This window comes from Conger conger, chromosome 3 (assembly GCF_963514075.1).
Source record: "Conger conger chromosome 3, fConCon1.1, whole genome shotgun sequence".
Classification (NCBI taxonomy): Eukaryota; Metazoa; Chordata; class Actinopteri; order Anguilliformes; family Congridae; genus Conger; species Conger conger.
In genome coordinates, this window is record NC_083762.1 from 36,625,208 (window position 1) to 36,769,386 (window position 144,179).

At 40.5% G+C, this 144,179-nt stretch overlaps 6 protein-coding genes across 9 annotated transcripts; 1 reads left to right on the forward strand and 5 right to left on the reverse strand.

The window, feature by feature from the left end:
* Positions 1–42,055: 42,055 nt before the first annotated feature.
* Positions 42,056–51,232, reverse strand: gmppaa (GDP-mannose pyrophosphorylase Aa). 2 transcript variants are annotated; one of them, XM_061236664.1, is made up of 14 exons: positions 51,155–51,232; positions 50,742–50,853; positions 50,319–50,416; positions 49,951–50,054; positions 49,361–49,553; positions 48,842–48,901; positions 48,587–48,717; positions 48,431–48,445; positions 45,727–45,861; positions 45,486–45,583; positions 44,269–44,315; positions 44,091–44,183; positions 43,519–43,687; positions 42,056–43,169 (listed from the first exon to the last, which is right to left on the reverse strand). In XM_061236664.1, the coding sequence occupies exons 1-14, from the start codon at positions 51,182–51,184 to the stop codon at positions 43,069–43,071; spliced, it is 1,386 nt and encodes a 461-aa protein (XP_061092648.1). In that variant the 5' UTR covers positions 51,185–51,232; the 3' UTR covers positions 42,056–43,068. The 2 variants fall into 2 exon arrangements, with proteins under 2 accessions (XP_061092648.1, XP_061092650.1); XM_061236666.1 differs by lacking the exon at positions 48,431–48,445.
* A 1,849-nt stretch (positions 51,233–53,081) lies between these two features.
* catip (ciliogenesis associated TTC17 interacting protein) lies at positions 53,082–61,985 on the reverse strand. 2 transcript variants are annotated; one of them, XM_061233395.1, is made up of 10 exons: positions 61,634–61,985; positions 61,218–61,293; positions 60,430–60,615; positions 60,233–60,288; positions 59,809–59,895; positions 55,498–55,665; positions 54,630–54,754; positions 53,888–53,964; positions 53,665–53,753; positions 53,082–53,511 (listed from the first exon to the last, which is right to left on the reverse strand). In XM_061233395.1, the coding sequence occupies exons 1-10, from the start codon at positions 61,646–61,648 to the stop codon at positions 53,332–53,334; spliced, it is 1,059 nt and encodes a 352-aa protein (XP_061089379.1). In that variant the 5' UTR covers positions 61,649–61,985; the 3' UTR covers positions 53,082–53,331. The 2 variants fall into 2 exon arrangements, with proteins under 2 accessions (XP_061089379.1, XP_061089380.1); XM_061233396.1 differs by having other exon boundaries at positions 61,218–61,346.
* Positions 61,986–62,084: 99 nt separating this feature from the next.
* pnkd (PNKD metallo-beta-lactamase domain containing) lies at positions 62,085–70,202 on the reverse strand. Its single transcript, XM_061233394.1, has 9 exons — positions 70,042–70,202; positions 69,290–69,405; positions 69,094–69,206; positions 68,397–68,455; positions 67,175–67,267; positions 66,858–67,021; positions 65,178–65,264; positions 64,803–64,918; positions 62,085–63,119 (listed from the first exon to the last, which is right to left on the reverse strand). Exons 1-9 carry the CDS (start codon positions 70,200–70,202, stop codon positions 62,946–62,948), a joined length of 1,083 nt encoding a protein of 360 aa, XP_061089378.1. The 3' UTR covers positions 62,085–62,945.
* Positions 70,203–71,420: 1,218 nt separating this feature from the next.
* Positions 71,421–86,355, forward strand: tmbim1a (transmembrane BAX inhibitor motif containing 1a). Of its 2 annotated transcripts, none has more exons than XM_061234389.1 (12): positions 71,421–71,636; positions 73,627–73,973; positions 76,549–76,619; positions 77,813–77,877; positions 81,917–81,943; positions 82,270–82,320; positions 82,414–82,453; positions 84,485–84,522; positions 84,759–84,846; positions 85,197–85,292; positions 85,513–85,566; positions 85,649–86,355. In XM_061234389.1, exons 2-12 carry the CDS (start codon positions 73,643–73,645, stop codon positions 85,796–85,798), a joined length of 1,011 nt encoding a protein of 336 aa, XP_061090373.1. In that variant the 5' UTR covers positions 71,421–71,636; positions 73,627–73,642; the 3' UTR covers positions 85,799–86,355. The 2 variants fall into 2 exon arrangements, with proteins under 2 accessions (XP_061090373.1, XP_061090372.1); XM_061234388.1 differs by having other exon boundaries at positions 71,425–71,636; positions 81,917–81,970.
* Positions 86,356–86,365: 10 nt separating this feature from the next.
* si:ch73-71c20.5 (DUF4748 domain-containing protein) lies at positions 86,366–89,217 on the reverse strand. The gene is made up of 3 exons (XM_061234390.1): positions 89,114–89,217; positions 87,902–88,136; positions 86,366–87,779 (listed from the first exon to the last, which is right to left on the reverse strand). Exons 1-3 carry the CDS (start codon positions 89,157–89,159, stop codon positions 87,617–87,619), a joined length of 444 nt encoding a protein of 147 aa, XP_061090374.1. The 5' UTR covers positions 89,160–89,217; the 3' UTR covers positions 86,366–87,616.
* Positions 89,218–91,760: 2,543 nt separating this feature from the next.
* Positions 91,761–101,766, reverse strand: mcm6 (minichromosome maintenance complex component 6). Its single transcript, XM_061235495.1, has 17 exons — positions 101,583–101,766; positions 100,984–101,130; positions 100,291–100,401; positions 99,697–99,946; positions 99,194–99,359; positions 98,509–98,654; positions 97,315–97,465; positions 97,089–97,230; positions 96,255–96,396; positions 96,061–96,168; positions 95,607–95,762; positions 94,840–94,968; positions 93,880–94,041; positions 93,514–93,646; positions 93,017–93,178; positions 92,683–92,822; positions 91,761–92,415 (listed from the first exon to the last, which is right to left on the reverse strand). Exons 1-17 carry the CDS (start codon positions 101,678–101,680, stop codon positions 92,293–92,295), a joined length of 2,466 nt encoding a protein of 821 aa, XP_061091479.1. The 5' UTR covers positions 101,681–101,766; the 3' UTR covers positions 91,761–92,292.
* Positions 101,767–144,179: the final 42,413 nt, after the last annotated feature.

Genomic DNA, 144,179 nt, shown 5'->3' on the forward strand with positions numbered 1-144,179 from the left:
TCTCAAGCTCCATCAGGTTGGATGGGGAGCGTCGGTGCACAGCCATTTTCAGATCTCTCCAGAGATGTTCAATCGGATTCAAGTCTGGGCTCTGGCTGGGCCACTCGGGGACATTCACAGAGTTGTCCTGAAGCCACTCCTTTGAGATCTTGGCTGTGTGATTAGGGTCGTTGTCCTGCTGAAAGATGAACCGTCGCCCCAGTCTGAGGTCAAGAGCGCTTTGGAGCAGGTTTTCATCCAGGATGTCTCTGTACATTGCTGCATTCATCTTTCCCTCAATCCTGACTAGTCTCCCAGTTCCTGCCGCTGAAAAACATCCCCACAGCATGATGTTGCCACCACCATGCTTCACTGTAGGGATGGTATTGGCCAGGTGATGAGTGGTGCCTGGTTTCCTCCAAACAGGACGCCTGGCATTCACGCCAAAGAGTTCAATCTTTGTCTCATCAGACCAGAGAATTTTGTTTCTCATGGTCTGAGAGTCCTTCAGGTGCCTATTGGCAAACTTTTGCCATGTGCCTTTTACTAAGGAGTGGCTTCCGTCTGGCCACTCTACCATACAGGCCTGATTGGTGGATTGCTGCAGATATAGTTGTCATTCTGGAAGGTTCTCCTCTCACCACAGAGGAACGCTGGAGCTCTGATAGAGTGACCATCGGGTTCTTGGTCACCTCACTGACTAAGGCCCTTCTCCCCCAATTGCTCAGTTTAGACGGGCGGCCAGCTCTAGGAAGAGTCCTGGTGGTTCCAAACTTCTTCCATTTACAGATGATGGAGGCCACTGTGCTCATTGGGACCTTCAAAGCAGCAGATATTTTTCTGTACCCTTCCCCAGATTTGTGCCTCGAGACAATCCTGTCTCGGAGGTCTACAGACAATTCCTTTGACTTCATGCTTGATTTGTGCTCCGACATGCACTGTCAACTGTGGGACCTTATAGACAGGTGTGTCCCTTTTCCGACATGTCCAATCAACTGAATTTACCACAGGTGGACTCCAATTAAGCTGTAGAAACATCTCAAGGTTGATCAGTGGAAACAGGATGCACCTGAGCTCTATTTTGAGCTTCATGGTAAAGGCTGTGAATACTTATGTACATGTGATTTCTTAGTTTTTTATTTTTAATAAATTTGCAAAAAGAATTTGGAGGAATAAAATTAATTTAATCAATTTGGGAATAAGGCTGTAACATAACAAAATGTGGAAAAAGTGAAGCGCTGTGAATACTTTCCGGATGCACTGTATCACTGTTTATAGGAACTTTACAGGAAGCTGAATCACACACACATAAAACCACATTATAATCCAGTTACCGGACCCAATTATTGATGAATCTTGCATTTGAGATGTAGGCCCAACAGCTTTTAAAATGGCACTTGCAAACTCAATTGCTCTTCTTTCCCTAGGGGGAACACCCCATGTTTGTTTTACATCTAAAAGCCATCCATTAATTATTAAAGGATATTATCATCTGTATTGAATCTATTTCCTGCATGACTGGCACTGGTAATAGCTCCCGCTGGGATCTTTGTGAGGATTTTCGGATGCCAGTGCACTTGGGATTTGCTGTTCACAGCGCCTTCGTTCCATAACCTCTTGCACCCAAGATAAACTCTCTAAACACACCATATGTGCTGAGAGCCACAGTTACTAGACCAACGTATGGTTCACAGAGGACAATCTTTGTAAGATATCACACTCATAATTCCAGAAAGACACCCAGACTTAAAGACTCAGACTTCAAAAATGAAATTCAGAACCTCAAGTACGCAAGCGTGCAGTCTGTTCACATCTCAAGCCCTCAAATCCAATTAGGAACAAATATGTCAGTTATACAGAAGAAAAGCATAACATCTGGTGGTTTGGGGTAAGGGGAGGTAAAGTGGATGTCCCTGCTAAATGCTATTGAAGGGCTTTTCATCATAGACAACAGGATCAACTACTTCATATAAGCTCTTCATATTAAGCATTAAATCCTTCTGAAACTGAAACATTACAAGGCTCCATATCATGAGCAAATGATCGATATGCAGCTTTTCATAACTTTTTTAAACTATCATAGCTACGAGCGCACAGTCAGATGCGTACGAAATCCAACAACAAAGATGATGTAGCGGACTAGTCGAGGTTTGCAAGAGATTGGTAGAAACTGGAATGATCTTACCATGTCGACGCGAACCAGCTCCAGCGAAGCTCCGTGGCCCAATCGCTCAGTCACGTTGTTTTATGGTTTGGTTTCTAAAACTTAAGTGGCTTGTATCAGGGCGGGGTTTGAGCGGAGGACCAAGTGCGACTAAATAAAACCCCTCCTAGATCCCAGGGGCGGAGTACAGGGATAAGTGGGACAAAAAATTAGAATAACTCCCGTAACAGGGGGGAGAAACAAAAACAAACCAAATTCTTAATAGGGAAAACAGAAAAGGAGCCCAAAATGGCTGAAGAAAAATAAAACGACCCTTTGAGAACAGGGCGAGTGTACCGACCAGTAACTGTGCCGAATAACGAGCACAGAGAGTGCCCAATCAGGGGCAATGAAATAAAAATACAACCTAGCCAAAAACAGCGTAGGCTAAACAAAAACCATGAGGCGCAGCTCAGGAATAAACACAAACCAAAATACATTTACCGGGGACAACGTCCCTCTACTGCCGGCTCGCACAAGCCCAAAATAGGGAAGGTGTCGGTAAAACCACACCAAACGCCTTCCTACATTTTAGAATAATTTGTTAGGAAGTTTTGATAAGTGAACACACACCTGCACAGCCTCTCCCTGCAACACTCTCCTCCAACCCACAAGGCGGGCAATGTCCTAGACCTTGTCTTTGTGAGGAACTGCTCATGCTCCGATTTCACGGTTACCCCTCTGCATACATCTGATCACCACTTCATCTCATTCTCCCTCCCTCTTCCTCCCCATCCTCCTCCCCCTCCTCCCACCCACACTTCCTCAGCCCGCCGTAACCTCCGCTCCCTCTCACCCTCTTCCTTCGACACTGTGGATCACTCCATCCTCCTGTCTGCCCTGTCAGCAACGGGCATCTGTGGCACAGCCCTGGACTGGATTGAGTCCTACCTCTCTGGTCGCTCCTTCCAGGTTGCCTGGGCTGGTTCGGTATCGACACCTCGGCCCCTCGCCACAGGAGTTCCCCAGGGCTCAGTCCTTGGCCCACTTCTTTTTTCTCTTTACACTCGCTCCCTTGGCCCTGTGATCACTGCACATGGGCTATCCTACCACTGCTACGCGGACGATACCCAACTCTTCGTCTCGTTCCCGCCGTCTGATACGCAGGTTTCAGCCCGTATCTCTGCTTGCCTGAGGGACATCCAGAGCTGGATGTACAACCACCATCTAAAGCTCAACCCAGGTAAAACTGAAATGATATTCATATCTGCTAATACCTCTCCCCATCTGGATCTCTCCATTTCCCTTGGGGATACCACACTCACGCCGTCACCCAGTGCAAGGAACCTCGGCGTGGTGATGGACAGCAGACTGTCCCTTTCCGAGAACATTGCGGCGGTGACCCGGTCTTGCAGGTTCTTCCTATACAACATACGGAGAATCCGCCCCTTTCTCACCCCCTACTCGACCCAGCTCCTGGTCCAAGCGATGGTTCTGTCCCGCCTGGACTACTGCAATTCCCTCTTGGCTGGCCTCCCAGCGTCCGCCATCAGACCCCTCCAACTCATCCAGAATGCAGCAGCTCGTCTGGTCTTCAACCTTCCCAAATACTCACACGTCACCCCCCTGCTTACTTCCCTCCACTGGCTGCCTGTCATGGCTCGCATCAAATTCAAAACATTGGTGCTAGCCTTCCAAGCAGTTAAAGGGTCTTCCCCAGCTTATCTGCAAAAAATCATCAGACCCTACACCCCTGCCAGACCTCTTCATTCAGCCTCCACAGGCCGCTTGGCACCTCCCCCTCTCAGAACCTCCACCTCACGCTCACGACTACTGTCTGTTCTGGCTCCACGGTGGTGGAACGAACTCCCCGTTGAGGTCAGAACTATAGAATCTCTCCCCACCTTCAAGCGCAAGCTGAAGACACACCTCTTCAAGCAGCACCTCTCCCCATCCCTCCCTACCTCCCTGTGAACCTTAATTGTTGTCTCTGTGACTTGCTTTGTGTATCGGTATTTTTAGTTGGCTAGGTAAGCAGTGTTTGGATAGTTAACTTTGGTCACTTTTGCTCTGTTTGTTTGTTTGTTTGTTAAAAAAAAAAAAAAAAAAAATGGCCCTTGTCCTTATCTTTGTTGTACAGGTAGCAGTTGAAATTGTACTTCCCTCTAGGGTCTTTCAGCGAACTTATCCCTGGTTATGGGTATGCACTTTGTTGTACGTCGCTCTGGATAAGAGCGTCTGCCAAATGCCAATAATGTAATGTAATGTACCTGACTCAAACCTCGAGTCTACCGTGTGCATTTACCGGCTTGGTGTTAGAGCGAACAGTAACACAAAAGCACTGAGGCTCATACAAACTGGCCTTAAATACTCAGCTGGGAGGTCATTCCCCTAATGCAAGTGAGGAACAGGTGATAACAATGATCCCAGGCCCTCTAGCGGTCACCACGGGAATAACCTCCCACCATGACAGCTTGACTTGTTTGTGGTTCTTGCATGTGATGAGACGAAGCCTCCAGAAAACGGGCTGTCTCTTTCAGCGACACCGCTGGCATTCGGTCTCTCTCCAGATGCCTCCGCCCCCTTTCAAACCTGGTTTCGCATGGGAAATGCGTCATCCAGGGTCATGGTCACATCCACTTCACAGTAACCACCTGAGACGGGTTTGTGGGGGTTGGACCCAAAATGCACAACTCAGACAACAGAGATGTAATAGTCCCGTCAGGGCTTTATTTAGGGAATATCCAGGGAGCGTAGTCGAAAAACAAGCAATGTTCATATACATAAAACCCAGCCAAAACCAAAGTACAGTACCGAGGGAGAAGGCAGTCTCAGAATCGGTAAACCATGCAAAAAGTCCAGTAAGCAGGGAAGCTGTCAGTGGGGCAGTAGTGCAGACGGACGGTAGGCAGGCTCGGAGTCAATGGCGGTGCAAGAGTCAAGACTGAAGTCAACAAAACAAAAGTCAATAATCTTTGGTTAATAAACAGGCTTGGATTGGATTGTATCGGGTAGACAATAGCTTGACAAACCGCTTAAAAGTGCACTGACGAAGAGGAGGCAACAATTTCGCAAAGACATGACATGAAACTGAGCTTATATGCAGGTGTAGACAGGTGCAGACGATTAGCTTGAGAGCAGCATGAGAATAGAAATCAAGTGTGGAGGATTGACAAGTTAACAAGATAATTAGTAATCATTAGTAATAAACCTATCCTGCCCTAGCGTTGGTAAATTAGTAAATGACATGCACAAGAAACGTAAGGTAAGATGAACACATGGTTAGAATGTTAGTATTACCCAATCCTGATCTAAAGTTAGTAGATTAGTTAGAAGACAAGGGAAATTGAAACAATTAGGGAAGTGTTAGTGAGAGAAAGGGAGAGAGAGAAAAAGCATGAATGCAAGAAAGACACAAAAAAGTGTATGCTAATCAATGAACAGAACATAACATAAAACAAACATAAATCATGACATAACAAGTTTGCAAAACTATGACAATAAACTATATAACATGACATGACAAGTCATAACAACTAAACAAGAAATGTAACATGACATGACAATGAAACGCAACAAGAAATAAAGCATAAAAACATGGCGAGACTAGACTAACATAATACGTGACATGACAAGTCATAACAACTAAACAAGAAATGTAACATGACATGACAATGAAACACAACAAGAAATAAAGCATAAAAACATGGCGAGACTAGACTAACATAATACGTGACATGACAATAAAATAACTAAGACAATAACTAAACATGAAACATGACATGACAAGCATAGAATGTGACACCACCATCACCATACCTCACTTCAAGCCAAGCCATAATAACCACTAATAATCATAATTTGCACTATCATGTGGGATTCTCATATCTCCATCCATCCATTATCTTAACCCGCTTATCCTGAACAGGGTCACAGGGGGGCTGGAGCCTATCCCATTTACATTTACATTTACATTTTAGTCATTTGGCAGACGCTTTTAATCCAAAGCGACTTACAAGTGCATAGGTTCTACCACAAGTCAAAGCATCACATCCAGAACTAGGAAAATACACCTGGACTGCTGTTCTAAACATATAGGCGTCATCATAAGTGCAATTTTCTTCTTTTTTTTTTTTTTTTTTTTGGGGGGGGGTTAGACAGGGATAGGGGTATCAGAAGGGGGGGGCGGGGTAAATCAGGAGGGAGGACTAAGGTAGAGTTTGAAGAGGTGTGTTTTGAGTCTGCGTCGAAATAGGGGGAGGGATTCTGCTGTCCTGACAGTGGTAGGCAAGTCATTCCACCACTGAGGAACCAGAACGGAAAACAGGCGTGAACGTGCAGCTCGACTGCCAGGTGCCCGTAGAGAGGGAGCCGTAAGGCGACCAGAGCTGGCAGACCGGAGTGGTCTAGCTGGGGAGTAGGGAGTGATCAGGGATTGTATGTAATGTGGGGCAGTCCCCTTAGCAGCCTGAAATGCCAACACTAGGGCCTTGAATCGGATGCGTGCGGCAATAGGAAGCCAGTGGAGGCCAATGAGAAGCGGGGTGACATGAGCCGACCTGGGCTGACTGGTGATCAAGCGGGCTGCAGCATTCTGGACCAGCTGGAGGGGCTTGATGGCGCACGCTGGGAGACCGGCTAGGAGGGAGTTGCAGTAATCCAGGCGGGAAATGACGAGCGCCTGGACTAGGAGCTGGGTGGCTTTCTCCGTCAGGAGATGACGGATGCGGCGTATATTATACAGAAAGAACCTGCAGGTATCCCAGCATTCATTGGGCGAAAGGCAGGAATACACCCTGGACAGGTCACCAGTCCATCGCAGGGCACACACACCATTCACTCACACACTCATCCACTCATACCTATATGCAATTTAGACAGGCAATTTAGACTCTCCAATCAGCCTAACCTGCATGTCTTTGGACTGTGGGAGGAAACCAGCGTACCCAGAGGAAACCCACGCAGACACAGGGAGAACTTGCAAACCCCGCACAGAGAGGCCCCGGCCGACGGGGATTCGAACCCAGGACCTCCTTGCTGTGAGGCAGCAGTGCTACCCACTGCACCATCTGTGCTGCCTGGATTCTCATATCTAAATAACAAAATAAATATCGGCCTAAAAGGGGCGTGAACATTAGGGAATGACCGTAACAGATGACGTTATCTATCCCCGGGACGTACCAAAACATTCACACTCATGGGGTTTTTTCCCCCTATTGTGCTTGACATCAGTTGCAAGTTGCCATCGAAAGGCCACTGATTACACAGTATCCTATTTGTAATCAAGTTAGAATCATGGCATTTTTCAAATTGCACGAGTTGGTACAATGTGTACACTGTCAGTGACATTAGGATGGTCCACTTCTGGAAATGCGGTCACTATGAAAGGGTGTTTTAGCGATCTAAAAACGCAAAACATTACTTTTTTTACAAACTGAAATCCCATCATATTCTGTATATATACATTCACTGGGCAGTTCCTTTTCAAAACCATTTCTTAAACCTAATCAACCTTAAATCAGAGCGATATTAGGTAACTGCACCATTACCAGCTTTTTTGACACTGTCTAATACGCAAAAATGCCTCCCAAAAGGACAGCACATGTTCAACAGATGACTAGCCTTGTTTTAATGTGAAAGCAAGAAACTGGAAGATTTTGAAGGCAGCCAAAACAAACAGCAACAAATGACTTTCAGGTTAATTTGAAAGTTGAAAGAGTGTACAGGTGGAAATCAGCGTTAGAACTTAAGTCATTCAATAAGGGAATGGAGACGCTAAATCATACCTTGTGGTATGGGTTGAAAAAGCAATTTGTGGAGTTTAAAAATAAAACTGTCTTTTTCCCAAGATGAAAGCCTGAATGCATCATATTTTGTGACAATTTTATTGACTCATTCTGCAAAATGAAATTGCGTATCCACAAACTGAGCATGCAAACTGAAACATGCAAATGACCACTCATAAAAATAAAGTATCCTCCCTTCACAAAAAGTACATGAACTGTACAGGAAGGAAGCAGGGCAATTCAGGGATCACGCCTAAAAGTGTGCTTCTTTCCACAGTAGGTGGCTGAGAAACACACAGGAGACCTGAGACGGCGAACAGCTGAAAAGGTACGTGAGTCAGTTTATTTTCATTTATTATTTTAGCCCGAATCCTGTGAGAGTGAAGGGTGAAGACTTTTGTAAATTTTTCCGTTATTGGGCGTGTGCTCTCCCTCTCTCCAGGTTCTGTGTACTGCCAATAAGCACCTGGTGAGTCTGTTATTTTTCATATATCCCTGTGTCCAGCTCTTCTGTCCTCCCAGGGGTGTCCCTAGTTGTGCCCACTCTCCCCAGTTCCCGGTCTCAGGGCAGGTGAGTGCGGCAGAGACTTCAGGGCAGGGTTGCTGGTGATACTGATTACAGTCAAGGCGTCTATGTAATCCTGATCCCAAATTGATCTGGAATTGCTAAATCTAAACTCCTTATTGTTTCTTTCTTTTTTGAATAATCGCAGATAAATTTTGAATGCTGATCTTTGCATTCGGTGAACCTTAAAATAGTAAAATAGCTACTGTATGTGAGTGAGCATGTATAGCATTATGGTTCATATTAATTGAAATATGGTCATTATTGGTTGGTACAGTACCATCAAGATGGTGTGTCTCACTATAAAATGATCTGTACTGACTCTCCGATACTACTTCCTGGGTAAACCCTTCGTCCTCGGATCATGCCCCCCTCCAGTGGCTCCACCAGATGAAGGATACTAATGCCAGGATTACCCAGTGGTATTAGGCCCTTCAGCCATTCCACTTCTGGGTAATCCATTGTAGGGACCACATTTCCCACAATCCCACAGGACAATTCTGCAACATCCACCCCGCATGACGTCTAGCTCGGTTCAGCCAATCCCATAATGGTGGGAGCAATAAACCTTCCCTGTATAAGAGCATGGCAAGCTCTTGGGAAATCTCCTCTCTCTTCTTTTTTGACATACCCTGTTTCGACACTCTTTTCTTCACCTCAGCAGCCTCGGGCCCCCGGCTCCTGCAACATCAACGCCGTGTCTCGACACTCAGACAGAGGCCTCTACAGCGCACCACCAGGCTTATGGACACACCTAGTTTACTTCGTGATAACTTAGTGGCCTATAGAAAGAGGAAACTGGTGTACGCGGAACGCTACATGAGTTTACCACTGCAAAGCACAGCGCCAAACTTTTCCACCCGGAAAAAGAACCAGTGGACATTTTTATAGAGTAAAACTACGCAAGTAGTCTCTCTTTCCACAGCTAACACTCTAACACTCCCACTTTTACCTTTCCTTTGTTCAAGGGACACACACACACACATTCCTAGCTTACCCTACTAACTTCCCTTTAGTCAACCCCATATATGTTCTGTGTTTGTATGTTTGTTTAATACATATATTTTATTAAACCTGGGTCTGTTTTGGCGTCACATAGACATGAGAGCCGAATTAAAGCAGTCTTTCAAAGAACTTCCAACCTTCAGGTTATTGGTATGTTAAATCATTAATATTGGTTATTTTAATTATTAGGCGGCACGGATGGTGCAGTGGGTAGCACTGCCGCCTCACAGCAAGGAGGTCCTGGGTTCGAATCCCCGTCAGCCGGGGCCTCTCTGTGTGGAGTTTGAATGTTCTCCCTGTGTTTGCGTGGGTTTCCTCTGGGTACTCCAGTTTCCACCCACAGTCCAAAGACATGCAGGCTGATTGGAGAGTCTAAATTGCCCATAGATATGAGTGTGTGAGTGAATGGTGTGTGTGCCCTGCGATGGACTGGCGACCTGTCCAGGGTGCATTCCTGTCTTTCGCCCAATGTATGCTGGGATAGGCTCCAGCCCCCCAGCGATCCTGTTCAGGATATGCGGGTTAGGATAATGAATGAATAAATTTTAATTATTATGGTTTGTATCTTAAATTTAAGTATCTTAAATTTGTGGTTAGATATTTCTGATAAAAGACTGATTACTTTTTGCAGTTATACTGCTACATAACATTAATTGGCAACCCGGTTTCGTAGAGAGTAAAATCCCTACATTATTTGGCGGCCCGTGTGAGGACCCTACATCATTGGCCGGGGTTCAGTTTGCAGGAAGGAAGCAGGGAAATCTGAGGACCATGCTTACTGGTTACATAGGCACACACCTGGATGGCATTTTAAATGAATCCAGGAATTAAAAACTGCTTCTTTTCCCAAAAGGTGGCTGAGACCGGGAACACGCAGTCGATGAGAGAGAGAGTTGAGACGCAAATCGCAAGCCAGCTGAGAAGCTAGCTGCCCAAGGCAAGTCATTTTCTTGACATTTGTTATTTTTGTTAATTATTTTAGTCCAAATCCCAAGGGTGAAGACTTTTGTTTATTTTTTCATTTGTGGGCGTATGCGCTCTCTCTCCAGCTTCTGTGTGCTTCAAACGTTGGTGAAAACCGGCATTTTTTGTGTATTCCAGTGTCTAGCACTTATGTCTTCCCAGGGGTGGGTCACGGCATGTGACACTAGTTCATTTATTGAATAGTCCATGTACAGAATGTGTCCTTTTTTGAACAAGCTACAAAATTAAAGGGGAGATTTAAAAAAGATTGTTGGATTCTGGATTCAGAGGAACTCTCTGAGGAGTCAAAGCAGATTATCACAGCCTGGAAATAGCAGTTAAAGCTACAATAGGTAATTTTGGACTTCTGATGATCAAGAGAGGAATAGCAGCAACGAACACCTTCAAAACACAACACTGTTCATCCCTCACCTTCTCTGTAAAAGCGCTGATGTTGAAATGCTTTTGGCTATGGCAATCCGAAACCTTAATTTAAGGACTATAGACAGTCAGTGAGCCTTTTTCATTGATAGTAAAGGATTTACAATGGTCTTGTAACAATGTTTTAATGCCAGAGTAGAAATGCAAATAATTTTTTAGAACCATTTATATTTGACGTATTGCCAGACACAAAGAACCTTGAATGTAAAATGAGTCTGCATGCAAGCATGTGCTTACAAACATCAAGATTTTTCAACAGCTGTCTGTGTGGTTTAGAAAATCTACCACTTGTGCAAGACATTTTGAACATGCCTCATAAAACAGTCCAGAGTTGAAAGTGAGCGCTGCAAATCTGAAGCACCATACTCAAAGCTGTGTTCTGTAAATTTTACTTGAAGCCTTTCTTTAGTGCTATATCTGCTAACAGAGCTGTCTGAAATTTTACAAGACCAAGAGATGACAATTCCAAAAGCAGAAAGCCTTGTGGAAATGTACATCAAGCAAACTGTAAGGCTACGACTTCCCAGGTCAAGCTCAAATGTCTGATGGTGTTCAAAAACTATAAACTGAAATGTTTGGGAAAAGCCAGAGAATTTAGCCTATATTTGTTCAAGCCCCCTTTGGGCTTTGGCAGAACAAATAAACCAGCACGGAACAAACCTGAGGTTATAGCGTTAAAGTGATGGCAAAGTGGCTGTAATTTTTTTCAGTACCCATAAATTATTTGTTTGGCCAAACATTTATATAATGATTAGAAATCTAATAGCCTATCCACCTTTGTTTTTTTCTGGATTCATTATTTTGTATGTTATGTCGTATATGCAAATGGTATCTCCAACGCTCGGCAGCACCACTACAATTAAGAAAGACTGGAAGAGGGATAAGGTTTGTCGAGGGATAAAAAATTTGCAAAATAACTTGGCTACAGCTATCTATTAGACCTACAAATCTAATGCGGACAGGTTCTCCATCTCAAAGTTTTGTTCACACTCAAATAGGCTGATTTGATGGCACTGTATCATTTTATTTACCTCAAATTATAGGCGGTGATATGTAGATGAAACAAAACATTTATTGGCTAATTTTGTCAAGTATTTCTTGATGTCATCAAGGACCTTGACCCAATAGCTCAGAGCCTGGGAATCCAATGAATTCCACCCATTGAATCAGCACATAGAAATGATGGAAATGTTAAAATTGAAATACATACCATAATAACACCATGCAATGTACTCTGAATCCATTCACAGATTTACCTTTACAGGCACTTTAAATAAAACTGGAAGCCAAAAATGTTTCAGGAAAACTGTTTACTTGGCTAGCATTCACATTTACTTCCACTCTGGTGAGTTTGGAACCAGGGTCAGCCTTTATTTATTTATTATTAATGTGCTTTCAGCAACAAGTGTAACCCATTTAAATTAATCACAAGGAATCTGGGCTAGACAGTGAATGGGCACAGAGCCAGCTGAGTTAAACTATGGGCTACTGTGGCACAAAGCAGCAGAAATCCGCCAATAATACGGACTTCTGCGTGAAGCCAAAACCATTGCCTTTTCAACTGGCAGGCACATAGGTGGGCACTTTCTTTAAGGCGCTTTATTTCTGTGAAGAAATGAAGAAGGTAAAATGTAATTATTTATAATTTTCAAGTGTTATCAAATGACTACTGTTATGACCATCAGTATAACGGTAATTACATTTTACATGGTAAACGAATCTCTGCATTACAGCAAGGAATACAATCATGCAGAAGACTGCAAAAAAAGCTAGCATGCAAGCTCATTAGAATAGATGCCAAAGCCATCCAATATTGTTGATTCTGCTCGCTCCTTGACATTAAAATACACATTAGCAGGTCAAATTCTTAACCTACTCTTCTTCTCACTGAATGTTAGCTGCAAATTTGATTATGGATGGGATTGATAATGCAATGGGAAATCTGGATTCCAAACCCTACAACTCTTCTATTAATCATTGAGTAGAAATAGGGCAGAAATACATTGCGACAAGAGGGCCAAGAATTACATACAGGTTTTACTCTGAGACTGGGATTTCATATTTTCAGCCTTTGGGGTAGCCTGTGAGCCAAACAACAAAAGAGAGGAATATTCAACAAACAAGACAAATACTGGTAAGAATATACATATATTTTTGGTTACTGTGGTTACTGGTGAGCCGACTGGCTGAGAACGCGTCTGTATTGCTCATAACATTCATTTGCACGTAATTGCATTCTGATCAAACAACCTAACAAGCAAGATGTTGCAAAAAAAAACAAAAAACACACAGGTGCTTTGATAAGTCAGGCTGCCCCCAAACTCTCCCTCTCTCCTCGAATACAAAACATAAGAGACCTGTGATTCATATTTTATGAATGTCTTTGTTTATCAGCTGTTGCCAGATGGAGCACATCAGAACCTTGTGTGAAAACACATAATAAGACCAGTCTTGGTCAAATAAGCCCCTCTTATTCAACATCCTGTCTTGTTGTATTCATGTGATTATGCTTAAATACACATTGCTTTCTTATAGCATTTTAATGGACTTCCAAAATTTAAATGCCAACATAGAAATCATTATTTAGCCATAAATAATAATATTCCCCGATTTATCAAAATATGCATATAACTAATTGAAAAGACATTATTGCACACACAATTAAGAATATACATCCCATTTATATCATGTATCTGTCAAATATACAAAATCACAATCAACAGGAAACACACATCTATTTTACACACATAAGGGGGTTTAGCATAAATTAATCTAACTATAGTCAGTTGGGAAAGAAAACCAGTTCATCTTAAATATCATGAGAGAAATATCGCTAGCCATAATCTTGGCTTGGAGAAAAAATAAGCAATCCAGGAATTTTTAAAAAATATTTGCCTCCCCTACTCTCCCAATTTGTAGTGCCCAATCACAAGCCACAGCCATTACTGTAACCTCTGCTATCAATTCAGTTAAATGCAAACAATCACATCATCCAAAACAGACTGCTGGTGTCTGATTGACCATCAGGGGTCACTGATGAGGCATGACACGCTGCTATGCCTTGCCAACTGAATAACTCCCTGCCTAGGTGCTCAGAGGCTCTACAGCCAATGCATCCCCCTTCCTGGCCTAAAGAAAAGTAAACAAGAAATAGCTAATTGTTTATAGACATTAACAAATATTGTAACTGGGTTATGGCATGACTGATGGGGGGCAATCTACTTTGTTGAATTGTTGGGATGCATGTCTTTATATATTTGGACCTCTTCTGTAAAGAAATGCCACAATTGATTGATTTCATCAGCAAGAAAGACACAGAGAACAAAGTATTATCTTTATTGTCACAAACAAATGAACATTTGTCTTTCAATTTCATTCCAGCATTTAAACCGTTATTCATCCCTCCTGGACTGTCATCATTCTGCCACCGAAAATGTGAACTGTCTCTTAAGGTCGAAGCATTCTCAAAACAGCAGGGGTTTTTTTCCTTCATGATAATTTGCATAAAAATGATCTTATAGACCTTTCAGAATACGCCATGTGCATGCTTGTGCTCTTTCCATACTTCCTGTGGGTTTAGAAAAAAAGACTCCTGAACATCAGGCTTGCTCTCAGTGTCAGTGAAATGCTAATGATAGGGTATGTTCAAGCAGTTATAATTAGTTTGATCTTGTGTTACAGCAATGCTATGAATCGTAACATAATCTACTTATAGAATGAGTGATATAAAAACAACAAGTCAGCCTGTGCTGGAGACCAGATGAAGAATCGAGAGGGATACAGCATCATGCCTTGACGCTTCCTGCTATTTTCCTGTTTTCCCCAGCAAGGAAACTGTGTCAACATAGCCTAAGGGACAAGTTCTCTCAAAGTACTTAGTGGTAGAGGGCAAATATGGATATTACCCTTTATACTGAATATCATATGAGCATTATGGATTGCTGCGTACTGGTAATGACTCAACACTCAGGCATATTTATACACTATCAGATAAGGACTATGGATAGCCATACAGTATGGCAGCCCAGCAATCATCCCTTATAAAGGTATACATACAATCTAATAATTCTCCCTGAGTAGCATTTATGTGCATGCTGCAGAAACTGCTAGAAACTAAAAAGTTTATATGGAAAACAGGAATTTGCAGTTTGAGTGTATTAAGAAGAGAGTCATTACATACTGCATGTTTAAAATATGCATGAGACATTTGTCCTTGAAGCTATTTCCTCACTCCAAAGTCGCCCACACCAGGCCTGGCTTCCTCCCTCTCCACATAGTTTATCCAGTCAGACTCTGATATCACCCATCACTTCTAAATTACATCCCTTTAACAGTCTTTCAAGTAGTCTCTCCTGAACAGCCTTCTTTCATACATGGCTGTTTTTCCAACTTCCTTCAAAGACATTATACATTTCTCTATTGAGAAAAATCCCAGTTTCTCTATTCTCCCCTTGAATGTGCTTTAGAAATGTACCATTACCTTTTTAGCAACCTCGAAAACCTGAACCTGGTTTTACAGTTTTACCTCTTGAAACCAAACAGTTGACTTGCTGAAACCCCACACCACCCTGCTTTCAGGGCTGCACATGGTTCCTTGCTCACTCCAGTTTTTTTCCTTTATTACAATCCCTCTTCACCTCAAAGCAAAACAAAAACACATCTACCTTGGACCAAATTACCTGGAGGGGCCCCATTTCAATGACTAAAACTCACAACAGGAGTTCTTCAGGGCAATTCCAGAGCTTAATACATGCTCTGATCCTTCTAACCAATCTGGATGCTGTGCTTACTCTCAACAACCATGGGCTCCTCTAAGCAGCTGATTGAGGACTTGAAAATAAAAATAATTTACAAACTTACAAAGCAGGAGAAGGCTATGAGAAGATAATGAAGTGCTTCCAGTTTGGAATTTCCACTGTGAAACATTAAGAATTGCAAGTGAAGGGTTACTGTTGAAGTCAACGCAAGATCTAGAAGACTGACAAAAATCTGCTCATAGGCTAAGGTATGCAAAGCAAAACCAAGAGAAACTGCAGAACGGTTTAGCTGACACTGGAGTAGAGGTGTATTGTGTATCTGCTTGGAAGAAATGTCAGAAGGAAACCTTTACTGTAATGTAATCACAAGTCAACCTAAAGTGTGCAACAATTTGTATTTTCCATTCAGTTCATATTGGTTTTGAAATAAAAAGGCAGACAAATTGTACAATATTTTCTTTTTTTAAGGCACAAACTAAGCTTTGAATATGATGTTTTAATACTGATGTTGATATTTCCATTTTGCACATTACTAGAGCTCATGTTTTATGACCTAAAGGCTCAGGTTTCAAAAAATTACTAAATATTTCCTTCAGTAGTTCACATGCTTTCTTGCTTGAGAGTGCCATGTTTGCTTTGTTGGACACAGAAAGCTTGGCAGACATAACTACAGTTGGCATGGCGGGAGGAAAATTACATACAGTGCATCCGGAAAGTATTCACAGCGCTTCACTTTTCCCACATTTTGTTATGTTACAGCCTTTTTTTTCCTCAAAATTCTGCACACAACACGACAACATGAAATAAGTTTTTTTGAAATTTTTGCAAATTTATTAAAAATACAAAACTAAGAAATCACATGTACATAAGTATTCACAACCTTTGCTCAATACTTTGTTGATGCACCTTTGGCAGCAATTACAGCCTCAAGTCTTTTTGAATATGATGCCACAAGCTTGGCACACCTATCTTTGGGCAGTTTCGCCCATTCGTCTTTGCAGCACCTCTCAAGCTCCATCAGGTTGGATGGGGAGTGTCGGTGCACAGCCATTTTCAGATGTCTCCAGAGATGTTCAATCGGATTCAAGTCTGGGCTCTGGCTGGGCCACTCAAGGACATTCACAGAGTTGTGAGTGGTTCCGAACTTCTTCCATTTACGGATGATGGAGGCCACTGTGCTCAATGGGACCTTCAAAGCAGCAGAAATTTTTCTGTACCCTTCCCCAGATTTGTGCCTCGAGACAATCCTGTCTCGGAGGTCTACAGACAATTCCTTTGACTTCATGCTTGGTTTGTGCTCCGACATGCACTGTCAACTGTGAGACCTTATATAGACAGGTGTGTGCCTTTCCAAATCATGTCCAATCAACTGAATTTACCACAGGTGGACTCCAATTAAGCTGTAGAAACATCTCAAGATTGATCAGTGGAAACAGGATGCACCTGAGCTCTATTTTGAGCTTCATACATACTTATGTACATGTGATTGTGATTTCTTAGTTTTTTATTTTTAATAAATGGGCAAAAATCTCAAAAAAAACTTTTTTCACGTTGTCATTATGGGGTATTGTGTTTAGAATTTAGGGAAAAAATGAATTTAATCAATTTTGGAATAAGGCTGTGTATCCCTACATATTTTGGTGCCCCATGTGAGGAAGACTAGCTTTGGCTCAAATTTCATGTCTTCATGACTTCATAACGAATTCCCCATCCTAATTTGGAGCTCTGCGTGAGAAAGACAAGCTTTGGCTCATGTCACGTGACTCCAGAACGAATTCTCGGCATTCTTTCTCAGCTAAATTGCCACAAGTGCAATTTTCTGAAAAGACCACTAAATGTCACCCTTGTACCATTTTTGAAAGCCTGCATGAGCCGCTTTCTCAATATACTGCCCCCTCGTGTAACATTGTGGCATTACATTCGTAATCTTACACGGTAGTTTGTTGATTGGCATTTACCTTCCGGTATAATACGTATTATCAATAATAGTATTATTAGGCGCACTGTATCATTAATTATAATTACTTTGTCAAAGTAATTTTAATAATTAATTGAATGTTACTTTTAAATTCTAATTTCATTGTAATTTCAATTTCTGGTATTTAGGATTAATGTGATGAGCATCACAGTTCCTATTTTACGGTCTGAATATCCGCCATATGTTCGGTCATTTTGCTGTTGTTGGATTGCAGTACCGCTAGTGCAACTCGAGTCCCTGTGTGATGCTATAGCTACCTTGTACTATAGTTATAGAGAATATTCCAAGAGCGTTTTAAATTCTTTATCCTTCATTACAACTTGTATGTTGGATTGTGATATTGGGAAACAATTCATTGCCAACTGTTAGGAGCTCAAGGCCCTTGTAAAATTGTTAACTTCAAGAGTACCCTCTTAAGTTACTGATTTTAGCTTTTAGCTTTATTTGGCTTGAGATATGGAACCCATATCTATTGATGAGTACCTTTCCTTTTTAGCCCAAGGTTTAGCACCTGGCTACATAGCTTTCCTGAATCAGATGAACCTCACTGATTGTAGGAAAGAAATGTTCTCCTTAATCAACGAGAAAGGTCACTCCCCCACCCAGTCAAAAGACCCAATTCTAAGTTGTCTGGTCTTGAATTTTGCCAGACAGATTAGTCTTGTTCTTCAGAGCAACAAAAACTTAGAATCAGAGATGGCATACCTCAAAGGACAACACACCAGTGTTTTACTTGAGCTTCAAACTGTTGGCAAGAAAGCAGTACTTCCAATACTTGTGTGATCTGCATTCAGCCGAATCAGATCTTTGTTCCTACACAGAGGAATTATTTCAGTTGAAGAGTGGATGCCACAAGCTACCACATCCACTCTCTTCTGTAAGCCTGCTTTCTCAGGCTTGCCCAGCTCCAGCTTCTCCTGCTTCCTCCTTACACCACAAGGCAGGGGAAGGGGGGTCACAAATTGATTCGGGTTTGTCAGATCCCGGTTCCACAGCTTGCTCTGATGGAGACTCGTCAGTCTCCTCAGATTGCAGTGCTGTTGACCACCCATGCAATGGTTTGCCCACCTCTTCCCTGGAGAGGGAAAGGGGGGACTCCATCCCAACCCTCCATCCCATCTCCGCAAGGGAGAAACAGTCAGGCAAGTACAGGACTGCACCTTCCATGCCCACCCCTCTCGTGAGGAGGTCAGGGAACCCTCCCGTGGACACGGTAGAGGAGATTCTGCGTTATTAATTGGGCACACAAAAAGCAACGCTAATCCCGCAATTCATCTTCTGCCAACCATTGTGAGAATGACTGTTTTGTAGCTCCGCCCCCTAAACCAAACCGAGGACGTCGAGCTCCGCATGAAACGCATTCACATTCAAATGTGATTTCAGTCTCTCCTTCTCCAAACAGGCAGACTAGTGCAACTTCACATGGTCTTCGCTTTGAGGAGCTAGAGGCCATGGCGAAGTATGTCCACACATTTGACCCCAAGGACTCCGAATTCAACATTCAGAGTTACTTGAGAGAAGTTGACTACTGTCTCTCGGATCTGCCCAGGGCAACCGATTGAGAAAAGGTACGACTTGTATGGAAAACCTCTACCAGAGAGATCCATACATTTATGGAACAACTTCCACCACAGGTTCGTTCCAGCTATCCCAAGGTTTGTGAAGCGTTGGTAGCTGAGTACCTGCCACGGTTTGATCAGGCCACAGCCATGATCAAATCTGTGGAGGTTAAACATAGCCGTACAGAATGACCAAAATACTTTTACCAACGACTTAAACGTGCATTTTTCCAGGGCAGAAACGGACCAGGCTTAGATGAAGATCAAGCCTTCAAATCCCTTTTTGTGCACAACCTGCACCCCTGCGTCCGAACTCATGTTTCACTGTTTTCAAGGGGCCAACACTCAGCCCTTGAATTAAGAAATGAAGCCCAAATGGTCTGGGACACTTTAAGGATTGTGCCCAGGAACGAGGTATTGGAAACAGCTAAGCACGTTGTTCCAACCAAGCCCGCCGGCACTTCCCCATTAAAGTCTAATGGCTCAAAACAACGGCATGTGAGTAAGTTCCCGGTTAAGAGCCACCGTGGTCGCTTCTCACACTCTGATTCCAGCCGGAATTGGAGAGAAGACCGACCCGGTAGGCCCAAGCCTCAGAGTCACCAGCATGACTCTGATAGGGAAGATACCTTGTCTGAAGAGAGCTTCTTCAGTTCCTCTGAGGACAACTAAAGCCTCTAACCTTTGTTCAGTAGTGTGTATGCCTTGAGTAACCACTCCAAAGAGCTATCTGGTCTTGTTCAACCTCCATCAAAAGACTGAATAAGACTGATCTATAGCCGTGGTCTCCTCACAGGCAGACTCCCAGCTGAAGCTTTGACCACTTTCTTTTGCACACCTTTCCTACCAAAGGGGGGTGGCAAAATAAACAGGTTGTTTATAGCAGCCACTTAGATTTGCATGTAGCAGCAGCAAATGCAGATCGTAAGTAAGTGCTGTAGAGTCAAATCCGACACCTGTCATAACTCGTAAACGTTCATTGCTTCTTTCTACACCTACTGAACCATCGTAAAGTATTGCATGTAGAAACTACAGTGTAATCTTTACAAGTATATTGCCACACCCCAGTGTGCCTTACTCCACCTCTTCCCCAAGCAAGACAAGCCCACTTGTGAGCTTACCACATCATTTAGAAATGAGACCACCTCTCCATTTCCTTCCTGATGACACGGCCATAAGGTTAAGATTGGATACAGAAAGCTGCCCTAATTTGAAAATGTCCCCACATATTTCAGATGACAACCCTCGTCAGCAACCTGACTGTAGGGACTAGAACAATTGGTCAGTCTGAACAAGACTTCCAAAAAGGCTACAGCCTCTCCATCCTAGACCCCTACATCATCTGAACATTTTCATGGCTGGGTCATTCCTGTTGGTGCTCCACCTTCTGGAAACCGTCCAATAACGAACAAAACACCTGAACTAACAAAACAACTAACCCTTTCATCAAGGTTTCTTATGTTTTGTGAAAATGTATTCACTGTTCGACCTTAGTGTTTCACATTGTAGGGATGTAGGGACTACAACTTCCACATTCCCACAGGAAAATTCCGCGACGTCCACCACGAATGACGTCTAACTTGGTTCAGCCAATCCCGTAATGGCGGGAGCAATAAACGGTCCCGTATAAGAGCAAGACACGTTCTTGGGATCTTTTTCTTCTGTCTCTGCTGCCTCTTCTGCTTCTTCTCTTCGACGCACCCTTTTTGGCCATTCGCTTCAGCTCATCTGCTCCGAGACTCGGACAGAGGCTGAATGCTGCACAGCGCACTACCAGGCCTACGGACACACCCAGTTACCTTGCGGTGACTTTCTGGCCTATAGCGAGTGGAAACTGGTGTACGCGGAACGCTACATCAGTTTACCCCTGCAAAGCTCACCAAAGAACAACAGCAACAAACTTTTCCACCCGGAAAAGGGACCAACGAACATCCTTCCAGCAACTGAGCGGACCAGACGACAACGCACGACTAAGACGCCCCAGCCTGCGCATCTCTCCAGGACACACATTCACTGCACCATCGCGGCTCCTACAAGGACAGCACGTCTTTTGGATCCAATGCGTATGGACTCAGTAAGAGAACAAACATTCAGGCATAGCCAGTGTTTAGTTTAGTCTTAACTGTTTTTGTGAATCTGTGTTTCCATATTTGCCGTCTTATCATTGGAATGTATTTTGTTAGCTATATATGTACGTGAATTGATTCGCCGTCTTTTGCGCATATATAGAGTAAACTACGCAAGTAGTCTTCTCACAGCTAACAATAACTAACACACCCAGAACTCTAGCTTACCCAAGCTAGCTACTCCCACTTTTACCTTTCCTTTGTTCAAGCGACACGCGCGCTTGCGCGCGCCACGCACACACACATACCCAACTAAATTTCCTTACTAACTTCCCGTTAGTTTATCTGTTCTGTGTTTTACGTTTGTTTAATAAATATATTTTATTAAACCCTGGTGTCCGTTTTGGAATCACGTAGACATGAGAGCCGAGTTAAAGCAGTCTTTCGAAGAACTTCCAACCTTCAGGTTATCGGTATGTTTAATCATTAATATTGGTTATTTTAATTATTAATTAAAATACTAAATTTGTGGTTAGATATTTCTGATAATAGTAATTTTATGAGACTGATTACTTTTTGCAGTTATACTGCTACACAACGTTTAACTGGCGCCCCGGTTTCGTAGAGAGTAAAATCCCTGCGTTATTTGGCGGCCCGTGCGAGGACCCTACACATAATTTGGAGTCCCGTGCGAGGACCCCTACAGCTGTAACATAACGAAATGTGGAAAAAGTGAAGCGCTGTGAATACTTTCCGGATGCACTGTACATACAGCACTATCCCTAGCTAGTTTATGTTCTTTCATCTCGTCTGAAAATATTTTCAATAGCCGCACTGTGTTATGTTTGAGTTTTTTGTCGTGTGTTTTTTCTTCTGCGTGCACCAGCTCTTCTAAATTTGACTGTTATATCACACTAGCATTCGCATGGTTGACATTTTACATAGTAAAGTAGTCCTCAGGGGCAGGACTGGCAGTGGGGCACTGGGGTGGGGAAAGGCTCGCGCTGGAGTCTGTGCCTCGTTGACAAGAAGACTGCTAGTACAAACATTATTATTATTATTATTATTATTATTATTATTATTAGTCAGAATAATGTAATATTGTGATGTTGTCTGCTAAAACTGTTTGGAGGACTGGCTAGTGCTTATCTCTGCGCTTTGTCTACTGCCTGTGGTTCTGAATGGCTGGTGCATGTGTACTGCAAGTGTGCGTATGGGTTATGTTATTGAAGGGGAGGGAGGCCCTGAGTATAATTTGCAGCAGGGCCTGACAGGTCTTAGTTATTCCACTAGCTATGACCAGCTTGAAATCACCAGCTACCAGCTGTTTCAAAACATAGCTTCAGCTGGTCAAACTATGTTGAGTATTGGGCTGGTCTGAGCTTTTCAACCAGCTACCAGCAGGTTCAAAACCTAGGTTGAGCTGTTTTTTTTTTTTGGGGGGGGTTATATCCTACTTACCTATTTGCTATTCATGGGGAAACTGAGGACACAACTTTCCACTTTCCCTGCATTAGATATCCAACAATTATGCCATTGATCTTACATAGGGCTCCTGGACCACTGGCAGCAAAATATCTCCAGAAGCATCAATGACCCACCTCCATATTTGACATTGGTATGAGGTGTGTCTACTTGTATGCATTCATCTTTTTCTACCAAACGTATTGATGGTGTGTGTAGCTAAAACATTAAATTGACCATCGCTTTGTCAACATTCCAATGGCATTTGGCAAATTCCAGATGCTTGGTTTTGTTTATTGTACTCAGTAAGGTCTTCGTGCCACCCTTCCAAAATTGGTATAGAGGTGCCATTTTATGGCTCTTTTTGAGACTTGGTGACCCCAAGATACAACCAATCTCTGCAATTCTTACATTTTTTGTACCTATTACCAGACTTATGATAGTCAATTGCCATCGGTTTCTTCTGAATTGACAGTTCTTTGGCTTATCCTATGCTGATGGATGACAAAAGGATTTTGCATGCTTGTTACCTCCTTTTTATACTCTAGTGTTTTGCCAATAATTTTGACACGTGTGGTTTTCAGAAAGAAATGAGATTACTTCATGTAGAAACATTGATTGATGCATTTAAATAAAAGTATATAGTTTTTCCAAACGTCTGAACATGAAATATGTTATTATCTGTGTTGTTTATTATATGTAGCCTTCTTCATTTTTTTTCATTATTGAGGGTGCCAATTATTCTGGATCCCACTGTATATTACTGGTATAACTAGATTAAAATGACTGTTTTGTCAAAAAAGGCAGTTTCTCCATTATAGCCTAAGGGAAGCAGAAGAGTCAATGCACCATCCACGCTCGTAAATAAGAGAGCCATTTTTTGTTCTTTTTATTTCCCATTTGTGTGTTAAGAAATGAAAATGGAAGATGTAAAATATGATAAAGCTAAGAATTCATGTTTTGCAAAGTCTTTTCTTCACTTCTGCTGGAAACATTTAAATAAACATTTAAATGCTTTTTTTTTTTAATGCATATAAGAAAGGTACACAGATTATGTGACCACATTTGGATAAGCAGAGACTTTTTTGGAACAAAGTTATGTGGACTGACTCGAAAAGCAGGGTAAGCATTTGAAGAAAAGAGCATTTTGTCAACCGTTAAGCACTGAGGTGGATCTATTATGATTTGGGGATGTGTGACAGGAAATATTGTGCAGGCAGCAGAATCGATTTAACTAAATATGAACAAATCATTGAAGCTAATGTCCCAGAGTCAGTGAACATAAAAGCATACCTCAAAATTAACCATGAACTGCAGTACAGTAGGTTTTGGAATGGCCTGATCTGTGTCCTGTGACCTGATCTCAAACATGCAGTGCACGCAAGAAAACCTAGCATAAGAATATTTCTGAACTAAAAGGGTTCTTGTTTTGTTAAACTACAGATAAACCATTTTATGTAAGAGTTCAGGTGGACTGTAGGTGTGAAGAAAGGTTGTCTGCGTCAGTTGAAACTAGCAACCATAGTGTTCCATAAGGACACCTCCCCTTCTTTGCCTTTGCAAATGGAAATCTTTGGCAGAACAGTGAACTTTTATCAGTGTGCTACTGAACAAATTTAACAAAACACTTGCACAGAGTGCCCTATTTTTAGGTTGGCACAAAGCCAAAACATTGCTTTTGTCTCAAAGAATGTCTCAAATAAATTTGCATTCACAGACATCTTTTGTGTGATCTGGCTTCTTCAACAACATAATTAAGACTCTTTTTTGTCATCTTATTGCCTGTGCATAACCACAGAAATGTGCAACATCTTTTGATGCAAATAAGGGACTAACTTGGTAAAAACTAACGTGGTCAAAAATCTTGGTTTCCACAATCTGAATATATGTACACCTAGTAAGTTACGCATTACCTGATCACACTAAACCCCAGAGTGAAATGCCAGATGAGGAATACTACCATATGCACATGAACTTCATTTGATTCTTATGAATACAAGAAATTCACACAAAAATGTACAGTTCACCCCAGGTTTTTTTGATTGATTTATGGATTGATTGACTTACTCATTGTTACTGGGTATTATGTATCCAAGGTTTTGTTGTTTTTCTTTGGTTTCTGAAATATATATTTAATGTATCCGAACCTGATGGCCTATTAAGTGTCTCTGGAAAAGAGCATCTGGCAAATAAATAGATAAATAATAAATATCAAAGGAGTGTACTCAGAATAAACGCAGCAGGGACCTACATTAGTCATTTTAGAAACCCTTAAAGAGACACTGGGTAAATATGTGATAAAAATCCAGGCTGCCGTTTTTCGTTTTGTTTGTTTGGTAAATCCAGAATTATGTGCCTGTGTCTGTGTGTTACACAGTGATGACCTATGCATTAGTTTAAATTAAATATTCAATCACAAATAAAGGAAATTCCAGTACCTTCATGATTACATTACCTGGTAGGGTAGGAACATCAGATCTACCAGACAGCACTGCTTCAGTTTTTTTTAAAGCCACCATCTTAGCAATCCATTATTCATTGAATAATGTACTCATATTTTTAGTTGGAAACTATAAGCAAGAGTGTAAAACCCTGAAATAAATATCTATTTGGGCTGAATTATTGTCTATAAAATCTAAATAAAGCAAAGGCAATGTACAGTATTACATCTGAGCTCCCAATTTACTTAAAAAAACAGTTACCTCACTATTTATTATTATCAGCTCCATAAATTACATTTGAGCACACAAGCCCAATCCAAGCGCACAAATTGATTGTGTATGAGAATTTAATGTGTGGGCTGGCCTGTTTGCAGGCCAATAATAATAATAATAATAATAATAATAATAATAACAATAATAATAATTATTATTCTTATTATTATTTTTCAATTGAGGGGTTTCTGAACAATGCAAATAGGAAATACAGCCAGAGGAAAGTCTGATTATGCATTCCCCACTGCACTCCCCATCAGAATTACATTTTTATCAACATTGCACCGGAGAGAGGGTTTAAATTAGAGAGCAAAACTCCATTTCCAAACCACGCTGGAATTATAAATGAGGGAGAGAGAAAGGGAAGGAAAAAAGAGAAAGAAAGATAAACCAGAAATGGCTTCATACAAAGGATTCATTAAAATACCTCTCCTTCATTCTCTTTTGAATAGACTCACCACTTTAGGAAGGGGAAAATCTTCAACCTGCAAAATTACACATTACCTTCTTACCAAAGAAGTACTGTATTATTTCCTTTTTGTATCACAGAGCTACGGAAAAAGCACTCAGAATGCAATATCCCCTAAGCCTACGTTTATTCCCTCCACATAAACACAGCATGTCCCCTGTACTGTTTATGTACTGCAATAAAATCAGCATTTATACAATTCAGTTTTAATACAAAAATATTTCATTGGCATGTCAACCTATTCCCATATGAACAATTCTTCTATATAAGCCTGATGTTTATATTCAGTGAGTTGTAAATGAGCGTGATAATTCTCAGATAGCACGTTAACACTGAATCAATGCATCTGTCAACAGTGTTCCAAAGATGATTCACCTTCTAAAGGGGTTGGATCACCATGCAGACAGAGAATTAATGCATTGTGAACACATTTGCATTTGTATTTGACCCCAAAATTGAAAAATATAAGGGTGGCAAGGGTGTTTTAGCTTTTTATTTTAATCATTGGCCTCTTGCAATCTCAGTAAGACATTTTTGACTTTAAGGATCAAATGTATTCTCTGATGTCTCCATGTATGAATACATACCTAGTTCTTGTATATCATGTTTTTACCTGACTCGCTAACATGGTAAATAAATCAGTGCTAAGAGGAAAAGAGCAAATTATGAAATCACATTTTAATATGCAAATATTTGTTTCATAATATTTACACAACTTATCATTTTTACTCCTGTGACACCAGAAATCAGTGTTGTCTTGTCTCTTTTATACTCCAGGGACTATTGCCAAACCTGACCACAGCAAGGTCTAGGGTGTGGAATTCAAGTGACATTGTAGCAGCAAAAACCATTGCCCATTTGATAGAGAATTTCCCAAAACAGCAGCGAAAGCCTCTGAAGCTTATTTCCTTTCAAGCAGCATTGAGTCAACCAAATACAACAAACACTGTCCTAATCACTAACACACCAGACAGCCTGCTGTTCCTACAAATAAACTTCCCATCTCCAGTATGGCCAATAACTAGAGTGCCCTCCAGTGGGCACAAAAGGAACAGCACAAAAAGAGAAAACATGAACTTCACTAACAATCTGAGGACACAGTGTGTGTTGCAATAACTTAGCCATAACTTCAATATTACAACAGCCAAGAGAATGTGATTTGCAGAATCTATTAGCGGCAACAACAAAACGATGGAATACAAAATAGGGTTGTGCACTTCATTTCCTTTATCGCAGTTAACAGAAATGCTTTTTATTAGTTCCAGTTTAGTGGCTTTGCTGCTTGGGTCATTTTCTTGAGATTCCAACACAGCAACAAACAGGTGTGTAATGTTTACTCTACACAGCCTGTCTGTTTATACAGAATTGGCTGAATAAGCAACAGACAGGAAGAACACTGCACGGCAATCTTGTCGATAAACCTGAAATCTTGTCCGAGAAAAGTGAATTCCTCTGATTCATTTATCACTTCAAGGTACAGAAACAAGCTTTTTAAATCAGCTGCGCATTTGTTTCAGTATATATGGTGGGAGGCTGGACATTTCAAAAACTCTTCCTATTTCAATGAAGTGAATTATGGCAGTTCGGTATTGAGGAGCTGTTTACACAATCTGGGGAGAAAAGCTGTTTGAAAAGCAAGTGCTGGATGCCTACAGTATATTTATCAAACAGGACGTAAGCTGCCGACCAATCACAATCATATGGCTGCAAGGACAGATAAATGCCTGTGTGGCTGAAGAGGGTGTGGGTGAGTGCTATAAACAAAGTTGGGGCAACGTTGATAAAAGTTCCTGCCCTGCGAAGCAAAAAGCTCTTCCCCTGGAGATGATGTGGTCAACAGCTTTAATAGTATTTCAGACATTCAAGGAAACCTACAAAATGATGATCTCATGGAAATTGCTGCAAATAATCAACCTGCCAATGAGTAACAGATTCTACTCCATTCTGGGTTACTACATTGTTTATACTGTGGCACATTGTCAGTTGTTTTGGCTCTGTACTCATACACATTGGATTTTAAATGAAGCAATGAATAATAAGGTTAAAATGCCCGTCACATTGGGTGATCTGTGTAGGAATCATATCTTTTTATACATAACCCCCCCCCCCCCCATTTTAGGGGACCAAAAGTAATTGGATGGTTGAATAATCAGGTGTATTCAACTGTTATTTTAATGCAGGAGTAAGAAAGCTTTCAGTAACAGGTAAAGTTGTGTCAGTAACAGGCAAAGAAGCCATTACGAGACTGAGAAATATATATTTTTTATAACAGTCAGAGACATAGGCCAAACCGAGGCTTTGTCTTGACATAGGCTACCAAAATAAACTATTTGGAACATCATTAAGAAGAAAGAAAGCACTGGTGTGTGTTTGGGATCAATGCCTTGCTGTGAGATGCACTGACTGATGAGTTTGGAGGCATTTGATGGAACTTTGATGGAACTGTAACATTGCTTGTTATTTTCCCCATACCTTGTGAAATTAAAATAAGTATAACCTTCAAATGCACGTCTTAATGTGTTGTACAGATTGGGTCTCAAATTGGTCGTACAACCAGATTTGGTTGAAATTTGTGCCTGCACCGAAGTCCACAATTTTTATATCTTGAAATTATCGTTAAAATGTTCGTACCTTTACACTCACAGTGGGCAGTGTAAATATAATCAGTTTGGTTGTTTAAAAGCGACAGCAATATATTCACAAAATTCCAAACAAATTGTTATTTAAATTCAAATTGTTAAGCCTGTGCTTAGTGTGGTTTGTATTAACCATGATATTGCACAATAGTTCAAAAGAAGCTCTGAAACAAAGCATTCACATTAACAACAGAGCCGAGACATTATAATATGTCAAAGCAACAGACAATATTTTTTAATGTGAATAGCTAAGTAAGGAATGTGTTTAAAACAGAGGCGTTGTAGAGATCTCTATTCTTTCTGTAGGCCACCTCATATCATATTACATTTCTATTCATATTTATTATCAGAAATAAATAATATGTAGGGGTGACCAGGGCACAAACCAACACGGGGCATGTTGAAACATGGGAATTTTGCATTGTTGCATTTGTGCAAGAATGATGGGTTTATTTTATAGCAACCCGCTTTTCGTGTGTGAGTGGCAGGACGATTAAAAAAATTAGTTATTAACAAATATTTGATTTAGCACCAATGGTTTTTCACCAAAGTTGTGTGTCCTAGATTACATGGGTAATTGGTATACATAGGGTGCAATTGTCAATCAAATTGGGAGAAAAAGAGAAAAATCTGAAATAAATTTATGTAAACAAATATTCATAAAAACTGTGTATATTCACCCAAAAGCAAACCCTGCCACTGCCACGACCACTATATTCGATGACAGTTAATTTCACCTGAAGCATTTTAATCATGTGCTTCCAAAAAAACTAAAAAGTATTTGCCAAACTTTTATCAATATATAACTTGTTCAACCAGACAAGAATTCTGCTATTGTACAGTTAAGGCACCATAGAAATCAATCCCCTTGGCTCCTTTATGTTCTGCCAACCATAACTGTGTGCTTTTTCTCCCTACATATAAAACTGACCTAAAGAGAGAAAAAATCCAGACCAAAGAGGGTAAAATCTGGTCTGAGGAATCCACTGCTTGTCTTCAGGGCTGCTTTGACTTCACCGACTGGGAGATGTTCAAAAACTCTTGCAAGGACATTGATGGATTCACTGATGTAATCTCTTCTTATGTTACTTTTTCTGTGAGTATGATTATTCCTACCAAAAAGATTAAGGTTCACCCAAATAATAAACCTTGGCTGTCTAAAGCAGTTAAGTCAAGTCTACAGAAGAAGAAGCTGTTCTTCAGTGAAGGAGGAGCTTCTGAAATCGATGTAGCCAAAAGGGAGGAGAAAGTGGAAATCCTAAGGGCTGAACAAAAGTATAAACTAAAGTAGAGAGCAAACTGGCTGAGAGGAACCATGCCTCAGCTTGTCTGGCATGAAAACAATCACAGGCATACAGCAAATCAAAACAGAACCAACATTACTATGGATGGCTTTAGGCCAAATAGCTAATTTGCCAATGGTCTTAATAAATGATCAGTTTGAATTTAGAGATGGGACTTAAATGTAAACTAAAAGATAATCAGTGCTTTGGCCTGGAGCAGAGAGAAGTTGAAGAGTCCTTCCTTTCTCAAAAGATAAATAAGAGCCCTGGTCCTGACAATATCAGTGGCCAAATGACTGACGTCCTGTGGAAGGCAATTAAGTTCTGTCTTCTATGATATTTTGAATGTCTGTGAACTTACAGAGTGTACCTAACCTGTGGAAGCAGGCTGTGATTACTCCTGCTCATATAAAGGCCGCAGCCCCAAAGCTTTTAATGACTTTCGGCTGGTCGCCCTCACTCCTCTTGTAATGAAAACCTTTGAAAAGCTTGTGAAGACAGAGTTTGCAAGGGAAACCAAGCATGCACTCGACCCAATACAATTTGCCTATAGGGTACACAGAGGAGTTGAGGATGCTACAGTGACTCTACTTAACCTTTTGTTTGAACACCGAGGGAATAAAACTCAAGCTAGATTGTTATTTATTGACTTTTTCTCAGCCTTTAATACCATCCAACCCCATATTTTAGCCATGAGGCTGACAGAGCATTTTGAGTTGAGTCACAATCTGCAGGGTTGGATATTGGATTTTTTGACAAGCAGAACACAAAGAGTGAAAGTAAACGGCATTTTATCAGATTCGTTATGTTCTTCTACTGGCTCACCCCAAGGCTGTGTTCTCTCACCTTTACTTTATATCCTGTACACAAACGTGCCAAAGTCAGCATGCGAACAGGGTTATATTGAAATTTGCAGATGATCATCATTATGAGTCTGCTACAGGACAATGAATCCAGCCATGGCCCACTGGGTGTGACGAATCCTTCTTGGAGCTAAACATGATCATATATTTCAGAACCCATGCTTCAATGTATGATACTATGATCATTAAAGACCAGGCTGTGGATTGCGTAGAAAGCTACAAGTATCTTGGAACAGTCACTGACTCTAAATTGACCTTCGAGAAGAATTCTGCAGCAATGTATAAAAAGGGACATCAGCATTTGTTTTGTCTGAGAACTCACATTTTTACATTGATAAAACCATCATGATTATTTCAATCTTGTCTTTTTCCCGTGTGTCATAGTGTGCTAACCTGTCTGCGAAACAAAAATTCTCTAACCCAAATTGTCAAGTGGCCTAGTAAGCTTATAGGTGTGTCTCAACTAAACCTATCAGTTCTTTACTCCACACAGCTGCGAATTTCAGATCCTTCAGCTTTATTCTCTATAAATATCCAATAGGGATACAATATTAACAAGTAATCACATCGTTGTGAGATTAGGCTATCCATACAGTATGTATAAAATCCAACCAGACCTCAATAAATATATTTTGGAAAAAATTCTACCTGGATAACTATAGATACAAAGTAACAATTTCTAATCACCATTTCATCCTTAAGCCATTTTGTCTTAATATAATGGGAGGAAACATTTGTCAGAGATTTGCTCAGTGAGTTTGCTCAAGGTAGTTCAAAGCTGAACACAAGCTCAAAGCTGGCTGAGTTTGACTTTATGTTCAGTCCTCTAATTTGGAACGTTTTTGCAAATGCAAATCATAAATGTCCAGTGATCATGAGCTCTCATGCTTTCTAAAAATCAATCTAAATTCAAATTCACTCATAGATGTGAAGGAAAATACACTTGATGAGGTCCCCTGAGAAATTGACAGATGATAAGCACTCATATTGACTTCTGCAGCTGAAGTATAAATTATGGCTGCAATATTTAGACCAGAGGCAAACAGAAACATCCAAAACAAAAACACCAATGACTGAGTGTGCATGCTATGGCTGATATTAGCTTTGAATATTATTACATTGTGTTACAAGAAAACCATTATTCATGCTTATCGCTAACTTCCTAATTAACTTTCATTCTCCACACCAGGCTAAAAATGACGTTTCCGGCAAGGAGATTGCTTTTCTATTGTCACCTTGTCATAGGGTTGTAAAAGTAATTAGGTTAATTTCCTCTTGTTCTGGAAGCTTATTACATTTCTATGAGTCTGTTTGTTTTTAATCATTTACAACCAAAACTAATTAATTTAATGACAAAAATGTTTGTTCAAATGCTGTGTTTTTGCAGTGAACCACAATTCCGCTGAAAAATCTGAATGAATCAATCAGAGACATAGGCAAAAAATTAGGTATGTCAAAATCAACTGTTTGGTACATTGTTAAGAAGCTAGAAAGCACTAGTGGGCTTAGTAAGGGGGAAATGACCTGCTAGGCCACAGATGACAGAATAATCATTGAAATGGTGAAGAAAAATCCCTTTGTAACTGTTCAACAGATCAAGCTCACCCTCCAGGATGTAGGTGTCGATGTGTCAAAGACAACCATCAAGAGAAGACTACGTCAGCATATCATCACAGGGTTCACCACAAGATGCAATCCCCTGGCAAGCCTCAAGAATAGAATGGCCAGGTTACAGTTTGCAAAACAGGAACAGATGAAGATCACCCTGTACCAGATTGATGGAAAGAGGAAATTGTGGTGAGAAAAAGGAACGAGAGAACCCAGTTAGCACTTGGTAGTGCTGCTAAGTGTGATCTGGTCTCCCTCCAGTGTCTTCAGAATTGGCACCAATACAACATCTCTTCTTAAGCCACTGTCCCTCTGACCAGTTGTTCTACGAACTACTGAATCACTGCTTAGAAGGGCTGATCTCAAAATATTTTATAACACATTTTTTTTATTGCAATTTTCATTCAACATGTGGCTACATCTCCCCAAGCGTAATATGAATTACGATATTCAGAAAAAAATTAATATTTTACACAGTTTGGGATGTCGGATGAACAAGCAATTCAGGCTATCTAGGCTAATTCAAGACATCTAGGCTTGTGTAGAGAATATTTAGCACTGCATCAAGCTTGGTCTTTAACACCCTAAGGGTATTAGTTTCTAATGCAGTAAAAGATTTGCCATAATTATGTAATAACATGAAAAAACCTGTCCTGGCGTGAAATGTATCAATAAAATGTGTATTTTTTTGCGGCTGATTAAATTAGTATCAGTTGAAACTCAAGCGCTCACCTGGAGCAGCCAAACTTGGAGCAGCCATAATTACCCCACCACTCCGAGTTCTGGCTCTGAACTTTGTAAATGAGATTAAGATGATTTATATTGCAAGCTGCCATGAACAGTTAGCTTTTCATTGAGGCCAGGTTTTCATTGTCATAATCCAGGGGTGTCAACAAGTGTAGAGAAAAGTCTGAATCTGCATGTTTAATAACAATTAACACAGAACCTGACATAAATTGAATCCATATTGGTTTAATATAATAATTTAGTATATTTTAACAGTGGCAATATGAAATCTCAGACTTTGTTAATCATTCTAACTTTTACTGATAATTTTATGAATGTCATTAAATGAACATATGAGGAGGGATATACAGGTTCTTACAGAAAGTAAAGGTAATGATGAACACATGGCAGGATATTATTTTTTTGTTACAGAGATCTGTGTACAACACTCACCCTTGAAAATCAATACTTTAAGGTATAAAGAGGATTTTTATGCCATCACAGTGGCTTTCATCTGTTTTAACACTGAAATGGGACATGGACATATAGGTATAGGTGTTATTTCTTAATTAAACAACTAATTATTCAACAAAAACAAAACAACAGAATACAAGAAATGAAAAAGAAAGAAAATTAAAAGTGAAGGAGAGCAAATGCAGAATAAAAAGCCATGGCAAGTTGCACAGAAATGATACAATATATAAAATAAAAACACTCTTCCACATAATGGGAAAACATTGAAACCATTTAAAATTTAGTCTTACCAAATTTATTACAGTGTCATACTGGCAATATCTTGTTATTCATTCAAAATTAGTGCATAATAAGCTGTATTTTGACATTCCTTCCTCTCCTGTATACACTGGTGATATTTTAATATACGCCGCATCCGTCATCTCCTGACGGAGAAAGCCACCCAGCTCCTAGTCCAGGCGCTCGTCATTTCCCGCCTGGATTACTGCAACTCCCTCCTAGCCGGTCTCCCAGCGTGCGCCATCAAGCCCCTCCAGCTGGTCCAGAATGCTGCAGCCCGCTTGATCACCAGTCAGCCCAGGTCGGCTCATGTCACCCCGCTTCTCATTGGCCTCCACTGGCTTCCTATTGCCGCACGCATCCGATTCAAGGCCCTAGTGTTGGCATTTCAGGCTGCTAAGGGGACTGCCCCACATTACATACAATCCCTGATCACTCCCTACTCCCCAGCTAGACCACTCCGGTCTGCCAGCTCTGGTCGCCTTACGGTTCCCTCTCTACGGGCACCTGGCGGTCGAGCTGCACGTTCACGCCTGTTTTCCGTTCTGGTTCCGCAGTGGTGGAATGACCTGCCTACCACTGTCAGGACAGCAGAATCCCTCCCCCTATTTCGACGCAGACTCAAAACACACCTCTTCAAACTCTACCTTAGTCCCCCCTCCTGATTTACCCCGCCCCCCCCTTCTGATACCCCTATCCCTGTCTAACCCCCCCCCGCCCCCCCAAAAAAAAAAAAAAAAAAAAAAAAAAATTGCACGACTATATGTTTAGAACAGCAGTCCAGGTGTATTTTTCTAGTTCTGGATGTGATGCTTTGACTTGTGGTAGAACCTATGCACTTGTAAGTCGCTTTGGATTAAAAGCGTCTGCCAAATGACTAAAATGTAAATGTAAATGTAAAATGTGATGCCAGTTGGCTACGGACAGACCAAGTGTATACTGGAGCCATCCATTTTCAATGTTAGCTGGGTGTCTCACTTTATCAGCCGAGGTTGGCTTGATGTGTCAAAGGCTTAACGGTGCTTTGGCTGCCTTCCAGTCAAGTCCCTAGATTGAATGTGGAAATGAATCCCAGAGCATGTATTTATTTGGACATATCAACTACATATCATCAAAATATCAACCACATACAGTAGCAACCAAATGACCTTCACAGCGCATACTGTATTAATGCTTGTCCTTCTCAGTGTCCAACTTATATGGAAAGCAGGGCTGTTGGAAGAATGCTGAGATTTATGCTCAAATATGCCATGCAATGGTGACAGGACTGAGATAAATTCTATGAGAGTCGGTTTTGTCCCTGAACCTTTCAGTGGGGACAGCGTGATGTCACTTCCTATCGGAGAGCTCATAAATCAGTCCCCGGGGCCTCTGCTTGGCATGACTGGCTTACTGCACACCTGTCAGCTCAGGTAGAAACACTGCAGGACCGTCCCTGCTCACTGTCTCTGTATGGCACTCTCCTGACTGCACATGCTCAGTGGGAACAGGATGGATCCAGCACTGCACTATAGTCCTTTTTCCATCAAATAATTCTATCGCTACAGAAGGTTATTGCGACAACGCTAATGGGAGGACAAGTTAATTTGACATATGATGCACTAGACTCATTTGTTCGCTAGAGGTGGATTACAGTAGATCTAATTCGATTTAGTTCAATGAAAAACGTAGCGATCAAAGGGTGGATGTCGCAATGGAAACAAGTCGCTCTTCATTGGAATTCTGCTAGTTGTGTGAGACAGGTAGCCTGACAACTTTAGATAGCTTCAGAGAGCCTAGATAAAGATGTCTCAAACTCTAAGTAATTGGGCACAAGCAGATACGCTATTTCTGTGTTCATTCGTCAGTGAAAAGGTGTATAGATATAGCCTACCCTCATGTACAGCACAGTTAATACATTGTTAGTGGTTTAGCTAGAAATCATTACTTTAACTTATCATTAGATCTAATAAGTTATACTTCTATGAATAGGACCGCTTCATAATGTTACTAAATGATTTCAGTACGATTGAAGCACATCAGCAGGGTATTATTATATTGAGTTAATGCACTACCACCATATTCTATGAATGGAAAACCATTCTGAGGAATCTTGAATCACTACAAAGTTATAGCAATACAGGCACTAAGGGGCTTGTGAGCATTCATTTAAGGTCAGTAAAATAAAACCCAGGGAAAGCTTTTGACTGCCAGTCACAACATTTGGGCCTCATGCAAGATCTTACATGAATTTTTCTTGGCTTGGAACAACATTTCGGAATGGTCCCAACCGGTTGTATGAATCATGCAAACAACTCATTCCATTCATTTCCTATGGAGAGGTTTCAGCGCTACTTGCCTGGGACACAACAAACTAGACGCTGCAGATCAAATATTATTATTATTATTATTATTTATTGCCTGAAATGTTTTTAAAAACGTATTTTAGTGAACTGTTTAAGAGAAAGTTTATCAACGGACCAGCAAATTATTACATATGTTTTGCCAAAGGTAGACGTCCCTTGTTCTTTTTAATCCCATTGGCCATCTATCAGACAGAACCCACCTACAATACCATATATAGGCTACTGTATTACAATGGACATCTTCATTTCGGACAATTGCCTAAAGTTAGGTGCCTTTGTTAAATCTGACGTGGCACACTAGTATGAGCCCTTCATAAAAATTCATGATAAGAAATTTATGATAAGAATGCAAAAATGTTCTTGTATGAGGCCCATTATGGAGCCAGATTAGACTTTCTATTTCTAAACGGGAAAAAAAATTTGAAGTTGAAAATAAATTTGTAGTTGAAAGGTTGAAAGGTTGAAATAACTTGGTAAACCAAGATTACTTGAAAACATGTTGTGTTTGACCATATTCAAAATGATTTTGTATTCACTTTTCTTTGATGAAAAATCTGATTTTTGTTTTTTGTCATGCGCTTACAATGTTTTTTACACTCAATCAAGTCAAGTTTTGTCTCTTTTCTTGCGTGAAGGGCGGTGTTACCAGTGAATGATAGTTGCAGTGATATAAAATGGTTTCCTGCAGTCTCTACTGTATTGATCTGTAGAGCCTGGTCTGCCTTGCATAACACAAAGCTATGCACACAGGTGGGCTGGGTTGTCCATCTATTCTGTTTGGTCAGATGGCCTGCTTATGGTTTCTTGGAAGGGTCAAGACCTTTGACTGGACTGCTTTCTCCTTTTGTTATGTTGGCATTTGTTTTTATCTTTATTGCAGGGCAAAGACAAAACTGCTGGGCATTTATGAGATAACAGGGAAAACACAACCGCTGACCACCTCTGTGCCCTCATACCTATACTTATTGTGAATAAATGGCCCCAATTGCCACTTCACATTACCGTATGAATTTAAGGGCCTGCTTTAATCTCATCCAAGTGCTCTTTGTCCATAACATTAAATAACAAATTCTTTGTTTATGTAGACAATTAGGAAAAATACTTTGTTAATATAAACACTATGCTTAGTAATCAAACTGGCTGTGTTTTCTTTCTCCCAGCAAGGCACTAATTGAACAGAGTGTGGTGAGACTGAGAAGATGGAAGAAGGCGAGTTCCCATATGCCATGAATTCACATTCATTTATTTCAGCTCTCTGTGAGTTGTCCTGGGTCAGCGGACTAAAGAGGATATGCTTTAGGTTTTTCCCTTCCCCATATGGTCTAAGAAGGAATGTATCGGGTGCCTGAGGGAAGAACGAAACCAGAGACGTCCTTGGAAAGGGGACACTCATGCTCTGTATGGCAGATGAGATCCACAAAATCTGACTTCTCCAAAACATCCCGAGGCACCACAGATCCCTGCCATCAGTGTCAGGCTACACATAACTCTCATGGGTGCTTGCACAATGTGTTTGCTTTTGCTGAAGACAAACTCATAGTATCTGCTTAGATAGAGGCATTGCACAGTTTATATCAAAGGACTAAAATAGCTTTGCAATCCCCATGATTGGCTACCCTTAGCTGTTAATCACCAACTTGAGCCAAACAGAGAAAGTTTTGTGAGTCACAGATGATGCTTTCACTGATTGGGCCTCATTTATCAAACGTGAGCCAAACGAAATTCACCATAAATCCAGCAGAAATGCATTTCCACAGATAATGTGGGATTTATCAAAATTTGAACCATGGCCACACAATCACTTTGTTTGAGGCTTGTGACACCTCCTTCTGGTTCTCTGCAAGGACAGGGAAAATGTAGCTATAGGTATTATATTCCACATAACGACATCTCCTATGATTTTCCAATGTGTTCCTCCAGCCCAATGTATACTCCTTTAGTGAAGCCTGGAAGGCAGCAGTTTGTCGAAATAGTAAACTAATCGCGATGGGTTTAGCAAACTAGCTAGCTCAGTAACATAAATACAGATACATTTCATAAAAATACATTAAATAAAAGTTGCTAGCGAAGTAATAATATGTACACATAATCTATGGATGGCACTTAAACTTATGCCTTGCAGGCTTCACTGGAAGGAATATAAGTATGATATGCATACTTATTTAACCAGATTCATTCAAAAGTTAAAAATGGAAGTCTTGTAAGCTCATTTGGAGGGAGGGGAGGGATACATTATTTTGTTATTGAAATATCTTGGTACGAATCTTGTGCACGCGCCTTTATCAACATACACACATGGATACGAAAAAAGCTGTGTCTACACGCGTTTCATGACTCTGACGAAATTTGTTAGTTTGTTTCCGATCACACATACAGTTGCACACGGATTTCCGAAAATATTGATAAATGAGGCCAACTGTGTCTTAAGGTTGGAACTCGGATTAAACAGGCAATATAAAAATAGTCACTGTGACCATACCACAGTCATACATACTCGGAATAATGAGTATCACCAAAAAAACATGATGTTCAGCTTTCATTCTTTGTTCAGCTATGACGTGTTTGTCCTCATTTTGGTCTACTCCAGAAGCGCCCAAGATTCTGACTTGGAATGACCAAATTTACAGCCGTTCAAAACTGCCTACTTCCGAGATACCATAAAGCCCCATTTGTATAGACTGAATCAAGCAATGGCTACCCGTTTGTTTTTGTTTTATAATTTGCATGAAAGTGCTGTGAATGTTTCTTTAAAAAATATTTAAAAATAAAATAAAATACACACAAGCAGGGAACAGCACTTTGTTGGTGTAAATGACAGCGATCAGTAATGGATCCAAATTCTCTTGTTATGCCTGAGGCAGAAAACTTGTATGTATTTTGTTAGCATCATCCTTTTAGGGCAGCTGCTTATTTCCCTTTCTCCATAATATCCGAATATTCCCTGATGGCTGTAAATCAATTACGGCTTATCTTCCAAAATGATTTATAAAGCCATTCCCTTTCTTCAGCTCTGGAAAAAGTGTAACCTTAAGAACAAGCAGGATGAGCTGGTGTGTCTGGAATTCTACTGAATAAATCTGTTTCACATGGCTGCAAAATGCATTCCCACTCTAGGGCACAATAGCTCCTTTTAAAACTACAGATTGAAATGTGTCTTTGAGAGAGGGTTGCAGTGTGTCATTACAAAAATGTGTGTATTCTGCAGTGAGCTGTCTTCTTAGCACAGCACTTTTTAAAGGCACCATTAGTGCTTCAAAGAGAACGTAAAACCCAGTGAAAGTATTTAATTGGAAAAAAACACACATTCCAAAAGTAAGGCTTTGAGTAAGGCTTTCAAGGCATGAATTCTTCTGACATGGTTTGTGTACACTAATACTTTTAGGGCAAGGTCAATGTCAACCATTAATGGTGCTGATGGCCCAATTTTTCTTAGGTAGGAACAAAATCTACAAGTGGCCCCGACCTGTCATACAAATCATTTAAGTAACACATTCAAAAGGCTTCAGTGCATGGGCGGCCTGTAGCGTAGTGGTTAAGGTACATGACTGGGGCCTGCAAGGTCTGTGGTTTGATCGCCGGTGTAGGCACAATAAGATCCGCACAGCCGTTGGGCCCTTGAGCAAGGCCCTTAACCCTGCATTGCTCCAGGGGATTATTGTCTCCTGACTTTCAAAACTAGGTGTCAATTGTCAAGATTCAGCAACTGCATTGCTTATTTCTCGCCTCAAATGTTTTCAGAAATGTATTTTAGTGGAAGGGCTTTTTAGGAGGAATCAGATTATATTAGAGAAAGTTTATCAACAGTCCACCGTATTGTAGCGTTTGCCAAAACCAATGAACTGCAGTCTACCCAATCAGGTGCTGACTATATGGTAGACTACGTCCCCTGTTCTTGATCATATTGGCCATCTATCAGACGGAACCCACTAACAGTACCATATATGCTGTATTATAATAGACATCTTTCTGACATGCCGAGCATTACGCCCAATTTATAATTAAGGATTTTTATATGAAGTGCAAACAATACCACACAGAACAGGCCTTTGTGCCCTTAAAACTTGCTGTTAGAATAGCCATGGTTTTGTGCTCAAGTCAGCCAACCAATGTCACCGAGGACTGAACCGAGAAGTCAATGTCACATACTGGTCATTTCTCCACAGTAACATCACTCTGCCAGTATTACATTATTCATTCGAGCATCTTGACAGTTGTGAGTTTAAATCTTGCTTGGCTGTGAAATATTGATACAGCAAGGCTGTTTATCATTCAGAGATGGTCACATCAGGCCACAGGCCCCATGCAAGGCTCCACCAAAGATATACTGTCATGGGATAGTTCATACTGATATGCGGCTTAAAATATACTGCAAAATATTGCTGCTGCAGCAATACAATATTTTGCAGACATACAGTTGCTCCATACACAGTGGCTTCAGAACATATTCAGACCTTTACTTTTTTGTACACTGTATTTGTTGTAGATTTAATTTTAAATGGATAATGTTGCCTTTTTTGTCGATCACGCTACACTCAAAAACCCAAAATGACAAAGCGAACACGTTTTTAGAAATGCTTGCAAATCCATGAAAAATCTATCATTTACTTACTCAGACCATTTGTTGTGACCTCCACAATAAAATAGACGGAAGCCACTCGAGTAAAAGGCATATGACAGCCCGCTTGGAGTTTGTCAAACGGCATTTAACCCTCCTATTATGTTAAAAGGGTTCATGACCGCTTTTATGTTTGGGGTCAAATCGACCCCAAAAGTTTAAATAAATGCAAAATTATTGCAAAGTAAGCGTGTCGCCTTCTTATTGTCTCCCAAATGACTAGCCTTTTATCAATAAATATGAAAAATCTGTGAGAAATATCTCATTTCAAAATCAGAGCCTGAAGTACAGGAAGTGAAAAGTTTGGCACCTGTATGTGAAAGTACCACCAGAATCATCCACAATGAAATCTGAGATAAAATGGTTGCATATTTTACAACATTTTAAACAGTTACAGAGGGTCAAAATAAGCCCATACAACACATACAACGTTGGTACAGGACTTCTGAAAACAAAGCATTATATTTATTACATGTTTACATGTTCTCTCTGTCTCAGTCTCCCTCTATGTGGCAAACAATGGCGAACATCCCAGGAGTGCAGCATCTCCCTCCCAGGGCGAGACAACGTGAGACACATACAGTACTGTGCATAAGTCTGAGGCACCCTACACTTAATTATATATATGTTTATTTTTTTTGTGTGTTAGTATAAAAGAACACATTTGAGATTTCCAAATATTCATTTTCCAAAAGATTTAATTTTAAATCTTTAATTTTTGTATTTATGTATTTAATTTTTAAAAAAGCAACATATTACTGTAAGCAATTGACTACTTTTTATCAAGGTTGTCTGAGATCAGAAGCAAGGAGCCAACCGAAGTCTGCAGAAGAACTGTGGTTCTCCAACATGCTTGGAACAACCTCCCTGCTGATTGTCTTATAGAATTGCAGTACAGTGTTGGCTAACTCAGAGAAGTGATGCAGTTTTAATGTGGAATATTGATTTGATTCAGTTTTTAACTATTCTGCCAAATTGCTGAAATGCAATGTAAAATGTATAGTATGTTTATGTATGTTTGTATAATTTTTGAAAGAATCTTATCTGTACAGAATGTTATACAGGTGTATAAGACACAATTTCACAAAAGTATGACAAGGACTTCCAGAAAACAAGAAATAATAATATGTGAATTATTGGATAGCTTGACTACTAAATTTCCCTTTTTTTGTAGTGTATCACAGTGTCATCAATAAATAACCAGTTTATGCACACAGCTTTAATTTTAAAGTTCTGTACAAATATCTATACAATTGTTCTTGACGTGCCTCATGAAGGCTAACCAAACTTCTTCTTTTTTTTATTAGAAGAATACAAATCCATCCCATTAACTGTAATGGCATGACTGAATCATTTTATTTGCTTGCATTTGCTTTATTGTACATCATTTTTGGTGATCACTGAAATTATGTGCATGTTTGCATATGTGTGTGTACATCTATCCATCCATTATCTTAACCCGCTTATCCTGAACAGGGTCACAGGGGGGCTGGAGCCTATCCCAGCATACATTGGGTGAAAGGCAGGAATACACCCTGGACAGGTGACCAGTCCATCACAGGGCACACGTGTTGAGTGCATACAAACACAAAATAAAAAAACCATGACACCTTTTCTAACTTTATACAACATATGCATTACCTCATTCGTACTGGTTCAATTACCGGATGCAGTTTTGCTGTTACTGGTCAAATTTAAGTTGTGAATATACACCCACTGTCCATTTCACAGCAAAGCAGTTTTGGCTCCTCTGAAGTGATACTACACAACAATCACCATCATTATCCCTGAAAGTAGTACCATTCTTCTAAAAATACTTCATGAAAAATATACTACGAAAATATGTCAATTACAATCTGCCTTCGGACACTTAACATCAATAACCGCACATAAACACCCAAAACAGCTACATCAAGGGAGCGTTCATGTCAGCATTTCAGTAACTCACATTGACAATGAGTGCCATTTTCCATAACCATTCACAGGTTAATTGCAAAGCAATGGCATGATAACACGAGGGAAAAGCATCATGATTTTAAATGGGATTAAATGAGTCATTTCCACTGTCAGCCAAAAAGTGCTTCTAATGCAGTGCATCTGCGTGAGATCTCTCAATTTGAGTGAGGTCAACATCATGAAGAAATATTTCACATCCAAATGTGGGCCTATCTGGAATACAAAATTTAAAAAAGAAATGTCTAAACACCCGATAAATAATTACTTTATGTTATTTTACCCATTTACAAAAGTTATACTGAAATTAAATGCCAGGCCTTTTGAAAATTTTACTGCATCCTTCATTTGGGTCACAGTTAGAAAAAGACTAGCGTTTTAGTGTGCACAAAATGAACTAGAGTATTATCTGATTTTTGAAACTTCGGTTAAGGTCCTTGTGTGGGAGGACAATGGAGTTGAGGATAATCACTTCTGAAGGTATATTCACATTACAACCTGAAAAATAAGAAAATGGTTTTGTTAATGGGTAACTTTCAGGAGTTTTTCCATATGCTTTACACCACATCTTTAAGCCTTCTTTCCTGCATAACCAGTTTATGCACACAGCTTTAATTTTACAGTTCTGTACAAATATCTATACAATTGTTCTTGATGTGCCACCATACACAATATTCTCTGTCAAATATAAAAGCTGTTTTGGTCAACAACAATCAACAACATACACTAACTGAGACACTAAAACAAACAAAAAAACTCAAAGAAATTAAGTTAAGTTATTATTAAGTCATCCCTTTATAATTATATATAATTTATGTATTTACGTATTAGAAGAAAATACACTAACCTAAAATGGTTATAGAAGGGGTCAGCTTTCCGTCACGGAACAATGTCTCGCTGTCGATTTTGGCATAGGGATCATTAGGGTTGGGGTCACTGGGGGTCCCCTCCACTCTTGCCCACTTGCCGATTGTACTGTCCCATCCCACAATGCTGTTCAACACACAACTGTGATCCTAAAATCAAGAACAGAATTTTTCCAGATATAAACACTGCATTTACCATTTCAGAATTCCCAGTCATCAAAAAAACTGATAAACATGTTGGCCAATACATTAGGCAGCAGAACTGAAATGGTTAAGTTTGAAATTAAATGCTTCCTAAAGCTACCAGCTCTACTCAGGCTATTAAAGAGAACGTCTTTCCACAGCAATCTGATGAACGATCATCTTAGAATGACTGAAATCCTTCTATTTTCCAAGTGAGACAATTTAGTTATGTTGTAAATTCTGGTGTTCCTCCAAAAAAAGGAAGAAACAAACTAATTTAATCTGGCATGTGAAATTAATAGTGGAAATCAATTTTGACACAGTAAGTCCCATGAGTGATGCTAAGAGGTTGTGACGGTACATGGCTTGCCTGTAGCGTGGCTCCATGAAGGATAATGGATTCTCTCACCCGGACACCAGCACCGATTGTCACCCCTGTGCCAATGGAGACGTTGGGACCCAACTGCAAAAACAATTAGGCAGTGAGTCTGCCTTGTAGTATTGATTCACAACTATAATGTTACATATTAATTTCTCCAACTACTTACCACGGCTGTAGGATCAATATTGGCTGTTGGATGAATGTATACATTCCCTAGGAAGAGAACATATTATTGTAACCACAACAATGTTTTCATGTACATCATTATCAAAGACAAGGGAACATATCCCTACACACTGTACTGAGACTTTTTTTTGTATACCAGCATATCCTTACAAATGGATTAATTCAGTTTTTTTTTTTTTATCCCAAGCAGAATAATGACCCCTTATATTATATGGTGTGTAAGTGTTCTGTTTAATCAGTACCAAGTCAAAAAGAGAATGTTCAAAATTATGATTATGATTCTGGCAACGTAACTGTATATTTGAGCACCGTATACGTTTTGGGCAGTTTCGGCCTGCAATAGGAAATTTCAAATTCAGTCTGAGATTGGGAAACTTGAGTAGAAATATCATGGGCAATATAGCACATACATTTAGTGAGCATTTTATTAAGGATTTACTAGACTTATTAAGTCTTCTGCTGCTGCAGCCTATCCACTTAGAGGTTTGGTGCGTTGTGTGGTCAGAGATGCTCTTCTGCATACCACCGTTGTAATTGTGTGGTTATTTGTGTTACTGTCACCATCCTACCAGCTTGGCTCAGTCTGGCCCTTCTCCACAATGTGTTTCTGCCTGCAGAACTGCTGCTCACTGGATGTTTTTTGTTTTTGGCACCATTCTCCGCAAACTCTAGAGACTGTTGAGCATGTCAAACCACCCTGCCTGGCACCAACAATCATTCCACAGTCAAAGTCACTTGGATCACATTTCTTCCCCACACTGGTCTTCCTCAGTTTGCCATAGTCGATTTCACCAGTTGTTTTTTTTTCTTGTCAATAATGAACCAAACTGTTGACTTTGGCATGCCCATGGATTTAGCAATGTTCCGGATTGATTGATTTTCATTATGACAGGCCAGCTTAATTTGCATCATCACTGCCATCTTCCTCATGTTGTCACACCCCAACAACAATCTCCAAAGGCAGTTACAAAGTCTAGAATCAAGACTAGGCATCAACAGCTCTCTTCTACGTTTGCTAACGATTCATTCGATATGGATGAAAATGCCTTCAAATTAAAGCTGACAGTCTGCACTTCAACCTCATTGTCATTGTATCTGTTCAAACTCAAAGTGATAGAGTACAGAACAATACAGAATTGTTACTGCTTGTTTTATATTGGCCATCTATACACTCATCCCTACATACTAAATAATTACCACTTATTTTTGGCCCTCCATCTTCATTTGTGGCCAGTCTTTCCGGATGAGTCTTGTGGTACTGGTTCAGGTACAAGCGACTGGCATATATTGCTGATCTGTTAAAACATCCAAGATCACAGTTACTCGATACCCGAGGTTCAAGCCTTATAGTGAGCTGAAGACAAAAGCCTGTACAGAAGCTAAAGGAGAGACTGGCTGGAGAGAGAGGAGGGGATGTGTGTGGGAGATGTACGCTCACCCGGCCGACTTGATCTGGCTCCAGAAGCGATGGGTTTTGTAGACGTAGAGCTTGCCTTGGCCAGCCAGCGCTGTGAAAATGTCCTGTTCTAGCCGGATCACCTCCGCCCGCTGCCAGCCGTTGGTCTGCTCCTCTCTGTGTGCGGAGGAGAGAGATGTCACGACTCCACTCAACCCAACAACACATCGAGCCCAAGCTTTTCAATACAAAACCGTAAACACCGTGCAGCGTGAAGATGCCCTATCGTAGAATTTAAGCAGGGATTTCCAAACACTGTCCTGGAGCCCCCTAATATTAACACATTTGGCATGTAATGAATATTAGGGGCTTTTAGTAGACTTTTTCAATTGATAACTGATAGACAGAGAGGAACATAAAAGCTTTAAATGTGGACACCTCGCACTAAAATAAACCACGTATGAAGGCTCATGTAAAGTCTCCACTGTCCCTCTTTAGATATCCGCCTCAGTCAGTCTAAAACACCAAATGTTGGATTGTTTGACTAATTTTACACTTTTGCAAATTGTTCTGTATGAGAGTCTACTGTGAATGTAATGTAATAGAGAATTAAGAAATCATTGCTATGTCTAAACTACACAAATTTCTGCATAATATACACATGTTTAAAACTGTGATGCCCTAATTGATCATGTGTTAGACCGGAAGGCCAGCATAGACAAGGAAGCCCCAATACTCAGTTTGGGAAGCTCTGCTTTATGCCCTGCTTAAGGTGAATCCATTTAGTGATGGAATGTGCATTTCCTTGTACAGCTTTCTTGCCATTTTAACAGTTTATAATAGTCAGCTGTGAAAGGGGCTTAACGTGGCATTTATATAGCACCTTTATTCAAAGTGCTGTACAATTGATGCTTCTCATTCACCCATTCATACGCACGCTTACACACCAATGACGATTGACTGCCATGCAAGGCACCAACCAGCTCGTCAGGAGCATTTGGGGGTTAGGTGTCTTGCTCAGGGACACTTGGACACGCCCAGGGCGGAATCAAACCGGCAACCCTCCGACTGCTCTTACCGCCTGAGCCAATGCTGCCCTGGTGTATGCTTCAGAAATTCATACCAAGTGGTCAACAAGATGCTCCACTCCCACTAGGCTATTTTCCACTAGGGGCCATAAGCACAGGAATTCAGAATGCCGCCATCTTTCCATTACATGAATGGCCGCAGTGCTGACATTAAACTACACCCCACTCAAAAGCAAGGTGAATATATGGAAACCCACTAAGACTAAGAAACGCAATAGCTAGTTCGCTTAGTCGATTTGGAGATAAGGATAAAACATGAATTTTTAAGTTATACTGTATATTTGCAAAGGTATGTAATGTGTTATTCCGATATACAGGTAGCTAGCCATTTCGCCAGAAAAGCATGCCGTGGTCATGTTGACTTGCTAGCTGATTACCATGCCAATGCTCATACTACCCCTCTCAGAGGCACAGTACGTTTTTAATTTGCAACAATGACATACTCACAGTTGTTTACTAAGCTGTCACCTAAACAAGTAAAATTTATGAATTATGCTTATAGCTAAAGACTTTAACTAACCAGAATGGGTATAGGATATGTACAAATAAATAATCTTCATACAAGCTTTTTCTTTTACTAAAACAAGCAATGAACGAAATTTAACAAATGTGTACCTATCTATTCATCAATACCAATCCACCCAGTCAGATAAAGATACATCATTGCTTCAGCATCCCTGAACTGAATCAGTCTGTCTTTAGCCATATGCTACTTCAGTAACAAGCTTCTTTCAGCTGTACTGGCCAGCTGTCTAAAGTTACTGGAAATTATCGTGAAAAAATGGCAACGACTGAATACCTGGATTCTGACTAAAAATGTCCACCCTTTGAATTTTACTCAGGGGCATCATCATCATCATCATCATCATCATCTGGGCTTAAAAACCCAACCATATGCCTGATTACTGTCGGATCCTGCAGACCTATCTGCGTAATGCTCCACCCACACCAAACTGATTACTGATCAGCTGATAAGATCCTGCACCAACACTGGCATATCAAGATGTTCCGCCAACTTTGAGCCATCTGCCAACAGTATTATATGCAAATTGCTCCATTTTACATTTTCCCTGTAATTCAGCATTTGTTCTCTTGTAGATGGAAAAAGAATGCTTGGAAAATGAAGAGGTAAGAAAATGTTATGTTTGGAGAGCATATACAATATTTAGGTTCAGGAGATGTTCTTTTGTCAAACTGTGCACATATGGACTGTATCTATGCGGGGCAAGTAGCAATAAGAGATTTAATTTATTTAGTATGATTAACTAGCAAATCAATAATCAAAATAAACTGAAAAGTAATCACTAAACTGCCTGATGCTGTAGCATTCTATTTTCCATTTGGAAAATGTGTGTAGACTAATCTTTAACCAGTCTGACACCCCTGCCTTAAAATATTTGGCAACAGTCTGAGAAAATGACTAGTTACTGAAACTAATCACATGAACAAACTAACAGCAGCTTTGAAAAGTCAGACTGTATTCTCTCCCAAAAGAGAAGTACATACTTTTCTTTTGTGCTGCACATTTGTGCCCACGCGCCATGCTCTAAAACAGTGCCACTATTTAAAGACACAAAAGACAAACTACAGGGCCTATTTACAGGGCAGTGTGGTTTTACATCTACCCACAGCATGGAACCTTTTGCGTGCAGACTTACCCCTCGTAGGGATATCTGGTGATGGGGAACAGGAAACAGAATGATGGCAGGAAAGCGGGAGGAAAAAAGAGAAATGAATAGAACTGAGGGGCAGCATATGGTCAAATAAACATGCATTCCCACACAGAGACTCCCTGCAGGAGTCCACCCACTCACAGAAGCATGTCTTGCTGGTTCTTTTGGAACACCATCCCAATGTGCTGGAAGATTTCTGGTGTGAACAGGTAAATCCCACAGTTGATTATATCACTGACGAATGTGCTTGGCTTTTCCACGTAATGCAGCACCTGAAAAACACAAAATAGATTTAATTTTGTGATTTCTGTAACAAGCTATTACAGAAATATTCTGTAATACATGTAGTCTATTCAAAGAGCAAGAATGTGAACACAAACAAGAAAGTTATGGTACCTCATTTGTTTGCTGGTTTTCCACGATGCAGCCGTAATTCATGGACTGCTTCCGGTTAGCCTAAATATTGATATAAAAAAATAATTTGCAGTGCTAAACAGAGGGACTCATTTCAGGTGCAAAGAATCATTTCAGGAAAACAGTCTCACAATTTAAAGTATAGCAACAGAGGTCTGCCGAAGTCCACTGCAGCAATACTAATCAGCCCCCAGATGTAACTAGCCATATCATTGGTTACCCTTTAGCTGTGCCCAGCCCTGAATGGCCACCCCCCAGCTTAGTCTGACCCTTATCAGCCACCTCCCATGATCAGTCACAACAAACTGCAGCTGACTCCTAAAGGTCATGCCAAAGCTGTGTCTAGAACCAACTGGTCACCCGCAGCTGCCCCTGGGCACAACTGACCACCCTCAGCTGCCCCTGGGCACAACTGACCACCCTCAGCTGCCCCTGGGCACAACTGACCACCCTCAGCAGGGTCACCTCTCGTATCCACTGACCCTGTGAGCATTAACTCACCGTTGTCCCGAGGATGACAAAGCTGTGTGGGTCCCCGTGTTCCTTCTGGAAGTCCAGCATGTCTGGCAGAGGAAACTCTGAACAAACATCTGCGTTCATGACGAAGAAAGCCTCTGGGCCTCCGGACAGGATCTGGTCTCGAAAATGGTAGAGGCCCCCTCCTGTGCCCAGAGCGGAGTACTCCTGAAGGTACCTACAAATCCAGTCAGGATGCAGTCCATTATATTGTATTATTGGACTGAGAGATACAATTTTACAGGGTGCTGCACAGCTATAATACATACATATAACACACATAATCTGTAAAGCAGTGATCTGGGTCTTACTTTAGTCATTCAGAATAGGTATACAGATAAAGTAACTCTTTGCAGTCTTATAATTAAATATTTTTTTAAAGATTGAAAGCTAAAGTAAAAGTAAGCTTTTCATAATTTCCCAACACCCCAAGATGTAGCATAGGTGGGATAAAAGCTTTGTCAACACAAAACCATTAAAACTCACAACCTTCCAGTTATTGTATTTGGGCAATTTGTTCCAGTGCTGCATTAGACAATTCAATACAAAATAATTCACAATAAACAGAAAGATACCTTATGGAGATTTTATATTCCTGCTGTGCACAGGATAAGAATCTTGTGAGCTCTTCATTTGGCTGGTAAAACCCAATAAGCAGAATTTCTTTCATATTCGGAACCTGAAGATAAAATAATTTTTAGAATGAAATATTGAGCTATGTGAGCGTACCCTGTGATATTTTACAAATGTGACACTTAGGTCACTTAGGTGACGAGGACATTCAGAAGTTCCATCAACTTGTAATCATGAAAATGCACTCACAAATTAAAATCATTTCATATTAATTGCGCAAGACCGTAATAGCTCCAAATGACAATACTGGTGTGACAGTGAATCTCCGTCATGCTTTTCGTTTTTCACCACATATTATAATTGAACTCGCCTTTGCACAGGCTTCAATGTGATGTTGAAGCATCGGTACTCCTGCCACTGGGAAGAGCGGCTTCGGCACCTCAAAGGACAGCGGTCGAAACCGTGTGCCTAACAAGGGAAGCATCATCAGTTCAAAGCATTAGCAAGCTAATCTCCATCAGCTACATGTAAAAAGCCGATGAATTCCAAGCATTAGAATAATCACAAAAATACACGAATGAATGAATGAATGAATGATTGAATGACTGAATGAATGAACTAACGAAATTAGCTAATAATGGTTAACTGGCAATAGCCTAAACTAGCAGCCACCATTCGCCGTCCCACAACTTGAGCAGCGCCACGTCATCATAACAGTTTCGCTGTGTACAGTATCAGGACGGGGAAACACTTTTGCTTAATTGCTTGATCTATTCGCATTTGTACGCTTTACCTTTTTGTGGGCCTCCGATGAGAATCACAGTTTTCAACATTGTTTTTACTGGTCCGTGGCAGGCTATGCACTGATGGTCTTTCGTGTTTTGCAGATTTTGCTGGGCTAATAGCTACATAATATGACGTAAGAAAAGAGCAAGACAAATAATGTGTTACATAGTTTATTTAACAGTTAGCTAGCTAAGTACGTTGCCGTTAGTGCGAACACAACGCTCCCGGGCTAACGCTTAACGTTATGTTAACTGCAATTCCAGTCTGTTTTTGACTTTCTATTTGTGCTTACTTGCTAAATCGACTTACCAAACGCACTCCTGTTTAAAGAATTTACAGAACCATCCTGTTTACATTAAATGTTTCTGTCAGTGATATAGCTACATATAATACCAACGAATGTGTAAATTACAAGATTACCTTGCTGCCGTCTTCCCGTTTCTCTTGCATCTGAAATGACAGCTTCGTGAAGCTGAGCCGCAGCTCCGTGAATCTGGGAATGCCATACACTCATGCTGGACTTCCGGTTCGCATTTATCAAAATAAAAGTTAGGTGCATCATGAATTAACAGTAATTTTGTCGATTTTCTTCTTTTAATGAATACAGTTGGATATAACTGTGAGGTAATTGCAGAGAATATAAGACTTATTTTTATAAAAACCTGTTTGCCATCGCTTGTTGCTGCATTTCATGTGTGGCCAAAACATGCATTGTTAGACACTGTCAGTTCCGCTGATTTGCACAGAACGATATATTGTTACCGGATGAAAGCGGGTATACATTTACTATATAGACCCATATCTTTAATAATATAGGCTACAGGCTTTTATGTGAAATCATGTTCCCAGTAATTGTTTCTGTATTTACAGTGTGATATGGGCATGCATTTCTGTAGACTGGGAATTGCCAACCAGCTCATTTGCATAGCACATAACTCAAAAACTATAAATTGTTACCAAATGAAAGTGGGTATACATTTCCTATATATACCCTTATATTTAGCAATGTACAGTATTTTCTGTGAAATCATGTTCCCAGCAATTGTTGCTGTGTGTCAGGTGTGGGGTGTCCATACATTGCTGTGGACTGTCAATTCTCGAGCAGCTCATTTATAGACCCATATACCCAGGAATAAACCCAAAACTAGAAATACTTGCAATTTTACAATGAAATTAAAGTAAAATCAACTTTATCTGTGTTGCGCATTTCACACGATATTTGTCAGTACATGCTTTCGAGCAGTATTTCTCAACCAGCAACTGATTTCATTAATCAAGGGCATTTGTGGTGGTATGATTGGTTCAGTTATTAAATTAGATTATTAAAGATATGGGTCTATATCGTAAATGTATACCCCCTTTCATTTGGTAACAATTTATAGTTTTGGAGTTATGAGTTATGCAAATGAGCTGGGTGGCAACTGACAGTCTATAGCAATGTATGGCCGCCCCACACCTGACACACAGCAACAATTGCTGGGAACATTATTTCACAGAACATACTGTAGAATATTAAATATACCATTTAAACAATGGTAATTCTGTGAGAAAGTGCAGAAAACGCAGTGACTATGTTCTAATTGTTTAATGTTACTCTACAGCTTTTATTTGAATGAAAAATCGCAGGAAGTTTAAACCACAAGTTCTGTACAGGAAGTCTAATTGTTGCTAGCTTCACAAGCTTGAGATGACAACCTGAGCTGCAAAGTACTATGGGAAATAAAGTTTTCCCATGACGTATATGACGTGTCACACAATGAAGGCGACGCCCACAACTAAGGAAATCCCTTGTGCTCCACAGAGTTATTATTAGCAGTTGGTGGATTTACAAGATTTTGAAAAAGCCAAAAAGTCGTTGTGTGGTGGGCTCTATAACAAGGGCAAGAACCCAGATCTGAAGTTTTATGTGCTCCCGTGCAAAAGAAACAAGCCAATGAGGAGAAAAAAAAGAGAATCTGTGGGACAATGAACATTAAACTTTAAATCAGGGTTCTTGGCTTTGTTAATTGTACAGCCTACCATACATTTTTATAATCTTCATAATCCTGACTGCTAATACTCCTGAAATGTAGAGCACAGCTGCATGTCATCTTCCCACACTAAAGGTTTTGTCTCAAACTTAGCTATCGTATCCTTGTCATCAAAAAGGCATTTGGGCAATGGAGGCCTAAGCTATCTAGTACTCTATGAGGTTATGTAACATCTTTTAGTTTTAGTTCATATGAGTGTATGAAGTTAATCAATCCAACGGAAATTCATGATTATGATTGTAATACTAGCAAGAGCATGACACAACTGCAAACCTGAATATAGAACCTTTACTTTAGTCTCCAGAACACATAGAATGGAATTTCTTCACATAGATGTTTTCATTTCTTGGTTTTTAATTTTTCACATTTTATTTCTCCTTTATTTAACCAGGTGAGTACCAATGAGATGGTTATCTCTTTTACAAGGGAGCCCTGGTCAAGGGAGGAGCAAGCAGAGACTACAACATAAAATTCAAAACAATACGAAAGCACAACACAATTTACACATTTATACAATCTCAAGTAAAACAGATCTCAGTTTTTAATGTCTGAAGTAAACTTTTAAAATCAGGACTTTAATGTGCTTTCTGGATTGCTCTGTGAGGCAAATGGAGCAAAGTATTCTGCGGCGAAGGAAAAGACATCGTCAGGCTTCCCGAGCAGCAGGAACTGGAGGAAATCGGCCATTAGAGCTTTCAGCTCTGGATGCTGTCTGACGTATGTGGTATAATCAGCTTTCAGTGCCTCCTGAATCATAAAACAAATTATGGCAGTCTCAACACACAATTTAAATTCATCACAGTCATTCAAAGAAAACATTCTGCATGTGTACAAATCATGTGTCAACAATTAAGCTTTCATCAAAACAAAACAAAACCAGCGTTTTGACACTTATTTTACCTTTCTGTCCAGAAATTTAGAGCACAGCTGCATGTCTTCTTCCCACACTAAAGGTTTCTTCTCAAACTCAGCTTTCTTATCCTTGTCATCTAAAAATGTTAGAGGCATTTGGGCAATGGAGGCCAAAGCTAGTGCTCTATGGGGTTATGTAACACCTTTTTAGTTTTAGTTCATATGAGCATATGAAGATAATCAATCCAATGGAAATTTAATGAAAACTTACCTCCCCCCATCTGAACAGGCAGCTGGATGAGTCTCATTGTCACTGGAGATCCAACTTGTACTCTGCTTGCTAGATGTCTAGAAGAAACTATACAGTTAAACATTGGTATACTCCTTAATATTCCAGACAAAAAACTAACTGTGCTTTTAGTAACAAATTGTTGGCCAACAACAATGCCAACAATGGCATTCAAATTAAAAGTGGCAGTGCCAAGGCTATTCGGCCTTTATGGTCACTGTTTTTAGTGTAAGTGAATTTAACTAGTTTTGGATCCGAATATTCTAGTAGGTTAGGATTAATTTGCAATATGTTCTTTCAATATGTGGTTTCCATTTTGAGACATTGTGAGATTTAAGCTGAACACATATTGGTACTGTACCCTATTTTCTATATATTTGATCTTATATATTTTTTCTTCTGCATTAGTGTGTCTGTACAAAAAAGCTTTTTTTTCCAAAGTAATATGTTACTGTGATTAAATAAATATTAAGTAATAGATGAAGAACTGTGGCAAGCCCTCCAATATGTTTGGTACAATCTACCAGCTGACTTTCTTATAAAACTGCAGGACAGCGTAACAGAACTGATGCAGTTTTAGCAAATATTGATTTGATTTAGTTTATTTATTGTCCACTGCTCTTTATAGAACATTTTTCAATATAAAATCTTTTTTTTTGGACATGTGCCAAAGACCTTTGCATAGGTACTTTAAGTGACCTTTCTGTTCAATTACTCTGCTTACCCATCTGAGAGGAAATAGCAGTGCCATACTGCAGGAACACCCTCGATGGAATCCACCATCCTCTTGATTCCAAAAACCTCCATGCACTCCTGTCCCACCATCTGCTGTTTCTGTCCCAGTCCCTCCTGATAATATGCACACAGGTCACTTAGCAAAATGGCACACATGTAGCATACAGGGCGGTGCCACAGTGCAGTGTATTTCAAGTTAACTGGGTGTGAATCCAGATAACAACAGGTCTGAATCTTGTGTGGGTTGCTGCTATTATACCCTTAAACAGCGACATACAGTATGTCTCCAGGACATATGAAGTTATACATACATGTAAAATCTCTAAAATTGTGAAAAAACTGTCATTTTTAATTACATTATAGAGTACATCGAGTCATTCACCAGTTTAGGTTTAAATCTTCTAGAATTCCTCACATTACCACAGTAGTTAGTCCCTCCAAACTAAGTGTCAGGTGCCCACAGCCTACCAGTCACCATTAATGACAGATATGCAAGGCCTCTCTCCTTACATCAAGTGTCCAGTAGTATTTTGTGGCCTGTAGAATATACAACCATCACTGGTAGATAAGATAATTGCACTTGAGTGCAGATACTTGAACTGAAGCACTACATCCAGACAGTGCTGTATAGTGCAGCAGTAACTCAAAATGCGCAATTTATGAACTGGGAGGCAAAAGAATGGCCCAGCACAAGTACATCTCATAGACATGTGACCTAGCAAATAATCATCAGCACTGAAAAACAACAGAGATCTGGTGTAGGAATAGTTTCATTCCCCCTTTAAAAAGTATTTGCCTGTGGTTTGTTCAAATATTACCCCAACTTGTATGACTGATATGAAGTGAGCAGCACTCACATAAGTAGAGACTGTAATCTTAGTCTCAGGGTCCAACGTGAGGAACACCATGTTTTCTGGAATCCTCTTCCGCTGAGCAAGAACTCGCAGGATGAGAAGATTGGAGGCCTCTGACACAAAGCCCTCAAGATAACTTATTGGAAATGTGAAGGTCTGTCTTTTCACAGCCTAAAATTGAGAAAAATAATAGTTTGTGAGCTGAGAATTAGAAGGTTCTAACTGAACTTTTTTTTATTATTATTAGTTGGTGTCATAAATATGTTGTTTATATGACATTAAAGGTACAATAGGTCATTTCGGACTCAGAACGGTCAAGAGAGGAATTGCAACAACAAACAACCTCAAACCACAACCCACAGTCTATGCATATAACGCGTAATATAAAGCGTTAGTATACAGTTCAGTGTTCTCGTGCACGTTTTGGAAAGCTGACAGTGACAAACGCGACACAGCCTGCCGTCCTTTCGTTGTGTTCTACTAGTTAGGAAATGTTCGCCGAAATCTTGACTTTGGTGTGCTACACAACACTATTTATAGTATTTGTCTTTTTTTAAGTTTTCACATTAGCTAACCAACTATATTGTGAGCAAGCAAGTTCTTTGGCTACGTAACTAGCTGGCTATATAACTAAGATATGATAGTCTACCACAAACGATGCACCTGTAACTTAGTTTGAGAGGTTTAGCTAAACACGGATGATTGAACTCGTAAAAAGATAAAAAAAAAAGATAAAATTGCAGTCCAGACAAGCGATCGCTGAAACGCTGCACAATACCAGTTCGCTATCAGTAACAACAAGGAAATTAGCTATTACTAGTTAGCTTCCAGAATTTACAAATATCCACCTGACACACAACGCTTGTGTCTAATTGCCTATATTTCATAAGTGGATATTTGTAAATTCATCAAGCTAACTATACCTAATTTGCTTGTTGCTACCGTTAACAAACTGGTATTGTTTTATAACTAGATATGCAGCCTTCGCTTGGATAATGAGCAAAAGATTTGCAGTGATCGCTTGTCTGGTATAATTTGGGCAACAACACGAAAAATCTGAATAAGCCCCAACGCCATTGGCTGTGGCAGTTAGAACCAATTTTCAACCAATGAGCTTGAATTGCTGTACAGCTGTACAATGTCTTGATACAGAGTCGCCGCCCGACAAATGTATTACATTACGTTACGTTATTGGCATTTGGCATATTGGCATTATCCAGAGCGACGTACAACAAAGTGCATACCCATAACCAGGGATAGGTTCGCTGAAAGACCCTAGAGGGAAGTACAATTTCAACTGCTACCTGTACAACAAAGATAAGGACGAGGGCCAATTTTTTTTTTTTTTTTTTTGAACAAAGAAACAAACAAACAGAGCAAAAGTGACCAAAGTTAACTAACACTGCTTACCTAGCCAACTAAAAATACCGATACACAAAGCAAGTCACAGAGACAACAATTAAGGTTCACAGGGAGGTAGGGAGGGATGGGGAGAGGTGCTGCTTGAAGAGGTGTGTCTTCAGCCTGCGCTTGAAGGTGGGGAGAGATTCTACAGTTCTGACCTCAACGGGGAGTTTGTTCCACCACCGTGGAGCCAGAACAGACAGTAGTCGTGAGCGTGAGGTGGAGGTTCGGAGAGGGGGAGGTGCCAAGTGGCCTGTGGAGGCTGAACAAAGAGGTCTGGCAGGGGTGTAGTGTCTGATGCTTAACTGCTTGGAAGGCTAGCACCAATGTTTCGAATTTGATGTGAGCCATGACAGGCAGCCAGTGGAGGGAAGTAAGCAGGGGGGTGACGTGTGAGTATTTGGGAAGGTTGAAGACCAGACCAGCTGCTGCATTCTGGATAAGTTGGAGGGGTCTGATGGCGGACGCTGGGAGGCCAGCCAAGAGGGAACCATCGCTTGGACCAGGAGCTGGGTCGAGTAGGGGGTGAGAAAGGGGCGGATTCTCCGTATGTTGTATAGGAAGAACCTGCAAGACCGGGTCACCGCCACAATGTTCTCGGAAAGGGACAGTCTGCTGTCCATCACCACGCCGAGGTTCCTTGAACTGGGTGATGGCGTGAGTGTGGTATCCCAGAGGGAAATGGAGAGATCCAGATGAGGAGAGGTATTAGCAGGGATGAATATCATTTCAGTCTTGCCTGGGTTGAGCTTTAGATGGTGGTTGTACATCCAGCTCTGGATGTCCCTCAGGCAAGCAGAGATACGGGCTGAAACCTGCGTATCAGACGGCGGGAACGAGACGAAGAGTTGGGTATTGTCCGCGTAGCAGTGGTAGGATAGCCCATGTGCAGTGATCACAGGGCCAAGGGAGCAAGTGTAAAGAGAAAAAAGAAGTGGGCCCAGGACTGAGCCCTGGGGAACTCCTGTGGCGAGGGGCCGAGGTGTTGATACCGAACCAGCCCAGGCAACCTGGAAGGAGCGACCAGAGAGGTAGGACTCAATCCAGTCCAGGGCTGTGCCACAGATGCCCATTGCTGACAGGGCAGACAGGAGGATGGAGTGATCCACAGTGTCGAAGGCAGCAGAGAGATCTAGAAGAATGAGGACAGAGGAGAGGGAGGCTGCTCGTGCGGCATGGAGTGACTCACTGACGGAGAGGAGCGCAGTCTCTGTCGAGTGGCCCGATCTGAAGCCAGACTGATGGGGGTCTAGCAGGTTGTTGTTAGAAAAGAAAGAAGAAAGTTGAATAGAAGCGGCTCGTTCTATAGTTTTAGAAAGGAAAGGAAGAAGAGATACCGGGCGGTAGTTCTGGATGATGGAGGGATCCAGAGTAGGCTTTTTTAGCAGCGGAGTGATGTGGGCCCTCTTGGAGGAAGCCGGAAAACAGCCGGAAGACAGGGAGGAGTTGACAAGGGAGGTGACAAATGGGAGAATGTCAGGTGTGATAGTTTGGAGAAGAGAAGAGGGGATAGGGTCAAGGGCACAGTGAGGGGGGCGGTGGTTGTAAAGGATCTGGGGATGACTGTGACCTTCTCATCGAAGAAATCAGCAAAGTCATCAGCAGCGAAGGAGGACTGAGGAGGAGGAGGCGGTGCGTTGAGGAGAGAGGAGAAAATAGAGAAAAGTATGCTTTGTATGTTTTGAAACCCGAATAAACACGGGGAATCAGTGAGCCTTTTTCAGTGATACGAAGTTTGGTATTGTAACAATGTTTTAACACAAAAAATCTTATTGTACCCTTAAATACATGTGTTAAGTTCTGTACAAAAATACTGTTTAAAAGTATGATTCTATTGTGAGCCTATCTCACTGCTGCAACATCCCCTGTCAGTTTGAAAGTCAAGAGTGCAAACAAGCAAGTGCATCCTCCGAGGTGTGTGTGGCCAGCCTCTGCTTATTTTTACTGTGAAATCCACTAGGTGAACTGTCCAGCTATTGTGCCAGAGCACTGCACTTCATGTGCAGCTGGTGTAGGCACCTGAGTGTGAAAGAAACAAGGCCACCAGTCCTTCCTCCCTCCCGAGGCTGGCCGATATGGGCAAAATCTTCTGTCCTGATATATTTTTGACCAAATACCTCAATATTGATATTGCGACAATATTTTGGGATTACTATTACTATTGGTGCTTTCACAAAATATTTACATAATGATATTTTTGATAAATAATCATAAGTAATGTGGATATAATAATTAACTTGGTAAAGGCAAATAATAGAACAGCTAGAACTGTCTGGTAAGTTCTGAACATTACATCAATTTACTGTAATGCAGCCTTTAAAACCAGGAAAAGACAACACTTATGCCATATCACGATATTACGACATACAAAATCTAAGACGATGTCTAGTTTCATATCACAATATCAAATATTGCCAAGCCCTAATGATCAGGATTTCATTCCGGGACTTGAGAGCATGTCATTGCATCAAATATTATTATTTTAACTGGATGTGCCACTTCAGAGGCAAGAAAGACAAAGACTTTCAAAAAATGTTTAAAAGGGAATAGTACAACAGTACATTCACACTACATAATCTAAAATCATTGTACAAATTAATATTTCCTTCATTGTGCAAAGCAACTTCACAAATTTAAATACGATACCGATACCTTGCACCTCTTAAATTCATGAGAGCCTTATTTGCAAATGAGTACCCACTGGCACAAAAGTAAGCTGTTTCCCTCATAAGAGTGATATTAAAATGTTTTTGCATACTCTCTTTATCGTAAAAGCTTTACTTTCATTTTGATTTAGGATCTCTGAAATTGTCCCAGTATCTCTATATCAGTATTAAAATGCTATTTGAAGTGTCTGACTTTAATATGCTGACTATTTCAAAATTGCAGTAGTGAAAAAACTCCTCTAACCTCTCTCTCAGTCACAACTTTATTCAAGAGCAGCTGATCACCACGTCTGACCATCTGAGATTTTCTGTCCAAAAGATGGTCTTGAAGCTGAAATGACAGTGATAGTCATCCAATGCACAAGCATTTGCATTGTTTGAGGATGCACAATGAAGTACATATCCATATATATGATCATCGTAAATATCCATGAATGAACTGGTTTGCAAGCTGTCATTTTTCCTATATCACAGTATGATTATATTAAAACTGAGTGTGTTAAATTAACATGCCACTAGGTGGTAGTATAGAGCTTTTAATAAATAGCTCCATTCACAGCTCATTAGAACGGTACACCATTATCAAGTTTTCTTTAGATTTGTCAGAAAAAAAGATGGGTGTGCTAATACAAGAAAGGATAGTTAGCATAGAATAGTAGGAGAAGTACCGTAACATATTCATGGTGGCTCTGCTCTAAGGTCTCGAGTTTCGTAGATATGTAAGCTGTTGATGAATGAAAAAGTTGTCAAACGAAAAGCATCTTGGTGTCATGTGAGAAAATATGACAATAGAACAAAAATGGTACTGTTTGTGAAGTTCCAGTTAAAACATTAATTCTCATTTAAACTGCTCAATTGTATCTACCAGTGAATGAGGTTCCACAGGGTATGTTATCAATGGAGCCATGGCTGTTCGCATGCACATGGTAGCATGGCTGGTTGTCATAGTTTGCATTTTGGACAGTGATAGTGAACTCTCCCAGCTCTCTCCCAGTGTCTGAGACAGTCGTTAAAGAGTCCGCAAACAGGCAATGCTCAAGTTCTTTCAAATCTGAAAAATAAAATAAAAAGAGGTGGTGAAGGCAGACGCAGAAATTTCCCAAAGAAGTGTCGCTAATTAACTGAATTCACCCTACATTAAGCTTATGCAACCTAATAATCATTTTATTTTTGAGATTTATGAAAAAAGTATGAATAATTATAAAATAAAATAATATATTTATATCATAATAATAATAATAATAATAATAATAATAATAATAATAATAATAATAATAAACTATGAATAATCGGCAATTCATAAAAAGGTAAATCTCTCAGTTCTACAGCCGTTTTAGTTAGAACATTTTCGGACCATATCAAGAAATCTATTAAAACGTAACCAAAAGAAAAAAAGATCCTTACTCACTGAATCAAACCTACAGTGTCATTTTAAAACGGTATAGTATGCCTAGTGAATGCTTTTTTAAAATAATCAACACCAGATGGTGCACTCGCCGTGTGATGAAGTGGTGTAAATATTTCCAAAATCTATTTGCCGCGTCACAAAACCAAATGCTGTTAAAATCAATAATTTGGGCATTTGTGTAGGCTACTGCAAGTTCTCTTCGACTTCCATTTGATTTCCCAATAGCTACTGTCGGAAGCACTTACCAATGCTGGCCAGAAATTCTAAAGCTTCTCTGGAAGCTTTCAGTCCTTCAACGTCCTGAGCGGAGTTTTCCATACCCTACAGTTCAGTTGATACATGACGCTGGGTAAAATTTATTAGCCAGGCTATTGCTGAGGAAAACATAATTATCAATTTGACAATAGAGCGTAGTTTCGTTTTGTGTCAGAAGTCGCATCAGGTACAATTTAAGGCTGTATTACTTTTAACTGATCTATCATTATTCACAAAAAGTGCAAAATAATTGTACGTGCTATGGATACGAATGGCCTGCCTTTACCATTATTTGCTTACCATGTTGGTACTAGCCTATTAAGCAAAGTGATCTAATCCACAGTTCATTTTTTTAAAAGAAAGATACAAATAATGATATGAAAAAAATGCTCAGAGCTAGGCTTACCGTGCAGGGGTCCATGGATTATTGTAGACAGCAAACAATACAGCCTACTTTTTATAGTAGGATCTAAGATGTTCAGCGCAGACTGAGGGGTTTCCCTGGCAACTACCCTAAACAAGTGGACGTAGGTACCGTAAACTACGTATATACACGCACTAGTGTTTCAAATACAAAGGAAGCCTTACATTTACAGGAAGGAATTTACCACCCATGAACTCCAGCCAGATGATTTAACCAATTAGTTATACCTCCTGAATCAGGGTAATTGGCAAATCCAGGCAATTTATGAACCTGGATTTTTCATTCCCGAATAAGGTTTAGACAAGAGTAGAAACAATTATTTACATTCTCTACCAAAGTAAAATGTAGTCAGCCAGCACTAGAGGATATACAGCTCTGTGAAGCTGATTCGCGATCCCACAGTTCTTCAGTTAATTTGTAGCAAATGCATGTGAACAACTATAAATCATACTTTAATATTTTTAACAAAACTGCCATCTAATTATTTCAGTACCATCACAACAGTGTTCTTCACAAGATATATAAATAAGAATATAATGGCAAATAAACTGAATGCACATAACATTTCTTGTTAGCAACATACACATATAGCATATTTGGTAAAACGTGTTAAAACATTTTTAATAAAACTTCATAGTAGTGCGTTTAGCCAGTCTTCTGAACTCTTATGATTAGCCTTTGTAATCAGTGTACATGTAATTATAGGTTACAGTAAGTTATAAAAGGATTCACACCAGTAGTTAATGTTACTGAGGTTCTCAATGATCAATCGTATAAAAAATTCCAGAAAAATCTAAGTAGCTATTCATAATTTATCTATAAACCATAATTTTGTTCATCAAGCATAATATAAACCTTGAAAAAAATTTAATCAATTAATCTGATATTGAACAGCTCCCTGTGTTTACCTTTTACCACCTTAAATTACTTAAAGTAGATTCACATCACTAAAATCCACTCACAAATGCCTTCTGCCAGTAGATCAGTACTCTGTAGTCAGAAATCCAGCTATCTGACAAGCCACATGATTCACATGAGCTTATTTGTACCCGTTTGATTTTCCCAAAAGTCAATAAGTACCAGAGGGATTTGTGCAAACTGACACTTCTCAGTGAGGACAGCTCCCCTTACATTCAGTGAGTAACCTTGTTTCAAAGTTATCCCAGCATAACCACGCCCTGGAAATAGTTTGGCTATCTACTGTACAGCAGGCCAGAAACATCCTTCGTGTCTAGTTTGTAGTGGTCGTCATCATTTGTTCCCATATTGGGCTGTGTTGGGTGTGACTGGATCACTATCTGCCCTTGTAGACATCCTTCCGTCGGCGTAGCTCGCCCAGGACCCGAGCCCGGAAGAGTGTCCAGTCTTCGCTGGGTTCCTGCTGGAGGCCCAGGGCCTGCTGCAGCTCAGGAGAGTGACTGCGCAGGAACGGGTTGTACTCCTTCTCTTCCTTAATAGTGGAGGGGCTCTGGGAACAAACAAGGAACCAAAAACGAATGAAACCTGAATGGCGGAGAGTTGCAATATGTTCTTGTAAAAATAGCCATTATCATAAAGATGAAATTAACTGAATCACTGAATAGTGGACTGCGAATTGAGATACCAATGACAGATTTGTTACCGAGCAGGAAAACTGTAAATGCTAAACCCACTAAGAGCAGCAAGTTTTTGTTCTCCCTCCTAGCCAGTCTCCCAGCTTGTGCCATCAAGCCCCTCCAGCTGGTCCAGAATGCAGCAGCCCGCCTGATCACCAGTCAGCCCAGGTCGGCTCATGTCACCCGACTCCTCATTGGCCTCCACTGGCTTCCTATTGCCGCACGCATCCGATTCAAGGCCCTAGTGTTCGCATTTCAGACTGCTAAGGGGACTGCCCCACCTTATATCCAATCCTTAATCACTCCCTACTCCCCAGCTAGACCACTCCGGTCTGCCAGCTCTGGTCGCCTTATGGTTCCCTCACTACGAGCACCTGGCGATCGAGCTGCACGTTCACGCCTGTTTTCTGTTCTGGTTCCGCAGTGGTTGATTGACTTGCCTACCACGGTCATTTCTACACAGACTAAAAACACACCTTTTCAAACTCTACCTTAGTCCTACCTCCTGATTCTCTCCCTCTCCCTCTCCCACTCTGCTGTCTTCCTGACTGAACAAAGCAAAAAGGGAAGGAGGGCACTGTGTCTCTTTTCCCTTAAAGAAAATGTCCTACTCAAAAACTATCCATGCAAATGGGAAAAAAGGCAGCCACTGTGAATCCAGTTCTCTGCATCTTGCTCAATGCCCTCTGATCCACATTTCATGGGACTCAGATCTGCTAAACTATTTTAAAAGACAAAGCTGAAAGGTACTGTGAGGAACATCTTGATTGTATTGATTGTATTGTATTTATTTGCAGGCCCCCTATAATATTCAACATTGATACACCGACTGTTGATGGGTTACTGAGACTTCCATTCAGAACAGAGTGAATGAGATGTCTGTGGAAACCGGCCCTGAGGGCAATGATAAGCTTCTCTGCAGCAAGGACGTGGGACACAGGAAGCATTCATAACTTCAGTTCAGCACTGAATGATGAGCAGGCTGACCGTGCCATGAAAGCAATAGCGCCAGTCCCCATTTTCTCCATTATTGAATTTTGTTACATGGAATTGTTTAGACAAAATGTAATAGAAGACGAAGGGAACCGGAAGAAACAGAAAACATATTTAAATGATCATTTCACTTACTTATTTAAGCAGAACGACAACGATCCAAAACACAAAAGCAAGTCCACATCTGAATGGCTGGAAACAAACTAAGGTTTTGGAGTGTGCTAGTCAAAGTCCTGACCTGAACCCAGTAGAGATGCTGTGACAGGACATGAATCAAGCAGCTCAAAAACCAACCAATTTGTCTGAATTAAAGCACTTCTTCAAAAGAGAGGGGGCTACAATTCCCCCGCATGGATGTAAGACTTCAGTTGACAGGTGTTTTATAACTTTTTGTTAGATAAATCAAATAATAGTTTAAAAAAATATGCTCTATTTACACTCAGGTTCCCCTTTGACTAAAATTATATTTTGTCTAAAGATCTTTCAGTTCAAACAACCATTCTGTGCAACAAATACAGAATATAGGAAATCAGAAAAGGGCACTGTAAATTAGCTATGCTTACTGTGCACAGTCTCTGGGCTCTCTGTTGCAGGACCCACTGAAATTTGTTCTCTCTCGCAGTGTTGATTGGCTCTACCTCAGCGGCAAACAGCAGGTTATCTTCAGCATACTCGTGACCTGGATTGGGGGGGGACAGAGTTTTTAAGTGTACAATCGATTAATTACTGCAATGTACTATGGGAACGCACAGCCACAGACATACAGAGACAGACATACGCTCGCTCGCACGCGCGCGCGCACACACGCACGCACGCACACACACACACACACACACACACACACACACACACACACACACACACACACACACACACACACACACACACACACACACACACACACACACACACACACACACACACACACACACACACACCAGGCCACAGGAGAGTGTCGTCGCTCAGGCAGCCGACCGTATCCAGTGATGACAGCATCATCGAGGCGCTGCCTTCAAACATTCTTCCTAAAGTAGAAAAGAGTGAGAGACGCATTACAATTCATAATCAACTGTGTTCGGCTTCGGTGACCTCCATTGCCATTCCATTTGCTAATTTGGCAGAAATTTAAAAGATGCTTTTCTCCAGCAAAACACTGAGTGCAAATGCTAAAACACTGAATTCATGTGAAAAAGCATGTGTACATATATTTGCACAAGGACACACACATTTCCCCTTTATTCACATTTGTCATTACTTCCATTCCTTTATTCATGTCCATGTTCATGTCCAACAGGAAGAAGCCTTGGTGACCTGTCGTCATGGAAAATATGCGAACAGTCCATGTGAACCAAGTGGAAAGTAACCCACAAATTCATTTTCCTTCTCTGGCTTGCAGATCTGGTTGCTGCACAATGTCCAATATCCATGAAGCATTAACAAAATCCTTTCTGTCTGAAAAGTGAACTGCCAGAGAGCAAACAATGAGTAGCAGCTGGCAGTTAGCCCAAGCGCTGGGCATACCATCTCTTTCAGTGAAAATCTGCACCCCGATTGATGCTCAACCTGACATGTCCGATGAACCAACAAAGAACAGCAAACAGACTGCCTTTTCATGCAGCCAACAATGAGATCCCAGTGAAAATATTCCAAAATTATTATGATGGCAGCATACAAACACATTATTCAGAATTCTGTATTCAGAATATGCCAGAATACATAAATAGGCACTTGAAAGAATAGAGGTGGAACATTCTGTTACTGTGTGATAAAATATTCTAGCCACTCAGTTATGTACAGTATGTACTGTACTATGAATTCTTAGCCTATTTGAAATACTTAAATCATGCATACATGTTGAAATCAGATTGTTAAGACAGCAGTATTTTTTTTATTTCTTATGCTTTGAAACTTCTACTCTACCCATTTCTATCAGACCCCACACACACACACACACACACACACACACACACACACACACACACACACACACACACACACACACACACACACACACACACACACACACACACACACACACACACAAGTAAACTTGTGACATACGTATGCTTGTAGCGTAGTGGTTAAGATACATGACTGGGAGCCACAAAGTCAGTGGTTCGAATCCCGGTCAAGCCACAAAAAATGATCTGCAAAGCCGTTTGGCCCTTGAGCAAGGCCCTTAACCCCAAATTGCTCCCCGGGCGCTGCACTGTGGCTGCCCACTGCTCCTAATAACTAGGGTCAAATGCAGAGGCCAAATTACCCCACGGGGTTCAATAAAAGGTATATTATTATTATTATTATTATTATTATTAAAAGTGAAGTGTGAACGCATCATTCATGTTCAATATTCCATGTCAACCCCAGGTTGTGTGTGTGAATGGGGTATAAGAGGACCCACCGGCTTTTAGGGCTTTTCACTTGCCAAAATATACATTCGAAATGTAAATCACTGTGTGAAAATCTGACTGCCATAGTACATGTAGGTTGATTGTACCGAAATGGATTACATACATGCAAATTACCTTACTAAAAGGCACAACAGCTGACATTACATTAAAACAGGTCTGGTCACCAAATCTGTGCCATCAATGCAGGGACATACTGCGATCACTCACCGCATCCAGACAAGAACACAAGGTCCCCTGAAAAGAGGCTGCAGGGCCCCCCAAGGGCCCGCATGTCCAGCAGGTAGATCATGTGCCCCACAGTGTGTCCAGGGGTGAAGAATGCCTTGAAGTGCAGCCGCCCCACATCTACGCAGTCTTTGTCCGAGAGAGGGCTGAATTCCACAAACAAAAAAAGGAAATCATATCTGGAAGCATGTGGCCTACAGTTCACCAATATGGGCTTTGTATCTGTCAGGCTTGTAAAAGCAGACGGAGGACAATGGAGTAGATGGCTAATGATGTTCACTCCTGGGAAATGGACTCACTGTGTAAGGCCTGGAATGTTGTCGACGGCACTTCCATATACTAGACAGGCACCATGGAGCCTGCGGAGAGCTTCATTTCCCCCACTGTGGTCCCTGGGGGGGGATAAAATGTGTATTATTTTCCCTTAAGTTATTTAATTTATGCTTTAATATGTGGGCAATTCCACTGCAACTCCAGGATAGTTGGAAGTGTTGTATAAACATAACACACTTAGTACAAAAGTTAATTATTTCTAGAAAAGTTGACTAAGGATGCAACTTAAACATATCTGAAGTAGAGGGTCAGATAAAATTTCCGAAATCTTCTTCCGGGCAGGTCTAAATGCGCCAGAAATGGCCACATTGAATATAGCATGGGTCATTTCTTACCTAATGTTATCAGTAAAGTGTCTATCTTTACACTATGAAAAATTCCTCTCAGATGACTCTCAGTTACAAATAAGACGACACTATAAGTATGTTTACTTTTGGAGATATGGCCACCCAAAATTGGTCCCTGGTCAAAAAAAGTACATGTTTAGGGCCAAATATCTCCAAAAGTAGATGCATGCATTTGTGAGTTGAGATATGAATTCTACATACAAAACTATCTCTAGATACAAATTTACAAATATTTACTGCTTTATAGTTATGAACCTTTAACTGGGGGCGGCACGGATGGTACAGTGGGTAGCACTGCCGTTTCACAGCAAGGAGGTCCTGGGTTCAAATCCCTGTCAACTGGGCCTCTCTGTGTGGAGTTTGCATGTTCTCCCCGTGTTTGCGTGGGTTTCCTCCGGGTACTCCGGTTTCCTCCCACAGTCCAAAGACATGCAGGTCAGGCTGATTGGAGTGTCTAAATTGCCCGTAGGTACGAGTGTGTGAGTGAATGGTGTGTGTGCCCTGCGATGGACTGGCGACCTGTCCAGGGTGTATTCCTGCCTTTCACCCAATGTATGCTGGGATAGGCTCCAGCCCCCCTGCGACCCTGTTCAGGATAAGCGGGTTAAGATAATGGATGGATGGATGGATGGATGGATGAACCTTTAACTGTCCCATTTTGTGCCCCTGTGAACAAAATGAGTTCTGAGGAATTCTATATATCTCATAATAATAACCAACATTGTCTAGAAAAAGAGGAAAAATGAAGAGGGTGTTGAGGTGCAACCTCCTGGAGTTGGCATGGAATGGCTCATTAGGAAACATAGAAAATTAGGTAAGCATTCCAAACTTCTCATCTCACCAGTGTTTGTGAGTACAGAGGATTGCTTCCAACGACACCCCTTCCTGCTTCAGGAATGCCTGCGCATAAATGTAAATCCAAATAGTTAATCAACCCTCAATGTCAGGCGATTTACAGTATTAAAACATGCTTCACAAGACAGCAAAACAGCTAGCTATACAAAGTCGCAAAATTGTTACTATGCATTACAAGGCATTCAGGAACTATAGTATAGCCCAGTAATAAAATTTCACAAATAAAATGTATATATATACTGAACAAAAGATTGAGACAAAAGCCTTTTAACATTACATTATTGATAATCCACATTCTATTATTTTTATTCAATGGAGTTATAACACCATATGGATCTCACGCTAAATTAAGTGGTTGTTCTAAAAACTGTTCATAGATATTACTAGGATTATGACAACAAAAAAACAACAAAGCGCTGCAAGCATAATAATTGCAGTAGGTTTGAAATGCAGTCAGAATTGTTAGCTAATACAAATAGAAAATACCAAGTTAACCTTTCGCTCACCACCAAGGAAATGGCTAACAAACAAATCTTCCCAAGCATAGACATATATACATATAGTCAAGGATTTGGTGCGTGCGTTCCTGACAAAGATGTATAATTCTAGAATCTAAAATTTGAACGTTAGCCAAGTTACTCACTAGCTAGCAAAATGTAAACTGTTGGGCTAATGTCTCCTACCTCCACCATTTGCGGGTCCGCAGGGTCAACAGCCACTGCCTGGCTTGATGCTGTATCAATCACGAGGTAGCTATAGTTGTCCGACAGTACTGGAATCGGTATTATCTTAATACCTGATAACAGAAGAGCAATTTAAACACGTACAATGTTTCTAAAATTTGAAACATTTTAACCAGTCATTAAAACACAAAGTTACCACTTATCTCCATGGGCTGCGCGCTTGAATGACCAGTGGGGAATCGCTGGCGAGCTTTTTTGACTTGCCTCTTGTAAAACATATAACCAAGTTTAGTCCGTGTGTACAGTGTGTACCTGAAAATAAAACGTATGTAAATAGCCTATGGTTCCGAGATCATCGATAGTATCACATGAAGAGGCATAATTTGGCTTGAAAACAACCACGATTCCACTAGCTGTCGTTAATGCTATTACGTCTTTACAGTAAACAACGATGTTTCTGTCCGAGGCTTGTACTACTAGCAAGATAGTGACCTTGCAGCAACGTTAGCTCAATGTTAACTATACCATACCATCGTAGTTGAAGTTTTTTTTTTTTTTTTTTGGCATGTTCGTTCAGCTAAGTTATAGCTAGCTATGTTTCCATAATTCTAGCGCTACAGCAAAGGCAGTAGAATAACGAAGTTGGCTGGCTAATGCTACCTTAGGTAGTCAAGCCAACCCAATAGTAAGTTAACGTTTCAAACCATTGCAGCAAGACCCTATGGCATGCATGGGTTTGTTACTATGAAATGTATTCATCAACACTAGTTCACGCTTGCAAAAAAACAAAAACATAATCATAAATAACTGAAAGTAACGTTAGCTTGCTAGCTAGACAGTTAGCTAAGCTGGCCATCCAGCCAAATGAATGACTGATATTGCGGAACAGAACACACACACAGCTAGCTAGGTGATGTTACAACGACTACCTATATCGACCTTACTTACGCGATACGAAAAAGTGGTTTCTCTGTTCGTGCCATAACCTTAATGAATAAACCCTTATTCCAGAAGCTCTTTCTGATCCCGCGACAACGAAGGTACCAGCACAAAACCCCACAAATTGAAGCCACACCAACAAAAAGCAACGACCAGTCAGGAAACGCCATGGTTGTAAGCGCCAGATAAATGACGTCCTACTTAATTATCATATCACGCCTCTTTTACAATTTGCAGCCGAGTTGACAGTAAAAAATGAAATGTGCGTCTCTCAAATCCAGCTGTTCAGTCTCCTTGGACCCGGAGATCAATTCTCGAGGCTCAAATTCTACCGCTGGCTACATCACGGCTGAGTCATTCGGGACACCACAGTGGCTGAAAGCACCCTGTTGACCGGGCAGCATATCAATATGCTGGAGCTCCGGGTGGTGCACCTTTTTTTGCCTCATCTGCAAGGTCAACATGACCCGGTGCAATCGGACAACACCACAGTGGTGGCCTTTATCAATCGCCTACATGAAAGGACCAGAGCGCTGCTATTGTGGGCCCAGGTTCATCTGCTCTCATCCCTGGAACCATGAACACAGCATCCAACATCCTCTCCAGGGGTGGGAGGGGAATGGAATGGAATGGAAACTAGATATAGTCTTTTTTGCGATATTGGCACATTTTGATCATCCAATATGCATTTATGCAAGCAAATAATAATATGACATATTAATAAGTGTTTGCTTTATTCATAGTGCCTTTTTAAAATAGCTGTTCTTGATTCTCAGTCTGCATTAAATCATTGTTATTGGTTACCAAAGCATGTCATAGCCTGACATGTACCCTTAACCCTGCATTGCTTCAGGGGAGGATTGTCTCCTGCTTAGTCGAATCAACTGTATGTCGCTCTGGATAAGAGAGTCTGCCAAATACCAATAATGTAATGTAATGTAATATAATGTAATGTAACATTACATATTGACAGAGATAGAGTGAGAAAAAGAGAGCTGTGGTTGTTCAAAGACAGTAAAACAGTTGCAATCGCTCATCCATTTAGCTACCCTTCTTATTAAAGTATGTTGTTCATCAAAACATTAGGACTGGTGTATAGAGAAAAGTAAGGAAAGAAAAATAATGGGTTAACTAATAAGTGAGGAAATCAGAAAATGAGTAAAAAATAAAAATGATAAATAAATATAGTATATTGCAGGAAATAAAAATAATTTACAAGTTACAATTAAATAGTGATTGTTTAGCGTGTTTATTTTTAAAATTATTATATATACATATATTTTCTTTTGAGAAGATGTTCGTATCCATGACTGTAGGTGGAGTTCACAATCCAGCGTTTAGAGCTCTAAATTTCATGCTGAAGTTGGAACTCCACCTACAGTGCATACTGGCGAACACCCGAAAAGAATATTACCAGGAAATGTTAGCCTGCATAATTTAGCATTACCGTCGGGACGAGAACAAGGCGAGGTCAGGTTAAACCAGATCCTGGTTTATGCGCTGGAATTCAAGCGAACATCGATAGATTTAATCCATTTGAGTGTCTAGCGCCATTGGACACCCTTTTGGTTTTGTTGTTTGTGTTGTTTCTTCTCATTTACGTGGTAAGTAAAGCAGATTGTTTTATATGAACGATCTACATCATATTGTAAAACTTTTCCCCTATAAAATTCATCTTAATTTTCCGTAATTGAAAAACGAACTAAGTATTTTAATTATGCTTTATTTCTTTGTGGTAAAGCGGCGCGGACACCTTTTGAGTTAGAGTTTCAAAGCGTAGCTGGCTAACTCTTGTGCTTTGAGAATTAGCCGTCGATTGGTGAGTCTGTTTTGGCCTATCAATCCGAATATTGTTTGTAACGTTTACGTGTAAAAACATTGATATGGGCGAGATATAATTATGTATCTAAATGCTGGGTAAATGAAACCACTAAATTCAGTTTAGGCGTCGACGCATAGCCATGTAAATTAGATTAGTGTGATAGGTAAGGCTGTCTGGCTAATTTACCAACTTATCCTACCACAATAAGTATATATTAGCATATATAAAACTGTATATTTTTTGGTAGGCTATATGCTACTTGGACTTAGATTGTATAATATTTAAAGAAAAAACGAGGACATAAACATAATTGAGTGTGTTTAATTATTTATTTTTTAAATAGTAGGCTCCCTTGAAACGTCCACTTTTTGTTTATCTTAAAATCTAAAACGGGTGGTTGTGCACACAAATCAAGTAGACCTAGGCTAACTTATATGTTGAAGTTCCAGAAAACATGGCTGTATAAATAGGGTATAGACAAGTTATAGCCCATGTGTACCGAGAAACCGACACTTGAGCTTTCAGATCAAGCTGACGAACTTATTCCATCAGCCCACACTTGTTTAACCCTCTGAATTATACAGTATGTTTGTAGCCTAGCAGCATGTTGTGTAGCTACCAAACATTTAAGGTAACACTTCTAAACTTAATGCAGCAAGAATGTGAATAGATCATCTTGTTGTATGTGAATATAAAAGTGAATTTATATTCATTAATTAGTGTGATTTCGAAGCAACACTATTGTTATCCGAAAGTTTTATATATTATTCAGCCGGTTTTTTGCCCGCCTACTCCTCCCACAGTTCTCGAGCTATCGACACCAAACAAACTGGAAAATGTCCGGCGTGGTCCCGAATCTTGTGCTGTGTGCTTGTAGGTTTTCGATATTCCCATTAATCACCGAGATATTTAAGGTTTTCCTGGGGGGAAAGTCCCATAGTAACGAATAGAGGAATTTTGATTATACATCAAAATGTTCATATACATTCAAATCACTTTATTAGGTACACTTGTACACCAGCTTGTAAATGAAAATATTTAAACACCATAGTATTATCAGTAGTAGCAATAGTCCATAGATTTGTCACAATCACACATTTTCTTGAGGAAATGCACAGCATCACCCTAATTGTCAAGGATGAGCACCAATTTCTTTTCAGTTGAAAGAGAGGTGACTATGTTTTTCCACCATATAGAGAAGAAAGTTGTATGTAAATTACTGCATTATTGTACTGCTGTATAAGTAGAAGAGAAATGTAGTGATTCAGTTAAGACATGTAATGTGGTTAAACATCCTAGAATTTTGAGCTTGACAGTTTATAATCTGCTGGACTGATTCTGATTGCATGACTAAAAAGAGATATTTTTAGTCATGTACACTTGCTATGGTGAAACAGGTCCTCCCAGAGGGAGAAGGTATGCTTCAGGACTAAGTAAAGTTACGCTGACTGTATTTTGCCTGTTTGGTCCTAACCTGTCCCAGCTGTGTGACAGAGTAGTCCACTAGAGGGGTGTGGTGTGTGAATGAAAATGGCATGATGTCATCACCCTCCACCCTTCTTCTGCAGTTACTGAGCCAGGCCCTGTTTCCAAAGAACACGCCCACTTACATAACTCCTCGAGCCTCGGTTTCAAGACATTATACAAACTAAAATATTATGCTTTCGTTTTTGAAAGGATTGAGTAACGAATGCGAGAAAAGTGTTGTAGAAAATTAACAAACTGTAAAAAACAAAACCCCAAAAAAAACAGTCTTGCCTCTTCTTTTAAAGGAGTGCCGAGATCGACATGTCCAGGTCGGATTTCCCACCGGGGTATGACGATTCCAGGAGTCCCCTGTATGGCGGGCAGCCTGGGGGCTATCCTGAGGCCCCAGCATATGGAAATCCTGGTTATGGGGGTCAGCCCCAACCACCTCCATATGGCCCCAATGCAGGAATGTACCCTCCTGGACCCCAGCCTCAGCCCACAGCCCCATACCCTGGACAACCTGGCATGTTTCCAATGTCAGGAGCGGGGCCAGGCCAAGGGTACCCAGGCCAAGGGTACCCAAATGCCAATATGCCACCCATGATGCCAGTTATTCCCCCTGTGATGCCCACCCCTCACTCTGCCATAGGTAAGCAACGCCTTGCTATCAGCCACTGTTGCGTATTAAATGTCTTTTTAATCATTCAACTGCACCAGCTTGCATCCTTCTTGTTAAGATTTTTAAGGCAATGTTTTGTTTTTACTTTTGGGTTTTGTGGAGCATCTCTTTGGTAATTCCTAGTTTTTTCTTAATTTAGTCATTGTACACATCAGAATTCACTAATTTTATTCAGTTCTAGCCTGCATTGATTGAATATGTGTTGGCTGGGTGTACTTTATTGGTCACTTTTTGCACTGTCTAAATGCCCTGTAATAATTATATGCAGATGTGTTTCCACCGGTTAAAGTTAGTTTGCATATGGTAAAAGCCCACATGCTTATTTTTTGTGTTTTTGAACTTTTCATATCATCCTGGTGCTGTCCATTTTTGTTCCATGCTGATCCAAGTAAAACTATTGTAATTTTGGTCGAAGTGTGTATATTTTAAGGTTTAACTGGTATTTTTCTGAGTTGTTTGTAAAATGATTTCTCACGTGACATGATTTATGTTTTTGCTAAATTATCCGATGACGTTGCTAAATGTTACCACAGAGAGCCAACCACAGGAGGTGGAGTGGGAGGAGGAATTGGGCTCTGGGGGCTGGGACCTTCGCCACTGCCCTTTCTGAAAGTTTTTTGGGGGTTTTAGATACAAATATCACGAAGAGAAAGCTGATGTGTGTGGGCTTTTACAGAAGTTACAGAAAGGTTAATCAGTCAGGTAATTTGGGAAATTGTGCTAGTACGTAGGGCCTTGGCTAAGGTAAAGACATGAAGAATAAAATGGAAGACAAAATTAACACATATTTAGGAGCGTTAGGGAAATTTTTAAAATGCAGAATTGTGTTATATCTTATTTTCCTGTGCTGCCCATATTGTTTGCTTATAAACATTGGCTGGGAGTTTTTGTTTGTTTTGCTTGGGAAGGCTACCATGCCTCTGGGAATTCTTTACAGAACTTGTTTGAAACAAGTGAATTCTAATGACACCCTGCTGAAAACTCCAGTTTAAACCAGCCTAAACTGGTCAAGCTGGTTTACACTTTTAGCTGGTCAACCAGCTCTTTCCCCTGCTGACCTCGCTATATAGTCAGCGTGTCCACCTGTTGACCACCAGATCTGTCCGGCGAGAGACCAACCTCTGACCAGCTAGAAATATTGAACCAGCTTAGAATCTCAGCTGGAATTGTCTTAGCTGGAATTGTCAGTAGGAAAGTGAGAAGAAAATAAATATTTATTTTTTTGTATCACGGGTTCATGCCGTGTGTCATAACAACATAGCAGTTATGTACTAGCTGATGCTGTAGGTGGTAGAGGTGCTGAAAAACCCATGACCCACGAATATCTTGCGAGTATTATTTCGGTGATGAACTGGGTTTTCGGAGCATTTCATTACATCATATCTCATTTGGAGGGTTTTTCACGTTTCATACATCCTGCCAGAATCTGACTTAAACACCTGAGATAAACATCACCAGCGAATGATTTCTGAGGGTAAAGGAAACACTCCAAAAAAATATTTGTTGCGCTTGTTGCCTCCATTGCCCAACCCAAAAGCCTGTTTGTCAATGAATACTCAGCTAATTTTTGTTTAATAAATATATTAGAAATCAGGGGCTTAGCCTTCCCAAGTATATTTAATGGTGCTTATGCTTATAAACATTGTTAATGGTCGTACATTACACTTACATTTAGTATTTATCTGATACTTTTACCCAGAGGCATAGGTTTCAGCAACAAATGGAAATGATGAGAAGCCAGCAGTGTCATAACCACTGGACTTAGTCACCTGCAACAAGTATTAAGTACATCCCAGGTCAAGAGGGATACTGAGCATATATTGCTTCAAGTGTAGTCCTGGGTAGATAAATCAGTTGAATAATTAATAATATTCCGTGAGAAAATTGGGGGTTGAGCTAAAATGGTTCATAGCTGCCATGTTTTTCATATAGCAACATTTTCTTTATAGTTTCTTTTGATAGTGCTGAAAAGTCTGAGGGAAAAACCTTGTGTAGGACATAAGGTTTTTAAGACATTTATGTTTTTTTCTTATTGAGGAAAATGTGCTTTACTATTTAGAATAAGAATCCACCAGAGTGGACTTTCCTTAATTTTGGAGTGTTTACAAATGCTTTAATGATGACTCATCCAGAATCATTTGTTCTATAGCTGTTCATCTAGAAAGCCATCAAAATAAAGTTGCTATTTGAAAAACATATGCCCGTAGTAAACCTGTCAAGTAGTCATTTTGGCATAGATCTGGTGAACGGGTACATCACATTCAATCATGTCTACTAAAATTCATATTGGCACTAAAACTATAGGCCTATAAATACACTAAAAAAATAGAACTTAAAAGTTAACTGCCCAGTGGCATATACAAGACCTGAATATGCAAACTAAAGAATCACTCATATGCTACCAAAAGACCAGAGTTTGAGTCCACCCAGAGCCCATGCATATTTTTGCCTTTTTCTGTGATGTTAAATAATAACAGATGGTAGAGCAGCTGTGAAATGTAAAATGTCATACAGCAGCAGACTGAGGTAAATGCTACGGTTGCAGGAGACTCTGAGGGCTTTGCAGCCTCTGGTGGATGGGACAGTATGACAGTCCGCCATGCTTTCATCCGAAAAGTAAGTGGCACTCTGCATCAGACCACACTTTGTTATTTTGTATTTTAACTCTTCTGAGAATAGAAAATAAAGCAATCAAGCACAAGCGGGAACCACAAGTGCTTTATACATAGATGCAAGCAGTGTATTGTTGGACACTATATTTTTCTTTAGCAAGTGGCCATTTATTCATTTTTGTGGACAATGAATCAATAGAAATCTTCATGCTGCTGTCGCAATGTTTGCTTTGATTAATTTTTGTTTATGACCCTTGTAAGAATATTTAGGGGGTTCAAATTAAAAAGAAGATTATGTTAACTAATGTTACAATACTGGAACTGTCAGAATTTAATTCCTGTGTTGCTGTTTATGTGTATTTATACAGTGGCTTCAGAAAGTATTCAGATGCCTTTACTTTTTGTACACTTTATTGTGTTGTAGATTGAATTTTGAAAGGATAAAGATTTTGCCCATCAATCTACACGCAATAACCCAAATGGCAAAAGTGAAAATAAGTTTTTAGAAAGTTTGCTCATTTATTAAAAATCTAAAACTGAAAAGATAAAGTATAAGTTCTAAATTGTTGAGTGTTCTCAGGTGCACAGTGGCGTCAATAATTGTGAAATAGAAAAAGTTTCACCAGAACTCTTTCTAGAGTTTGCTGTCCATTCAGAAACAGAGTAACTGGGCAAGAAGGGCCTTGGTGACCCATAACCCGACTCTAACAAAGCTTCGGAAGTCCTCTGCAGAGATGGGAGAACCTGCCGGAAGGACAACCATCTCAACAGCACTCCGTCAGTCAGACTAGATGGAAGCCACTCTTGAGTAAATGGTATATGACAGCCCGCCAAATGGTTTGCCAAATGGCATTTAAAGGACTCTGATTATTTGGTCTAACTCTTTGGCAGAACTCCAAGCACTATGTCTGGCAAACACCAGGCACTGCTCATCACCTGACTAATACCATCCCTATGGTGAAGGTATTTTTATCCAGGAAGTCTTGAAGCTGTAATTCCTGCCGAAGGAGGTTCTATAATTACTACATTGTAAACTAGAAATGGGAGATTTCAGTTTTAGATTTTTAATAAATGTGCAAAAATCCATTATCCATTATCCATTTTAAATTAAATCTACAACACAATAAAATGTGTAAAAAGTGAAGGGGTCAGAATACTTTATGAAACCACTGTGCTGCCATTTCTCCCCTCCTGTAGGTCTACCTTATTTTGGCCGCTCAGCTCCTTGTGACTGTCGGTATTGTGGCTGTCTTCACATTTGTGTAAGTGGAGTAAAATAATACCTTTTTATGACCTTTTTATGTCATTGCGTGAAACATCAACCAGAGGTGTGGGAGTTGACCACTTAAATTTTGCTCAAACTTTGGCTGAATGTTCTTTATATATTCAAGAGAGAACATCCAAAACATTAGCCTCGTTGTATTTGTAATTTTAGAGATATTGGCTGTTAAAGAAGCATTTCAAATAGGTAATGATTCAAAAAATATACAATGCCAAAGTTGGGTCTGGGCAGATTCAACCAAGTTAAATCATGAAACTATGTTCTTCGAAAGGTATAATAAGCCTACTTATGTACAAAAATGTTAGTTGATACTGCCTTTGCATGTTTTGATCAGTTCAAACAGGACCTCAATTAACAGGAACATTTACATATACAGTGCCCCCCATAATGTTTGGGACAAAGACCCATAAATTATTTATTTGCCCTTTTACTCCACAATTTGAGATTTTAAATAAAGAATAATGTGGTTAAAGTGTAGATTTTAATAAATGGAATTTTTATCCATTTACCCGTTGGTGTGTGAGTGTGTATGAATGGGTGAATGAGAAGCCTCAATTGTACAGCGCTTTGGATAAAGGCACTATACAAATGCCAACCATTTACCATTTAAGCCTGTATTGCAGCCATCTTTCGGGGGCTAACCCGCTATTGTTTGTCATTGTCTTGTAGAATGAACTGCAAGCCAATTCATTTTGAAGCATTCGCTTGAACTTGAGCAGATAGGATGTGTCTATACACTTCAGAATTAATTTAACAAATGAGTGACAAATAATGGGACTTTGTCCGAAACATGATGGGGGTACTGTAAGTAAAATAATAAATGTGGCAAAAAATTTTCACATTCATATAAAATCATTTAAACATTCATAAAAAAAGAATATGTGCATAATATTATGTAAAAATCAACGCACTTCACAAACCCATTTCTACACAACTTCTCTACTAAAGGAACATTTGTAATATAAGTTTTTTCAAACATGCATTTTGTTGGATTTCTGAGTTTGTAGGCCACCAAATGTTGTATGTTTTATTGTGAATTGAGATTCTCTTTGCAATGATCAAAACATGCCAAGACATAGCAGTAACAATTCCAACTATTTTTTATCCATAATTAGGCCTATTATACCTTTTGAAGTATGCAATGTTTCATTTTGATCTGGAACTGTCCACCTTACCAACTACTTGGTAAGGTTTTGGATATTTTCGAGCTGGATCCAAATCCAAAAATGATCTATTCCACTTAATTTTACTTGAGGCTGTTCCTAACCAAAATATCTACTAGCCTTAGAAGTTTAGAAGTCATACACCAAGTGGTGCTGTTGTAGTTAGCCATCAAATATTATATATGGGCGGCCTGTAGCGTAGTGGTTAAGGTAAATGACTGGGACACGTAAGGTCGCTGGTTCTAATTCCGGTGTAGCCACAATAAGATCCTTAACCCTACACTGCTCCAGGGGAGGATTGTCTCCTGCTTAGTCTAATCAACTGTATGTCGCTCTGGATAAGAGTGTCTGCCAAATGCCAATAATGTAATGTAAATGTGTATATATATATATATATATATGTATACACACATACACAGTGGTGTGAAAAAGTGTTTGCCCCCCTTCCTGATTTTTTTTTTTTTTTTTTTTTTTTTGCATGTTTGTCACACTTAAATGTTACAGATGATCAAACAAATTTAAATACTAGTCAAAGACAACACAAGTAAACACAAAATGCAGTTTTTAAATGAAGGTTTTTATTATTAAGGGAGAAAAAAATTCCAAACCTACATGGCAAGAAAGTGTGAAAAAGTGATTGCCCCCCCTGTTAAAACATAACTTAACTGTGGTTTATCAAACCTGAGTTCAATTTCTCTAGCCACTCCCAGGCCTGATTACTGCCATACCTGTTCTCAATCAAGTAATCACTTAAATAGGACCTGCCTGACAAAGTGAAGTACACCAAATGATCCTCAAAAGCTAGACATCATGCCGAGATCTAAAGAAATTCAGGAACAAATGAGAAAAAGTAATTGAGATCTATCAGTCTGGAAAAGGTTATAAAGCCATTTCTAAAGCTTTGGGACTCCAGCGAACCACAGTGAGAGCCATTATCCACAAATGGCGAAAACATGGAACAGTGGTGAACCTTCCCAGGAGTGGCCGGCCGACCAAAATTACCCCAAGAGCGCAGCGACGACTCATCCAAGAGGTCACAAAAGACCCCACAACAACATCCAAAGAACTGCAGGCCTCACTTGCCTCAGTTAAGGTCAGTGTTCATGACTCCACCATAAGAAAGAGACTGGGCAAAAATGGCCTGCATGGCAGAGTTCCAAGACGAAAACCACTGCTGAGCAAAAAACATTAAGGCTCGTCTCAATTTTGCCAGAAAACTTCTTGATGATCCCCAAGACTTTTGGGAAAATAGTTGAACTTTTTGGAAGGTGTGTGTCCCATTACATCTGGCGTAAAAGTAACACCGCATTTCAGAAAAAGAACATCATACCAACAGTAAAATATGGTGGTGGTAGTGTGATGGTCTGGGGCTGTTTTGCTGCTTCAGGACCTGGAAGACTTGCTGTGATAAATGGAACCATGAATTCTGCTGTCTAGAAAAAAATCCTGAAGGAGAATGTCCGGCCATCTGTTCGTGACCTCAAGCTGAAACGAACTTGGGTTCTGCAGCAGGACAATGATCCAAAACACACCAGCAAGTCCACCTCTGAATGGCTGAAGAAAAACAAAATGAAGACTTTGGAGTGGCCTAGTCAAAGTCCTGACCTGAATCCTATTGAGGATGGCACGACCTTAAAAAGGCGGTTCATGCTCGAAAACCCTCCAATGTGGCTGAATTACAACAATTCTGCAAAGATGAGTGGGCCAAAATTCCTCCACAGCGCTGTAAGAGACTCATTGCAAGTTATCGCAAACGCTTGATTGCAGTTGTTGCTGCTAAGGGTGGCCCAACCAGTTATTAGGTTTAGGGGGCAATCACTTTTTCACACAGGGCCATGTAGGTTTGGATTTTTTTCCTCCCTTAATAATAAAAACCTTCATTTAAAAACTGCATTTTGTGTTTACTTGTGTTGTCTTTGACTAATATTTAAATTAGTTTGATCTGAAACATTTAAGTGTGACAAACATGCAAAAAAAAAAAAAAAAAAAAAGAAATCAGGAAGGGGCCAAACACTTTTTCACACCACTGTATATAGAATATATATTCAGGTTTTTCCTTTTCCATGATTTAATGGCAAAGATATGATGCTCCAAATTTGATTCAAACCCAAATTTCCCCTTGTGAGTCTAACACAAGACTCCCCCCCCCCCCCCCCCCCCCAAACACACACACACATTCACACAAGCAAATTGGAGCGGTCAACATGCATACCTCTGGTTGATTTCACGGAATGACCCATGTACACTCGGTGAGCACTTTATTAGGTATTTATTAGACTTGTGTTTTGACTTATTAGTCATCTTCTGCTGCTGTAGCCTATCCTCTTCTGACCTTTCTTATTAACAACACGTTTCTGCCTGCAGAACTGCAGCTCTATGTTTTTTGTTTTTTGCAGCATTCTCTGCAAACTCTAGAGATTGTTGTGTGCAAAAATCAGAGGAGATCAGCAGTTTCTGAGATACTGAAACCCCCCAGTCTGGCACCAACAATCATTCCACGGTCAAAGATCACATTTCTTCCCCAGTCTGACATTTGGGCTGAAAAACAGCTGAACCTCTTGACCATGTCTGCATGCTCTTATGCATTTAGTTGATGCCACATGAATAACTGATTAAATATTTGCACTATCAAGCTGGTATACAGGTCTACATAATAAAGTGCTCAGTGAGTGTATATTTCCATGTATTATGTATCTACCATGTATTAAAGGCTTTAGTGTCATTCACTGAACATGTTTCATGTTTGTTAACATAGTTAAATGTTTTTTGCAATCTTGATTTTATAAAGATTTCATCTTTAAACTAAATTATTGATGCATTATTGATTATATGTTTGTCTTGAATCTTTCTTCACAGGCATGAAGTGCGTGTATTTGTGATCAGGTATCCAGCAGTGTACTGGGCTTCCTTGTAAGGACTTTACAAATTACTGATCTGTGTTCATTCATACAGCAAATTATTGTGCACTATATATCTGACGGTCCAACCATGTTGACTTTTCAAGTCTCCCTGTATTCTGTGAACCAGGAGTTTTTAAGACACTCAAATCAAACTAGTGGTCGCTGTGTTCTGTCTTGGTAATGAGATTAATATACTATTTTATTCAATTTAGAAATTTAGTGTGACAAAATATATTCAAACAGACCATTTGTTCATTGGTGTATTTCCTTGGCATTCATCACTGTATTTGTATTTTCATCTATTTTCAGTGCTGTCTACTTTGTTACTCACATGGTCCTTGTCTGCTGCCAAGGCCCAAGGTAAGCAAAACGATCTGGATTCATTCTGTGGAACATATACAAGCACAAAAACACTGCATTCTAACAGCATCAACAATCCTGATTTGTTTTTAGGAGACGTTACCCATGGAACTTAATTCTTCTGGCCATTTACGTAAGTATTACTCCCCTGTGTACTACTTGGCAAAGATCTAGGCAATGAGAGAATATAATACAATGGGTTCTAGAATTATTGGCACAACACAGATAAAAATCTATATCTTCTGATCTAATATATGGGGAAATTATATACTTCTATCTCAATTATAGACATTTACTCATGTTTCTTATGTTCCTCATGTATTTAAGTAATGTCATTTTTTCTGATAATCATAGGTGTCAATAAAATCAAATGAAATTTTATCAAATTATCAAGTGAAATTGATTTTACTTAATTTAGTTAATGTCAGTCTAAAGGAACTGTTGTGTCATTCCATCACTTCCCGTTTCACTCGAGTATACAGAGGCAAATAGTCGCTTTGTCATCTATCAGCATGGAAAAAGCCAAAAAGACAAGTCATTTGTTGTGTTGGCAGTGTGTTTTGGTGTTTTGGGTCAGTTCCTCCCAATTAGTCTGGATGCATTTCTGCACAAGTTGGCAGAAAGAATGTTTTTGTAGATTCTGAATTCATCCTGCTGCTACCATCATGAGTTACATCATCAATAAAGATTAGTGAGCCCACTCCAGGAGCAGCCATGCCAGCCCAAGCCATAAAACTTCCTTCATTGTGCTTCACTGACAAGTTTGTATGTTTTGGATCATGAGCAGATCCCTTCTTTCTCCACAATTGGCCTTTCCATCACTTTGATAGAAGTTAATCTTTGTTTCTCAGTCCATAAACCTTTTGTGGCTCATCTCTTTGCAAATTGTAATCTCGCCTTCCGATTCTGGAAGTGGTTTTGTGACGTTCGGTCAGAGACCCAAACGCAGACCAAAGGATAATCAGAAACGTGGTTTATTCAGTCCAGTAGTCAAAGCCAGGAGCTCCAATACACAACAGTTCCAAATTGAGTAGCCAAAAGAGATGTAAATAAACAGTCCAAGGCCAAAATAAAAAAAAGCAGAAGTACAACAAGATAAGGCAAGTGGAAAGTCGAAAAAAATAATAATATCAAAACCAAAACAAAGGGGCAAAGGCAAAGTCGAAGTTGGGCAAAAGTGTGTCTCAGGAATCTCATACAAAACTGGCTTACTATGAATTGGCACTGAAGTGATAATCAACGTTCTGACAAGAGTTCTATCAGAGACTGGGGTTTAAATACATGAAGGGAAGTGACATACCAGGCGAGGCACGGGAGTGAGGAGGGCTAAACAATTAAACAACAGGTGAGGAACATGACGGGCAATAATACAAAAACAAGGGGGAAACGAAAACACGAACTGCATACACATAGACCAACATGGAAAACAAACGGAGTAGAACACGTAGTGATAGTGAGAGACAGGTGCGAACACTTTGCTGAAACTAAGAAAGTAATGAGTGATAGAATAGGGAGGTGGAGTTTCAGAACATAATTGAAACTGGAGATACATTTTAAACGTGCTTAAATCTAAATTACCCCAAACTAGTGACTGTTGGTTAATTAGTTAGGCAGACAGAAGAAACACCTGTCAGTCACATGTTCCAATACCTTTGCTCACCTAAAAATTGGGTGGTTGTTTGACAAATATAGATAAAAATACCAGGATATAAAAGCTAAAATTCAGATCTGTCATCTCATGGACATATTTGACCTCAAACTAAATTGTCTTTTGTGTACAGCAAAAACAAAGGAATTGACCTTGCTATTCCAATACTTTTGGTGGGGACTGTATGTTTTTCAGAAAGAAAATTAAATTGCTTCATTGAAAACACTGAAACATGGGATTAGATGTGTTTGAGCACAACATATAGATTTTTATCTGTTTGCCTTTTTTCTTAATTTCTATCAATGGTGCCCATAATTCTGGAGCCCACTTTGTGTGTGAATTGGTTTAATAATAATGCATATGGGAGATTTAAGTTTTATTTAAGTTTAAGCAGCAAATCTATTGTTTAAAATGTAATTTCATTACTTCCCCTGGAATTGAATATGATATTGAATATTATATTGAATGATGGGACCTGCAGGTTTCACTGGTCTTTTAACGTGTTTTTCCCCATAGACCCTTGCCCTCTCTTACATGACAGGAACCATATCAAGGTTAGTTATCTGATTCCATCTTATTTCACAAATCAACTCCACAGATGTCTGTCCCTCACCTAAAATAAAATGCAGGTTCTACAGACCAAATGTTATGTTCAATTTCAATTTTGTTTTATTTGTATAGCGCTTTTTTATAAATGGCACAAAGCAGATCATATACATACTATCCTGTTCTATGTTATTGTTTTGTATGCGTGTGCACATTCTAAACTTGTATGGTGTTCATTTTTCAGTTACTATGAAACAAAAGCAGTGTTTCTGGCTCTTGGGATAACGGTGGTTGTGTGCGTCATTGTCACGGTCTTCTGCTTCCAGACCAAGGTAAATGAATAGAATAACTTTAATAATTTTGATAAGAAATATTTTTTTTGTTATTTGACTACAGCCTCTTTTTATAGTACATATTTAAATGACAAGTATGTTACATTACACTGAGGCATTTAGACCACAGACTTATACAGGAAGTGCATCAAGTATTTGCCTATAACTTGACTTGACCATAACAAAACATTAACTGACTGGGGATGATACCATCAGACAGTTGCAAACATTGTGAAAGGTGAAGGACTGGTTTTAGAGATGGTTCTTTGTTAGTTTAGGTACTTATTGACAAATAGGTAAGGGTATCTACTTAAAGCATATTATTGACTTGGATTCTTGTTTTTCCTCAGGTGGACTTTACCTCCTGTGGGGGATTGTTCTCTATTCTGGGAATTGTCGTCTTTGTGACCGGCATTATCACAGCCATTGTGCTGTCATTCAAATATGTGAGTGATTTCAAAGATTACAAAGCTAAGCATTTTCCATAACCACCCACCCTCACTAATCCAGGCTTATATAAATATATTTTCAGAGTTGAGATCAACTCTCATATCAAAGTTTCGCTTTCACTTTGACACTGATAATCTGTACCTGTATAGGCATGGCCTCACTGAATTGTGGCATATTCTGTTGGTTCTGATTAAGTGAAATGTTTCAATCCACCAGATTCCATGGCTACACATGGTGTACGCATCAATTGGCGCGATTGCTTTTACCCTGGTGAGTTCAGCTAAAATGTCTTACTTTTCAGCTTTTTTAAATGCACCTGTGCTGGCACTTAACATGTTTTGTTACTCTTTAGTTTTTAGCCTACCACACACAGCTTCTCATCGGAAATCGCAAGCATTCAATCAGCCCAGAAGAGTATGTCTTTGGAGCGCTGTCAATCTACTCGGACATTATCCAGATCTTCATGTTCCTCCTGCAAATCATAGGGGCTTCTTCAAAATAAGTCACATAAAAAAGCCTGAAAGGACCTGCACTAAAGTTACTTTTTTCTGCCAAAAAAGGTCAAAAGGATTTTTTTTTTGTGAAAAGCCTTGCAAAACAACATCAAGTCAAGACAAGTTTCCTATACCACTGAGAGCATATTGTTAATCACAAAGCTGAACAAGAGCAGTTGCTTTATTTGAAGAAGAGTTTGAAAACTCTATATTCATCTGCAATCTGCCCAGTCTAGTAATGCTGGTGTATATTTTCAAGTGTTACTTTATATTAAATGTAAGTATCTTGCCTTCATTTAATGAAAATAAAATGATCATTTACACACATAGCTTATTTAAAAATCAAGTCTTATATACATGCTGTTCTAAAATACTGATTATGTTTCCTGTTTTTCGTACACTTTCTAAAAGTGGTGCTTTATAACAAATGTTAGTCAGTACTGAATCGGTTTTACAACTCACTGATGTTCAGTGCTGAAACGGGCTTTTCAAGATGCAAAAACAGTTGCTATTGTGATATTACAAATATGTCTGTTGGAATTTAATAAATATACTTTTTCATTTACCCTCCACAGTTGCCTGAAATGTATACAATACATCTTTATTACAGAGCAGCAAGACATTCGCACAATAATTCAAAACATCCGCATCCACTGCAGTATCATTTGAGCAAATGAGTTAATGCACAGGTGTCAAACTCCTGTCCTGGAGGGCCGTAGTGTCTGCTGGTTTTTGGGGTGTTCTGGGTTCATTCAAGTCGTTGATTGGTTAAAGTATCCACACGCCTTGTCCTCAAGGCCTTAATTGGTAGCTGATTGAAAGGAAACCACAAAAACCCGCAGACACTGTAGCCCCCTGGGAATTCAGTTTGACACCCCTGCTCCAGCTCATACGTGCTGTAACTTAAGCACAAGCAGGCATTTTACATTATTTCTGAAGCAGAATCATGTTGTGATTGAACATAATTGTCCATGAGTATGGCTACTTTGATAGCCAGTAATATATGGTATGACAAGATTATTATTTAACAACTCGCTTCTCCTATGGGCCATCTGCAGTTGCATAATAAGACTTTGCAGAAAGATGTTAGAAGTTTGTGAACTACAAAGTTGTATATGCAGAAGTCAGTAACTACTTCTGCAGTGACCAACCCTGTTCCTAGAGATCTATAACTCACTCCAACCCTAACAAAGCGCACCTCATTCAAGCGCTATAGAATGCCAATTTAGTAGTGTCCGGTGTTAAATTAAGGTTGAAATGAAAACCTACAGGATGGCAGATCTCCAGGACCAGGATTGGTCACCAATGATCTACTGGTTTCAATAATCAGATTTACATTTTGTTACCATGTTCCTGTCGAGGTTTAGCAAACTATTTTGACAATGCTTATATTTGAATCAGTTGAAGCTTGGGCCCATGGTGAGAACAGGGTTTATTTGTAAAGACCCTCCGTATGCATCCGTTTAGAGCAGGGATACTCAAATAAAGCTCTCAGGGCCCACAGTAGTGCTGGTTTTCTTCCCCTCTAATCAGAACTGATTTATATCTGGGACACCGGGTGTTGAATCTGGCCAATCAGTGGCAATCAATTAACTATCAGGTAGAAAAGAAAACCAGCAGTACTACTGGCCTTAATGGCCAGATTGGAGTATCCCTGGTTTAGAGACTGGTATATGCATAGAATTTCTAACATGGAATTCATTCATTCAGTTCTGTTCATCAAGTTGGGTTTGTAGAAGTCTGAAATCATGAAATGAACATCAAGAACAATTTCAATTATGTCCATGTTGTTGATTGTTAATGTTCTACATTTCTTTAAAAGTTTTTCATTCTACTTTTTGGTCTAGCGTGTTGTATCTTTCACTTTCATAAACCCCTTCATTCGCTCTCTTCATACGCTGTCGGATTTTCAACTGCTTCAGTCGGTTCTTGTCAACCTCTCTCTTTGCTAGAATGAAACCAATTATTCCTGAAGGCAATCCAATGATCCTGAAAAGAAGAAAACGCATCAATTCCCAGTTTCTCAGTTTTCCACTTAGCTTGCATGTGAAAAATGGCATTACAACATAGGCAAGATTATTAGAAAACCAACATCTCCTAAGTCCTCCTACCAGGCATAACCTATTTTCATCATGGGGTTTTTGGCTTTCTTCTTGGGCATGTATTCTGGCTGTTCTTGGTTTGGTTCCTCAATGGTTTTATGAGGTTTTTCACACATCAGTGCAGCCCCATGATGGCAGTGGAGGCTTCTATTGACTGATGACTTTCCATGGTTAACAAAGTTGGAAGCTTGAACCGCAGAAAGGCGATGCATACATGAAACCCGGCTTGCTATTTGACGAAGACCTGAAAGATATTGACAAGACATTGGCCGATTATAGTGATAAGTGAGAAGATACTGCACGTATTATACTTTTACTGTAGATAGCTAGCTATATTAAAACATTGTAACATAGACTTAAGCATGTTTCCGAATAGTGAATCAGAAAATAAGAAATTACTTGCAGATCAGAGACCAGCGCTTTGGTTTTTGTGTGTCAGCTATGTGTCCTTCCGTTTTCATAAAAACTTGGTACAAGTCACATATGCGATCCATTTCAGCATACAGTGACATGGTAATGGTGCTCCCCCATGACAGTGTGTTGCTAAGCTGTTGCTAAGGAGATACTACGAACCGGGCAGGCTTATACGGCTCAGCCAAAAGTGTCGTAACCTTGTTCACAAACGTACACACATGAAATCTTAGATTAACCAGATAAAGATCGAATAGAGATTAGCCCGCATTATAGAGTGAAAAACTGTAGTAACTGTGCTTAAGGTGTTGTCCGGAACATCGCGTCTTCCGAACAGAGGAGTTGTTGTTTTCCCTATAAGTATTGGTCAAATTCACATCAATGAAAGTGTTTCAGTGTCTGGGACAGGCAATAAGGAACCATAATATAAACCACATAACTCATGAGAAAACAATTCCATTGAACGGCCGCTCCTTTGTATTTTGTTTGCAGACGTGAGTCTACGTTAAGCCAGTCGGCCTAAATAATTTACGCTGGCACTGAAGCCGCCCTTGAAGATGCGTAATGAGAGCAGGTGGTCAGTATTACTTAACTAAGAAATACGCCAAAAAATACTTAAAACGTCAGTAAATTACGTCGCTAAACGTATTTTTTTGAGGTTCCAAATGGTGCCTAGCAAATTAATAGACGTTAGCACGACTCTGTATGATTACTGCCTGGGACTGGTTAAACAGCACCTTACTCTCGTGTTCATATTCATGGAATTATTGATTATTTTAACTGTATATTGAAAAGCAAGTTTATACCTACCCGTTACAGCCACGGACGCCAGCAGCTCCCTACAGGGCGCAGCCATCTTTATTGTGGACAACTGGGCGGTCTTCTTCGAGGTTAGAGATGATTTAAAACTCAAGTTGCATACCGCCACCTACTGTAGCGGAGTGTATATGGCACTTCATATGTATTGGGGGAAATCTCTCAGTATTTCTCACACTGAATGGTTTCAGGTCTTTAGACAAAATGTAATATTCGCGATTATATTTTGTAATATATCGTTAAATGTAGTTAGTCAACCAATTTAAATTCACCAACTTAATTGAATAGATCGATTCAGCTGATTGAACACAGCCAAGCTTGACTGTTGCCAGCTGGGGGGGGGGGGGGGGGGGGGGGGGGGGGATACTCAGTGGTATTATAGATGGATATAATATATAATATATATCCTCACAGGATACATCTATAATACACTGCTCAAAAAAATAAAGGGAACGCTTAAACAACACATCCTAGATCTCGATGAATGAAATATTCCAGTTAAAAATCTTTATTCATTACATAGTGGAATGCGTTGAGAACAAAATAACATAAGAAAGATCAATGGAAATCAAAATCATTAACCCATGGAGGTCTGGATTCAGAATCATACTCAAAATAAAAGTGGAAAAATCAGATCACAGGCTGATCGAACTTCTGTGGAAATTCCTCAAGACAATTCAAAATGAGGCTCAGTAGTGGGTGTTGCCTCCACGTGCCTGTATGCACTCCCTACAACGTCTGGGCATGCTCCTGATGAGACGATGGATGTTCTCCTGAGGGATCTCCTCCCAGACCTGGATCAGGGCATCAGTCAACTCCTGGACAGTCTGTGGTGCGACGTGGTGTCGGTGGATGGAACGAGACATGATGTCCCAGAGGTGCTCGATTGGATTCAGGTCTGGGGAACAGGCAGGCCAGTCCATAGCATCAATGCCTTTGTCATGCAGGAACTGCTGACACACTCCAGCCACATGAGGCCGAGCATTGTCAGGCATCAGAAGGAACCCAGGGCCCACTGCACCAGCATATGGTCTGGCAATGGGTCTGAGGATCTCATCCCGGTACCTAATGGCAGTCAGGGTACCTCTGGCACATGGAGGTCTGTGCAGCCCTCCAAGGATATGCCTCCCCAGACCATCACTGACCCACCGCCAAACCAGTCATGCTGGAGGATGTTGCAGGCAGCAGAACGTAATCCATGGTGTCCCCAGACTCTGTCACGTCTGTCACATGTGCTCAGTGTGAACCTGCTCTCATCCATGAAGAGCACAGGGTGCCAATGGTGAATCTGCCAATCCTGGTGTTCTCTGGCAAATGCCAATTGGGCTACACGGTGTTGGGCTGTGAGCACAGGCCCCACTTGTGTACGTCGGGCCCTCATACCACCCTCATGGAGTCTGTTTCTCAGTTTGTGCAGAAACATGCACATTAGTGGCCTGCTGGAGGTCATTTTGTAGGGCTCTGGCAGTGCTCCTCCTGTTCTTCCTTGCACAAAGGAGCAGATAGCGGTCCTGCTGCTGGGTTGTTGTCCTCCTACGGCCCCCTCCACGTCTCCTGGTATCTCCTCCATGCTCTTGACACTGTGCTGGGAGACACAGCAAACCTTCTTGCCACAGCGCGCATTCATGTGCCATCCTGGATGAGCTGCACTACCTGAGCAACTTCTGTGGGTTGCAGACACCACCTCATGCTACCTCTAGTGGTGAGGGCACTGGCAAAATGCAGAAGTGAGCAAAAATCAGCCAGAAAGGATGAGGACAGGGAAATGGTCTGTGGCCACCACCTGCAGAACCATTCCTTCACAGGGGTTGTCTTGCTAATTGCCTCTCATTTCCACCTGTTGTCTGCGCCATTTGCACAATTTGCACAACAAATTGATTCACAATCAGTGTTGCTTCCTAACTGGACAGGTTGATATCCCAGAAGTGTGATTGACTTGGAGTTACATTGTAATGATTTATTTTTTTGAGCAGTGTACATCGGACAAATGCAAATTCAGGCAAAAAATGGTTGGAAAAGATGGAACATGTCGATTTAACTGCTCTCTTTAAAACAAAAATATCAAAACCATAAAGACTTGTGACTGGTACACACAGACATTGAATGCATCCAAGAACAATCAACAGCTCATTACAATTTGGTGGTTGCAATTATGGTATTGAGGAATTCTGAGAACGAAATTATTTTTTTTCATAATGCATAATGCAAGCTTAGGTGCCTGAAGTCATCAAAACAAGTTCATGCATTCTCTGCATTGATGCACTAATGGAATCCTAGATGGCAAGCAGTCATCAACACGATCACAAATGCATTATGTGGTATGGGGTAGAACAAAGTGGTTTAAAGTAAAGTGAAAGTGTTTAAATGCAGCTGCACTCTACTGAACATTCAGTATACAGTTGTAGTAAAATAATTTACCAGATTTTTGGGAACTATAGCTCAGAATTGGCCACCACATCAAATGCATGACAGTACACCAAATGATCTGCCTCGATTAGCAATGGATATGTACAAATATGTATTTTTGTATTATATGTATTTTTTATTAGTCCTAAGATATGCAGCATTTATATTAGCGAATTTTCCTTGCAAGGATGGAAAAATAGCTGGGCTGGGTGAAAGTTATGCAATTATGGGCAAATAAGGAAACAGATATTTATTTGTCTTGATAACAAGGTATGTACAGAAATCTAAATTTAACATGACCAGCAAAACAAGGGCATGTTCATTTCTTCAGGAAAAGGATAAAGGAATGTTACTACAAACAACCATGTCTGTGGAATCTGGCCTCTCTGAACAATATCACAAACAAAAATGTGAACCATGCATACCATGTAAAAATGGACAGTTAACATTTTCCTTTTTAAAACATCATTATCAAATCAACTATTAGCTATTCCAGAGCTAAAAAGAAACCAGAAATATAAAATCATAAAGAACCATTCTTCACAATATAAAAACAAATGCATTGTAGAAATTAAAGTAACATATGTAACAAACTTAAAAACATAAAACATTAGAATTAAGAACTTCACCCTATACTACGCACTAGCAGTAATGGAAAAAGCATGCTTAAAGATTCAAAAACCTTTACACGATTGAGCAATATTTTAAAGGGCATTGCCACATTTCATGGTTTTAAGTCAAAATATATTGTTGGATGGGGAGGATGTCTAGTCTTCGAGTGTATAATTAGGGTTAACAACCAGCATCACTGCCTCTTCTTGCGACTTGGAATCAGCCGCTTCTGAAGACCCTTTAAGTCCAGTCTGTGTCAGTTCGATAAGAATGTGGTCCTGAAAGAAAGATCCAATCTTTACATTTGTGAAAAATTGCATTCACAGCATCTGGAACCATTCATTACAAGGCATTTAGCAGACGCTCTTATCCAGAGCGACGTACAATGAAGTGCAGATCAAAACACAGGAACAAGCGTGAAGAGGACCCGGCAGGACAGTACAGTTCCGAGTCCTAGCGTGACCATACAGATACAATCGGAACCCTTGAAGAATACATCAAAGATCATTCAGAATCAAGGGGTATGAAAAATAATTTGAACTCACATAATATACCAGTCTGTGGATGACCTTTTCAATGACAGTCTTCTTGTTAATGAGCTCCACCTCAGAGTCTATTTCAGATTCAACTTCCTTCAGATACCAGTTTATCACTGCACTTTTCTTCAGGGAAGCCTCATCATCATCTGTGTGAGTGAAATGGGAAAGCCTCAATCAAACTCAGATTTAATGGGAAAACAACATGGAATGGAAATTTAAGCCGTAAAATTATGGTGAAAAAACACGCACAAACTTTAATAAAAGACTTTAATTTAATTAACTTTAATACCATTAAGGTATAGTCTCAGCTGCTACACACATTAAAAAACATTAAACGTACCTTCCTCCGCCTTACGGAGGTGCAGGACGATGAGGTTGGAGATGCGGCGGTACTCCGCGAATGACAGCCTCAGAGAGGGTGTAGCGGTGGCAGAGGCAGCGCCCTCTCCGTTCTCAGCGTGCCCGTTGACGTGTCCGTTCACGCCGTTGGGTACATCGTGCCCTGGCAAATAATCGCATTTCGTCAATTACAAAGCCGGAGTAAGACAACAGAATTATCTTTCCATAATTTCCCCACTATTCAAGTTCAGAACTATAGAAGGGTTGCCCAACCATGTTCCTGGAGATGCACCATCCAGCAGGTTCGCACCAACTCTAAGGGTGAAGCCACACATCCTGTGACCTTAAGTTGAGAAGATTAGTAGAATGTGTGCCAAATTAGGGTTGAAAGGAAAACACGACAGTCGATATCCTGGAACAGGGTTGGGAAGCCCTGCACTCCAGCACCGTCAAACTTTTCGTAGTAAAGACACCAGCCATGGATGGAGATTGCAATACCATTCACTTCCGCGGCCTCATCCTCCTCTTCCTGCTGCTCATCGTCCGGCTCCAGGTTGACGTCGGGCGTCTCCACGCGGATAATGGACTTGTTCAGCAAGCGGAACGCTTCCTTCACATGCTTAGGCTGGACCTGCGGGGAAGCGGGCAAACTACCATTTTCGATTGCAATTAAAAACAGCATTTCCCAGGATTCACAGCGTTTCCCAGGATATCCAATGTCGCTGGACTGAAGGCAGAAACCAAGCGAATTACCCAACCGCAGTGGCGGGAGAAGAAAAGATGGCGGTCAGACAGGTGGCAGCAGTGCAGCCGTTTAAACCGGACAAGACCTGGGGCAGATGGGGTTGGGGGGCTGGCTCTAACCTCGTCGCAGCAGTGCATTCGAGCCATGCCCTCCGACAGGCGGATCATGCTCTCCAGCTGCCTCACGGTGATCCTCCAGGCAGACTTGGTGATGCCGGACCCGTCTCTCTGACGCAGCCTCTTGTACTGCTCCACGATGAAGTCCTCAGACTCCTTAGATATCTGAGCAAACCAAGGAAAGGAAAAATGGGCAAAAGGACAACGGTCGATAGAATCGGAGCTGAAGCAAGCAGAATTATTTGTTAGAGGCTGTAAATCACTTGTGGCTACACTTAATCCCTTTGTGCAGAAGACATCTCTCTGCTGTATCGGAATAGCTTTGGGCTATTTTTGCCTTTATCAAGTTTCCATGATGGAAGACAAATTTGTGGTTGAGCACCCTACAGTTCATGCGTCACGCGGTGGGTGCGAGTTAACTGGCCAAACTACTGGCACTTAGACTCCATATTTGATTTAGTTGCCATATGTTTTATACAAATATTTTATAAAACTATAAATATACTGTCTTATAATATTTTTCTTGATAAATGTCTCATCCCATTTCATATTGTCGTCACAATACTCAACACACATTTACCCCTATTGTTCAGCCTTACTTTAAATTATGGTTGACAGCATGCATGCACTAGAGGGGACACATCTGAAGCAACACTGAGGCTGTAAATCAAGTGAAAAATCATTCTCAATAGCAGCCTAATCATAATCACGATCCAAGCCTGCAATATTTACTAGTTTTTAAAAGCAAAACTCACAAGCAAAGCTATACAGAGCTAATCCTAGACTCACTTTATGCTTAATAATAAAGTAAGCAAGAATAAATACTTAATTATACAAATAAAAGTAGATGACATGAACAGTTTTGCTAAAAATGTAGAAATGTAGCTAGCAATTCTGCTCCAGACTAAAACAGGGAAGAGTTGGCCTTGGGTAGTGAAATACTTGCACAACCCAAGTCATTACCTTCGGTTTGAACTGCCTGGCAAAGAGGAGGTATCTCCGAATTTCATCCAGGGTGTAAAGCCTGTCAATTGACTCTTGAATTCTGGAATGAAGGTCGACTATACGTCTGGCGATGGCGTAATCTGTGACCTAGATTAAAATGGCAGATTACAGACAACGCCTACAGTTAAAACTTTGCTAAAAGTGAAGGCAGTACTATAGTGACTTGAATCAATTTTCCTTTTTTTCCTGCAAATTTAGCATACTTCATATGAAAGAAAAGACGTGTCAGTTCAGGGGTTCGAAGTTCAAGAAACATTTTGAGAAGTTGCATTCTACTGTGGGCCGCTTCTTATAAAAATGTAGCCCAACACGTTTGGTGACCGGTGATACCACTCGGGATGGCAACCATGAAATCGATGAGTAACGATTACCTGATGAGCTAAAAATCTACTATACGGCCAATAAAAACAATTAGTAATTCAAAAAATGATAATAATTTAAAATACTGGTTGAAGAAAACAGTTGATATTCATTTAAGGATAGATTCTCAAAAAACAGTCAGGGTTGGAAGTATCGATAATTTAGTATCCACCCATTACTAACAGATAGTGCACATGTAACAAGTGTGCATTTAAGGATAAAGAAAAGTTTGGATCAAAAAAAGCAACAAAAAAAACAGCTTGAGCATATTTTGCTACCCCATCTCTTTGCATGCAAGAACACAATTACAGCACAGAGAAGAGCCGTGGAGGGCACGTCCAGTGTGTGTTCAGCTGGGCATTCACCTCATTGCAGTCGTCCACCAGGATGAAGAAGAGGTCGAATCTGGACATGATGGGAGCGGTCAAGTTGACGTTCTGTTTGAGAGACTTAGACCGGTCGTAGCGCCCACCCACGGGGTTAGCGGCAGCCAGGATAGAGGTCCTGGCGTTTAAAGTGGCCTGTGACAGGACACAAGGAGGAATCCAGTCTTAATGCACCACAACCCTTTAGATAGACACTGAACTGAACTATCTGAACTGTGGTCTCACATCAGGTTAAAAGCTAATTTTTTTTAAAAGCACACTGCTGCTAGCCTGAAGACTCTTTAGTACAGCAGAGACTAACAACAGATGGTAAAACACTGAGTTACACTCAGAAATACTGGGATTCCCAGCTATAATGGAATTTAAAAAAAAGCTTTTTTTACACTAATATTTTGGATTCCCTCCTGAGTCTCCATTTTGGAAATACCCTCACCTTGACCCCCGCTTTAGTGATGGAGATAGTCTGCTGCTCCATGGCTTCATGGATGGCCACCTGGTCCCTCATCTCCATCTTATCAAACTCATCTATGCAGCAGACGCCCTGTGAGTGGACATGTTCAAACGCTTTTGAAAAGTTGCAGTGTTATCAACCAGCAAGAGTCATGCGACGGTGACAGCCAAACTCACGTTGTCAGCCAGCATGAGGGCCCCTGCCTCGATGACAAACTCGTGCGATTCTTCGTCCCTCACCACAGCGGCAGTCAGACCGGCTGCACTGGATGCTTTCCCGCTGGTGTAGACCGCACGCGGGCTGAATTCCTCCACGTGCCTGAGCAGAGGCAGACATGCATTCAAGATGGCAAACTTTTACATCGAACTATGTTTGCAGCAAACGGTTACTGTAGAATAATTTTCAATGAAAGCTCACCACCAACGCTTCTTTAATACAAATGGATGTGCTTTGGTCTCAAAATGCCAGCTGATTCATTGCTTACCTGCAATTTGTTCTTAAAGGTAAGAACAAATATTACATTGACTAAAGTGTATTCTAACAGCCAAATAATTGTCCATATTTGTTCTCTCAGCACGTTCCCAATGAGCAGCCATGTTTTGTCCACACTACCCTTTCTTGAACGTATGTCAGGATAGCAGATATGGAGAAGGTTCCAGAACAACCAGATGACCCAGAGGATAGACTTTAAAAAAATAATACTGGGTGTCTCGGTGGCGCAGCCTGTAGAGCACTAACCGCATGCTCATTGCGAGCCGCGACGTCGGTGGTTCGAATCCGACCATCTGGCAATTTGTTGCATGTCTTTCCCTCTCTCTCGGCCCCCATTCTTCCTGTCTCTCTATACTATATTGTCCAATAAAGCTGAAAAAGGCCTAAAAGAATATCTTAAAAATAATAATAATACTGAACGACATTCTCTGCGGTTGGTCTCATCTTAAAGCCACTCAATACTGGTCTTAGCATGTATTCAATGATGGGTGTCAAGGCATACTGAAGTAGAGACTCACTTGAGGAACTGGCTCTTAGCTGTACTGGGGTCTCCCACAATACACACATTGACATCACCCCGAAGTGATGTCCCTTCCATTGTGGTCTTGGGGACCCCTCCAAACAGCATCAGGAGGATTCCTCTCTTCACCTCGTCATTTCCTGAATAAACAATCAGTTCAAGGTCATTTGACTACTCTCCAAAAAACTCCGCAATTTAGCACTGGAAGTACGGAGCAAACTGACCGTGGATGGTGGGGAACAGGCTACTGCAGAGGTTGTGGTAGAGATTTTTGTCCTGGCTCATCTCAAACACCTTCTCCCACTCCTTCACCGACATCTGGTTCTTAATGCTTTCTGCGGTCTGCTCCTCATCACGGATCTCTTTACCTCCGAACTGCAAAACCACAGTTGGGATCAAATATTACCCACCATGACCTGGGCACAGCTGTCCCCGTCCCATCACAGAAATATCTGCCTGAATGGACTGCCTAAGCAATAAATCACAATTCCATTATTTTTATAACACGCAGAATTTTCTTAATTGCCAAACGGACACTCCTTTTAGCTACTGATTGCTAATTAGTGCTCTCAAACATTATCATTTAGAAATATCCAGTTAAAATCACTGATTATTTTCATATTTTCACACTTCACAAAGCAATAAAAGCTAAAAAAGAACATTTCAACTCAACTCATACTAGCAATTCAGGTTCCAGAACATTACTGTATAAACAACTAGACTAAGATTACAGCTGGCACACAATCATTTAGGGCAATTATTTTGGAATATCATCAAGATTTTCAAAATCTTTGCATGACAGTAGATGTCTCCCAGAAATTGTTGAAGAGCTAGATATTTTGAGATGCATTCTTCTGGAACGACTAGATTCCAACAGTTCAGAACAATTATTTTGTTTTAGTGATGGCGTGGCATAAAAGAACCAATCAGTCAAAATGACAATGGAAATGCCAGAAATTACTTAGACATTTATTCCCCCCCCCCCACATTTTAAAGATGTTTTAGCAGGTTAAAGGCAAACAATAGCACCACAGTCAAACAAAAATACCTGGAGCTAATATGTTTTCAGCAAAAAAAAGAATAAATCTGGGTAAAACAGACGAACAAATGTTAAATGTATTACTGTTTCACCATAAATACATACATACAACCAGCAGTTGTTGGATCATGATTTGATCCCTGCCTCATATCCACCCCCCTATAAAAAGATATTCCTAATATACAGTAATAACAATCAGAGAAAATAAAAATTAAACAAAAAAAGAACAGGAGCAATTTCTTGTTCAAACATTTAGGGTCTTCAACTTCTTTATTCCTTTAGCCATCAAGTCTAGCAGCACACAACGCAGAAAATGTCCCACTGAAAGTTCCATGCCAAGTTCAAACCGTTGAATTCCAATACTGCCAATAGTGCTTACCCTGGGGTTTGTGGGTGCCACATGACAAGCTAAGAAGGCCAGCTTGTAGGAGAGATCTCGGACTCCCAGGGCTTTCAGCCCACGCACTCCCTCGTTCTCGTAGCCCTGTGTACCAGCTGTGCGGGAGCTGGTCTCTGCCCGAACCCCTAGAGAAAATACAATACATTTGGTGTGGTATATGTGCAGTATAGTGGCAAAGCATTTGGACTTAATTAGTCCTGATAGATTAGAGTCTTTTGATCTTGGTTCAATTTGGTCTTGGAAATTTTATTTATACATTTCAAATGTAATCAGATTTCCAGAGTGATATCTATCAATCCAGACAGAATTCCACTGTGATTACAAATTTTCAAGATTAGATGGCTTTAGAAGCAGTTCACCATGATATGAGCCTCCATTGATCAGTATTACAAAAACGCAACAGCAACTTATTTCCAAATATAAAACCAGTTACACAGGAACATCAACAGAGCTGAAAAATTTTAAATAGAAAACTATTTCTTCAACTGCTGGGTCTACGGTTTCAGCTTTTACGTGCTGAAAAATCCCACCTCTATCAGATATCCGAAATAAACATCGGCAATAAATGCGAAAGCGTAGCTTCTCATCTGAACTGATCCAAAGTCGAAGCACACGGGTTTAACATGCACAGCCAAACCTAGCTTCTCTAATAACACAATTCTACCTGGGGTAGCTAGCTGGGAAACGTCTGGCACGACGATTAGGGAGCCCACAAAGTCGCACTTGTCCCCGGCCTGGGCGGACTCCACAGCCTCCGCCCGCAGCACAACTTCCAGACTGCGGGGAATGGAGCCTCGCGGCAGCTCCGCCTGAGTCTCCTGGATACGGACCTGTGGACGAGCGACGGGAGAACACGCCTCGCGTTAAGGTAAGCCGCAAAGGGGCTGAACACAGACCCTGGACTCATTCTACTCCACTTTCACTTTCCTTGCTCCTAACTCGGAAAGGACAAGGACATTGCATGCCTAATGCACATTCTCTCAATCTCCACCTTTCTTTTTCTTGCCACTTTTCCTAGCCTCTCCCAATGGGAGGAGCTTGGAGTAGAAAAAGAGTAATAAAAAGAAAAAGAAAAAAATAGGAGAAAAATAAGCAATTGGATGAGCTCGGACCAGCTAGGACCAGCTTGGACCAGCCACGCAACGTGGACTGCGGACCAGCACCCACCTTCTGGAAGTCGATGAACTTGGACTTGTTGGTGTCGAGCATGAAGCGCCTGCGGTTGTTGCAGACGGGGTTCCTGCAGATGCTGGGCTGGGTGTACTTAAACTGCTGCTCTACGTCGCGTAGCAGCGTCTGACAGTCCAGACACAGGAAAGTTCCGCTCACCAGCTCGGGATGCACTGGGTGAGTCCGCACCACCTGACCGCTGATCCGCACCAGGCTACCGATTCGTACGGTGGTAAGCTCCCGGATCCTGGGGGCCACACAAACGGATCACAAGGTTAAACCTCATAACTAAACAGCCACTGAAAACTCTGCCAGAAGAGATTTAAATGCAGAATTACATCAATTATGCTTACGTAACACAGAGAAAACACCCTTCTGTACAAAGAACAAAAGACTTGTTTGGGGAGCTGTATAAAACCATGAATGTCAGCACTACCATTATATGTACATGTTTCACGTACTAGTTGTACAAATATACAGACGGTAAACAACTCCTAATTGAAAAGAATATTCATACACACAGGCGTGTTTAAATGAACTGCACAAATTTTAGAGCCCAAACAAGAGTAGTTTTTAATTAATTTTTTATACTTGTGTCTTGATGGGACATCCTGGATTGCCACATAGAACTCCTTGCTGACTGGGACGTTCCCATGATCCCTCGCAAAATTGCGCACAGCACGACACAAATAGGGATACACCCTGAAAGAAAGAGAGTCAACATCATATGAAAATTTCATTAAAATACACTGCGTAAAATGCAGCAGCGCATAACACTTCGAAACTGACAACATAAGATACCCGTCATGGAGACGTCATTATGCCACTTTATTAGTTCATGTATTTATTGGTTTACTGCTGTAGCCCATCCACTCCTGCAGGCACAGTTCTAACACATCATTTGAGTTACCATCACCTTCCGGTCAGCTTGAACCAGGCTGGCCATTCTCTGACCTCGCCCACTAACAAAGTGTTTTTGCCACTCACTTTTTGCACCATTATCGGTAAACTAGAGACTACTGTGCATGAAAATGCCAGGAGATCAGTAGTTTCTGTGATACCCAAACGACACCATATTCGAGATTTGCATGAAGTTTGTGTACAGGTCTATCTAACAAAGTAGTCACCGAGAGGTCACTACCTAGCTAGCGGTCTAAATGGGATATATAATCGTAACGCCGTTTCAATCTTCAAATTAGAATGCTAGCTATCACATCACATCAGACTAGAGCATGTACGCACTGTACCTGCAGATAATGCGCAGCATAATTATGTCTTTCTAACCTGTAAAACTCCTCCTGGATGGTCGTGGCGAGCTCCTGGTTGAACTGCTCCAGATCCGTGAAGCTCACCAGCAAAGTGTTCCTCTCCGGGCGGATGAGCTCTTCTGCATCGCGCAGGTACTTCACTTCTCCGTCACTGTTCTGAAATCTACGCAAGAGGGATTCCGTAAATAATTTGACAAACACACCGTAGCTGACCAATTCAGCACACGAACACGTCACTTAGAAGGTTAGTAGAAATTGTTAACGTTAGATCGAATAGCTAACTGGTTAGCCAATGTAGTGCTTCAACATGTGTCCAGCTCTCTAGTTCGCAAATGGGTTGCAACCATGCGCTTTTCGCGAATATCAAGAGCAGAAAACGCAGTCTCCAGTCGTATCATTACTGAAACAGTCGGAGCATGCTAAAGATTGCGTAGCCACTCCTGTTTGGTACTAACGCGAACTCGTTACCCGTCAGGGAAAAGCAGTTGCTAACCGGTTAAAGCTTGTGTAGTTAAATTAAATAATAAAAAATACATGCATGCATGACAAGTGGGTCTCACGCTAACTACAATCGTCAGCTAACAACTGTGCCGTCTTCCGTAACCAGTTACTTACTCCTCCAAAAAATCCTGGAATAATTTCTGACATTTTTCCGCCAAATCATCTTTAACAATTTGGCCGGGATTGTCCACAGTGGGTTCCGCGATGTCCATGTTAACTTAAACTTTGAAAATATAAATTAAATGCAATTAGTTCAGCACAACACAACTACAGTCCCCTTCTTGCACAATGAGACGATTTCGCGCCAAAGACTTGTGTGACGTGACCAGTTTCCCGCCACCATAAGCCAATGTCGTGGCAAGAGGAGTTTGCTCTCGAATAATTGCCCAATCCAGAGTAAGGATGTAACCGTAGGCGTGGGGCAAATCAGAATATATTAAACATGCTGTCTGTGGTTCCTACAATGGAATATAAAATACGTACATATGCTGCTGAAGTTTAAATGCATCAAATAATAGTATATATAATAATGTCTGATTCAACAGGTTAGAAAATAGGTCAATAATACAATTATATTAAGTGACTGTGACTACAGACTGTGAAATAAAGAGGGACAACTTGTGTGGGTTCAACTGGGCAGTAAAAGTGCTTATGTAACTGAGGACACTCGGCACTTAACGACCACTACGACAACCCACGAGTTCAGTGGGGGTTTGCTTTCTCATATCGACAACTCGAAACTCAAACTTCGCTCAAACCAAACCGATCACGTGGTTCTACACGCAACAGGGACTTCTGGGAAAACTGACGTACATAAACCTCGGAATCATTCGTCGCAGTCTATGGTAACATCACAACTGCAGAATGAATAGGAAACTCTATCCTGAAAACGTTCATATAGAATTCTAACGAATAGTACGATGATATTGACTTATTTTCAAATATTATACATATATTTCAGAAATATAGCCTTTCATTTATTTTCGTTTTTTACAAAGTGTGGTTTGGATTGAAAAAGCTTGGAACTCTATATTTTATACAAATGTTCATAAATTAAATTTTTTCCCCACCGCCTCTAGATTATTGTCCCCAAACCTGCACACAATACTCTTAAAGACCCCGTGCACCCTCGCTTTTCTTACATTTAAATGGTTCCTTTAGTTACTAAATTACAATATATATGCATTATTCTACTTATTAGAAATGCGATGGACTGGCGACCTGTCCTGGGTGTATTTCTGCCTTTCGCCTTTTGCTGGGATAGGCTCCCTGTTCAGGATAAGCAGGTTTGGATATTTAATAAATGAATTAATGAATGAAGACTGGCCCAGGGCGTGTCAATTCTGTCCAGATTATTTAGCATTCACTTTTGATTGACAGCCCAGGCTGCTCACTCCCACTGAACTGGACCAGGGCGCTCACTCCACGCAATGTCAGTTATTAGCTAACGTTAGCTAATTATCATACGACCATAATAATGGATAACGAGTACAGCAATGACGGCATGATAAATATTATCGATAGCACCAAAGCTATCTAGCATTCGCTAGGAACCGCTGTGTATCGATCTGTTTTTTTTGTTTTTTTTTTCAATTTAGTTCTTTGGATTCTGTTTCTGTCTGATTTCCCCACTTGTATTTGACCCTTCGCTTGTGACATCGACCACGTTTTGGATTATCCCTGCTGAACCTGTTTGCTTGTGCACCGACTCTTTGCCTGGACTCGTTTTCGAACTGCCTGATCTCGGTCACAACTGCCCCCTGCCTGTCTAATCTGTTCTGAAGTTAATAGACCACATAAAGTCTTACCGTTAACTTATGTGGTCTCGCCCTCGGTTCAGTGTTCTGATTCCTGACATATTCATAATGGGTGACTGTTTAGGTCACCGCACATTGGTCATAATTCGGGACGTCACAATTGCAATGTCAAAACCACCAATACGAAATACTCCACCAGGCGGCAATGTCAAGCATTCTATAGTTAACAAAATGTATCTAACTCATTACACAGTCCCCTCCAAACATATTGGACAGCAAGGTCAATTCCTTTGTTTTTGCAATACACTTAAGACAATTTAGTTTTCTGTCAAATATATATACATGAGACTACAGATCTGAATTTCAGTTTTTATTGACTGTTATTTTTATCTAGATTTGTCAAACAATTTAGAACATTTTTTTGAATCAGACCACCCAATTTTTAGGTGAGCAAAAGTATGGGAACATGACTGACAGGTGTTTCTTGACACCTGTAAAAATGACATATTCAAACTAAAATGGTTACTATTCTTTGACCCTTTTGACTACTCCTGGTATCTTCTGAAGGGTAACTTTTAGGTAAGGTAACGTTTTCCAAGAGTCATAATTACTCCCAAGTATTACCAAAACAAAGTTACAGAAGCCCAAATAGTGAAAGTGGAAGCTTTTTTTGAAAAGTTTTCTGTTTTTGTGTGGATTCAGATTATTGTAGCTGTGGCTGGTTTAAACGAAATGGAGCCGAGTCACAATAATGGACAGATTGTATTAAAATATAAGGACAATATCACCAAAAATGAGCATTCTGCATTATCTCTCTTATTTATGTCTAGGCAGATTTCCAAAAAGGACATTTGGAGACTCCAAAAGGACACATGGAAACTAAAAGATATTATGGGTCTTATGATATTGGGTCTGCATTTTGCCTACTAAACTATACAACACCTTTTATCCTGAAAAAAAGTATCAAATATCCAACCCCATCAACAAATCAAGCACATTCCATGATTTCACAGCCTGCTTTTATTATTCAAAAGCAGGCTGGCTCCTTATTTATAAGCATACTGAATAGCAATAAAATATTTTGAGAATGGATTTAGATGCTCACCAATATAAAATGGGGTCACGTCACTCACGTCATGCACTCTATTGTGCTGTCAACGGTGTTTCTATGGTCTTCCTCAGAAATATTCACTCAGGACTTTGAGGTCCTCCAAAGGAAGTCCTCTATTTAGATGTAGGCATGTAAAACGTCAACCTTTTTGGCATAAAACAACAATAGTTGTAACAGTAACTGAAATAACCATATGTTACAATTCTGGTATGCACAAGAGCATCTCTGAACACACAACATGTCAAACCTTGATGTGGATTGGCTATAGCAGCAGAACACCAATAAGTCTATATTGTGGAACTCTTCTTCTCTGACCTCTCTCCTTAACTTGATTTTATTTTGCCCACATAATGTCTGCTCACTGGATTTTTTTGTTTTTTGCCCATTCTCTGTAAACTCTAGAGACTGCTGTGTGTAAAAATCGCAGGAGATGAGCAGTTTCTGAGATACTCAAACCACCCTGTCTGGCACCAACAATCATTCCATGTCTGTATGGTTTTATGCATTTAGTTGCTGCCACATGATTGGCTGATTAGATATTGGCATTTACAAGCTGATGTACGGGTGTACCTAATAAAGTAAATCCCAAACCAAAGCGAAAAACTTTTGATAGCCTACCGGTAGCTGCTCCAAACGAAACGCATGTCTCACAATAAAACGCACTTTAGGAAAAAAAGATCCTTAACTTGCTGTTATCTACGCTAATTTGTTATTGTTCACGAAGGCGTGTCTGGCAAGTTGTTATTTTATGGAATGTGATTTACTGTGTTTGAGAATATTTGCAATAAACTAAGTCTGTTAAGACTGACACTATGACTTACCAAACGGTGTTTCCTGATTAGCCTACACTAATTGATTTCTGAACGGTTACAGGAAGTGTTGAACAGTGTTGGCCCACTTTAAGTGTAGCCTTTTACTTTATTTCTAAGAATAAAATTCTTAGACAGAAGCCTAATAAGAAATAAAGTCCTGCCTTGAATACAAGCTTGCCCCAAATAAAGGCCTGTGCTTTGTGCAGCCTAAGTAAATAAAAGACCCCGGACACAATTTGAGGATTTACGGTGTATGAAAATCTTTTTTAGTATGAGTAGTATGCTTGTATGTGGTTTTGAACACAGCCTTTATCTTGAAGATAACAAGGTAGAACTTTCTTTTCTGGTCTGTAGGCAGTTGGTTATTGACACTTGAAGCTTTCTCAGCTGTTTTTACAATTGCGCACACTCCATCCATGAGCTGTTGAATAGTCCAGATCTTTCTGCTGAAGAGCATCTGATTCCCAAAAATATACTTTGGTTGATGGCACATTGGTATATGTTTTTCCTTCAGCAGCTGAGTCAGGTAGACTGCATCCATAAATATCTGTGAGGAGCTTCATTGCATCTCATATCAGGACCCTCTGATCATCAGGAATTGCTTCTGGACTGGTCTCTCTAACTGGGGATAATTCTCCCCTTTTCGAGGCCTCATCTGTTGGCTCCTTGGGATATCACTGTTAATGTCCTCCACCTTCTTATCATATGCATTCTTTCTCCCTCAATTAGATTCATCTTCCCTGTAAGTTCTGGTAGCTGGAGGAATGGGACCTGTGGCCCTTGGTTGCCTGCTGTCCCTGTATCTTGGTTTCTTAAGCATCATTGTTCTGGGCATGGCACTGCATGCAAGGAAGGAGGGAAACAATTATTTTTCATTAAAAGATGAAAAAGAGTCCAATTTACATTACTTTAAGATATAGACCACAAAGCTACCACAATAACATTATTTTTGGGGAGCCAACTTTTAAATTAATCACAGCATAGACTAGTTTTCCCACTAGAGGGCAGTAGAGCAATAATGGGTGATTCTTGTATTCAGAGCCATACAATTTGATCAATTTAAACTGAGGTAAATGAATAGGCTTCTAACTAGGTTGCTAAGTTATTTCAGAAATTTCCCCTTCAGTTTCAAATTTGGCTTATTATCATTTTCTTTGTATTTGAATACTTAATTATGGGTAGGTGTCCACGCTTTAAGCAATTAGGAACCTGTTGAACTTTCAGCTCAGTCTATAATTTGTTCAGTTCCATTTTCTTCATCTATATGTTCTGTAATTATTTGCAATTTAAGTGTGAATATGGTACTTTTATTGGGATGGTTAATAATATTTGAGGTAACAGGACAATGGAATTATCAGAGCATGGAGCAGAGCGATTCACTGCAAGATAGAGATTGCCTGCCTCTTAAGCAGCAAACATAATACACTAAATCAAAAGCACATTGGATTAGTGTGTTATATTGATATATGCTTGCTGCTCAACAGCAAATATCAACATAAGCATATACTCACGCTTAAAAACAATTTGTTCATTAATTCCCACTGTGTATCTTGAGTTAGACGAGAAGATCAGCACGTGCTGAATCATTGAGTTCATTAGAGCTGAAGTAATCTTGAGATTGCAGGCGGAAATAACTGTCAAAACGGGGAGATTCACACGTAAACAAATTCATTGGGATGTAGATTTAATTAAATTAGATAATTGATTTAAAGGTAATTTCATGGTTGATTGTTCATTGGAAGAGACCCTTTATGTGGTGATCCAATCTGAAAGCAGGGGGTGCAACTTTTTCAGACACAGGCCTATGTTCAATCATCATTTGTTCTAAAATCTGACTTGCAAATAAATGTATGCGTTGCTCTTTATCTTCACAAACTCAGTTTGGCAAGTTAGTTTTAGTGATTGCAGAACTTTGTAGACTGTTTTTCTGCAGAGCACTTTTAATTGTGCAGTGGTTCAACTTGAAACTCAAACATCTGGGGTTGAGGAGGTTGTTCTATCAGGAGATGGCGAGCCAGTTGGTTGCAGACTACTCTCGAAGGGTTAGATATGCTTAGGAATTGTGTACGTCTGCGGAGGGTTTTTTGAGAAGAGACACAGGAGAACACCATGGGCCGTGCCGCTTGAAAGGCAGCAGGGAGGAAATGAAAGGAATGATGTCCTCAGAAATTGATGAATGAAGGAGGGATAGAAGCTTGTATTATGCAAAATGGATGTTTGGAGTTGAAGAGTTTTAAGAAATGGAAGGGGAATGTTGGCAGGTGTGGGGGACAGGTGTGCAGAGGGAGTTACAGATTACATTGAGGTTACGTGATGAGAAGGAGGGAGGGGCAGGGTGATCACAGGAGAGGTAAATGCAAAGAACAGCTGCGTGGGATACAAGCAGCAGACTGGATTATAGAGTGAAAGGAAATGGATCAAGCATAGATGAGAAGGAGACCAGGAGGGAGTGGAAGATTGACAGATTGTCTAAAGATTTTTTTTTTCCTCCATTTCCTTTCTGGCACTTATCTTGGCTATATCTGTGCGTATGCGGTCAGATTAGCTAGAATGGGCTAGAAAGACTAAAGACCAAGTCAAGATCTTATTTGAACAAAAGTCAACATGTTGTACAGCGCAATATCATGAACACAAAACAAGAACATTGCTTTTTTTTCTACTTAGTCCCTAGGATGGCGGCACGGATGGTGCAGTGGGTAGCACTGCCACCTCACAGCAAGGAGGTCCTGGGTTCGAATCCCCGTCGGCCGGGGCCTCTCTGTGCGGAGTTTGCATGTTCTCCCCATGTCTGCGTGGGTTTCCTCCGGGTACTCCGGTTTCCTCCCACAGTCCAAAGACATGCATGTTAGGCTGATTGGAGAGTCTAAATTGCCTGTAGGTATGAGTGTGTGAGTGAATGGTGTGTGTGCCCTGCGATGGACTGGCGACCTGTCCAGGGTGTATTCCTGCCTTTCGCCCAATGTATGCTGGGATAGGCTCCAACCCCCCTGCGACCCTGATCAGGATAAGCGGGTTCAGATAATGGATGGATGGATGGATGGATAGTCCCTAGGATCTGAAAATGAACATAGTGGAATAAAACAGATATTGTATGCAAAAAGGGGTGACCCATGGTCAAAAAGCCTTAATATCTTGGTGAACAGCAAGCAAACATTAACTGAAAATGTTATACACTTTTCAGGAACTGTTAAAGCAAGATTGATTTTTATTTTCATTTTTACTGTTAACATATTAATGATAACAAAGAAAAAGGGCCCTGTGCAAAAGTTTGGGAACCCCTTTGTATTATTCTTTGTTACTTTTACTTTCGGAGAAAAAAGGGAGAAGCCTTTGCAGAGAAGAATACCATGCCAACTATTAAGCAGCTGGGGGCACAGTAAATATTGTGCAAGTGGAAGGAAGAATGGATTCCACCAAATATGAAAAAATTCCAGAGGCTAATGTTCGAAAGTCAGTCCAGACATTGAAGTTGAAGAGAGGTTGGGTATTCAATCAACACAATGCTCACAAGCATACCTCAAAATCAACTATGAAGTACCTCCAGGAAAGATGGATGAAGATTTGTAGAATGGCCACCACAGTCCCCAGACTGGAATATTATTGAAAATCTGTGGAGAGATCTCAAACATGCCATACATGCAAGATGGCTGATGAATATTTCTGAGCTAGAGGTGTTCTGCCTCTAGGAAGAATGGGGGAAAATGACAAAAGCAAGAATTGAAAGCTGGCTACAGGAAGTGTTTGAAATGTGTCCGAGGAGGAGTTACAAAGTACTGACAGGGTTCCCAAACGTTTGTACGGGGCCTTTTTCCTTTTTTTATTACTTTGAAACTGTAAATAATTGTTAATAATAAGTCATTGTGATTTGAAATTTGAATGTGTCATGTACCAACTTCGTACCATTTAGAGGTCAGGTTTGCTTCTGATCACCAAGATATTAATTGTAAAAGGCTTTTTAACTAGGCGTGCATACGACTGTATATACATATAAATATATACACTCACTTAGCTCTATATTATTATTATTTATTAGATTTTTTTTTACTTAGTGGTCTTCTGCTGCTGTATACACTCACAGAGCACTTTATTGGGTACATTCATGCAATTATCTAACCAGTCAATTGTCCGGGAGCAGTGCAATGCATACAACCATGTAGATACAGGTCAGGAGCTTCAGTTAATGTTCACATCAACCATCAGAATGGGGAAAAAATGTGATCTAAGTGACTTTGACTGTGGAATGATTGTTGGTGGCAGACAGGGTGCTTTGAGTATCTCAGAAACTGCTGATCTCCTGGGATTTTCCTACACACTAGTCTCTAGAGTTTGCAAAGTTAAAAAAAAAGGAAAACAAAATAAATCCAGTGAGCGGCAGTTCTGCAGACAGAAGCACCTTGTTAATGACAGACGTCAGAGGAGAATGGCCAGACTGATCAAAGCTAACAGGAAGGAAACAGTAATGCAAATAACCACACATTACAACAGTAGTATGCAGAAGAGCAAATCTGAACACACAACGGATCATAACTCTAAGTGGATAGGCTACAGCAGTAGAAGTCTAATAAATAGCTAGTTAAGTGCTCACTAGTGTGTATATACATATATCTATATATGTATATCTATATATATATATATCATATTATATATATAATTCAATATTATTAATACGCTCACTAAAAACACAGATAGAAGGCTAAGGAGAGGACTGTGAATTGAACCTGAACCTGAATTTCAGTGTGCATTAGTTCTGCAGTGGGTTGGTTGCATTTTCTCCTGGATTAGTTAAGTATTATTTGTTTGCTTGCTGATTCTAAATTCAGTTTAGTTGTCATAGTGTTCTGTTGTGTACTTGTTTGTTTGTTAGCTATTACAAGTGGTGTTTATTTAGATTCAGTGAAACTGGGTTAGGTGTTTGTTTCTCTCAGGTAAGCTAGGCTATTAAGTTAGGCTATTGTTTTACTGGCTGGCAGGCCACAGCTTTTGTTGTAGGAGGAGCCAATACTTTGCACCCTGCTCAGGCTATTATTACTGGCACACCTGAACTCACTTCAGTGTGCATTAGTTCTGCAGTGGGTTGGTTGCATTTTCTCCTGGATTAGTTAAGTATTATTTGTTTGCTTGCTGATTCTAAATTCAGTTTAGTTGTCATAGTGTTCTGTTGTGTACTTGTTTGTTTGTTAGCTATTACAAGTGGTGTTTATTTAGATTCAGTGAAACTGGGTTAGGTGTTTGTTTCTCTCAGGTAAGCTAGGCTATTAAGTTAGGCTATTGTTTTACTGGCTGGCAGGCCACAGCTTTTGTTGTAGGAGGAGCCAATACTTTGCACCCTGCTCAGGCTATTATTACTGGCACACCTGAACTCACTTCAGTGTGCATTAGTTCTGCAGTGGGTTGGTTGCATTTTCTGTATTCAGCGTCAGTGTTATTTAAGCAGTTGTGTAGCGCACCAGCGGCAGCTGTGTGCGGCAGCCTCGGCTACTTGCCTCGGCGTACGAAGTTGCAGGTGTACAAAGTCGAGGGTGTCTATCTACGGGTGTCCGAGAGCCTGATGTTTGATTTTGTTTTTGCTGCCTGCCCTCATTCCACTGTGTAGTATTCCCCTTGTCCTCCCTAGTTCCCTCCATGTGTTTCCTTCCCATCCCTGTCCTCTCTCCTCTCCCCAGGTCCCAGTCAGGTAGGAGGTTCGCCTCCCGCCAACATGGGCAGAATATCTCTAACCTCATCTTTCCTCCCAGATCCCCTGGTATTGATCTATGTGTGGCTGGTGGCCTCTGGAACTGCCAGTCGGCCGTCCAGAAAGCAGACTTCATATCTGCCTATGCCTCCCACCTCAACCTTGACTTTCTTGCTTTAACTGAAACGTGGCTCTCACCAGAGAACACGGCCACCCCGGCTGCCCTCTCCTCTGCCTTCTCTTTTTCCCACACACCCAGATCCTCTGGCAGAGGAGGTGGCACAGGTCTCCTAATCTCATCCTCATGGAGATCTAGTGTCTTCTCCTCATCCCTCTCCTTCTCCTCTTTTGAATTTCATGCGGTTTCTGTTACTCTGCCGTTATTATTGTTGTTTATCGCCCCCCGGGTCCTCTGGGGAACTTTTTGGATGAGATGGACATCCTCCTCAGCTCCTCACCTGTCAATGACACCCCCCTGATCCTCCTGGGTGACTTCAACCTCAACTCAGAGTCCACCCAGTCTACCTTTCTCTCCCTCCTCTCTTCTTTTGACCTTACCCTCACTCTTTCCCCTCCCACCCACAAAGCAGGCAACCTTGACCTCATCTTCACAAGGAGCTGCACAACAACCAACCTCTCTAACACCACTCCATATATCTGACCACTCCTTCATCTCTCTCTCTTCCACTCTCCTCTAACACCCATCCATCTCTCCCACCATCCACTGTCACCTGTCGACGGAACCTACGCCACCTGTCTTCCTCCACCCTCTCATCTACAATCCTCTCACTCCCTACCATCTGCGGAGTCTTTCTCTCGACTGTCTCCCGATGATGCGGCTACAACTCTCATGTCCTCCCTCTGATCTTCCTTTGATTCTCTGTGTCCCCTCACCACCAAACTAGCTCGGGCCTCCCCCCCCAGTCCTTGGCTTTCTGATGCTCTACGAGCTGTCGGAACCGAACTGCGGGCGGCGGAGAGAAAATGGAAAAGGTCCTGTCTCCCCAGTGATATGGCTTCCTTCCATGCCCTCTTATCATCTTTCCATTCCTCTGTCTCTCTAGCTAAATCTTCCTTCTTTCACTCGAAAATTAACGCGGCCGCCTCTAATCCCCGCAAACTGTTTTCAACTTTCTCCTCTCTTCTGGCCCCCCCTCCCCCCCCACCCCCCTCATCACTCACACCTGATGACTTTGTCTCCTTCTTTGAAAAGAAGGTCGATGCTATTCGCAATTCCTTCTCCCAACCCTCCACCCCTGCTGACCCTCCTACCCTCCCCAACTCCCTAACCTCCTTTTCTCCCCTCTCTGATGCTGACACACTGAAACTCCTTACTTCCCACCGCCCAACCACCTGTCCTCTTGACCCCTTCCCCTCTCCCCTCCTACAATCTATATCTGATGACATTCTCCCTTTTCTCTCCTCTCTAATCAACACCTCCCTCTCTTCCGGCACCATGCCCTCTTCCCTGAAGAGGGCCAGAGTCACTCCCCTGCTCAAAAAACCTACTCTTGACCCCTCTGCCCTGAACAACTACCGGCCTGTCTCTCTTCTTCCCTTTCTCGCTAAAACTCTGGAACGGGCAGTCTGCTCCCAACTGTCCACTTATCTTCTCCACAACAATCTCCATGACCCCAACCAGTCTGGCTTCAAGAGTGGCCACTCCGCTGAAACCGCCCTGCTCGCGGTCACTGAGGCACTCCACTCTGCTAAAGCAAAATCCCTCTCCTCTGTCCTCATCTTCCTCGACCTGTCAGCCGCCTTCGATACAGTCAACCATGAGATTCTGCTCTCATCGCTGTCTGGGATGGGTGTCACAGGTTCTGCACTCGCTTGGTTTTCCTCCTACCTCTCTGGTCGCTCCTACCAGGTGACTTGGAGGGGCGCAGTCTCCGACCCTCACCCCCTACGAACTGGAGTCCCGCAGGGCTTGGTTCTTGGGCCTCTCCTCTTCTCGCTATACACCATGTCTCTTGGTTCTGTTATCTCTTCCCACGGCTTTTCTTATCATTCCTACGCTGATGACACCCAACTCTTCATTTCCTTCCCCCCCGACACCCAAATCACCACACGGATCTCTGCCTGCTTGGCTGATATCTCTGCGTGGATGACTTCCCATCACCTGAAGCTCAACCTTGCCAAAACTGAGCTTCTCTACATCCCTGCTAAGTCCTCTCCGTCAATCGACCTCTCATTGACTGTTGAGGACTTTGTAGTTTCCTCCTCCCGTGCGGCAAAGAATCTTGGGGTGACTCTTGATAACTGCCTCACCCTGGCTCCACAAGTATCCTCCACTGCCAGAACCTGCAGGTTCTTTCTGTATAATATACGCCGTATCCGTCATCTCCTGACTGAGAAAGCCACCCAGCTCCTAGTCCAGGCGCTCGTCATTTCCCGCCTGGATTACTGCAACTCCCTCCTAGCCGGTCTCCCAGCGTGTGCCATCAAGCCCCTCCAGCTGGTCCAGAATGCTGCAGCCCGCCTGATCACCAATCAGCCCAGGTCGGCTCATGTCACCCCGCTTCTCATTGGCCTCCACTGGCTTCCCATTGCCGCACGCATCCGTTTCAAGGCCCTAGTGTTGGCATTTCAGGCTGCTAAGGGGACTGCCCCACCTTACATACGATCCCTGATCACTCCCTACTCCCCAGCTAGACCACGGTCTGCCAGCTCTGGTCGCCTTACGGTTCCCTCTTTACGTGCACCTGGCGGTCGAGCTGCACGTTCACGCCTGTTTTCCGTTCTGGTTCCTCAGTGGTGGAATGACCTGCCTACCACTGTCAGAACAGCAGAATCCCTCCCCCTATTTCGACGCAGACTCAAAACCCACCTTTTCAAACTCTACCTTAGTCCTCCCTCCTGATTTCCCCTGCCCCTCCTTTCTGATATCCCTATCCTTGTCTAACCCCCCCCCCCCCAAAATAAATAAATAAATAAATAAATAAAAATGCACTTCTGATGACAACTGTTTAGAACAGCATTTCCTGTGTATTTTGCTAGTTTCTGGATGTGATGCTCTGACTTATGGTAGAACCTATGCACTTGTAAGTCGCTTTGGATTAAAAGCGTCTGCCAAATGACTAAAATGTAAATGTAAAAATGTAAACTGAAAGGAATGTGTAGATTGACAGTGCCCTATTATACCAGAAGGTGGCGGTAGATCCATGTAATAAACTGAACACTGTAAACACATACGCACCCATAGGTAGAGCCCACGGATCTGTAAACACCTGCTACTTATCCACCACATAGCATTTTAACTATGAACTACATGAATACATTAATTTGCAATGTGCAAATGTGTTGAAAGAGAACTGTTAAATGTGTGGCAGGTGGCAATGTGGAGTCGGGCCTCTGCTTCAGATGACAACACATATCTTAACAGTCCTCATTTTTTTCAGTGTTCCATTTGTTTTTCTCAACTTACTTAAAGTTAGCATGTTGCAAAATAGAGAACAAGGATAATGCACAAGCATCCTAATTAGTTAGTAGCACAATGACACCTTTGCGACACCTTCAACACATTACAAACTATTACAACTTATTAATGCAGTGTACCCACTGCTACCATGGTGTTAAAATAACAGGATTTGGATATGCCTGTTTTTATTTTCACCAGTGCTTGCTTTGCCATTTGACAAATGCATTTGCACCCTCAAAATAGAGCATTCTGTTAAGTCTTTTCTGGGTTTTTCTTTAATCTTTCATACCAGCAAGCCCTTCTTTGACTTATAATGTGTATTATACATGTGGTCTGAGAAAATCATTGTACAAAATTGTTATTTCCTCATTTGAACTCTAAAACAATTTTCTGTAAATGCCAGCATCCTGCTAGCCTTTCCTACTTCTACAGCACGATGCAAGATCGACTACTGGACTCTGATCAACTACTGCTCCCAAGACTATTCTAAATTGAACATGTTCTAGTTTAGCTATATTTAGCAAATTAAATTGCAATTGGATATCATTTTACAGATGATGAAGTACAATTCTACATGTGACACATTGTATTACTTTTGTTACATAGTCCTGCTGAGATTTACCACAGCAATCAGTGTAGATGTCTTCCATTCCTTTGATAGATTAAATCTACCACCAAAAAAACTGTTGAAAGAGCCCCTTCCTTTAGCGGTGTACAGGTGGGGCGACATGGCTCAGGCAGTAAGAGCAGTCTTCTGGCAGTCAGACGGTTGCCGGTTCTATCCCCCGCCCGGGCTGTGTCGAAGTGTCCCTGAGCAAGACACCTAACCCCCAAATGCTCCTGACGAGCTGGTCGGCGCCTTGCATGGCAGCCAATCGCCATCGGTGTGTGAGTGTGTGTATGAATGGGTGAATGAGAAGCATCAATTGCACAGCGCTTTGGATAAAGGCGCTATATAAATGCCAACCATTTACAGACTTCCAGACATCAGCCGTTTCAGTAATAACCCAATATGTGCGCAGCTGTAACATTCAGCCAAAGCAAGTAGCAAATCTATATCACTCAAGGTCAAAAACCAACAAGTGATCAGTAACAAACCATCCAAAACAAGCATATTGTCAGTTCAAAGTATTAAAATTGATAACTTAGTTTAATAATTGATGGGTGAAAATGCTGTGAAATCACTTTTGTATGTTAGGAATAAAACCAAGGCATTTTATCTGAGTGGAAAAAAAAAAATTCATGAACTCAAAATTACTCATAAAACGGAATCACCGTTGATAAAAAAAGAGTGAACAAATCTATATAAAATAACGGTATAGGTAATTAGCTATTTGTATATTGCATGCACATCCTAATCTTAATTAGTTAGTAGCACAATGTCTCTCACTGTTTTTTTTCTTCTGTTTTTTTCTCCACATAATGGCTTCCTTGACTGTCAATGGACTCAATGGTCCTCATGTTGACAAATGGCAATAACAGACTCCAAAGGCAATCATAGCCTAGAAGCCTAGAATCTAGTCTAAGTTCTAGTTTAAACATAAAGCTTTCTTATACCTGCACTGCAGAAGTGATTGACAGATTGTCTAAAGATTTTGGTTTCCCTCCATTTCCTTTCTGGCACTTATCTTGGCTATATCTGTGCATATACGGTCAGATTAGCTAGAATGGGCTAGAAAGACTATGATTAGCTGGCTTGTTTTTTTACTGAACCAAGTCAAGATCTTAGTTGAACAAAAGTCAACATGTTGGACAGCGCAATATCATAAACACAAAACAGAACACCTCTAGCTCAGTGACTGATTAATCATAAACCAGCTGGGAAGCCAACCATCCAATTACTTTTGGTCCCCTAAAATGGGGGGACTATGTATAAAAAGGTATATAATTCCTCCACCGATCACCCAATATTGATGTAAATACCCTCACATTAAAGGTGGCAGTCTGCACTTTAACCTATTCATTTCAAATCTAATGTGCTGGAGTACACAGCCAAAACAGAAATTGTACCACTGTCCAAGTACTTATTGACTGCACTGTAGTTCATCAGCTCACCATATTTGGCTGCCTATCAACAGATCTATCTGCACAATTAATAATAAATGGTAACAATACATTTCCTAACCCGGTCCAAGTCACTCGGGGTCAAAACTCTTCGATCAAAGCTGCAGCCATCCCGGTCACCCAACAACGTCCTCCTGCCTACTTTACTTCAAGAAACGCTGTGGATCCCTTGGACCGGCAACTCTCTGTCATCCTTGACTTCACTGGAGAAAGAAGGTTATGCATGTAACCATGGTTATGTGAGCTAATTGGATAACTCCAATATGGTGTCCTTCCGCATGGCAGGACACATTCAAGATAATTAATTTCAGACCCGTGTACTGGGTAGTGTTGCGGCTGCGGTGCCTCTCCTATAATTAGTAGCCAGCAGCCTGCCACTTCCTCAATCCTTTTCGAGGTGCCGTAGATCACCAAATGGAGGACTGGAGTAATCCAATTATCTCACTGTGATTACATTCCTAACCGTCTTCATGTAGCCCTATATTGGATCACTCCAATATGGTATCACAGTACCATAGCATTTGGTGGACTAACAGAAGCCCTGTATTTCTCTTGGAAGCAGGGAAGCTCTGGCCAATCAATGCTGCAGTACTCTACAGCAAGACAATGATTCCAACTGTGAAAACAACAAAGGAGTTTTTCAAAGCTAAAAAATGGTCAGTTCTTGAGTGGCCAAGTCAATCACCCGATCTGAACCCAATTGAGCATGCCTTTCATAGGCTGACTAGCCCCCAAAAACAAGCATGGACTAAAGATGGCTACAATACAGGCCTGGCAGAATTCAAGCAGTCATTGCATGCAAAGGATATGCAACAAAATACTAAACATAACTATTTCAATTTACATAACATTGCTGTGACCCAAACGCTATGCTGCCCTGAAATGGGGAGACTATTTATAAGCAATGCTGTAATTTCTACATGGTGAAACCAAAATGTATAAAAATACCTTTATTAAAATCTGACAATGTGCACTTTAACTACGTGATCATTTTATTACAAATCTGAAATTGTACAGAGGCAAATTAATAAATGATGGGTCTTTGTCCCAAACATTTTGGAGGGCACTGTATAACACATAGTGGGGGCGGTGTTAAGAGATATTTTTATTGCAGGCTATATAGGCTATTATAGTAGGTTATAAAATCTGAAAAAAGCAGCCACTGTCCCCAAGATGACACAATCCCCTTGAAAAACTCTTTATTACCTCACTCATTTGAAGGGCTATCCAATGAGGCTACATTGTACAATATGATCAGCAATCTCCTTGAAATTTAGCTCCTGGGCCCTGATGCGCTCGAAAGAAACACAAATACCATAGCCAGTCCATTCATTCCCTCCTGCCCTGTGCTGCCCCTCAAGTAGTTCTTGATTAATTTTATGTGTGACTGTGATAGGCAGTGTCATAAACAACTGCAGTGGAGTAGCCTCCACAAAGTGACTATCGGATGGTATTCCAAAAAAAATTTCCGGCAAATTGGCTACCTTTTTCTCCTGGTCTGTTTTCTCTTCTGAGATCCACGTTTGTGTTCATAAGATAATTTGAGTTGCTTGATGTTGCTTGCTTCCTCAGCTATAGCCTAAACTAGCAAATAGTTATGTCATCCTGCATCATCACATGATGAAAAATAAAGACTTGACATTGGACGACAACATACAGAAACATATCTTTTCAGAAAATAACAGTCATGCCAAAGATTACCGCAAATGATTTTATTTAATTTTAGTAGTTTATACAATTTCAATAGAATTGTCATATAGCCTTGACTTTATTTGACATGATCACAGACTTTAATTGTGCAAAGAAAGCATAATAACTGATGGAGATTCGCTTTCTTGAAGCATACTGTAAATAGATGGTACTATTATTTTCCTCGATGCTTCATAAGTGTCACCAATGTAAGCGAACTGTCTGCCTCACTTTCTATATCACTCTTCAATTGGATTTAAGCTTTTAAATGATTGACCTGATGGTGGACAGTGCTCACACACATGTACACCCACAGACAGACACACACAAACACTATATTGAATGTGTATTATGGTCAGTCTACATCAAGCACTGAAATTCCACACTCTGGGAGGTGTTGCAGTTAGTTTTGATATACTCTCTATCGGCAGCTGTGGGAAGAAGATATATGTGTCTTTAGGTAGGGCGGGGGGTCTAATATGAGTCAACTTTGAGTCAACCCTGTCTCCTGAATGATTGCTCATTCTAGTTACTCAAATTAATAATCACATTCTAACAATATCAATAATATGCATACAAACATTTGCTCAAATCTAAAAGGGTGAGGTCAGAAAGCAATTGATTTCTGATGGAATGCCTTCTTTATCACTGTAAGGTGAGCAGCATGGTTAGTTCTAGTAGAAGGTGAATCTATCACCGTAAGTGCTGTTGGACTAGTAGAAGGTATATTTTCTTTATTCTTCTCTAAATTAGGTAGTTGGCCTGTTTAGAGGGAATATTTACTCTCTTAAGCAACACTGTGTCTGGCATTGCTATGTATTCCAAGTCCCAAGCTTGTATTGTGTTTATCAAGCTATATTGCAAACAATTCCATAAAATGAGGAAACATATTTTTCGCATTTGCATTTCTGACATGATCAAATAAAAGACATGGTTATGACATTTGCTTTCACTCACCAATGAAGCAACTAAAAAGTACTAAAATTTGTATTAGCATCATAATATGCTAATAAATACTAGGGGCCAAATACTTCATTGGCATAATATTATTTAAGTGATCCATCCTAAATCTACACAAATGAATGAATTACAATTCAGTTCAGCTTATTATGTGATCATGTCCTTATATCCTTGTAAAAATTGCAGGACATTTCAAACAACTTCTGTTTATGTTTTTATTTTTTTAAATAAGGTTGGTCACTTTGTGAGTTATTCTCTCCCGTGGGTGTGCCCAACAGGAAGATGTGGTTTTCTTACTGAACAAAATGTTCTCAAATTTTGTGCAGTTTGAACTGGGCGGCAAATTTAAATTCTAAATAGGGAAGTGAGGAAGCGAAAGAAGTTTTTTTTCTTCTGCAGAACACGTGGCTGAGCACATGGATGAGAGTGTCAGGTCTCTTTCACTGTTTAATGCTGTAATAAGCATTCTACGATCATTGGTTGTGCTACTTGTTCCGGATTAGCTTGCGCAATATAGTGACATAGTCACAGTATAGTCACAGTAGCTGTACATTTATCTCAGAGTAATTCAACACTGAAAGGGCTAACATCATTTTCCAGATGGAGCTATTATCCTGTCCTATCATGGTCACAAACTTTTTTTTCCGCTGGCTAGCCCTAACACACTGCCAGCGTCTTTACACCAATGGAGAATGCTAACAGAAATAATGTTATCTTCTTAAATACTGGCTATAAGCAGGTACATTCGAAAGAGGATGACTGCTACTGATTTAGAGATTACAGCTAAACTCCCTGATTAAGAGCAAAAATCCAGTTCTGAAAATGAAATTATACATCATACTAACATTACAAAACCACAAGTGCACATTAGAGTCCACTTTTACCATTCAGTAAACTGAAGCCAGCATGGCTTCCTTAATATTTAACAATTACTCATTTGTCATTAAAATGCGGCATGGGATATATTCTATTCTTTTAATGGAGGGTCATAGTGCAATATTGTTCTATTGTGATCTTTAAAACTACACCATGAAGAAAGTAGGGAATGTAAGGTGTGAATTTGGCACTCGAGGCATCAGAGGTGCGCTTACTAAAGCCCCTATTAGCTCAACACAACACAAGACGACATGTTAGGAGGAAAAAAAATAATTCTAACTCATTCTCTTACTCTCTCTCTTTCTCCATTTCAGTCTGCTCCTTCCCTTTGACCATGCACTGCTATACTGCAGTGGAAATTATGCATCTGAAAGCACCTACAGTATGTCCGGATAGTTCCGGATAGTTTTGTGTATATGTGACTTTTCTTGCATCATTCTCCTGTTTACTTTGTATTATCTGGTGCTGTGAATCTGCAGATAGGCTGTGTTACATCACATGCTGCCGCTGTCACCGAGAGTATCACTGTGAAGCTCCACCCCCGCACGCTGCCAACATAAGAGGAAAAAAACAAAACCTGCAGAAAGTAAAAGTGCAGTCAAGAAAGATCTATATACTGCATTCTGTAACTATCTGTACCTACAATAAAGGTTGTAGTGCACACTGTCAGCTTTAATTTGCAGGTATGTACTTTCCTACCTGTTAATTTCATACATGACCATAATTAGTAAATATAATTACTTTATTCGTTATATTTTGCTCAGCTGTGTGTTGTTTCATCATTAGTTAATGCACAAGATTTGCATTTGCAGACTGTTGCTGTTTTTTTCTCTGAACACTGGAACTGGCTGACCTGTCTGTATTGATGACGTGACTTCTGACAGCAGCAGGATAAATGCTGAGATGTACATAAACACAAGTCTGCTTGGATCCAACCAAATGTCTCAAAACTCATTGGACAATGATTCACCTTGCAGCAGGACAATTACCCCCAAACACACTGCTAAATCATCCAAGGACTTTCTCAGGGCCAAAACGTGTAATGTTCTTGACTGGCCAAGTTAATCACCTAACTTGAATCCAACTGAAGACAAGATGGAAGGCAAACATCCTCCACAACAATTCCTTTACGACATACACCGTATCCACCATTTCCTGGCAGAGAAAGCCACCCAGCTCCTAGTCCAAGTGCTCATCAACTCCCCCCTGGCTGGTCTCCCAGCTGCCATCAAACCCCCTCTAGCTGGTCCAGAATGTTGCAGACCGTCTGACCACCAGTCAGCCCAGGTCAGCTCATGTTAAGTTTCTGTCAATGATATTTCATATTTGTTTTCAATTGCAGTTTTGATGGTTTTATATTTACAGATTTCTGATCACATTTTCTTCAAGATAAAGTTTTTCAAAAAAGTGGTTCACGATAAACTTCAACATTTGAGCGATAGAGAGAGAGAGAGAGATTAGAGAATGAGTTTGATAAATAATGCATTTTTGTTTCACTAACATGCCCTTTCTCTCACCAGGCCACTTGCATTTTATAAATGACACGCAGACTATATAGTGCAGGCTGCTTATTGAAACAATTCAATATGCTAACTGCGCTCAGGTACAACAACAGTGTCACGATGACAAATCACATTCAGTGTATTATCAACTGAATGTTTACATGATTAGCTATGTAAATGCTAGACCACCCCACCAAAATAACACAGCATCTTAATTACAACACAGAAGAGCCAAAACAGCCCATACACAATGTTGCTAGCCAACTTCTATAATATTACAAATTATCTTAGACATGGCACTTCCCACCATGGCAAATATCTTCCCAATTGACTGCACACAAGACCAATTAAATCTTAAAAAGTAGCTTACCATTTCAAGTTCTTCATTTTACAGATGAAAGAAACAATATCGAGCTTATGGAAAAATGGGTATTATGAAACAATATCCATATATGAGACTTTGCATGCTTACACACATTCACAACCCCCCCCCCCCCCCCCCAAAAAAACAAAACAAAAAACAAAACATTACATTACATTACATTACATGGCATTTAGCAGACGCTCTTATCCACGACGTACAACAAAGTGCAAATCAAACACAAGAACAAGTGCAAAGAGGACCTGAGAGGACAGTACAGTTCCGAGTCCTAGTGTAAACATACAGATAATCAGAACCCTTGAAAAGTACAATCAACTATCAAACTAGCATACCACAGTTAGCAGCTAGAATACAACAATACAACAGCCAATAAAAAACAACAATCATTCCACCACCATGGGACCAGGACAGACAGCAGTCGTGAGCGTGAAGTGCAGGTGTGGCGAGGTGCCAGATGGCACGAAGTGGCAGAACGGAGGGGTCTTGTTGGTATATAGGTCTTGATAATGGATTGAATATATACAGGGGCTGATCCTTTAACTGCCTGGTATGCGAGCACCAAAGTTTAAGTTTTAAACATTCACTTCTGGGTCCAGCTCCTCTCTTGAATTAAACAAAAACAAAAAACTGTTTGCTCTCATGGGCCCAGTTTTGCAGCAAAGCAATTGTAATTATGGGGTGCATCTACTGGCACAAAATACAAAAAAGATGCCTGTACCAACCTGCTTGTGTAGCTACTGTTCATTAGCCATTTCAAGGAAATGCTCTCCTTGAAAATATATATGTGACCAACAGAAAATATGAACTTGCACCTAGGCACATATGACCCATTAGATGAAGGTCCAAACATGAATTGCCTTTATTATATTAGTTGTTTGATGAGTGTGCGCAATAATAGAGGTATACATACTGTATATGATGAAAACACTGCCAACCATAGCCTGATGTTCCTACTCTCTTAAGTCTCATACACAACAATTGCACACATACACAGGATGCCAATGATTAGGAATGGATATGACAGAGATGGGTAGGAATGCCCCCTGTGTGCATATTCTGTGAAGTTGGACACACACACACACACACACACACACACACACACACACATACAGATGGACACACACACACACACACACACACACATACACACACACAGCCATTACCGGCACCCCTTACCCTAAGATACTGCAGACATCTAACAAAGGAATTTGGAAAACATGTCCACCAGGATATAGCCCTGGCATTTCTAAGTGTTGGGTCTGAATCTCAAGAACCATATATTCTACTATGCTGAAAAGATATAATAATTTCTTTTTTTTAAATGATGTAATCAAACCGTTTTGGTAATCTATTACTTGGCCAATGTCTTTGATTATTTTTTTCTTATTTCTCAGCCTCATAATGGCTTTATTGACTTTCACCCGCTCAACTCTGGTCTTCATGGTGACAAATGCCAATAACAGACTCCAAAGGCAAGCAAAAGCCTACAATTAAGACTACATACTGAAAGCTTTCTTATGCCTATATATAACTGATTGAATACATCTGCCTAATCAGAACAGCTGAGAAGCCAACGTCCAAATTACTATTAGTTCCCAAAAATTGGGGGACTATGTATAAAAAAAGATCATTCCTGCATGCATCACCCAATATGAATGCAAATATCCTCAAATTAAAGGTGACAGAGACATCAGCCATGCAATAGGTGTACCAAAACACTGTTTGGAACATCACTAAGAAGAAAGGGACCACTAGTGGGCTCAGTAATTGTAGTGAGACTGGTAGGCCAAGGAAGAGCTACAGTTGAAAACCTCCAACACTTGTCCAACAGATCAGTGAAGAAAAACCCCCAACTCCTGTCTAACAGATCAGAAACACACTTCAGGGGGGAGGTGTGAATGTGTCAGTGACTAACGTCACAAACATAGGCTTCAGTGCAAGTTCAAAACCACTAGTTAGCTGGAAAAACAGGATGGCCAGGTTACCGTACCTAAAAGAGCCTGCAGAGTTCTGGAAAAAAAAGTATTGTGGACATCTGCACCTCATCTGTGAAACATGGTGGTGGCGGTCTTATAGTTTGGACATGTATGGCTGCCACAGGTGCTGGCTCACTTGCCTTCATTGGTAATATAACTGTTGTAGCAGTAGCAGAATGAATTTTGAACAGAAAGGGAGCATATTTTCTGCTAAAGTACAATAAAATGGACGGTGTTTCATCCCACAGCAAGGCAATGATCCAAAACATACAGCAGTGCTTTTCTTAGTGATGTTGGAAACAGTTTGTATCAGTAAGCCTATTGTTTGGTCTATGTCACTGACTTTTTTTTATTTTAATTTCTAAACCTCATAATCACATCCTTGACTTTCATTGCCACACCTCTGGTCCTCATGTTGACAAATGGCAATAACATACTCCAAAGGCAATGAAAAACCTACAATTAAGAAAAAAAGCTTCCTATACCGGCACTAAGGTAGCAAATGAAGAATGAAGAAATCCCTAATCCCAACTAAACACAATATGGATCCCTGAAATTAAAATTGTACATTGTGTGGTGTCAGGAAGGGAAAGTAGGGTGCTGTTTTGTTTTGGAGATAGGACGAAGGTGGAAGGAGTGGTTTTCTTTTCTTTTGTTAGTAAATGTGGCAATAAGCCAATTATGTATTTGAGTTGTGCGCCACAGTAGTGGAGAATGTGGGCATTGCACCCACTGATGGACAAACAGATGTTTTTCTTTTTGCAGTTTTATTTTTATTTATTTTTTGATATGCCAGCAGATGCAGCAATGGATGAGCTCCTCCAAGCCCTGGTGGAAGCTTCCCGTGGCCCGCAGCAGGCAACTTGGTTATTGGAAGACCAGGTGGCCCATTTGGAGGCCTGCCTGGGGGAATTCCAGAAGCCACCACCCTGCCAACCTGTCCAGAGGTCCTGCTGGAGGTCCCAAATCCGGCAGGCGCAAGGCCCTTAACCCTGCATTGCTCCAGGGGAGGATTGTCTCCTGCTTAGTCTAATCAACTGTACATCACTCTGGATAAGAGCATCTGCCAAATGCCAATAATGTAATGTAATATATAATATGAGCCCACTAAAACATTATTTTCAAAATCTTTTGCAAAATGAAGTTCTCCTAAACCGATGGAATAAGAATATTTTGATCCTTTGGTGAAAACTTGGAATTTTGGAAAAGATTATTGGATAGACACGAACATTCTTTTTTTTTAAGTCCCTATTTACAGTAAACATTTTGGGGATTCTTTTTTATTCAAGATAATCCAGTGAAAATAGAGGCGCATTTAACAAACGCGCATGTTAACACTGTATTTGAACCATCTTGTGAATCCCCTAAATTCCCCAAGCAAGCATGAGTCAACGGACGTGTCAAGCAAAAGAAAGCGTTGAGAATCATCTCTATAGAGACTGTTTCAAAACATGTGGCAACAGCATTGTGTAATCATGGCATTTCTCAAACTTTAAGATTCATAAGCATTTCATGGATACCTTTCAACTGTCAGACTTTATTTTCATGAACTGGTAATGTATCCTAAGGAAAAGAAAACTCTTTTCAGCATTTATACATTATTGGAGAAATATATCAAATATATCTCTGCATACTACATCAAGAACCCCATCTATCAAGATGGCATTGACTAGCAACATCTATCTAATTAATGATGGTTATCATAACACTTCAAATTAACTAAAAAAACCTTTTTCTTGAAGCAGGTAGTTTCAAATATGTCATGGGGAAATGGAAATCCCCCAGGACTCCACAATTGTCATCAATGTGCCTCAAGGATGTGAAAGCAAAACCAAACAATGCTACAGTGTCTTATTTTGAAGGGGCAGTTTGAAAGTGAGAATATGAATATGAGTGGTGTTTACCCCTGATCACAGATGCATAACAAAATACTGAAGACTGTAATACTCAGACCCACACAGTGTGAGCGCCTATAATGCCAGCATTAATATTCATGTACAAGGCTAACAAACAGAAAACATGCTGTTAAAAGAGATCATCCAAACTGCTCCACTTTAATGAGGGGATTTCCTACAGCAGATCTCTTGTTCACTGTTTTGTCAAATATAGAGCATGTAGTCTTAATGCCACAAGATAGACTGTGCTACAAAATAGCACAGATGCTCTTGGTAAAAAAATATAGCATTTTGTGTGTGCATGTTGTTTTGCGAGGAAGCAGCCTCTCTATCTAAGTACTGATTAAGTATTTCATTAGTGAAAGTCATAGAGTATACAACTCACTGAGCACTTTATCAGGTAGACCTGTACAATAGCTTGTTAATGCAAATATTTAATCAGCCAATCATGTGGCAGCACCTAAATGCATAAAATATGCAGACATGGTCAAAGGTTCAGCTGTTTTTCAGAACAAATGTCAGAATGGGGAAGAAATATGATCTAACTGACTTTAACCATGGAATGATTGTTGGTGCCAGACAGGGTGATTTGAATATCTCAGAGGACTGATCTCCCGGGAGTTCCATGTACAACAGTCTCTAGAGTTCGCCAGGAATGGTGCGAAAAACAAAAAACATCCAGTGAGCAGCAGTTCTGCTGGGAAAAACACAGGAGGGTGACAGTAAGGCAAAACTCACATTGGAACAGTGGTATGCAGAAGAGCACCTCTGAACACATAATGCATCAAACCTCGTAAATGGATAGGCTAAAGCAGCAGAAGACCAATATGTCTAAAAAATAAGTCTAATAAATACTTAATAAAGTGCTCACTGAGTGCATACTTATATACAGTCCAATGATTCCTTTTTTTGGAGTGTAGGTTTTCTGGTAAAATTCAGCTATGTGTGAACATTACAGGTATAGGTTATTTTATTGTCAGCAGCTTATAGTGACACATTATTTCATCACACTTCTTTCGTGTTTTTTTCTGGACCAGCAACACTATTGCATGCAGCAATCCCAACTGCCAAATGAAACCGCAGGACCTCATGCTAGTTCAATAAAAGGGGAACTTGTTTATGGCGCTGAAAGTGAAAACACAGCTGACAGTGCCCTAAAACTAATCGTGATACATTACCATGCATGTAATTCAGCCAGCTTCTAAAATGTATTTTCATTTAACAGTGAGAATGTTTATAAATATTAAGATGAAACCTTTGAAGTATCTGACATACTTTTGTAAATTGCAGAGAACCATACCTACAGAAACACTGACCTCTGACACAGATAGATTTCTGATTACCCCTGCCTGGTCTGTGGGCAGTTGGGCTGGTTGAGGTCAAAAAATATATATATACCAGAGCCAATTTCAGGTTTGTCTGACACACATGAAATTTGTACTGAATATTGGATATTCATTTTATTTTATCTTTATGTGAATCGTCATGTGTCAAACCATCTTTATAATTTCAAATGCATTTGGCTGTCAGACACCCTTTTCTAAGATGACTTGAATCACTTTAAAACAAGTCTAATTATTTTTTCAATTCTTAGGTGTAATAAAAAATGAGCATGCATTTATTATCTTAACAAAAACCGGTCCATTAAGAGGGTTCTGTACCTCTGGTGAACCGGGGCTTTGTGCTGAAATGAAGAATGATCCTTTCCTTTTGAATGTGGGAGAATCGACCAGGTCCTGGGCAGACGACTTCTCCCTCCATTGTTCAGCAGGGCCCACAGGAAGGGCAGTCTCTGGCCCGCTTGGCTGTGAACTTCGCCATCTGTTTGTTCACGCGGGTGCCCATTGCATCAAGCGTCTGCACAGCCAGAGGACCAATAAACTGCTTCCCTAAAGCACCCATCGGGAATGGGATGCAGATGTTATGACTATGCCATCCTGCACACAGACGTGTGTACATGTGCAATGTTCAACCATACGGCCTACACGGGAATGTCTAGACACAGACATGTCACTTGCATCTGAGTCATGCGTCAAAGGCCAGCGTTGTTCAGGCTGCCCTTCTCCAATTTCAATGTTAAATAAAAAGAACAAAGACATTTTTTCTTAATTTGGTTAAAGTGCACATCTTCACATATTTAAGGGCATTTTATGCACTTTCACCATGTAGGAATTATAACAGTTTTTATATACTGTCCCACATTTGAGGGCACCATACTATTTGGGGCATTTTAATATTATATAAATGTGAGTAGTCATGTATGGTGTTTTCTCACATATCCTTTGCATGCATAACCGCTTGAAGTCTGTGACCTATCAACATCACCAGGTGCTGAGTGTCTTTTCTGGTGATGCTCTGCCAGGCTTGTACTGCAGCCATCTTCAACTCCTGCTTGTTTTTGGGGCTAATTGCCAGATGTTTTCTCTTAAGCATATGAAATTCATGTCCAACTGAATTCAGATCAGGTGACTGACTGTCAAGGAATTTCCAGTTTTTGGCTTTGTTTTCTTATCTTATATTTTGCTTACCTCTTGCCCCAACTGCCGACACCTGATTGGTTAGATGTACTGTGGTACTTGGTTGCACTCCAACATTTTCAAACTTGAGCAACCAGATTGTTCATAAACCTTCTCATATTCCACAGTTCACTAAAATATGTTTCTGAAAACATTTCAGGTGAGAAATAGGCCATGTAATTGTTGAATCTTGATTCATATTTGACAGTTTGATCTGATTTCATGAGCCAGGCGCAGCTGTGCTGTACAAATTAATTTGCATAGAGAATACTTTATGCAAATGAGATGGACTCCAACCACCCCAGGAAGCGTTGAGAGAGAGAGAGGGAGAGGGAGAGAGAGAGAGAGAATCCCTGAGCAAATGGCCTTAGCTGTGAAGACAGAGGTTTTGGCTGAACCTATAAACTATGCACACCTTGAGCCATATCAGAATCAGCTTTCTGTGTGAGAGTTGGCACAGTGCAGGTCATGAAGTTGATTTCATCCTGTTTGTTGGGCCCACACGTTCCGCAGGTGGAGAGGTGGCAGCATTCCCATCAGAGAGTAAATACGGATGCCGCCCTATTCTCCAGGAGATACTTAACTGTCTCCTTGACTGCATGAATGGCTGTGAAGGGAAACTACTCCTGACATTGAAGTTGTACTGGAAGGAAGTCATTGTAAAAGCATTGTAATTTCATGGTTTATTCAATGTTGTATTTTTGGTCCAGACAAATGAGTGTGGTGGATTATGTGCTCTGTGTTTGATCTCTAGTGTGGTTCCCCTCCACGATAATGTTAATTGTGAAACTAAAAACAGCTGTTTACTGAAAAACATTTTAACCGAAACTTGGCTTCCTGTCCAATCATGAGACCATGATAGTGTTATGTTTACTTCAGCTGATTGAAGAAATGTGAAATGGTTCATTTAGCAATCACATCACCTTAATTTGTGAGTTGCACCTTCTGACTTGTTATTCTCCCCCTGACACCTATATACTTAAAAGTCCTCTTTCTGTATGAAACATCTATATATGACTGCCCTATATATTCCAGCTCTTAAACAGTATACCTGGTGGGTGCAATGTTTGCTTAGCCTTAGTGTATGCATTCTGTGTCCAACTATGGTTAACTTTCAAAGTCTTCATGGCTTTTTCATAGAAACTTAAAATCTTCCATTAATCATCTGCATTAAGAGATCAGTTAATCCTGTTTGTACCACAGATACTTGTTCAAAGAGTAGTATTTGATTCTAGGACTGAAACACACAACTCAAAACAACCATCACGTACAGGTGTTTATTGTAGCGATGAGCTAAATGATAGCATCCCTGCACCATGTCCATCTTCATTCTAGGTGTGACAGAGCAGATACAGCTGGGAGCTAGGTGCTAACATTCTGTCTGGTAGACAGACCAAGGTGTGTTTATGCTAGCCCAGATTCTTTTATGCATCTTTGTGAATATGGTGCCCTGTGTGACCAACAGTAGGGTGTTTATTTCGGAAGTAAATAAGTTGTATACCTGCACAACTCTCAAAGTAGGCAATTGTGCAGAAGAAGAAAATTCCCAATGATTGCATCCTATGACAGAAGCCTGCATTTTTTATTCTGGTGAACTTGTTCGTGTAAGCAAATTAACTTCTCGTGCCAGGTGTGGAACACCTCTGGCGAGTGACCTGCTTCCACCAGAGGGGTGTTTCTCTGCTCTGTCAGGTCACTACGGTAAACAGTGGAATCTCACCTTTAGCTGTGTTGGTGTGAACTCTGCTGCAAACCAAAAAGGGATGGACATCCTTCTCAGGTGTCAGATCCTAGGAACCTTGTCTTTCTCGGCTTTAATAACACATCAAAGGGTCCACCCCCCTCTCTTACTCACACAGAACCGTCATATTACAGGGACAATAGCACTAATAAAAATGAAATATACCCCTTCTAAAAAAGTATCACTGCTGCCATTCTCTCTAATAAATGACAAACTGACTTCACCTTCACCTTTGGAATCCCTACATTACACTGATGTATGTGTCACTATCAGTTGCTGCGGATCGAGCGACCTCATTTGCTGTGATTGATTTCAGCAGCCAGAGCAGGGGCCCGCCCACATGAAAGCGTGACTGTATCACCGTTCATCTCAGAACAAAGGCATACAGGTGGGAACCAAACTTTGTTCTCTGGCGCTGGAGCTGAAAACGCGGGCAGACAGATGGACAGCAGTGACGAGAGCAGGCCTTGGCTGTGCTCGCCAGGAGCCTCTCAGGAGCTGTTAGTCACCACAGTTATCTCTGATACTCTCATGCGGGAAAACGGCTCTGAACACTGTCGTTCCTGTTGGGGCGGATAGCCATACACTGTTGATGACTGCACATACCTGCATGCATGTCATCTGTATCCCAGGCACTTCATCTATAGTTTTATAGTCTTACCTACTATTACTTAATACTTCCTATTACTCAAACACTGTTATTACACTTTCTAATTCAGGTGCTTGCCATATCTTTAGTCATCACTCTCTCTGTCTGTTGTTAACATATACACTCACCGAGCGCTTTATTAGGTATTTATTAGGCTTCTACTGCTGTAGCCTATCCATTTAGAGTTATGATGTGTTGTGTTCAGAGATGCTCTTCTGCATACCACTGTTGTAATGTGTGGTTATTTGTGCTACTGTCACCTTCCTGTCAGCTTTGACCTGTCTGGCAATTCTCCACTGACGTCTCTCATTAACAAGGTGTTTCTGACTGCAGAGCTGCTGCTCACTTTTGCACCATGCAAACTAGAGAATATTGTGTGTGAAAATCCCAGGAGATCAGCAGTTTTGGAGATATTCAAACCACCCTGTCTGCCAACAACAATCAAACCACAAGGTCAACAATGGTCAAAGTCACTTAGATCACATTTTTCCCCATTCTGATGGTTGATGTGAACTTTAACTGAAGCTCCTGACCTGCATCTACATGATTGTATGCATTGCTCTGCTGCCACACAATTGGCTGATTAGATAATCGCATGAATAGGTAAGTGTAATAAAGTTAAAGTTCCTGATTAAGTGCTTGGTAAGTGTATTATTTCGTGGGTATAATACTGGAGTATTTGTATTGGATCATTATCATATTTGAGTACTAATCTGAAATTATTCTGCATGTTACATATTGGCCATTCAGTGTTTTCTACTACTGTTTTTAGGAAGTAGGAAGTAGTTTTAAGGTCTGATGGCATGGCAGCTCCAAGGCCCACTCTTATCTGATTTTCAGCAGATCAGACGAAGCCTTCCTGAAATCTGTTTATCGGCAGACCATGACTTAGCTATACTGTATACAGTATGTGTGCCCTTTACAGCTTCTTTTTAATATAGCCTACTTTTATTTTATTATTTTTTAATGCCCTTATAGTCAATGGTAATTCCTACATTACCTGTGCAGTCACCCAGTCTATTAATTCCATCTGCATGATTGGCAAGATTGACTTAATCTCTTGTTTACCCAAGATTGAATTCTGAAATAACCTATTGTCTGACAATTTATTATTAAAAAATCTATCTGAAAGGAACCCTCCAAAAATTGTGAGCTGAGAAGTACATGGTTCTAACTGGTATTTTTGACTAAAATTTGTTTGCGTCAGAAATATTTTGTTTGCATGGCACTAAATACGTGTGACGTTTAAAAAAAATACTGTTAAAAAAGTAAGCATGGGCATATCTGCTTGGAGCCCATTCACTTTGGAATCTTTGAAGCTCAATGTCTCAAAACTACTCTAGAACTACTGGTTACTATAGAACCTTCTAATTCTGAGCTCACAAAATGTGGAAATGCAAGTAAACAGTTTAAGCAACACTTGCATAACTGGATTAGCATTTACTTACTTCATTGCCTCTTACTAAATGTTGACTAAGGATTAGGCAAAGACCCAGTTAAAGGAAATAAATGTCAACTGATCTAACCTTTTCTTTCATTTCGCTTGCAATATCCTCATCCATATCCTTTCTTAAATTTGTCATGTAATCAAATCATGGGTCTTTTCTCTCCCACAATTTTGAATATTGGTATTTGTATTGTGCCTGAAACATTGACTCAACACTTGTAGCATGATGCAGATTCTTTTTTATATTTTCCATAAATTACACTAGTCATATTGTATTTGTCTTTTTTTTAAGCTATTCAGCATGTCATGAAATCAGTCCTGTCTTCTGTACTTATCTGCAGTTTTGTTTGTTATGAAACAAACACCATTATTTCTGCGCATTTATCTGCTCCTACCTTCCTCTCTCTAATTTTCCCATGTGCTTTTGAAATTCCAGTTTCACTAAACTGGGTCTTTGTTTAGAAAGTAAGAAGGCGCACAAGCACAGGAATCCTGAAACAATGTGCATTCACTCTTTGTAAACAGGCATTCCTCCACACCCATGTCTGCCACCATCAATCCTAGTAGTATGGGCAGGAGCTTTCATTCAATCTTGGCCTACTTCAAAAGGTGTGCACATCTGAACCAGCTCCTCTGGGCCGGCTGATTCCTCTCAGGGCCTCCTGGAGCAAACATAACTCTCTAGGTCTGCTTCATTGTGTGTGCCCCTCTGAACCAGACCATTGGAGCCTGCTGGGCCAAACCTCTGGGCCTGCTAAACCAAACATGCCTCTCACGGCCCTTTTCATAATGTGTGTTCCAAACCTGCCTCTCTGGGGTGCTTTGTGGGATATGGTCCTTTGAGCTTGCTACTCTGAGTGTCCTTCACAGGGTGTGAACTAGCTCATTTCACCCTGCTGGACTGAACCTACTATTCTGGGCCTCCTGGCCCAAACCTGCCTTTCTGGGCCTGCTTCATTACATTACATTATAGGCATTTGACTCTCTTTTCCAGCGCAAGGTACAGTACAACAAACAAAAAACTTCATAGTGTATTCTCCATCAGATCATCTGAATGTACTTGTCCAAAGCTGCCTCTCTCTGAGGTGCTTCACAGAGCATGGGCCACTGAGCGAGCGAGCCTCTCTGGGCTTTCTCCTGTCAGCCAGTTTCTTTGGCTCTGCTCCTGTAAATGAGTTCCTCCTCCCCTGCCCTTCCAAAGCAGGAAGTCCCTGAAACAAAACATGAACCTGAATAAACTTCCAGGTCTATTTCTCCTGCTTCCTCAAGGAAGTTTTTGACCTGTGGGAAATCTGATTCCATCTCTCATCCAACCCTGGCTCTTTCTCATTACAAGAGCTTTTAAGTAAGCCAAACTTTTATCCTATTGTTTTCAAAGGCTTCCTCAAATAGAATGACTGCATGAATTCTACGGCAGAGTATCTAAAGGTGTTTACACAGACAAGGAGAGAGAGATTAGACAAATACATTACACAAGTATGAACAACAAGATACACAATGATAATGCTCTCTATTGCTTTCGAAAGGATAAAAATGAGCTTTGCATGGGCAGTGAATAAGCCTATTCATTATATTGTAATATTTTTTAATCCATTTTTGGATTGTGAAAGACAGTGTATTTTTCTTATCAGGAAACATCTTCACAGCTCAGAAATAATAAGAAAATAAAGACCTAGCAGAATAATGGGATGACAAAATGATGTCTTAAACTTGCAAGTATGCCAACTCTACTGTATGTTACTCATCATGAGAGTCTAAGAAAATTACAATGGATTTAATGTTGTTAAAATATAATGCCTTCAGATTTCAGACTAAATCAAGGATGGGCAAGAAGAGCCATATCAGTTTATGGTTTATATGCCAATGTCTGTTCAATTGTTTAACCCTATCCACGTTGCCTCCTTGTGGTTAAGTCATTGATATCTCAAATTGCATTCATATATATAGAATACAAAAAAATGTGACGTAATAAAACCACAAAACGGCAATGCCAGATTGTTAAAAAGACTCTCTGCTAGCGAGAACAGCATCTTCAGTGCTTATTAGCCTCTTATTTACAATGCAGTGCAATACAACCCTAGCCTTCTCCATGCCACTATCATGTGAGCACACCAGACTCAGACAATAAAATATTCGAACAAACCTTGATTCCATTTCTCTACGTCAAAAATTCATGTTCCAATATAAGAACACAAATATACAATTCAGACGTTGCATGAATAAACACAGTTTATTTATTTTTTTTGGTTTGTTTTGGAAATTATTAGCAAATTATTCAATACAGATATATTTATGGAACCAAACGGCTGTTTTCTGACTAATGATGCAGTTTATTTGTAATCTATTCAGCCATGTTAAAAAAAACTATGCTTTTGTCGGGACTATACCTAAGCGAATGTCATCTTGAACTGCTTCTTGGTTAATTGCTAGGTACCAAATGACTGTAAAACATGGTAAGCGTCTTTTCAACAAGGTATAATGTGTCATATTCAGTCTAGGAATATGGCTGTGTTCGCATAGCACATTGAATAAGAAGATGAGCGCAAACAGGCAACTTGCTATAGATAAACCTGTAACGTTAATTGTACTGGATATATATTTGTAAAATGGATTTTGTTTTCAAAGGAGGTTAGAAATAGGCCATTTTATATTTTATATTCAAGAATAAAACTTTACTTTTCATTTGTTTTATTGAAAAGAATGTACTTTTGGCATATGCACAAGTTCTTGTGTAAATGTAGTAATATGGGTCTGATTCACGCAAATGTTATGTTCCTGTTACATTCATCCCCAGCTAGTGTTACAATTTATCCCAAATAGTGGGGTGGGTGTGGTAGGTTGTAACAGTGGCGCTGCTTGTATTTGACATTAACTCATCAACTATTGTAGATGATGTTTCAATGTCTAGTATTTGTAGCAAATGTGGGTAGCTTATATCAAAGGTTGAGAGCTCTAGCATAAACACTCAACAACATGTGTTACAATTGTCCAGGGTCTCGCCTACTATTGAAAACACATTTATCATACATTTCAAATACAGTTTTTTTTGTTTTACACATTTTCACATGCATCAGAAATGCATATTAAAATGTCTTTTAAATATACTTCTTTTCCGTGGGGGCTCTAGCTATGGAATAATTCACCCCTTGACTCAAATTCAGCCCAGAGGCTGCCATGGCCACCCTTGGGTCAGTATGCACATCATAAAAACAGAACACCTTCACACCATAAGGGGCCATATAAACACCTGGGCTTTGCCACCCTGGTGTCTGGGTTACATTAGGATCAGTGCCTGAATTGTGTAAAGATCAGGACTTAAAATATCAGCGCTTGAAGGTTGGAGTTTCAATATATTCAATGCCTGAGTAGCACTGGGTCATACTGTATTTAGGTCAGTACCTAAGCTGCATCACACTTAAGATTCAACTGTCACACCACACAGTCCCAAACTTCAGGCAAGCAAAGGAAACATTTCATAATACATTTGTTAAACAACAATAGTGAAATGGTTGCTGCACACTACGGTACAGTACACTATTGTGTGCCCTCTACAGTACAGTACACTATTGTGTGCCCTTTGCTCAAAGATAAGGCCAAAGCATATTGTTGTCCAATTGAATCTGAGCCTAAATTATGATTGTCTGCTCTGAGCCATGTTGTGACTCGCCTGTGCGTGTATTTTCAAGGCCGACATAATGCCCGCTGGATAATTAACCCTGCCGATGGCTCTGCTGGGGAGGGCAGGATTCAGGAGGAAATAACAGGGCCGTGTGAAGAACTGTGTAAAGCAAGGTCTCCCAGGTGTGAGGCAAAGGGCAACAACACCAAACACAAAGAGAACAACAGGTGCCCTTCTGCAAATCTGTCTTCGCGGGAATGAACTGAAGCACCTGCCTGCAGTCCGCACGTAGCTTTGCCTTTTTTGTGTGTTGTCATTTTTCCTCTGTGCCGAGTACCATGAAATACAAACAAAAAAATAGTGCAATATCTGAAGAGGAAAAGGAAACAGGGGCATTGGAAAAAAAAAGCAGACCACAAATGTCATTCTATTTGTATTTCAATTCCATTTTAGAGGCCACTCTGTTTGAAGAGTTGTGTACTACAAATGTCAGACTGAAGTACCCCATCACGTTGTAAGTCCTATCTTTTAAGACTGTGCAGCATTTTGTAGTTTCATCTATTACATTTGCTCAATTTGCCAGTCAACTCACCAGTTTAAATAGAACTGCATTGCGAAAATAACCACCATCTAAATATAAGCAGCAGCCTGCAATTATGACAGGAAATTATTTAAGATTTCATTGGGAAACTGGCACTTGAGCAGACCTTTCATAACGAAGAGCAACGAATGAAGTCAGGTCCGGATGTCAAACACACACAGCGTAAGGCCAGGAACACGGTTTCAGGTAAAACGGTGTAAAACCAGGAACATATTTTCCTGAGGAACACAGCATGAAGCTAGGAGCACAGGTCCCTCTTTTGGGAAAGGAAGAAAGGAACTGCGAATTGTCTGTCATCCATCAGTAAATTTGATTTGGGCCTGACAGCACAGCAGGTCTCTGAAGTCGGGACTGTGCGTGACGGTGCACGTGAGACCCACGCAAGCTGTGGCTCATTTACACACAATGCACGGAAGAGGAAGAATAGGCGCTCCTGGAGAGGCAGGACTAATGCCATCGGGCTTTGGAGATGACTGATTTTTTCAAGATCAAAGGTGCTTAATGAATGCTGATATGACGTTCATGGGTTTCCAGGCTTCAGGAAATTGAGCCTTTCCTATTCTGGCCTGTTCATTTACAGAAAGAAAAAAAATACACGCAGATGAATGTCCCCTGTCTTCTGTCGGGGCAAAACCAACAAAGCTGTGGGAACATCTGGCCGAAACTCAAGGAGGAGCGCCTTTCGGCTAACTGGTTTTCAGCAGCGCGGCCCTTTCTCTAATCCCATCATTCAGTCTATACTTTTAAAGGGCACAGCTGTCCCCACCCTGAAAATGATACTCCAAGATCAGATTCCTTTTCCGCAAGGCCTTGAGGCTTTCGCGCACGGTTTTCCATTCTCACTCTCAAAGTTACCTGCACTGTGTATTTGCATTATGTCTAAAATTATTTCCTCTGGAGCCCCCAAAGTCCTGATTGTGTTTATTTACCTTGTGGGAACAAGATCATAATGAAATTTGGGATGAATGCCACAATGCATTCAGTGTGCCAATTCTCCTGTAACATTAGGCAAATGTATGAGTGTAAAGTGGAATCCTCACCAATTTCTGACCCAGGTGTGCGCACAAGATAATATACAGATCAAATTGTCTTATGCTGCCTATCAACTGGTAGGCTTTTTTTGTTGGCATTTATTAGCCTACTTTATGACTTTCCGGCTATTTCTACACTTAGTTCTTTTGCTGAAGTCAGCACCAGTGTTGGTTTCACATTGCAACAATTCAAGCACGCCAATTTTTTAAAATAAAGCTATTGCTATGCACCTGTGGGTGTTTAGTTATTGGTCAGAAATTTGGTGGGGATTCCGGTGATATATTTGCCTAATCTTGCCTAATCTTGAGTCACTATTTTATTGCATTTAACCTGGCATTAATATGCCTATCAGCTGCTCTGGTTGAATACCAACAATATGAGCATCTGTCCAGATTTTGGGATATTAACAGTCATAGACTCAGTGAGCACATTATTAGGTATTTATTACTTATTTTTTAGACTTATTAAGTCTTCTGCTGCTGTAGCCTAGCCACTTTGTGGTTTTAGGCATTGTGTGTTCAGAGATTCTCTTCTGCATACCACTGTATCTACCAATTTGTTTTTAGTTGCGTTACTGTCACCTTCCTGTCACCTTCCTGTCAACTTTTTCTGGCCCTATCTCATTGCCCGCAGAACTGCTACTGACTGGATATTTCACCATTCTCTGCAAACTCTAGACTGTATGAAAACCCGAGGAGATCAGCAGTTTCATTTAGTCTGAACAACAGCTGAACCACTTGACCACATCTGCATGCTTTTACATATTTAATTCCTGCTACATGATTGGCTGATTAAATATTTGCATTAACAAGGTGGCGTAGAGATCTACCTAATAAAGTGGTCATTAAGGGTATATTGGCGGTCATCACCGACATATTGCTTTAAATAGGGCCTACATTTCGAATAAGAAGGTGAGATCTAATGTTGCCTTCCTACAGAACCGAGACAGATTTGTCCCAAATCTGATCAGTCTTGAAAAGGTCCTCTATTTATCAACTATGATATGCACTTAGAGCCAAGAAGGGGTGGGCACCATTATAATTCTGCACAAATCAATTCAGTTAAATGAAGTGTTAACGTGGCATTGTTCAGCAGTTTTATCAAATTCCCTATTGCTCAGCTTCTAAATATATAGCGTTTATTTAGTTCCAAAAATATTGTATGAGAGAGCATTTCTGTTTTGCAAGCACAGAGCTGTGACTAGGGATGGTACGGTTAACCGTTTCACAATATATCAGTAAACTTTATTTACAATACAGCCATTTGGCAGATGCTCTTATCCAGAGCGACATAGAATAGTGCAAAACCATAACCAGGGACCAGTGAAAACCATTACAGAGGGAATTACAGTTCAAAGTGATAGAAGTGAACACAAAACTTGAACCCTTGTAGATTAATCAGATAAAAAACTGACCAAGAAGCAGCAATAAAACCGTTTTGGCAAATATAACACAAGGAATAATAAAACAAGTATACATAAGTATGATAATTACAATAGACAGTATACATGGCTAATTAGAAATTACAGGGAGGTAGGAAGGGGAGGAGAAAGGAGCAGCCTGAAAAGGTGCATCTTCAGTCTGTGCTTGAAGTGGTCAGAGTCTCTCCTGTTCTGACCTCCACAGGAAGGTCATTCCACCACCGTGGGGCCTGAAGGGGAGGTGCCAGGTGTTCTGAGGTAGCAGAGCGGAGAGGTCTGGCAGGCGTGTAGGGTCTGATGAGGTTTTGGATGTATGCTGGGGCAGACCCCTTCACTGCCTGGCATGCAAGTATCAATGTTTTAAATTTGATGTGAGCCATAACAGGCAGCCAATGGAGGCCAGTGAGCAGGGGAGTCTAGGGACGTTGAAGACCAGACAAGCTGCAGTGTATGTGAATGAGAATTCCAATGTATGTATTCATTGTAAATACATTATACATACAGTATGTATGTATTCAAATTAATTTCAATACATAAAAATTACAAGAAAGGAAAGTTATTTACCAAAAAAATCCAATAAATATCCAGTTGTGTGTATGTGCGTGCTTGCATGTCTGTATGCTTGTACCATTTCTACAATGTACCATTTTATTGAATCTTTGTACATACTATGTGCAACCAGAAGCTGGGCTATGGGTGCTGTGAACTTCAGGGACCTTTCATGGACGAGGCTGGAGAAATGCTGGTGACAGCTGGGGAGGATGACCGCTGTACTGCCACCTTGGTTGGCTGAGCAGTGTCTTGCTTCAGTTCACATGGATAGGTTGATGTTACATTAAAAATGAACAAGAAGGTGATGCTATTTTGATCTTTTGTTGGAGCTTATTGTTGTTTTTTTGCACTAATATTTTGAAGAACAAAACCTCCAAAAAATTCTGTGCCTGAAAAGATTTTGTCTCGGGTGTATGAATATCAAATGGCGTGTATATTCATGTATTATTAATAAATTCCTTATCTCTCCAGGAGAAAGGCCTAAATTGAGATTGGCATCTCCTTTCAAGGGAGAACTAGCCAACATAGCTGCATAAATAAACAGAAATATTCAAGAGTACTCAAAATATTTAAATGACGACTAGAGTGATATTAAAACAAATCAAATATACCTCTGTGCTTGATAAGAAAACCTACAAACTCGGGCTTGCTGGTATTGAGAGACCCAAATCTCAAGGTAGGTTTTATAGGATGTATTGTTTTACATAAATGTACTTTACACATAGATGCATGCAATTTGGGACTTTATTTCCAATTAGACCCCTATCGTCAGATAAAGTACAGTCTCAGATTCATGCAAGTTAAGCCTTTTACAATTAGACAAAGTTATGTATGCATCAACCTTTTTTCCTTTATGCATTGCAAACCAGATCAAAAGATCTTGCACATGTTGTATGTATATGTTTCTGTATATTTAGCAACATATTTGTCAAATACTTCTGAAATACTGTACAATAATTGTATTGGTCTTCTGCAAACACAGACACATGTGCACCCATAGATGCATAACAATTTTAAATATCTGACAAAAGCAAATTAACTACGCCATTTCTCCTGGTTTACTGAATCCCTGGGAGAGGTACTTTTCTTGATTTTCTTTTATGATCTGCATGATATTAGGATGGCAATTCATTATTCTGTCATATGTTTCATCCTGTAGAATGTATGTACAACTCTGGTAGATCATTCACAGAGTAATGTCAGACCCGTCTGGATGGCATCTGGTTGGAAACCTTTATCCTGCCATTAATGGATGTCTCTTTAAGCATCTCTAATTTTCTGAACTTTAAGCATCTGTGAACCTGGTATCCAAAATATGTCACAATCTTCTTGTTCAAATAATTTGGAAGTCAAGGAAGCTGCAGACAAAGACTATATTTTCTACATTTTTGCATGCTCCATGGATCTTGCGCCTCTTTTTGCAAAATGACTTACAACTCAATCTTGAGGTACCCATGCTATGTTGTTTGCCTTTTAAATGATGTCATGATGGACTCTCCTTTTCACAAAGAAAACTCTCCAGCAAACTAACTTCTTTGCCTCCAGGTCGCTAATAAACAATATGGCCACAGCAATGACAGGCCATACAAATAGCAGTGCTTGCTTGACTCTGCCTGTTTTACTGCTTCTCTATAAAAAGCAAAAATACCTTTCAATAATTAAAAATTGTCAGTGCTGCCTTTTGTTTTCAATTGAATTCCTTCTCTAAAAAAAGTTAATGTCTTGTTTTTTGTAGTTAGAACACTTCATATTTCATTCTAATTAGGAAACTAAATAAAAGCCAACTCAAATGTGAGAGTAATTCAGATAACTTAATATGGCATGCTCAAAGAGCAAATACTACAGCACAGTAAATTGGTTTCCAGAATGTAACTCTAGGTCTGAACCCTGGGAAATAGACTGAACTGTAGTTGCACCAAAGCAACGAAAGCACTGTCTGTGGAAAAGAAATCCTCTGCTTCTCATGGACGCTTCCTGTGCTGAATTAACACACCACATTCGGGTCTAAGCTGTCAAAGCTGATTGTTTCACAGCCTGTTGGATTCAGGAGGTCCTTTTGCAGGAAGCTGACTTCCCATTCAAAACAATATCAACATTAATAACAGGGCCCCTGGTCTGGTAGGACTGAAAACAGTTTATTTCACCATGGACCTCACCCCACAATAAAATAAAGAAAATGATCATCTTATTTCAATACCCTTTCCGAAATGCTCCACTTAAATAAACATCCTGATAATAAACAACTAGGAAGCATGTGCTCTAGAAGTCCCATAATATTCTTCTGGGGTTTAATTCTCCATGGCTTAAGAAAAGCCCTTATCAGCACAACCTGTGCTACAGTGTATTAAGAATGTTCTGAATGTAGTTCGATTCTATTGTGCTGTAAAAAAAAAAATCACATTTAGTCATGAGCACACTCACCTAAAAAGTTAAAATCAGGGCTCCAACCTAAAATGCTGGCCAAAAGAGAGCTGGGCTTATGTCTGTCTCCATGGAATCAGAATCTTCCAGGTTCCACTCTAGCTAACAGACAATCGCTCACTCAATTCAATGTTGAGGTGCTTTATTTAGAACAAAATATTTATTACATGCTGAAATTTAAATGGTTTGTACATGTTTACTTTTTTTAATGGATTTTCTTCATTTAAGCTTATTGTACATTTTTGTGTTTTTAAGTTTATTGGAATCATTACACAGTGCCTGCAGGCCACTAATCGGCAGCCTTTGATTTAAAAGTGTGTTTCTAAAGGTCAAGCCCTCAATAACAATTTGCCAGGATTTCAGGACATTGAGAATGCATAAAGAAGCTATTGCAAAAAGTATTATTAAAATTTAGTACATGTAAAATTACTGTTTCCATGTCTGTCCAAGAGTGGTGTGTACTGTGCTGTAGACTTGCACAATGTACCCCACACCTCTGCTCTGTTGATAGAATAATACTAATGGATTGTTTCACATTATTGCACTTCTTGTAAACAGATTATTACATCTTTGTCCACGAATGCTTAAATGTCATGTATTCTTTAGATGGCTAGGTATTTCAGTCCATAGGCTGGTTTTCCTGAGAGAACCTGGTTGCCATAGAACATCGGCCATAGTGTGGTATACAGCTGGTACAAAAAACCAGGATGGACATTTTGTTCGGAAAACCTATGCTTCTATGTGGGGGTTTTGGACAAAAAGGTCTACTATATTACACCTGTGCAGTGTTATAGGTGGTGATGGGGAATATCCTGCATCTCTCTGGAAGGTTAAATCACCATTGGTTAATCACCTGTCTGGCTGATCTGTTAAATGTCTTCACATTAGGGGGGGCAGAGCTGATCTCAATGGAGGTTTACTGACTGCACATTTGGAGAAGGGCAGCTGAGCCTTCATGCTAATGGATATTCCATTCTGATACATTTCCAAATGAAAAAGTCACAGACTGCTTCCTCCTTCTTAACAAGCCCCATAGCAGCAGATAGACAGACTGAATGAAGGAAAAGCTCTCAACTTCTGAGCGAGTACTTCACACCTTTAACAAATGCTAATGAAACTATTTTGGCCAGTTGTAATTAGCATCTACATTAATGTGTCTACTGCAACACTCAGTTTGGAATTAAATGGTAAATGGTTGACATTTATATAGCGCCTTTATCCAAAGCTGTACAATTAATGCTTCTCATTCACCCATTCATACACACCCTCACACACCAACGGCGATTGGCTGCCATTCAAGGCACCGACCAGCTCGTCAGGAGCATTTAGGGGTTAGGTGTCTTGCTCAGGGACACTTCGACACAGCCTGGGCAGGGGATCGAACCGGCAACCCTCCGACTGCCAGACGACTGCTCTTACTGCCTGAGCCATGTCGCCCCTCATGGAATTAATTTAATTCATTTCAGGTACAATTTCATTTCAGGTTTTATATTTGCATGCGATCTTGCATTAACAAAATACAGAACTGATTGGATTGGAAGGTTCTCTACCAAGTACACAAGTAGTTTTGTTATGGTCAACAATCATACGGAAACAATATGTGGTATGGCATTCAACACAACTGAAAACATTTTTTGTTGCTATTTCATGGCCTATAGCATAGTGGTTAAGGTACATGACTGGGACACACAAGGTTGGTGGTTTGATCCCCAGTGTAGTCACAATAAGATCCACACAGCCGTTGGGCCCTTGAGCTAGGCCCTGCATTGCTCCAGGGGATGATTTTCTCCTGCTTAGTCTAATCAACTGTAAGTCGCTCTGGATAATGCCATTGATGTAATGTAATGTCATATTTCTGCAATGTGCAAACTAGGAAATTAGTTTCACAATGCCCATTTAGAGTATGATTTTTTTTGCTTGGGAGTGGGGGGCTACTTCATATTCATTCCTTTATGAGACGTTCATTTAAGTTACCTTAGATAACGGAGTCAATTATTGATTTATTTTTACTTTCGCGTCAATAAAAAAAAAAAAGATTAAATAACATGCTCTCGTCTGCAGTTTGTGAAGCTGGGACAGGGCACATTTTCATGCCAAACGGCATGTACCCACATCCTGTTGAATAGTGAGATTTAAAAAATGGTGCACTGGCTAAGCACTGTGTTTGACTGCTGAAGCTGGTCGAAGCATATGGAATTACCGGAGAGGATGAAGGCTTCTTGTGATCTTGTACAGGGCCGGTTCTGAACCGCGCCCGTCATAAGGCCTTTAGTCAGATAAGGCATGCCTCGGGGGAGCCACAATCTGGTGCCGTTTTTAAGTCATTGTGCCCTGAATGAATGCGAAAGCAACAAACGGCACAGATGTTCCAGCAATGTTAGCGCCTCTTAGTCATTCTTCTTTCAGTCAGATCAGGTAGGTGCATTAGGGTCTACACAGCCCCTCCTCCCTTTACCATCAAAGACCCTCCACCCCTCTAGCTCGAGGGGAAACAAAGCTTTGATAAAACACACAACACACTCAGGACAGATCATTTTCAGATTTTATTATCAACAGGTTACCAGGAGATGCTGCAGTCTTGAAATCCCCTGCCT

Excerpts from the sequence above, each read along its gene's own strand:
- mcm6 (XM_061235495.1), bottom strand. The coding sequence starts at position 101,680 with ATGGACATCGCGGAACCCACTGTGGACAATCCCGGCCAAATTGTTAAA. Across the intron at positions 93,647-93,879 it reads GAATGCACTGCTGCGACGAG|GTCCAGCCTAAGCATGTGAA; the intron begins GTTAGAGCCAGC and ends GCTTCCCCGCAG. Across the intron at positions 92,823-93,016 it reads CCTCCGTAAGGCGGAGGAAG|ATGATGATGAGGCTTCCCTG; the intron begins GTACGTTTAATG and ends TCACTCACACAG.
- tmbim1a (XM_061234388.1), top strand. The coding sequence starts at position 73,643 with ATGTCCAGGTCGGATTTCCCACCGGGGTATGACGATTCCAGGAGTCCC. Across the intron at positions 82,454-84,484 it reads TAATTCTTCTGGCCATTTAC|ACCCTTGCCCTCTCTTACAT; the intron begins GTAAGTATTACT and ends TTTTCCCCATAG. Across the intron at positions 84,523-84,758 it reads ATGACAGGAACCATATCAAG|TTACTATGAAACAAAAGCAG; the intron begins GTTAGTTATCTG and ends TTCATTTTTCAG.
- catip (XM_061233395.1), bottom strand. Across the intron at positions 60,616-61,217 it reads AGAATTTCTGGCCAGCATTG|ATTTGAAAGAACTTGAGCAT; the intron begins GTAAGTGCTTCC and ends TTTATTTTTCAG. Across the intron at positions 55,666-59,808 it reads AAGTTGTGACTGAGAGAGAG|GCTGTGAAAAGACAGACCTT; the intron begins GTTAGAGGAGTT and ends TCTCAATTTTAG.
- gmppaa (XM_061236664.1), bottom strand. The coding sequence starts at position 51,184 with ATGCAAGAGAAACGGGAAGACGGCAGCAAG. Across the intron at positions 49,554-49,950 it reads GAATATAAAATCTCCATAAG|GTACCTTCAGGAGTACTCCG; the intron begins GTATCTTTCTGT and ends CTGGATTTGTAG. Across the intron at positions 43,170-43,518 it reads CCCTTCTATAACCATTTTAG|GTTGTAATGTGAATATACCT; the intron begins GTTAGTGTATTT and ends CTTATTTTTCAG.
- pnkd (XM_061233394.1), bottom strand. The coding sequence starts at position 70,202 with ATGGCGTTTCCTGACTGGTCGTTGCTTTTTGTTGGTGTGGCTTCAATT. Across the intron at positions 69,207-69,289 it reads GCAGCCCATGGAGATAAGTG|GTATTAAGATAATACCGATT; the intron begins GTAACTTTGTGT and ends TTCTGTTATCAG. Across the intron at positions 65,265-66,857 it reads TGTGTTCTTGTCTGGATGCG|GAAGAATGTTTGAAGGCAGC; the intron begins GTGAGTGATCGC and ends TTTCTACTTTAG.
- si:ch73-71c20.5 (XM_061234390.1), bottom strand. The coding sequence starts at position 89,159 with ATGGCTGCGCCCTGTAGGGAGCTGCTGGCGTCCGTGGCTGTAACGG. Across the intron at positions 88,137-89,113 it reads GGCGTCCGTGGCTGTAACGG|GTCTTCGTCAAATAGCAAGC; the intron begins GTAGGTATAAAC and ends AATATCTTTCAG. Across the intron at positions 87,780-87,901 it reads ATGAAAATAGGTTATGCCTG|GATCATTGGATTGCCTTCAG; the intron begins GTAGGAGGACTT and ends TCTTCTTTTCAG.